General features: G+C 43.7%; 2 protein-coding genes across 3 annotated transcripts in view; one reads left to right on the top strand and one right to left on the bottom strand.

Moving 5' to 3' along the window:
* The first annotated feature begins 10240 nt into the window (after positions 1–10240).
* Positions 10241–90926, top strand: TBPL1 (TATA-box binding protein like 1). The gene is made up of 7 exons (XM_033938271.1): positions 10241–10381; positions 39997–40182; positions 57329–57411; positions 64412–64475; positions 79913–80016; positions 80125–80219; positions 90406–90926. The coding sequence occupies exons 2-7, from the start codon at positions 40048–40050 to the stop codon at positions 90483–90485; spliced, it is 561 nt and encodes a 186-aa protein (XP_033794162.1). The 5' UTR covers positions 10241–10381; positions 39997–40047; the 3' UTR covers positions 90486–90926.
* Positions 90927–105299: 14373 nt separating this feature from the next.
* SLC2A12 (solute carrier family 2 member 12) overlaps positions 105300–144179 on the bottom strand; it is a 60385-nt gene continuing 21505 nt past the window's right edge. Inside the window, exons 3-5 of one of the 2 annotated variants that reach the window (XM_033939905.1) lie at positions 122920–123042; positions 119374–119506; positions 105300–105608 (exon numbers count right to left, since the gene is read on the bottom strand). In XM_033939905.1, the coding sequence (XP_033795796.1) occupies positions 105563–105608; positions 119374–119506; positions 122920–123042 (302 nt within the window). In that variant the 3' untranslated portion in view covers positions 105300–105562. Of the gene's footprint in view, positions 105609–109148; positions 110462–119373; positions 119507–122919; positions 123043–144179 lie in introns of those variants that run through there. The other variant, XM_033939906.1, reaches the window with a different exon arrangement.

The raw sequence follows: 144179 nt of genomic DNA on the forward strand, positions 1-144179 counted from the left end.
CACAACAAAGAAAAATGGGGAGACCCAATGATCCACAGTGAAAACAATCCACCGATGAAAATAAAAACAAAAACTGTGGATACAGATGTTCTGGAAATAATTTATTGAACACTGGCATATAAAACCATGAAAATTCAATTTAAAAAGTACAATGATAAAAAATACTGTGATAAAAATCCAACCAGATTTTTTTGCTACTTCAGCTTGTCTGCGGTGTTCTTTGCTCACATGTTTAAAGACAATAGACTGTTTTCAGTCCAATTCTTTATATGTGAGTTTGCAAACCATTGGACCCCTGATTTTTATCACAGTATTTCTTATCATTGTACTTTTTAAATTGAATTTTCATGGTTTTATATGCCAGTGTTCAATAAATTATCTCCAGAACATTTGTATCCACAGTTTTTGTTTTTATATTCGAGAATGGCCAAAAAAGATAAGACGTACTAAGGGCCCAAGCATCTAGATAATTTATTTTCAAACAAAGACGACAGACGTCTTGCAGTTTTGAAAATAAACATATTTCTTTACTAGATTTCTGAATGCCTTTCCCAAAACGTCCAAACTCAGACTAGACGTCCTATTTAAAATGCCCTTCTAAGGGCCTGTTTTACAAAGCCGCGCTAGCAGCTGCTGTGTGGTAACGGACCTGAAGCCCATAGAGATTTAAAAGGCTTCGGGGCTGTTGCCGCACCACTTTGTAAAACAGGCTGTAAGTGTATAGCCCTCGATGGAGGCTATGTTGAGAAATATAACTTTTAAAAAATATATATTTAACTTTTTTTTTTTTTCCAATTCTTTATTCATTTTAAAATCAAACAAGTGCACATAAATATATCATACATTGATTCCAATATAGCATTTAAAATCTAACACATAAAATCTAATAGACCATTAATGATACCCACCCACATCAGTTATTCTATATAAAATATATTATACTATTATTATAATTATAAAATTATAAAATTTCCTCCTTAAATCCTCCCTCCCCCCTGAGTGTGCATATAATAAATCTAAAAAAGGAAGAAAAATGATGCCGATTCATTACAATACTTTTCCAATGGCCCCCAAATCTTTACGAAGTTATTATAATTTCCTTTTTGCAACGCTATTGCTCTTTCCATCTTAAAAATATAACATAACGAATTCCACCAGAATGTGTAATTAAGATTATTGTAATTTTTCCAGTTATTGGTAATATGTTGAATTAATAAAGGTGACGGTTGAGGTTTGGAAAAATTATACATGCAGGATGAGATTTGGCTATAAGAGGGAGTTTGAAACATCTGATAAAAAATCAAGTTAAATATATAACAATAAACTTTTATTAATATATATTTAACTTGATTTTTTATCAGACGTTTCAAACTGCCCTCTTATAACCAAATCTCATCCAGCATGTATAATTTTTCCAAACCTCAACCGTCACCTTTATTAATAGCAATAGGGCCTTGGGAATATCCAAGTGTATATCCTGCTTAAGATTTGTTTTTTGTAAACCTAATTGATTTATTTCTTGTAAACCTAATTGGTCCTGGAACATAGCAAAAAAAGAAAAAGCACTATTTTTTGTTCAATTTATTGTTGACTTGCTTACTTCTTTTCAATTTTCTATTCTTTTCTTCCTATCATGGGCTTGATGGGTGCTATTGAGGAATTTCTTTATTGTGTATAACTTCATTTAAAATAGTTTATAGCATTTGCATGAATATAAAATAAAACATTGTCCAGCACTGACTGTGCTGGCATCTATTGCAGGTATCCGTACCTGTTCATTACTTCTACAATGTTGATCATTTCACTAAGTTTCCTAGCATATCTGCTGTTCTTACTCATCAATCAAGTTCACCTCCTTGACCTTGAAGGCCCAAACTTTCCAAGGGATTCAGCCATCTAAGAAAAAAAAAAACCCCAATGTGTTTTTTTAAAATAAAATTCAGGTATATCTGTCCAAATCCATCACTTCAAGCATTCTGTGGGGCATTCTAGAAAAGAATAGAAAATGAAATTTTCTGTTATATTGCTGTTTGAATTTAATATGTCCTAGTATAAACAATGCTGCATTTTGAGTTAATTATACAAAATTTATTAGGATTTACTTAAGACTATTAAATGCCAAACTCAGCTTCCTTCTAAATGTTTGGCTTATAAATTTAAACGGGCTATTATTGCTTGTCTATACAAAAGGTTGAAAAACATTTCTGCTACATTTTGAGAAGTGTTGAAGACATATTGTATAAAAATGACTCCTCACTGAAATGAAGTGCTTCCATGGCTCTTTCCAATTTCTATTAGTTTATATTCTGTTGTGGGATAAAATTTGCAAATGACAAAACTATTCCATGTGGACTGTGAAAAAACAGATTAAGTTCTTACCTTGATAATTTGGGTTATGTTAGGATACACAGGAGTCTGTACTGTAGCTCTTGATTCCCATTTCCTATGAACTACAGAAGGGTATCACTTTAAGAAATCAAAACTCCTCTGAAACTCTGCTCTGAAACTTAGAAAACAGAACAATAATTAATAACCAATTAACGAGTAACAGTGAACAATAAATCACACACATGGGTAATAGAGCCAATCTGCTAAGGGTAACAAGCAGGGGCTATAGGACCCTCCCAAGAGGAAAGAAAAAGGGAAACTCCTAGTACCTGAAAAATATCTTTTCTTAAGCTTAGATACAGAAGAAGAGGTCCCGCGACAAACACCAGCAATGTCTAAGGCAGAAATCAGGTGAATCACAAAAAATCCGCATAGGGAGGGTAGTACAGACTCATGTGTATCCTAACTGAACCCAGATTATCGAGTTAAGAACCTGTCGTTCTGTTGTGGATACACAAGAGTCTGTACTATAGCTGAGGTACCAAAGTAGTACCATACATCTAGGGAGGGACAGATGAGCCTGCCCACAGAACAAAGGACCCAAAAGCAGCATCCTCTTGAGTCGTCACATCCACTCTGTAGAATTTTGTAAAAGAGTGAAGAGTAGCTCAAGTAGCTGTTCTACAGATTTCATTAGGCGAGCCAGCCTGAGACTCTGCCCAGGAGGTCACTACACTTCTTGTGGAATGTGCTCCAAGAGAATAGGCAGGCGTTTCCCGCCGGAAATGTAGGAAGATGAAATTGCCATGTGGATCCATCTGGCAATGGATGCTTTGGAAGCTGGCCTTCTCTGTCTCGAATGACTGGTAAGCACAAAAAGATGATCAGAAAGCCTGGAGTCATTAGTCCTCTCCAGGTAGATAAGCAGGGCCCTGCGCACATCTAGTTTGCACAAGTATGTCCTGTCTGGCAGAGCCCAAAGGCTGAAAGGCGGGCAAACGGAGTTCCTGGTTGACATGGAAAGTAGAAACCACCTTCGGCAGAAAGGAAGGAACTGTGTGCAGAGAGAAACCGACTCCATGAAACAGAGACAAGGCTCCCTGCAGGAGAGGGACTGCAATTACGAGATCCTTCTTGCAGACACTATGGCAACCAAAAACACTGTCTTGACCGTAAGGTCTAGCAGGGAAGCCTCCAAAAAAGGCTTGTATGGAGCATGGGCCAAGCCTTTCAAGATCACATTGAGGTCCCAAGATGGGAATGGTCTGTGCAACAGGGGTATCAGTCTGAGCCACCCTCAAAAACCAAGTGATGTCTGGGTGAAAAGCCAGAGACCGAAGGCCACTCTGAGCCCGAAAGCCAGTGTTATCTGCACTTTGAGAGATGAAACAACAAGGCCCTTTTCAAGACTGACTTGCAGGAAGGCAAGGATCATCAGAACAGGAGCTCTCTCTGGCTCTACCTGCTCCTTAGCACACCATAACTGAAAGGTCTTCCAGGTCTTAGCACAAGCTGCAACAGTTACAGGCTTCTTAGCTAAAAGGAGAGTTGTAGCCACAACCTCCAAATAGCCCTTCCGAATCAAGACTATGTGCTCAAGAGCCATGCCACAAGACCAAAGTGTTCCGGTTTATCAGAACTGGGCCTTGGCTGAGAAGCCCCAGATAAACAGGCAGCGGCAATTCTTATGTTCTGGGAACTCTCCCTCTGCATATGCACCAGATCCATGTACCAAGATCTTCAAGGCCAGTCCAGAGCCACCAGACCCCAATGGAATGCTATCTTGTGGATGATCATGGCTCACAGAGGAAATACATAGAGAAGCAGATCTGTGGGCCAGGGCTGAATCATGGTGTCCAGCCCTGTGTTTCCCCACCGAATACTATGACTGTAGAAGTGGGCTGTGTTCGCATTCTTAGCTGTGGCCATGAGATCCATGCCTGGTTTGCTGAACTATGAGGGAAAACGCCTTCTGAGACAGAATCTGCTGGCTGAAAAAATTGGCTTGGACATTCTCTACTCCTGCTATGTGGGTAGCAGAGAAAGCTTGCCAGTGAAGTTCCGCCCACAGGAATAACATCCGGGTTTCTAAGCAAAGGGAAGCACTTTTGGTGCCACCTTGTCTTTGTAAGACACCATGGTAGCATTGTTGAAAACACCCTGACAAGAATATGGAACTTTCTGGGACAAGTTTAATCATGTAGAAATGAAAACAAAATTTAATACTTTTTAATGACCAAGATGTACATTTCATAAAGCAGGCACATTTTTTTCTATTTTTGTGTTTTACAGAGTACCTTTATTTGCACTGCTTAAAAAGTCTGGCTTTCTTGGAGGTCTCCATTTCAGTTTTTAACCTGCATGTTTTTGTAGTTCCCTATTCTATATCATGTGAGGATTTGGCCATATTCTACATGTGCAACCGAGGTGAAGGATTCTGATAGCATATAGTGTCTGTGTAGGAATGTGAAAACAATCCAGCTTTTTCCAGTTTCTCAGTAACAGGTATACTAGTGCTCTAGGGCTTCATGTAGTATTTGTACTACTCTCTTTTCATACATGGGTTAGAGCTGTTAGAGTGTGATAAGTTTTCTGTATAGACTGAGGACTCCTTTTACAAAGGCGCGCTAGCGGTTTAACGTGCGTAATACCGTGCGCTAAACCGCCGGCCGTGTTAGCCGCTACCACCTCCTCTTGAGCAGGCAGAGGTTTTTAGGCCAGCGCGGGGGTTAGCGTGTGATGAAAAGTCGCGCGCGGCTTAATAAAAGGAGCCCCGAGTGTCTTTTTGCATGACTGTGTTATTTTGTAAAGGGTCTAGCACCATATGAAAGCAGGCTCTGGGGCAAGGGTGGCATTTGTCTCACAAAATAAAAATACTCAAGACTGGTGATCTTAACATCCCATAGAGTCATCAAGCAAACAGAAACTCATCTGCTTTAAACAAAGCATCAGGCAATAGAAGGAGTGTGTGCTGCTCCTGAAGTGATGATCGCAATTTGAATATTTCTGTATGGACAGTGGTAAAAGGGAATAAAGTTTCATTACTGGGAAATAAACTTGTGATACAGAACTGATTCCAGTGTTTTATACCGAGAGTCTGACCAGACCTGTAGAGGAGTGGTTCTCATACCTGTCCTGGGGATTAACAGCCAATTGAGTTTTCAGGATATCTATAAATGAGAGAGATTTTCATGCCTCTATGTTACCTCCATTATATGCTAATCTCTCTGATGCATATTCACAGAAAAACCAGGGCAAAGGGAATGTGGAGGTCATCAGAATTGTAATAAATGTGTGTATTGCCAGTATGCTTGGGAAGTGGATCAGATTAACATTCCTAATAGTGATAAAATGTTCTTATTGAGAAATAAAACAGATTGTGAAAGCAGTCAAGTAGTATATGGGATTGCATGCCCATGTGAGAAATGGTACATTGGGCAAACTAAAAGGAAAATAAAGTACTGGATTGCTCAGCACATTAGTAACTTGCAACTGGAGAAAATTTACTTGCCTTTGGTATCGCACTGGGTTCAATTGAACATAGGCTCCTTTTACTAAGCTGCAATAGCGTTTTAGCGCACGCAGGATTTTAGCATGCGCTAAACCTGCACTACGTGGCTAGAACTCTCTGGCGTTAAGGTCTAGCGTGTGCGGCAATTCAGCGCGTGCTAAAACCGCTATCTCAGTTTAATAAAAGGAGCCCATAGGGTTACTGATATGAGTTCAGATGAATGGGGGAGGTAATGTGACAGAAGCGTTGTTGAGGAAAGAACAGCAGATAATCTATACCTGGGGGACAGTTGAACCCAGGGGATTGAATAAGGATGTTGAGTGACATCTGTTATAATTAGTGAATAGTGTAGTGAATATATTTGAAAGAGGAAATGAGACTGGTAAACCTCATTTCTTGTTAGGGTGTAGCAGGGAGAGAGATTGTGGTTTGGACTCTCCGACTGCTTGAGCTGCGTGATGAGAACAAGTATGATTAAACGACAAGGTACTGTGATTGTTTAAACCTTGATTGTAAGATTTATATTTGTTTGGGTATATGGATAGTTTTTAGGTGCAATATTGTATGTTTTGGTGATAAATGGGAGCAGAGCTGTGACCAGTACTAGCTCCTGAAGACACCGATTGGCAAAACATGGACTCGTGTCGAGCTGGATGAGATTTCTTTGTGTGTGGAGACATTAATTGTTATCAAGAAATCAACTGCTCGTATGCTATATAGAATAACTTTGAACTTGTGAGAATGAGAGTTACAAGCATATTGAATGCTGGATTTTCTATTAAGAATCTGAATGAAAAAAAAATTTTTAAATGACTTTTTTAGTATTTCTATGAACTGGAATGGCTCTGAGTGGGTATAGGATATCAGTATGTGTGACATGAATTTATTGTGTATGTAATATTTAATAAACTATGAATATTTAAATGTTATGATAAAATTATATTTATGGTCAAATTATTTAATATATATCTAGCTTTGAGGCTTATACGTGTTATGCATATTCATTAGAGATATCTCAAAAAGCCATGAGGTCTCTTAAAAGTATGCATACTCTTGTTGGCATATGAACTTACAAATATATTCCTGAATTTTATAAAAGCCATTTCCACATGTGGAACATGCCACATACATAGCAAAATGCATTTGCTATGCCTCAGTAAAAGTTATTCCAAGTTGAATAAAATCTGGAATGTTTTGCAAAAATAGTAAAATTTCAAAATATCAATGTCCTGGTCACAAAAGCAAAGCTTTAGGAGAATGATAGCCATCTTCTATGCTTTTGTGGCATAGGTAATTAAGAAAGAACACTTATTACCAAGAAACAAAAAATAAAATTTCATTAGCACAATTTCATTTTGTTCTTCTGCAGAATAGTATGGGGAAAAGAGAGCCATGAAGTTTGCTGCCCCAAGAATTTAGCAGGAACCCATTGACCACTTAAGTAATTGCTACTTCTGCATGATCCTTCCAAACATCAAACTGGCAAGCATGCATCTGCAATCACATATCCGGAAATTTCTTCATCCAATGCCCCAGAAAGAGAGCAGCTGTCTCCAGAAGAGAGCAGCAAGTCAGAGAGTGAGGGAGATGTTGTAGATCCAGTATACAATATCAGTGGTGCAGCTGATGAAAGAAAACCATACTATCCAAACCACAAGACAACAATCTGATCAGAGATTTTAGTCTCACCAAGTCCAATGACGAGCTTTGACATCTAGGCTCAAGCAAAGGAACTTGCTGGATGAAAGTGTCCACCTTCTTCCCCCATCAAGATGGGCTCTGCGCTTCTGCCACAATGTGACCAGTCTGCTTCATTGAAGCCATCATTTTTACACACGCCAAACTCTTGTCCGAAGCAACAAGTTCCCGAGGAAGAAAAAGAACTCAAAACAAGGCTCTATCGAACCCGAGCATTTGGACTGTGCGGATCATGTTATACTCGGCACTTGTGCTGTGTTAACTATATATCAGATAAGTGCTAATGACATTGCACAAGATTATTTATTTTCATATTTCAATGGATAGTGTGTTTGGCGACAGATGACTGATACTATTGAACATTAACAATTTGGGAGACTTTCGTTAAAGAAATTCACATTTAATATTTAGCCTATTCACAGAGGATTTTGAACATTGCTTTATTTATGGCACACAGTAACAACACATTACATGAGGTCCGGGGATGGTCTTAATGTCCATACCCGTTTGGCTGAGGTCTAATTCCCTCATTGGAGGAGAATGGGTGGTTTTACTGGCTTGTGAACCGAGGACCCTCATACACAATTCAAATTATTAGCACTTCACTTTAATCTGTATTAATATTGTTTTGTTTAGTTCTCTGGTTCAGGGTAGAAAATGACACGGGACAAATTTCTTCCCGTCTCCGCAGGAACTCAATTTCCCCGTCCCATAAGTTTTGTCGCTATCCTTATCCCTGCCCCATTTCTGTAAGCTCTGCCTTAACCACACAAGCCTCAAACACTTATGATTTTAAAGTGTTTGAGGCTTGTGCAGATAAGCACAGAGCTTGCAGGAATGGGGCAGGGATAGGAAAATGAGTTCCCGTGAGGATGGAGGAAAATGAGTTCCCGTGTCATTCTCTAGCCTGAACCAGAGAACTAAACAAAACAATATTAATACAGATTCAGGCTTCAAATTTCATAACAGCCTCCACATATACCAAAATAATTTTTGTTTTGACCAGTCTGCTTGAGACAATTGGAGTTGCCTGTGACCTGAAAAAGTGGCGTCTCTTCATTGACAGCTCATCCAGGAGCATCAAAGCCATGCTGCTCCATAACGGTAACAAATACTCATCTTTTTCCACTGGCTCACTCGGTGCACCTCAGAGGACTACAACAGCATTAAAACTTTACTAGGTGCCTTGAAGTATGATGAATATGGCTGAGAGGTAATTGGAGAGTTCAAAATGGTGGCATTCCTAATGTGTCTCCAAGGCGGTTTTACTAAGTTTCCCTGCTATATCTGCCTTTGGGACAGCAGGCTTACAAAGGCACAATGCCAAAGGCAGGACTGGCCACAGTGGACCAAGTTCTCTGTGACGAGACATATCAAATGAGAACCACTGGTGGACCCTCCGGAAGGTGCTGATGCCACTATGGCCCATCAAGTTGGGCCTAATAAAACAATTTGTCAGAGCTTTAGATAAGGAGTTAACAGCTTCAAGACATCTTCCATAATCTGTCTAAGGCAAAGGTCAAGGCTGGTGTCTTCATCAGATCACAAAGATGACCCTAGAATGAAAGGAATTTCCCAAGAAGCTAACTAGGAAGGAGAAAGCAGTGTGGAGGTTCAGGGCTTCCTAGGCAATCACAAAGCTGAAAACTACATGGAGTTGGCTGAGAATCTGGTGAAGAATTACAATAAAATGGGCTGTAGGAGGTCCCTCAAAATCCATGTCCTTAAAGCTCATCTAGAGACATTTAAGGAGAATTATGGGAGCATACTAAGAGGAGCAAGATGAGCGCTTCAAACGCCACTACCAAGAACAATATAATGAGAACACGATGGGAGAATATTTCTAAGGGATGATTCATGAAAGTAACTTACATTATAATTGAAAATCTCAAAAAACTACTCCCTTCTAAATATTCTATGGTCATCTTTGTATAGCTTCAATATAAATACATGTCAATTGTGACTCGTATCTTGCTTGAATGAATAGATTAAAATTCTGCGTTTTCACATTTTAAATAAGTAAATTGCAAGATTTGACTATCCTGGTACAAAAGCGAAGTTTTATGGAAATAACAGCCATTTTCTTATACTTTTTAGGCATGAGCAAAAGGAAATTACACTTTCTGGCCAGGAACAAAAATCGTGCTATACAGCGTATTCCAGTGGTTAAAGTGAAAAATTCTTTCAAAATGACAAAAAGCAAAATAAAGGTATAGGGCATCGAAAGTTTCGCATTTACAGATTCAAAGGCAGTAAAAAAAAAAAGCTCTGCAGGCTCCCGATACCTTTTACTGGACACAGGCAACGGCTATGGCAAACTGCAGCTCTGACAGGAGCTCTCTTTTTCAGGGATGACCAAGGAAGGATCCTGCGCCCTTCTTCCGGGTTAGTTCCCCAACAACCCCCAATTCGGGGACGAAGCTGGCCCCAACGTCTCAAACCGAGAGGAGAGGCAAATCCGAAGAAACCCCGATGCTGAACGACCCAGTCTGCCGTCTCTCCAAAGCACAACCTACCCTCACCCCTCACCCCAAATAAGCCTCACATCTTTCTCTACCACTATCCCCTTTCCCCCCCGCGTCCTACCTTCAAACTCGTCTTTTGAAACCATCGGCAACAACCGTTCCAAAACAAAAACCTACAACCCGCAGCGCAAATCGCCTCCGCCGGCGTCCCACCGCCCTCTGACGTAACGACTTGCCCTCTCTCTGCCGGAAACAGGAAGTAACGTCAGAGGGGGCGGGACGCCGGAGAAGGAAAGCTCCGGGGTTGGGCCCCGGGCCGGTGCCAGGCAACCTGTGTGAATTGCCGCTGCTGCCGGTGACCTCAAAGTCAAGTTTGAAGGTAGGGAAGCGGGAGGCGGGGAATGAGGGAGAGATGCCGGACCACGGGGGGCGGGGTGGGGAAGCGGAGGGAGAGATGCCGGGCCACGGACGGGGGGAGGAGAGGGGAGACATGCTGGACGGGAGAGAGTGGGAATGATGCTAGACCGCGGAAGAGGAGTCCCTGGGTCGCTGGTCGCGCGCGTGGAGAGAGTGTTCGGCGTGTGAGAGCGGCCAGATGCAAGTGCCTCTGCACCCTGTGTGTCTGTTTTAGGCTGGCGCAGGGCCCTTCGCAGGACGCATCCAGAGTAGCAATGGCTCTTTGTTGTAGAAAGTGTGTCTTATCTATCTGTAGATCTAAAGAGAGAGACAGATACACGCGTTTTGTGTTACGCATAGATAATCAGTGAATTAGAGAAGATCAGTGAGTAACATTTCACTTGATCGGCTACGCCGTCCTCCCAACAATTATGTGTCATCCCCCTCCCCTCTCTTTTGTTGTTACTGGAGTCTTTGTTTTGGGGGATGTTTGCTCACTTGCTCTCCTTTGCTGCCCCCCTCCAAACCGGGGCAAAGATCCTCTCTTCCCACACTCATAGAAAACATATGATTGGATGCTCCACGTTTGTGCATGTGTGTAACTTACTCCTAATTTTTAACTGATGAAAGCAGAATGTTCGAGATACCTTCACAACATGCAGTAGTCCCATAAAACCTAACTTTAGCAAGTTCCATTTTGGGAAAGGATATTTAAAGCTAGAAGCTTAGGTCTTAGAGAGCATAGCAATAATGGCAATTACAGTAATGATGCTGGAAAAGTTAGATGTGCTTTATGGAAAATTCCAGTATTAAATAACAATGATGATAATCCTAAAACGAGGGAAAGACTTCAGATGCCCCAGTGTCCAAACAAGTTTTTAAATTAAATGGGGTCGAGTACTATCATAGGTCAGAAAAACCTTGTTTAAAATAAAGTGCTTAGTTATTTTTTTAAATCATTTTTCTAACATTCATGCCCCAAACCACCTTAGCTTGCTTTATTTGGAAAAGATAGTTATAAAAAAATTGCAGCCTTTGCTTTAAAAAGATAATTATCAAAAAGATGCACTTGCTGCATCTTTTTGATATGTAGGCATGAGATGGATGCCCTAGGTCGTCCATCCATGCCTACATAACTAAGCACTTTATCTTAAACAAGGTTTTTCTGACCTCATTTTAGGATTATCATCACTGATACTGGGTTATGTATTTTACATTCACTTTTGTGTGATGGTGGAACTGCAGTTTGTTTCCATTTTGTTTTTATGAATTATGGAAAATTCCTACATTTAATTTGTGTGGGAGATCCTACATAATCAAGATGTGAAATTTTTTTTTTTATTGTAGTTGTTGCTTGACCTACAAACCTATCTGGGGATCCCACACATAGTTGGGGTTTTCAGGGTACCTATAATAAGTAAGCATAGAAGCCTAGTGTATGCAAACTGACCTCAAGCAAAATCCTTTTTAGGTATCCTGAAAACCTGACTACCTATGGGGTTCCCAGGACAGTTTTTAGCATTCCAGCCTTAGGACTAGGCAGATAGCTTGCCTGAGGTTTTCAAACATACAATAATCTGATAGCATAGTTTTACCAGAGGCAGGCCTTGTTGGGTGATCTTATCAGTTTTAAGTACCATTAGAACTGGAGTACTTGGATTTTAGTAGGTTTTATATAGATGACAGAAAATGAGCATCTTTGTATATGACATAAAAATGATAAGTGGGAAGCAACAAAAAGCAGTGCTGGATGGAATTCGTAAGGATTGGTACTTGATTTGGCGCTCTCTCTCTCTCTCTCTCTATATATATATATATATATATATAATGTGAGTGTGAGTGTGTGTGTGTGTCAAATACTATTTATGTATGTATTGGGTGACATTGAAGGGGTGCTGTTGGGAATTCATTTTTTGTAGATAAGTAAAATCTGCAACAGGATAGAGACCCTGGAAGTTGTGGATAAAATAAGAGATATCTAGAAAAGCTGGAAGAAAAGTCCAGAGTTAAAATTTAATGCTAAAAAAATACAGTTGTGGTGTAAAAACCCAAAGGAGCAGTACAGTTCAAGTATGCATGGCCTGTGCACAAAAGAAAGACCAAACCTGAAGATTAAGGTATCAAAATTGGTAAGGCAATGGGACAAGCTAGAAGGGAGGGAATAGGAGGGAAAAGGCCAGCAGAAAAAAAAGTAGGGATAGTGCCTCTGTATAAGTCTCTGGTGTGACTGACCTCAGAATATTATTTGCAATTCTGAAAACTGCACCTTTAAAAAATATATAAATCGGATGAAGTTTATCAAGAGGGAAGTTACCAAAATAGTCACTGATCTTTAAAATATGCTTTATGACAAACATGTACGTATACCCTGGAAGAGGGAAAGGGGACATATGAAAGAGATATTTACATGCCTATGAGGTAAATGTAAAGGGAAGACTATAATTAATACTAACCCCCTCATTTACTAATGCGTAGCGCGGGTTTTAGCACCATGGCGGTAACTACTCCGACACTCATAGGAATTTTATGAGCGTCAAAGCAGTTACCACTGCTGCCACTGCTAAAACCCACGCTACGCATTAGTAAAAGAGGGTAAATGATGGCAAGGAGGAGTAAAAAAACTTTTAGAGTGATTTGACATTACCATGTTTCGGCAATGATGCCTGTATCAGGAGTCGATCTGTCTACATCAGAGAGAGACACATTTAAGCCGTGTGTGATACTTACAATAAAAACAATACACATCTTAGACCTCATAACAATTTAGATAAAAGCTGTTGTACTATTACAATTACTAAAGTTATAATTGAAAATAAAAGTACAAATTATAGTTAAGAACGTGTATATATTACAAGTATGGACAATGAATAAAATAATTCCATAGTTTATAAGTATCTGTAATATATGTTGGTGCCTAGATATTTAAAAATGGATGTTTATAAGTCAATATAAAAAAATAAAACAATCTCATGATATATAAGATTATACAGACATATTTATGACATACAGAGTTGGTAACTGTTAACTGTATTTTATGTTTGTTTAACCTGTAACCCTTTCTGAACTCTTTGGGGAAAACGGGATAAATAAATGCCTACCTACCTATCCCCCTGTTTTACAAACGCATAAGGTGGGTTTTAGCGCTGGCAGCGGCGGTAACTGCTCCAACACTCATACGGCCTCCGCGCGGCAACAACCTTTATATCTCTATGGGGTTCGGGGCCATTAGCGCAGCGCAGCCGCTAGCACAGCTTTATAAAAGAGGGGGTATGTATATGAATCTGTTGTGTCCCTTAAGGCAACATAGAAGATAAAACAAGACAGATAGCATTGATTGATGAGCAAACATGATCCAGCTGGGTAACATACCCAGAGCAGAAGTTATGGCCTTACCTTCTAACTAGACAGATTAAATGAGCCAAATCAGTTTGTACCTTCATTTATTATACAGTATGTTATGTATTATGATACCTTTTAATTAAATTTTATCTGTCAGTCAGTATTTAAACATTGTGGCTTGCATTTTGTGTTAAACACATATAGGTGCTGTCCAGTGCTGTCCAGATAGCAAGTGGTGCTGAATAGTTGGGCCAGCGCTGAGTTGCTGTTGTCCAGACAACTGCAGTTCTCAAACCCCTATCTGGATGGCTAATGGGATAAGTTAACACAGCAAGTTTTCTGTTGTAACTTTATCTGGGCAATCTGAATATTACTACTCTGTGGATAATTGTTACCACTGCCCTCATTTTACCTACAAAGTTCGTTTGCACTATCTAGGAACTAGGTGGTGCAGTCTTCAAAGGGAATTCAGCAACATATCTACTGCTTATTGCTCTATTTAGTGGGAGCATGGTTTCTTGCTCCAAAATATTGTATATCCTTGGTCAAAAGTTTTGATATGAGGCTTTTTTTTTGTATTGATGGATTTCAGGTATAAATGAGTAAAACAGGTTTCTTGTGACAGTGTCTGATTGGAATTCTGGATATTTAGACCCCGATTCTATAAAGGGCTCCTAAATCCCACCTAACACTGAGCAGGACTTAGGCTTTCAAACTAAGTGGTTAATGAGCCATTTAAGGGTCTTAACGAGCAATAATTGGCACATGGACATCCAAAGGATGTGGACGTCCATTTGCCAATTATTATTCATTAAGACCCTTAAATGGCTCATTAACCACTTAGTTTGGACGCCTAAATCCCACTCAGCGTTAGGTGGGATTTAGGCGCCCTTTATAGAATCAGGGCCACAATTTCATGGACGTCCATTGGGAAAACTCACGCCTAACGGAATAGGAGTGGGCGTGGTATGGGCGAGGCTTCAATATGGGCATCCTTCGATTCATTTACATAACGCTGAGCGACCTAGGGCGTCCATCTCATGCCTACATTGTAGACGAATGAAAACTAGGTCTACGTTGGAGCATAGTTTGGGCTTCAAAGAGACCTGTTCTATGGACAGAACTTAGCCACAGTTTGGACGTCCTTAAATGCGATCTGCTAACTAGCTCTCTGGGTTTTTATTTTTGCTTTATTAAGCTCAAAATGCATTTAATAAGGCACCATATAAACAGGGCACATCAAAACAGATATATTGCATGCAAAACCTTCTATTTTTGTGGACAAACAGCAATGTTATTTGCTAATTAAAGGAAAACATCCATTAACTGAAGCAGAGCATATAAAAAAAACATAGTTTTAGGTTTCTTGCTAAAAAGCTACCCTTTTTTCTGACTTAACAGTGCTCCAATCAGCTCATTCTTGAAAGCGAAGAAAGCACATGAAAAATATATATATATATTAATTGCATACATAACTTCATTTACAAAAGCTTAAAAACAGAGAAAACAGATACAGACCTTAGCATGGCTTCTACTTCATTGCAAATGGAGGTGTGAAGCTGCACAGTGCTGACCTCATTGTGAGATCATCAAGATGAACCTGCAAGGCAGATTGCCACAATTAAAATATATGATGGGATTTGAACCTATGACCTCTGGAAGATGGGAGCAGGGCTTTTATCCATTGAGCCACAGCAGCTTCAACTAATGTCTTTCTTCCTCACATCTGATATGATAGCTTAGGGATCTGCTAAGCTATGATCTTCTCAGGTATTTTCACCTTCACATGGCTAGGATCACTAACCTCTCATGGTAGGAACCCTCACAACTGAAAGGAAGTGGCTGTGCCAGTGTACAGTTTTTCTGCTATGCAACCTTCAAACATCTCTGAACAAATCCCTCATTCCTTTCTAGAGGAAGAGATCTTCAGCTGGCAGGGACTTGGGAATCCCACCAATTTATATTTTGCATTTGGGTAGGAGGCTTGAGGCATGGCAGGAAGAAAATTTAGTGCCTGCCATTTTATAGGACTAATACATTTCTCAATTTTCAGAGGTTAAAACCTCTTTCTTCAGGTCAGTAAACTATACGGATGTTACAGTATCCCTGTTCTGAACTGAGGAAAGGAGTTATGGTCTCTGAATTAGTAAAAAATGTATTAAAATTAGTCCATTAAACAGGATCACTTTATTTCCATTTTCTATTAATAAATGATTATCAACAAAGCTACAATAATACTTTATCCTAAAGAAAAAATAAATAAAATAAATAGAATCTTTTTTCTATCTTTGTTGTCTGGTTTCTACTTTCTTCATCTTCTCATCATTCTCTTCCTTCCATCCACTGTCTGCTCTCTCTGCCTCTTCCATATGGCATTTGCCCTCTTTCTATACCTCTTCCGGAAACTGTCTGCCTCCCCCTCCCCCCTCATTGGTGTGGCATCCATCTACTTCTCTCTCTGCTCCCCCCATGGTGTGGCATCTGTCTTCTTCTTTTCCATCTTTCCCTCCCTCCCAGCAGATTTTAGCATCTCTCTCTCGCTCTCTCTCTCCTCCTTTCCTCACCTCAGATCTGGTATCTGTCTCCTTCCTCCTTCCTGGTCTGGTATCTGTCTCCTCCCCTTCTCCCCTCCCTGCTCTGGCATCTCTCCACTCTCTCCTGTTCTTCTTTCTCAATTTATTTTCTGCCTCTGTCTAAATTCTTTCTTACTATTCAGTCCTCAATTTCCCTGTTTCATTTTGTCTACCTAAAGCTTGCCATCTCTTTCCCTCACCCCTTCTAGTATCTAACTCTATCCTCTTCCCCCAATCCAGCATGTGCCCTTTTTTCTTTCTCTTCCCCACTTCCTTCCAGCTTCTGCTCCCCTATCTCACCCCTTCCATTAAATGTCTTTTCCCCCCACACTTCCATTCAGCATCTGTCCCCCCCCCCCACACACACACTTCTATTCACGTCTGGCCCATTTCTCCCTTACACTTCCATTCAGCGTCTGTCCCCCTCTCTCTACTCCTTCCATCTACTGTTCACCCTCTCTCTCGCCCCTTCCATCTATTGCCCTCTTTGCCCTTTCCATCCAGTGTCCGCCCTCTCTCTCTCTTCCATATGGTATCTTCCCTCTTTCTATGTCCCTTAAATAAACTGTCTATCCTGTGCTCCTTCTCTTATTTATACATGATTCATTTCAGCTTCACCCCTCTCCTTTTTTCTGTCTCCATCCCATCCCCTATGTTCTGGCATCTCTCTTCTCCTTTCCTTCCTTCCTTCCCTCTCAACCCCATTGCCTGGCATTTCTCTCCTTTCCTTCTCATCTATCTATCCCTCCCCTCCATGCTCTAGTATCTCCTCTCCTTCCTTTCCCTCTGATCTGGCATCTGTCTCCTTAGTTTCCCTTCCCTCCCCCCATGCCCTGGCATCTTTCTGCTCTCCTCTTCAATCTCTCCCTCCTCCTCCATTATCTGTCATTTTCTCTCCTTCCTTGCCCCTGGTCTGGCATCTGTCTCCTTCCCTCCCCCTCCATGGTCTGGTATCTCCTTTCCTTCCCCTCCCTCCCATGGTCTTGGCATCTCTCTTTCGTCTCCTCTCCTTTCCCTGGTCTTCCTTCTCCCTCCTTCCCTGCATTTCTCCCCCGACTGCCTTGTGAGGTGAGGTCAGCTTCCCTCCCTTCCACTCCCTCGCTGCCCTCTTGCCCACCGCCCATAAGCAAACTGAACCCAGGCCACGGGGCTCTAATTCTGCACACGCCAGCTTCCCTGCTCCTCTGAAACAGGAAATTATATCATTCCTATTTTTGGAGGAGCAGGGAAGCCGGTGCGCACAGTGTTAGAGCTCAGTTCACTCTAACACTGTGTACCGGCTTTCCTCCGAAGAAACAGGAATGACGTAACTTCCTATTTCGGAGGAGCAGGGAAGCCGACGTGTGCAGTGTTAGAGCTGCGCACGCCGGCTTCCCTGCTCCTCTGAAACAGGAAGTTAAATCATTCATGTTTCGGAGGAAGGAGAAGGAAAGCTGACACGCACATTGTTAGAGATAACTGAGCTCTAACACTGTGTGCGCCAGCTTCCCTACTCCTCCGAAACAGGATTGATGTAACTTACTGTTTCAGAGGAGCAGGGAAGCCAATGGGTGCAGTATTAGAGCCCCGTGGCCTGGGTTCAGTTTGCTTGCGGGCAAGAGGGCAGCAAGGAAATAGAAGGGTAGGAAGCTGACCTCACCAGGCAATCGAGGGTCCACTTTCCTGTTTGCTCCCCCCTAATGCTGGCCCTGGGGCACCCCTGATATTTTCGGGCCCGAGGCACAAGCCTGCTGGGTCTACCCTTTAATCTGGCCCTGGCTGTTCCTGGTCACTTAAATAGTGCTGAATATCAGGGGGGTTAGTAAATGAGTTTTCTTGTCATCATCAGCAGATGAATCCAGACTAGTGGGATTACATCCATCAACCAGCAGATGGAGATAGAGAGCGCTTGATTTATCCTCCGGTATATCTTGGATGCACAGCCTCCTGGCCAACAAGTATACTCTATCTCCAGCAGGCTGATGGATGGGTTTCTCACAGCTCCTGGATTCTGCAGTGTATTTCAGCCAAGCTTGGCTGTAGCTACCAGCACCAGTTTCCTGGATCTGAAAAATGGCTGCTGTCGTTCTGGTTCCTGGTTTCGGCTCCTTTGGACAGAAGGCTATTTTCTCCTTTTGCTGTGGCTTCAGTAGAGCTTAGGGGTGTTGGCCATACTGAGCCAACTTTAGGGACAACACCTGGGCCCATCCAGGTCCCTTCCCCACCTTCCCAGCCAGTAGAGAGAAGAAGCTGATGTGGTCAGAGGGTTCTTTCTCATAAGAAAAAAAGCCCGACCATGGATCCCAGCACAGTTCCCTGTGCGCCGCAGCACTAGCACTTCTCCCTTTGCCTTCCGGTAGTGCAGGAGCATGTGAGTACTTGGCTTAGGCCTCAGTAAAAAAAAAAAATGTTCCTGTGGCTTAGGCCTCAGGAGAGATAAATGTTCCTGTGGATTAGGCCTCGGTTGAGAAATACTCCTGTGCAGGGTCCTGGGGCTTTAGACCTCGGTTGAGAAATGCACCTGTGCAGGGTCCTGGGGCTTTAGGCCTTGGTTGAGACATGCTTCTGTGCAGGTTCCTGGGACTTTTGGCCTTGGTGGAGAAATGCTCCTGTGCAGGTTCTTGGGGATTTAGGCCTCGGTGGAGAAATGCTAATGTGCAGGTTCATGGGGCTTTTGGCCTCAGTGGAGAAAGGCTCCTGCAGCTTGAGGCCTCGGTGGAGAAAGGCTCCTGTGGCTTGAGGCCTCGGTGGAGAAAGGCTCCTGCAGCTTGAGGCCTCGGTGGAGAAAGGCTCCTGCGGCTTGAGGCCTCAGTGAAAAAAGGCTCTTGCGGCTTGAGTCCTCGGTGGAGAAAGACTCCTGCGGCTTGAGGCCTTGGTGGAGAAAGGCTCCTGCAGCTTGAGGCCTCGGTGGAGAAATGGGCATGGGCATGGTCCAGGGGCTTAGGCCTCGGTTGAGCTGCAGGATGGGGGCTGTACAGTGCCATTTTGAGGGGGGCAACACCTGGGCTCCCAGGTCCCTTCCCCCCTCCCCCCTTGAGGAATCTGGATACCTAGGTCCCATAAGCTCACTTGTTCAGTGGGCGCAGGGCTACAGAGGTTGCCATTCTCTTCGGAAAAGCGCCAATGGGAGGAGTTTGTTACTCCTTTGCCACAAAGGGCATCCAAAGCTGCTTCAATTGTAATCACACACGGCCACTGGCTTGCAGCAAGGGCGGGCAGCAGCGGAGGGTAGGAGGCCCTGAGAGTGGTTGGCTAAGGCCTTTCCCTCCCACTGCGAAAAGGACGGGGGGGGGGGGGAAATATTGCTATAGTTGCCAGCACCGCTGCTGTCAGTCTTTCTCCTCTCAGAGGAGGGACGCTGCCATCGGCAGTGATGCCTTTGCCCTCACTATTCGGCAGGCCGCAGGAGGTTGGCCTTCGCCGGGGTTCCATTTTGCTTGCGGCCTAGTGTACCTTATTTAATCCCGGCCAACTGACAGTTAGCTGGGGCTAGGCTAATTGTGGGCTAGTTGCAGCTCTTTCTCTCTGGCTCAGAGTTTTTATTTCCACTCCTTATTGGTCATTCATGTGGAGGAATGGGCTAAAAGTTGGATTAGTTGTCTCAGTGTCTGAGATTGTCGCTGTATCTCATTGGGGCTCTGTGAAAGGCATTTGTCACTTTGGGGCCCAGGTACAGTTTTGGTGTCTTGCCTCTTCTCTGGCATTCTTCTTGACTTTGTTCAGCAGTTTGCCTCCTGTGGGAGCCATATGGATTTGTGCTTCAGAGGGCTTCAGTTAGAGGGGGAGTCTTCCCTTGTCCCGTTTCCAGGCTTGATGCCCTAGACCTTGCGAGGGAAAGAAGGTCTGGTCTGCGGTGGTGCTCATGGGTTTTGACATCAGCTAAGAACCATTGCCAGGCATATTGGTTCCATTCCACAGGAGGTTATTTGTAGCCTGGCAGTCATGATATGAGGCTGCTTTGCACTCATTCTATTCGTGGAGGGCGAGGATGGATCCTGCTCACATGTGCTAGAGAGGTTAGCCTCCGTATGATCGTGGGTTACACACTCTCTGGAATGTAGTGTCTCCTTGGACGTGCGCTGCAGGGCAGGATTTGGGGGCAAGGGATTTCCCATTCGCTGGTTTATTTCCCTGCATACGTTTGGACACTTTGGTACATCCTACTAGTCTCTGGATTTATCTGCTGTTGATGACAAGGAAGGTAAAATTATGTCCTTACCTGATAATTTTCTTTCCTTTAATCACAGCAGATGAATCCAGAGCCCCACCCTGTTGCAGGGGTTTGTCACTCTCAGGCGCGGTTTCAGCATGCTTTCGGCTGAAATTGCATTCTCGAATTTGTAGCATCAATGGTGCGGGTAGCACGTGTGAGGGTATGAAGTTGCATATGTGTCTTTTGATTCATATGTCTCATACCTTTTATGTGCTTTACTTTGTGTTTTAATTCAACTGCTTTGAGAAGGCCTATACTGGTTGCCTAGGAGGCTGTGCATCCAAGATATACCCGAGGATAAATCAAGTGCTCTCTATCTCCACCTGCTGGTTGATGGATGCAATCCCACTAGTCTCTGGATTCATCTGCTGTGACTAAAGGAAAGAAAATTATCAGGTAAGGACATAATTTTATCTTATTCTTGATATCTTTGTTTTTAAGAAGCTCAGGTAAACAGCCCAAAAATCTTTTTTTGTTTAGTTTCCTGTATCATTTTTGTTTCAGGGGCAATGTCATAAATAGCATACTCGTATACTCCTACCAGTGCAGGAACATAAAAATTGCCATACGGGACAGACCAAAGGTGCATGAAGCCCAGCATCCTGTTTCCAACAGTAGCCAACCCAGGTCACAAGTATCTGGCAAAATCTCAATGAGTAAAACAGGTTTTATGCGGTTAAGAATAAACACTGCTAAACTAACTTCACCACCTTCTCTGACAACAAATTTCAGAGTTTAATTACACGTGTGAAGAAATATTTTCTCCAATCTATTTAAATCTACTACTTAGTAGCTTCATCGCATGCCCCCAAGTCCTAGTATTTTTGGAAAGAGTAAAAAAGCAATTCACTTCTACCTTTTCCTCTCCACTCAGTATTTTATAGACCCCTGTCATATCACCACTGAGCCATCTCGTCTCCAAGCTGAAGAGCCCTCACTGCTTTAGCCTTTCCTCATAGGGCAGTCATCCCATCTATAATTTTCATCTCCCTTCTCTGTACCTTTTTTAATTCCACTATTTATTTTTTGAGATATGGCAACCAGAATTGCACACAGTATTTGAGGACCAGCCATACCATAGAACAGGGGTGCCCACACTTTTTTGGCTTGCGAGCTACTTTTAAAATGACCAAGTCAAAATGATCTACCAACAATAAAATAAAAAAAAACACAAAGCACACTGTACGCAGAAAAAATTGTTTTTTTTTCAGAGGTCAAGGCAGATGACTTTAAAATATGAAATGTCACATCAGTAACAACTAGACAAATATATCCCCTCCCCTTTTACTAAACCACGATAGCGTTTTTTAGCACAGGGAACTGCGCTGAATGCCCCGCGCTGCTCCCGATGCTCATAGGCTCTCTGCTGTAAAAACTGCTATTGCGGTTTAGTAAAAGGGGGCCATAGTGCAAAATATAGACAGCAGCAGATATAAATTCGGACACATTTTAAATTTAAAATAAAATCATTTTTCCTACCTTTGCTGTCTGGTGATTTCATGAGTCTCTGGTTGCACTTCCTTCATCTGACTGTAAATCCAATATTTCTTTCTTTCTGCTTCCTTCATGCTTCCTCTCCTCCAGACCTCATTCCATTCCCCAACCAACATCTCTCTCTGTACCTCCATGAGTCCAATTTTTTTCTTCCTCGCTCCCTGCCCCCTTCCTTTTCTTTCTCTCTCTCTGCCCCCCCTTCTTTCTGTCTTTCTCTCTCTGCCCCTTTCTTTCTTTCTCTCTCCCTGCCCCCCTTTCTTTTCTTGTCTGTCTTTCTCTCTCCCTGCCCCCCAAGTCAGCGCCACCGATTCTCCCTGCTTCCCCAGTGCCAGGTCAGGCGCATACAAGTGATAGGCCCACAAGCCTTCCTTCCTGATGTCAATTGGCTGGCCTAGAACTTCCTCTCTGATGTCAGAATTGACGTCAGGGGGGGGGAAGGCTGTGGGCCCGGGGCTTGTTTGTGCCTGGCCTGGCATCGTGGAAGCAGGGAGAACAGAATGCAAAGGCAACACAAGTATTGAGGAGCCCGGGATGAGCTTCGCGATCGACTCGCATTGCCTTTACTATCTACTGGTTGATCGCGATCGACCTTTTGGGCACCCCTACCATAGAGTGATACAAGGGCATTACAACATTTTCATCTTTGTTTTCCATTCCTTTCCTGATAATTCCTAACATTCTATTTGGTTTCTTAGCTGCCGCCGCACATTAAGCAAAGGGTTTCAACGTATCCTCACCAGTGTTCTCCCCAGAAATTTTTTCCAGCCGGGTGGCATGAAAAAGTAGCCAGGTGGGGCGGGACGGGGAAATTTAGTGGTGGGGAAAATGAAAAGGTCCTTTTAATAAGGCTTGCTAGCCGTTTTAACACACGCTAAACGCTAACATGTCTATTATAGTTTATGGATGCGTTAGCGTTTAGTGTGCGCTAAAATAGCTAGCACGCTTTAGTAAAAAGATCACTAAATATGCTCTATTTTTATTAGTTAATTGTTATTAATTATTTTCCAATGCTCAATATGACTTTCTTTTTTTAAGGTTTGACACTTAGGCAGTGTTCCAGTAGCATTTAAGCCACCCTTGAAAAAAAGTAATGCAGATCCTCTTATTCCGAATAACTACTGGCCAGTATCAAACCTTCCATTATTTATTTTCCTATTCAGACACGTACTAATACTTAAAAATAAAAGCAACAGGGTTGGATTGGATTTATTGCATTTGATATACAGCTTGAATATAGGTATTAAGCAGTTTAACAATACTAAATATAGGCACTGAGCTACTCTCTACCCGGAACAGGCTCACAATCTAAGTAAACATACAAGAGAAGACATTACTAACATTACAGCGATATATAATAAAAGAAAGTACCACATGGAAAGTAAAGAACATTAAAGGCAAAGGAAAAAAAAAAATTTAGATCCAAGAAAATGAGTATTATAGTTATATTATAAGGAAAGATAGAATAGTTTGACAATCTAAATTTATAAATAAAAATAACAGGAAAACAAAAAAGATTAAAAAGTAAACTCTAGACCAGTGGTGACCAATAAGTCGAACGGTAGATTGGGAAGGCAACATGAGCCAATCACAGAGCTCATCCCGGGCTCCATGATAGACTCGTGTTGCCGTCCCAATCTTCCGGGCTGATCAGCCTTCCTCTCCCCGACGTCCCCCACTGCCGCCCCAAGCTCTCCCTGCAGAAGCGTTGGACCGACCAGCATTCCTCTCCCCGACGTCAATTCTGACATCAGAGAGGAAGTTCTGAGCCAGCTAATCGCTGCCTGGCTGGCCGGGAACTTCCTCTCCGACGTCAGAATTGACGTCGGGGAGGCGGAATGCTGGTCAGCGCGATGGTAGACTCAAATGAGGGAACGAGGAAGAGATGTGAGACTCAGTAATGGGGTAATGGAAGGAGAGTCAGACTTGGGGATGGCAGAGAGGGTAGAAGGAAAACAGGAAGAGGTGGCAGAGGGGGTGGAAGGGGGACAATGAGAGATGGATTTGGAGGAGCAAAGAGGAAGCAAGAGAGGGAGAAATGGACATAGAGAAAGGCAGATGGTACAAGGGGTGAAAGAGAGGGAGAAATGGATGTGGAGGGGGTAAAATGGGGAGAGGGAGAGATGGATTTGGTGTAGAGGGCAAAACGGGTTAAGGGAAAAAGATTCAGGGGAGGGGAAAAAGATTCAGGGGAGGGAGAGATGGATGACTCAGGGAGAGCAGAGGAGGGAGAGGAAAGATAGACAAGGAAAGGCAGAAAAGATATGGATTGGGGCCAGAAGAGGGAGGGAGGAGATATGTCAGACTTGGGAGGAGGAAAGATGTTGGACTTGTGGGAGGAAGAGAGAAAGACAGAGAGGAAGGAAATGAAGGCGGAGTAAGTGATAAGGAGGCGAGATGCTAGAAATGGTGGATCAATGTGAGAGAATTGTCGAGATGAGTGATTAGAATAATGAGTATATGAGGGTAGAAATGTGGTAATGGGAAGCAGATAAAAGGGGATGAGAAATGTGAAAGCTAGGGGATTAGAGAAGGAGATAGAAAGTTGATTAGATAAAAAGTGAAAAGGAATAAAGCAATGTTCCCTCTAAGCTGTGTGGCCGCACACCTTTTGATAGCTGCAAAGCCAGTACACCAGTACTCTGCTGCTGCTGCTTGTGGCTTTGTGAAGAAAGAAGTGCAGCTGGAAAGGAGGAGAAGGCCTACTTGCACATCTTAAGAGCTGACCAGAACACAGGAACACATCCTTGGGAGATGGGCACGAACTTGGGACACAGAAGGGAGGGAGAGAGACACGTTGGGACATGGGAGGGAGGTGGAGGGGTGCATTGAGACACAGAAGGAAGGGAGCATGAACTTGGGACACAGAATGGAGAGAGGGACATGTTGGAAGGAAGGAAGGGTGGAAGCATGAATTTGGGACACAGAATGGAGAGAGGGACATGTTGGGACACAGAAGGAAGAGGGGGAACACAAGCTTAAGACAAAGTCTGTAAGGAAGGAGGGAGGGGGCACAAACTTGGAATACAGAAGGAAGGGAGGGAAGGGGCATGAACTTGGGACATAGGATGGAAGGATAGAAGGAAAGAGATACTGAGGTGGAGGAGGGAATAGAAAGGGAAAATTGTTGAGCATGGGTGTGAGGGAAAGAGATGGTGTACATGGGGAAAGGAAGAAAGAGGAGAATGTTAGGCATAGGAAGAGAATTGTTGGACATGGTGGGAGAGGAGTAAGGTAGAGAGAGATGAGAGGGAGAAATGTTGGATGTGGTGGTGGAGAGGAAACAGTGGGACAGATGCAAGAGGGAAGAATTTTGGACCTGGTGGTGAAGGGAATGGAGGAAGAGAGGTTCTGGAGAGGGGTAATAGAAGGAGAAATGTTGGGCATGGGGCTAGTGGTTAGAGGCAAAAGATGCTGTGCACAGTCCGGGGAGGATGAGAGAGGGAGAAATGTTGGATGTGGCAGTAGAAGGAGTTTGAGCAATATACCCTGGATCCCTCTATCTTTCTTTCCTCACTCCCTTTGCAGCAAGGGAAGGAATGAGAGAGAGATGGTGGACGTTGCACATGGGGCTGGAGGAGAGAGGAAGAAATGCTGTGCAAGGTGGGGAGGGGTAAAAGAGTGTGCTTTGTGTAGTTTAATTTTGTGGTTACCATTATGTATTATTAATAAGATTATATTGTGTGTATGTGAAAAATGAATGGAAGAAATGGCATTTACAATTAGTACTATTATTAGTATGGTGGCTGGGTTTGGGGTGGAGCCTGGGCAATTTTTTTGGGGCCCCCCAAACAAAAAAGCATTCCACTGACTATGGATGTTGGACCTAGTGTGGGAAGAGAGATGGTAGACCTGCTGGGAGGAAGGGGGACGAATGACTACATCCCAGAAATTTTGGCATAATTTTGCATTTTCAATTTTAAAAATCCTTATCTCCAAGATGCAAACCAAGCTATTTTCTACACGTAGCTATTTAAGTTTTTGCATAAAGGCCTCTTATATTAGCTTTTTCACTCCTTTATATTCATATGACACGTTCACCATTTTCTAAGTTTTCTCTCTCTCTTTTTTTTTTTTTGCACTCAGCATCTTGAACGTCCCTGTTTACTAAGTAGACATACAAATTTTGGTTAGAAATGATTCACAATTACTATCCTACCAAGAACTAAACAAGCTTTAAATAACTTTACAGTAACTTCAAATCCTGGGGGGAAAAATACCACTGTACCTGCACAGTTTTTTTTTCCAGTGACAAATTGCTAAATATAAAATAATATCAAAACATATCCACAAATGAATTTTGGCCCTTTGTCAACTAGTAGGCAGTCATATCAATCATGAGTTATATGTCACTCACACCCCTATAATGTAAAAGTCCAGACCAGTCCACCTGACTTCTACTACTGGCAACCCCCTCGCACGATGAAATCACGTACACGAGCTCCCGGAAAGATTCCTTGTTCACTACGATGTAGGTGTGGCATGGCAGGATGTCGTCCATGGTGCTCACGGGGTGGCCCTCGCGCGGCGTAAAGATCTGCAGCACCGACCCCTGCGGCACGGGCATGTGCCTAGTCAACTCTGACAGGAGGGCGTCAAAAGTGGGCACATGCTTGCCATTGATCACCAATTTCCTGCCAACGAAGAAAGGGTCCCTGTTACGGTAGAAGACCACCGATCTGGCCTGGATTAACAGCATCAGGTAGCCATTGTATACTTCATCCTGCGATAACCTGGACATGATGATGATTCGGAGAACGGGAGAGGGGGAATCGGTGATGAACTGGTATCAAAAAGGTGGTGACCACACTTTAAGCAGCGAGGTTGCGAAGGACAGCGTGGAAGAGAGTGCGAGGTCCGATTTGTTCAGTGTCCTGTCCTGCACCATAGGCATCCTGCACTGCGGTGAAGTTTCCAAGCGAGCAAAGGGGATGCTTCCCTTGTGCCGTGACTTTTTTGCCTCATTAGGCATAGGTCAGCGACAGAGGGAAGCTTACAACTTGCTTCGGGCCTTCCTCGTTGCCAGATCCTGCCTTCATGGAAACAGAAAGTAGGCAGGACCCGGCAGCGAAGAAGGCCTGAAGCAAGTTGTAAGCTTCTATCCGTCATTGACCAGTCTCCTGCCTTAGCCTGTAGCGAACTCATGCTTCGGGGCTCTAAGGTGTGTGTGCCGGCTTCCTTTCTCTTCAAGTTTCAAGTTTATTAGGATTTTATATACCGCCTATCAAGGTTATCTAAGCGGTTTTTACAATCAGGTACTCAAGCATTTTCCCTCTCTGTCCCGGTGGGCTCACAATCTATCTAACGTACCTAGGGCTATGGAGGATTAAGTGACTTGCCCAGGGTCACAAGGAGCAGTGCAGGGTTTGAACTCACAACCCCAGGGTGCTGAGGCTGTAGATCCAACAACTGCCCCACACTCTCTTCTCCCCCCCCCCCCCCAATATAACTTCTGGTTTCGGAGGGAAGAGAAGGGAAGCCGGCACGCACACCTTAGAGCCCCGAAGCATGAGTTTGCATCTCCAAGCCGGTGAGAGATGTTTTTTTGAGGGGACTTTTCTATGTTGAGCGGCAGCAGCAGCAGGATTCCCGATAGATGACAGCCGGGTGGTCATCTAAATTAGCCGGGCGGAGCGCCCGGCTAAAAGGCCCTGGGGAGAACACTGCTCACCGATGACACCTAGTTCCTTTTCCTGGGCATTGACTCCTAACATAAAACCCAGGATCAGGTTCCTCTTTCCCACATGCATCATTTTGCACTTGTTCATATTAAATATCATTTGTCATTTTGATGGCCGGTCTTCCAGTCTTGCGAGGTCCTCTTGCAATTTTTCAGAATCCTCTTGCAATTTAAGAACTTTGAACTAGAGCATGACAGGGATAAATTTTTCCCTATCCACGTGGGAAAATCATTTTCCCATACCGGAGAGTTCTTTTCCTGTCCCTGCCCCATTCCTGCAGACTCTGTCCTCATCTGCACAAGCCTCAAACACTTTAAAATCATAAGTATTCGAGGCTTGTATGGTTAAGGCAGAGCTTACAGGAAAGGGACAGCAACAAAATTTGCAGGGATGGGATGAAGAAATTGAGTTCCTAAGGGGACGGGGAAAATTTTGTCCTTGTGTCATTCTCTACTTTGAACACCTTTGTGTCCTCAGCAAATTTAGGCCCGCTTTTATGAAGCCACGGTAGGCTTTTATATCACCGGCCACAGCGGTATTAGCTCCAATGCTCATAGGAATTTACATTTTATTTTAACTGTTTTAAATGAAATATGGATAATACTTAGCAAAATATTGTTTAAATTTTGACAAATAAACTTGCAATTTTTTCTAATTTTGTGTGCAGAATTTTGAATTTTTTTGCACAGAATTTTGCCAGGCTTAAACAGAGAGATAGAAAGGGGTGAGAGGAAGAAATCTTGCATATGGTAGAGGGGAGGGAGATGTGCATAGATAAGAGAGAGAGAAATGTTGGACATAGGGTGGAGGGCAGGGAGAGATGGTGCATGGGGAAAGAGAAAGAAATGTTGCACATGATAATGGAGGGGAGGAAGGGAGAGATGCTGTGTGAAGGAGAATAGAGAGGTTTGACCCAGAGCACAAGGCAGAGAGAAAGATGGTAGACAGTGGGAAAGAAATGTTGGCTATAGCAATGGAAGGGAAGGTACAGAGACGAAAGATGAATGGTGAGCACGGAGAAAGAAGAAAATGTCAAATGGGCAGAAGACCTTAGCAAGAGAGTTAACAGATGACAAACATACCAGAGCCTGGGACCAACATGATTTGAATAATATGACCAGACAACAAAAGGTTGAAAAAATAATTTAATTTTCAATTTTGTGATTACAATATGCCAGATTTGAAATATGTATCCTGCCAGAGCATGAGCTAGGACCTAACAGAGAGAGGAAAAGTCTCTTTTTTTGTTTTGTTTACACCATAGCACCGGTGTGGGTTTGGAGAGGACAAAGGGGGGTGGGGTGGGTGAAGAGGCTACAAAAATAAACCCGGCAGGCTGTTTAAAAAAAAAAAAAAAAAATCTCAACTGGGTAAGAAAAGTGAATCAAATCGAAAAATCAATTCAATAGGTCAAATTGAATCAAAAATTTTTGCCCTGAATCGGGCAACACTAGTGTGGAGTCATTTACCTATAGAGATGACATTACTGTTTTTTTCTCCACTCCAAAGGCTGATTCAGATATTTAAATAAGGCATAAATGTTGTGGAAAGGTGGGAAGTAGCCATCAGTTATCCTATATAATAAAATGCTAAGCGCATGCGCACTTAGAGTTTTGTGTTCCCTGCCGCTGTGGTGTGTGATCCGTGGCCATGTTCCATTTTAGAACCCGGCAGCAGGGAACATTCTGGCCTGCCCTCACTCACCATTTGGAAGCCAGGCAAGCTCTCTCCCTGCCCACGTCCTCGACAGGGAACACACCTCCCGCCCTCATTCACCGCTGCCGTTGATCCTCCTCTTCAGAGCAGCCTGTCCCGCCCTCACTCACCACTGCTGCCGCCGCCAATCCTCTTTAGAGCAGCCTGCGATGGTGGCCGGCTTTAAAGAACCTCGCAGGCCGCTCTCCAACCACAGTAGCACGTTCCCTCTGACGCACGGGATTGCGTCAGAGGGAACGTGCTACCGAGTTGGAGAGCGGCCTGCGAGGTTCGCTAAAGCCGGCCACCACGATCGCAGGCTGCTTTGAAGAGGAGCAGGCCAGAAGACGCCGGGATGGAGGGAGAGTAAGAAGCGGATCAATACCGGGGGCCAGGGGGAGAGGGAAAGGGAAAGGGGGCTGCTTTGGGGGGAGGGGTGTGCTGGGGGGGGAGACAGAAGGGGCCATGGAGAGATAGGGAGAGGGAAAGGGGGCTGCTCTGAGGGGGAGGTGTGCTGGGGACAGACAGCTTTGCTCGGGGGGGGGGGGGGGGGAAGACAGAAGGACGCAGACAGTGGCCAAGGAGAGAGAGATAAAGAAACACAGACAGACAGACACATCTATTCTAGCACCCGTTAATGTAACGGGCTTAAAGACTAGTGTTTAAATAAAAGTAAAACAAAATTTCTTCAGATTAGCTCTACTCAAGTGCAAAGTATTGATCTCTATTAGAGTTTGATCCTGATTATACATGGGATACATGGAACAATTCCTCCGAACTCGTCTTTGAAACCATAACAAACGCCTTCCTCAAATTTCAAAGATTATTGATCATCGGAGACATCAGTCTCCATCTTGACGATGTCACCAGCAAGGATGCAATTGAATTTAATAGCTTCCTCTCCTCTTTAGGCTTTCACCCCACCACACTCTCCCCAACCCACGAAAAAGGCCACACACTAGACCTCATCAATTTTCTAGATCTCACTACCCACAAAACCTCAACCGACGACATTCGCTGGGAAATCATCCCCTGGTCCAACCACTTCCTAGGGGCTTTCTGTCTCCCAATCTTCATGTCACATTTTGGGCCCCCATCTCGCACCTCAAATTCTATTACCTTCCGGAAAAAAAATCTCGAACAATCTGTTCTGGACCAATTTTCTTGACAAATTTTCCCCCATCCCTAAACCAGCAGAACCAGAAACTAACTGGCAAAACTGGGTCGCCCTCTCCGAGTCCACCTTCCATTCCCTCGCCCCTCTCTCCACTAAAACCATCTCCTATTCCCGTAAGGCCCCTTGGTACCTCCCATACCACAGAGAACTGAAACAGAAATGCCAAGCTCTGGAACGAAAATGGAAAAAATCTAAATTCCCTACAGACAGACATTCCTGGAGGGTCAATACTAAATTCTTCAATACTGTTCTAAAAAAAGCAAGGAAAAACTTCTACGGTGACAAAATCTCCAAATCCAACAATCAGAGTAGCACATTATTTAACATCTGGCGTTCCTTAACCTCCAAAAATGACTCCATCCTCCCCTCCTCCCCCTCAGCCGAAAGCCGATTCTCTAGCAAAGTTCTTCAGCGATAAGGTCTCCACCTTGAGGCGCTCCTTCCCACCTGCAATCTCCTACAAATCTTTGATTCCAATCGACCCCAACCCTATCCCAATAGACTCTTACCCCATCCCAGCCAACAGATCCTGGTCTTCCTTCGAACTAGTTTCTGAATCCTTGTTCCATAATCTCTGCCTCAAATTGAAATCCTGCAACTGTACCTTGGATCCATTCCCCACCTACCTTTACGAGAACACTCCCCCTCAGGCCATCTCATCTCTTACCATTCTCATAAATTCCGCCCTCCGTTCGAGTCTATTCTCCCCAGAAATGGGCAATATCTCCTTAACCCCACTACTGAAAAAAACCTGATCTAGACCTCTCCACACCATCCAGCTACTGTCCAATAGCAAACATTCCTCTCCTTACCAAGATGCTAGAATCCATCATATCCACTCAACTATCTTCCTACCTTGAAAAATTCACCATTCTTCTACCCTACCAATACGGCTTCTGTCCCAACTTCAGCACCAAATCCCTTCTGACCTCCTTAATCTCAAAAGTTCAACATCTCCATTCTCGCAACAAGTTCGCCGTCCTTCTTCAATTCGACCTCTCTGCAGCTTTTGATGTCGTCCATCATGATATCCTAATTTACTAACTCACCGAGATAGGCATTAACTTCACAATCCTTGACTGGTTCTCGAAGTTCTTACGCTCCCGCTCCTTCACAGTCAACATGAAGGGCACTTCTTCCTCCCCCTGAAACCCGATATGTGGAGTCCCACAAGGCTCACCTCTCTCTCCTATCCTCTTCAACATTTACATGTCCTCCCTTAAACTCCTCCATCTCTCCCCACTTGAAACACTTTACACTTACGCAGATGACATCTTTGTTCTCCTTGAGACCGACCGGAACCTCACCAACCTCTCTGCGAACATATCCTCATGTATATCGAACCTTCAATCCTGGGCCTACACTGTGCAGATGAAACTGAACGAATCCAAAATAAAACTTCTCTGGCTCGGCCCAAAACTGGACCAACTGCCCACCTCCATCCTACTGTCCTCTGGCCCCAACCTGCATCTTGAATACTTAAGTAAAATTCTGGGAGTCATCATTGACTCTACGCTTTCCTTCAACGATCACCTCAACTCCCTAATAAAAAAATGTTTCTTCAGCCTTCACATGCTGAGGAAAGTGAGAACCTGTTTCCATCAAAAACACTTTGCCGTCCTTGTCCAATCCACCATCCTTTCCAGACTGGACTATTGCAACTCTATCTACCTAAGCCTAACAAAGAAAAACCTTCAAAGACTCCAGCGGATTCAAAATGCCGCTGCTAAGCTTATCTTCGCAAAAAGCAAATTCAACCACGTCTCACCACTTTTGTCCAAGCTTCACTGGCTCCCGATAATCTCCAGAGTCCACTTCAAATGTGCCTGCCTTACTTTCAAGATCCTACATGGCATTCTCCCCCCTTTTATTCCTCTTTCTTGGAATTCCTCTAACCCCAATTCCACCAGATCTACCCAAAAACTGAAACTTTCCTTTCCCTCTCGAAAAGGCGTTTCCCTTGCAGGAAAACTAGGTTCTTCCCACCCTTTCAGAATCACTGAGCTCTGGAACAATCTTACCTCCCCTCTTAGGAATCTGAGCTTCCTCCAAATCTTCCGTAAACATCTGAAAACCGGGTTATTTTCAAAAATGTAACTCTTCCTCTCTCTGGTTACTCTGTCCTAAATTTTCTCTTCATTTTGTCTTTTCCTTTCACTGGAGTTCCTTTCTACCCTAACCCTTGTTAACCGTTTCGAGCTTTGCGAATGTAGAGATGATGCGGTATACATACCCAAAGTTTAGTTTAGTTTAGTCATCTTGTATTTTGTGAGTAGAAATAGATTGCTATTTTAGGGGTCCTTTTACTAAGGCGCACTAAATGCTAACACGCCCATAGAATATAATGGGTGCGTTAGCATTTAGCACGCGCTAATCTTTAGCGCACCTTAGTAAAAAGACCCCTTAGTATGAACAATCAGATTAATAAAGTAGTGGGGAATACTTTTTTGACCTCAAAGAAATTAAGAGCTGTTAAAACATTCTTTGAAGTTTAAACCTTCAAACTTTGTGCAGTCGCTAGTTCTTTCTCAAAAAAATTACACTAATATCATTTATATCAGCTGCACAAAGACTTAGAAGATGACATAGACTTCTGTTTGCAGAAAATGCCACCACCAGGCTGATTTCTTTTCAGCTTCTGTGTTCAAAGCTATTATATCTCTTTTTGAGCTCCTTTAACAAAGCCACAGTAGTTATTCCTTGCAACAAATGCACCAAAGCCCATTCAGTTCCTATGGGCTTCAGTGCATTTGCCGCAGGAGAATTGTTACCTTCTTTACTGGTTACCATTTAATTGTCTGATCTATTTTAAGCTTTGCATTTTTGTATTTAATGGGTCCTTTTATTAAGGGGTGCTAACCGATTTAGAGCGCACTAAATGCTAAGGCGCCCATAGAATATAATGGATGCCTTAGCATTTAGCATGTGCTAAATCGGTTAGCACGCCTTAATAAAAGGACCCCTCTGTCTTTAAATATAAGAAGTCGCCATACATTCTCAATTCCAGTGGCTTCAGGGAGACAAAAGGTTTTTATTAAATTTTCTGCCTATTTACACTGTTAAATTCCATAGGGTATGTACCAATAGCTTAGCTTATCATGCAGCATCTAGGTAGAATTCTCTTCCTTTATTTTTAAGACAAGAGTCTAATTATTTTACATTTTGCAAATTGGTATTGTATGCCGTATTGAACTTTAATTGGCAAATGTACAATCATTACATTACATGCAGGGTTCCTTTTACAAAGGTGCGTTAGGGCTTTAACATGCGGAATAGTGTGCGCTGAATTGCCCCGCACGCTAGACCTTAACGCCAGCATTGAGCTGGCGTTAGTTCTAGAAGCATAGCGTGGGTTTAGCGCGCTCTAAAATCCTGCGTGCGCTAAAAACGCTAGCACACTTTAGTAAAAGGAGCCCTAAAAGAAATTTAAAATCTGTAACATCTAGATCCTTTTAGCTAGACTGTGAAACTCCACAGGGCTCTGTTCTCTCTCCTATTCTATGTAATATCTACTTACCGTAAGTTCTAATGACTATTATAGGCCCCCCTTTTATCAAGCCACGTTAAGTTTTTTTATTGCCGGCCACTGCGGTAAAAGCTTCAGTGCTCTTAGGAATTCTAAGAGCATCAGAGCTTTTACCTTAGTGGCTGGCGAAACCCTAACATGGCTTGATAAAAGGGGGCCATAGTGTCTTATGGGGTGAGTGTCTACTGCTATGCAGATGACACACTTTTAGTAACCACAGTCTCCTCTGTATCCCCAGATCTCTCTAAATTTCTGACTGGCTCAGAGATCATCACTTGATCTTAAACATCTCCAAATCTACAGCGTCATAATAGATTACAGATTTGTCCTTCTGTGAACAAGTTTCACTTAGCTTAAAAAAAGGGATTTTCTGTCACCTCAGTTCCTGGTATATCTATTTTATGAACCTGCTCTTCACATGCCTTGCTAATTTCACATATTTATTACAAAAATGTTATATATGCAGGCAGGCACATACAACATACAGCACAACATTCTACAGGCATAAGGAATGGCTAAAGAGCTCCATTAAGGAAGTAGATGTTCATAGTAATCTTTATGGGCTATTATAAAAAACTTCCATTCAAATTGGATACCAATGGACCTGTTTGAACAGGGTAATAATATGATCATATTTGCATACACAGAAACATAGAAAAATGAAAGCAGTTATAGACCATATTGCCTATCTAGTCTTCCTTACCATGCCACTCACTATTCCCTCCTCTCCGTTAACTTGGGACAAGTACATTGGATCTCTGTCTTGAATTCATATGCATTTCCAAAAGCTGAATTGCTGCATTTTGTAATGTCACATTTTAGGAAATGTATGTAAATGTGATATAGCAGGTCCACTGGTTACCTATCCAATTTAGAATTGAATTCAAGTTTTTGATTATAACCCATAATGTTTATTATGAACATGTACCTCTTTATTGGAGCTCTTTAGCCATTCCTTATGTGCCTGCTAAAGTTTCAAGTTTATTTAAATTTTAATATACCGACCATTGATGTGCACCTGGCAGGTTTACAAAGCTAAAAATTTTAAAATAAATTTTGTAAGGGGGATAGGAGGAGAAAATGTGAACATTAAATAGGCAAATTACGATTGCGAACATGAGTTTGAGGGTGAAAAGGGAGGAAAAGTTAATAATTATATCATTAAAGCAAATTAATTAAGGGGAAGGGGGTGGGGGTGGAATAAAACACCAGGAAATGGGATTGCTTTTTAAAAGCAGTTCGTTTAATATACTGCTATGCTGTTGGAAAAGGAAATATTTAGATCAGGGGTGCCCAACACGTCGATCGCGATCAACCAGTAGTTCAGGAAGGCAACGCGAGTCGATCGCGGAGCTCATCCCGGGCTCTGTGATCGACTCGTGTTGCCGTCCTGATCTACCGGGCCGATCAGCCTTCCTCTCCAGTGTTCTCTCTAGGGCCTTTTAGCTGCTGCCGCTGCTGAACATTAAAAAAAAACAAAAAAAACCGGCTTGGAGATTTCAGCCCATAGCAACTTATGCTCCGTGGCTCTAACGTGTGCGTGCCGGCTTCCCTTCTCTTCCCTCCGAAACCGGAAGTTATGTCCGGGGGGTAAGAAGGGAAGCCGGCACGCACATGTTGAGAGCCCTGAAGCAAGCGTTCGCTATGGGCTAAGGCGGGAGACAGGTTAGTGAAGCATTTGCTCTTCTTGCTGCCGGGTCCTGCCTACTTTCTGTTTCCGCGAAGGCAGGACCCGACAGCACTTCCCCCAATAGGTCGATCGCGATCTTGGGCCAATCAGCCTGCCTCTCCCCGACGTCAGAATTGACATCGGGGAGAGGAATGCTGGTCGGCCGAAGCAGGGAAAGCTTGGGGCGGTGTCGGCTTTCGGGCCTGTTATTGGTGGCGGTTTGGGTCCTGGTCCCCGATGGCAGTGGCTTGGGGGAGGGCAGGGAGAAAGAAAGAAAAAGGGCAGGCAGGGAGACAGAAGGAAAGAAGAGACACAGAAAAAAAAGAAAGGGAGGCAGAGAGAAAGAAAGAGCAGGGAGAGAGGAAGGAAAAGTTGGGGGAGGGAACGAAGTCTGGAGGAGAGGAAGCATACAGGCTAAAAGAAGGGAAGAAAGATTGGATGCACAGTCAGAAGAAGAAAGTGCAACCAGAGACTCATGAAATCACCAGACAAGGTAGGAAAAATGATTTTATTTTAAATTTAGTGATCAAAATGTGTCTGAATTTATATCTGCTGTCTATATTTTACACTAAGGTCCCCTTTTACTTAACCGCAATAGAGTTTTTTTTAGCGCAGGGAGCCTATGAGCGTCGAGAGCAGCGCTGGACATTCAGCGCAGCTCCCTGCGCTCTAAAAACTGCTTTTGTGGTTTAGTAAAAAGGGAGGGGGGGATATTTGTCTATTTTTGTATGGTTGTTACTGAGGTGATAGTGCATAGAGTCATCTGCTTTGACCTCTTTGAAAAACCCTGGAATAGGAATGATAATTAACATTTTCTATGCGTACAGTGTGCGTTGTGGTTTTTTAAAATTTTATTGTTGGTAGATCATTTTGACTTGGTCATTTTAAAAGTAGCTCGCAAGCCCAAAAAGTGTGGGCACCCCTGATTTAGATGCTATGGGATGCGTCTTGGAATAAGAATGTTTATAGTTTAGTCTTGAATTTATCGAGTGAGTTTTCGTGGTGGAGTTGAGGTGGAATGGCGTTCCATAAAGTTGGAGCTACAATGGAAAAATTAGTATTTCTAGTGTAGTAGAATTCCTTGATAGAAGGTATGATCAATAAATTCTGATCAGCCGAATGATGGTCCCTCCAGTATCTAAGGCTTATTGGGAGAGCACAATTTTCTGGTTAGCTCCTACTTTGTGGTTATAGGCTTCTGGCATCAATATGAGCAGAGGGAAATCTAGAATGATTCAAGATTCTGCTGAAAACCCATTTTTTTCTCTGGGGTTTTGGTGATCAACCTGATGGGGAAGAAAGATCATACCTTTCCTATCCTTTTTTATTATTGGAGCTCTTTTCTTATAACCATTGTTTTTTTTAAATATACATTGTAAACCACCTTAATCTAGTAAAGCCAAGTGTTATATTAAATTTTAACAAAAGATATATATGCATATGTGTGTGCTACCAATGTATAGCTTATATATATATATATATATATATATAGGCAGGCCTGGGGATAGAGGATGATAGAAATGGGGCAGAGTTATGAGAGATTTGCATATCCATTTACTTTTACTTTCTGGGTTGGGGCTATTTTTATAAAAGCATACAGCCTAAGTGCCCTGTTTTATAAAAATTTTCCTCCATGGCTCTTTTATCCTACTTTAAAACAACTCTCAAGAATCCTATGAAATAGTTACAGCACTGTTCAGCCTCCATCCTTTACACCTCACTTCCTCTGTGTACCAAGCCTCTTTTTTTAATATGTTCTGTTTTGCGGTCTCTCCCCCCCCCCCCCCCCCCCCCCCACACACACACACACTTTCTTTCAGCCTCTAAGTCTCTTCCTTTCTTGTGGCCTATCCCCTCCTCCACCTCCCCACACTGGTTTCCTCGGTGACACTTTTCAGTAGGTGGTATAGGAATGACCCAGTAACAGTTTTTGTTTCTTTAGTGGCTCAATTTTGTTCTTTTGGCAATTCTGTTGGGGCTACTTGCATTTAGTAAGATTACAAGCACGATTCTTTGGAATCCTTTCAGAATACACATTCTCTGAAGCTGTATTTATTTATTTAAAAAAAAAAAAAAACTTATAACCTGCTTAAACCTAAGTGGTTTCCAAAATGCATACAAATTCATAATTTAACAAATAAAATATTAAAATAAACATTAAAAAACTAGGGCAAGATTCACTAAGCAAACTGATTGTTGTACCGATCGGTTTGCGACCTGATTTTCCTCCCACCCGATCCACTAACCTCTGTGCCGATCCGATTCCGATCCCGATCCGTGCATGCAAATGAGGGGAAACGGCATGCAAAATAGGCAGGGACAGGATTCACTAAACAAATCTGGGACACCGACTGGTCTGGCCGATCAACAGAAGAAGCAACTGCTGAGGACCAGTCGCACATGTCCCTGCCGACTCTCCTGCTCCATTGATGCCTTGCTCTCTGTCCCGATCTTCCAGCCCTGCTCTCTGCCCCGACTCTCCTGGCCCGATCTCTGCTCTGAATCACTTGCCCCAACTCTCCTGCTTTGAATTCATGTTGCTTCTGGAGACTGCAAATGCTAGCTTATGAAAAAGAATTCCTAATTTAAAGCACTTATAATAAGCAGAGTACATTACATGAGTCAAGGTAGCTTATCTGTATTCCTAGCTTAAGATGATATTTTTGTTTGATCAATAAGAAATTCTGAAGGTTACTCCTTCAGTTTAATGATTTCTCAATGTATAACACTGCTTTTCTTAATAGCATTATGTACATTTTCTGCATATTCTCCCAGAGCACAAGTAGAGGAACAAATTGTACAGTCCTCTATCATAGCCTACACCCAGAGTGCATGCTAAACTAAACTAAACCTTAGGTTTGTATACCGCATCATCTCCACATTCGTAGAGCTCTGCACGGTTTACAGGAGATGGGATAGAAAGGAACTAACAATGAATGGTTAGAGGTCCAAGTATGAAGGGTTTTTAGAGGGCTTAGAGTGCCAGAGATGGAATAGGTATCAGATTTTTGAGAATAGCCAGGTCTTCAGATGATTGCGGAAAAGTTGGAGAGAGCTCAGGTTCCGAAGAGGGGAGGAAAGGTTGTTCCAGAGTTCGGTGATTCTGAAGGGGAGAGAGGTCCCTAGTTTTCCTGTATGGGAAATGTCTCTTAATGAGGGGAAGGATAGTTTAAATTTGTGGGTGGATCTGGTGGTATTAGGGTTAGAAGAGTTCCAAGAAAGAGGGATACAGAGAGGGAGGATGCTGTGTAGGATTTTGAAAGCTAGGCAGGCGCATTTAAAGTGAACCCTGGCGATTATCGGAAGCCAGTGAAGCTTGGACAGAAGCAGAGAGACGTGGTCAAATTTATTTTTTACAAAGATGAGCTTGGCCGCAGCATTCTGAATCCGCTGGAGTCTATGGCATGCTATACTCCTGCCCCGATCTCTGCCCCAACTCTCCTGCCCCGATCTCTGCTCTGATTCTCCTGCCCCGACTCGAACCCGTGATTTTAACCCGCGGGTTAAAACCACAGGCTCCTGAGTAAAAAGTAAAAAAACAAAACACGGACATCAAACGCATGCGCAGACCATCTACAGGCAAAGGAGATGGTTTGTGCATGCGTCTGGATCGCTGGAGAGTGATCCGTGAGGTTGGTGGGGGGCGTTTCTATGATCGCCCCCCATTTGAATATAGGCCCGTTGGGAATCACTCGGCCTGTGTCAGATCGGAGCGGACTGACTTGGCCAGGTTAGTGAATCTAGGTCATAGGCCCGGATTCTGTAACTGGTGCCATTGTCAGTGGCCGCTGATCATGTGTCAATCACAGTATGAAGGGAATCTGGGCTAATCTAATCTTGTTATGTTTCTTCACTAATGACCCAGTCTCCTTTCATATTGTGATACTGTATACCATACTCAGTCTTGAGAAAGTGCTGTCCATTTGATAAATATTAGGACTTCAAAGTCAGTCCTTTTCTTTGTTAGGTGGAGTGGGAGCATTTTACTAATTTGAATTGGAGCAGGTGGCTTTCTATGTAATTTTATTTCTTTCTTAGCATTTACGCTTGCTGTTTTGTATCTTTTTGTACTGCAGGCATTTTATTGTCTGTTTTTCACTGTTCTTGGCTCTTTGTACACAGCCAGAGTTCCAATGAATGCTAGTTCATTTGGTTGAGGACAGACTGTCCCTGACTCTGATTTCTTTGCAGGTCATTAATTTGCATAATAAAGACTAATGTGTGTATAATACGTATTTATCATTATCTTTGATAGGATATAATCTTCATGGTGTTTTGTGAAAGAAGCTGAGCATCAACCACCTCGATGGATGCAGACAGTGATGTGGCATTGGACATTTTAATCACAAATGTGGTCTGCGTTTTTCGAACAAGATGCCATTTGAATTTGCGGAAGATTGCGTTGGAGGGAGCAAATGTAATTTACAAGCATAATGTTGGTGTGAGTATTTCCTGAGTTAGGTAAAAACAGGCTGCCTGATCTGCAGGGGGTTCCAGTTAGAACCATTTGTGATGTAGTCATAGTTATCTGCTACACTACAGGAGTGAATCGCCATTCCTTGATGTCTGGCTGCTCCATTCTGAACAAGTGGGTGTTATCCCCTCTTACCAATAGTTGGAGGTAGAGAAATTTTTTTCCCCGTTGAACTCACCAGTATAATCTGCTAATGCTCAGGAAAATCTCTAGTATTTTTCTCTACCTCTAACAAATGGTAGTCCTCAGGAGAATCTGGTTTTCCCCTGCCCAGTACTTCTGCTTGGGCACATCCCACTTGTTCAGAACGGTGCAACCAGTCAACATGGAAGGTGAAATTATTTTACTTGATAATTTCCTTTCCTTTAGTCGGCTGCACTATTCTGCTCTTGGAAGACTAAGGCCCAGGGCTGTTAGGGTGCTCTGCTCTTTTCATTATAGTAAAAAAAAAGAGAGAGAGAGAGAGAGAAATTAATGATGATAGGAAATAATGAGGCAATCTTAGTAAATGCAGGGTAGTGAGTGGTTATGCTTGCTTGCTGATCATTGTAGCTGCAGTGGTTGATGGGGCAGATGAACTCAAAGAAATCTTGGTGAATCTGGAAGATGTACTGAGCTAAATCGCCAAGTTAAAAAGTGATAAATCGCCAGGACCGGATGATATACATCCAGGGTACTGAAAGAACTCAAACATGAAATTGCTGACCTGCTGTTAGTGATATATAACCTGTCGCTAAAATCGTCTGTAGTACCTGAAGATTGGAGGGTGGCCAATGTTTTTTAAAAAGGGCTCCAGGGGAGATCTGGGAAATTACAAACCGGTAAGCTTCACTTCGGTCCCGGGCAAAATGGTAGAAACGATTATAAAAAATAAAATTGTGGAATACGTAGACAAACATGATTTAATTAGACGGAGTCATCCGAGGCAGATCTTGCCTTACCAATTTGCTTGACTTCTTTGATAAAGGTGAGCCGGTTGATATAGTGAATCTAGATTTTCAGAAAGCTTTTGATAAAGTTCCTCACGAGAGGCTCCAGAGAAAATTGAAGTGTCATAGGATAGGTGACAAAGTTCAGTTGTGGATTAGGAATTGGTTATCGGATAGAAAACAGAGGGTAGGGTTTAATGGTCATTTTTCTCAATGGAGGAGAGTAAACAGTGGAGTGCCGCAGGGGTCTATACTGGGACCGGTGCTATTTAACTTATTTATAAATGATCTGGAAATTTGAATGACAAGTGAGGTGATTAAAATTTGCAGATGACACTAAACTGTTCAAAGTCATTAAAATGCATTGTGAAAAATTGCAGGCGGACCTTAGGAAATTGGAAGACTGGGCGTCCAAGTGGCAGATGAAATTTAATGTGGAACAATAATCTTTAATGTGGGAAGAATAACATCAATCACAGTTACCGGATGCTAGGGTCCACCTTGGGGGTAAGCACCCAAGAAAAGGATCCCACAAACCCAGGAGTTGGGGAGGTCTTCTGGTGCAGGAGATAAAAAGTTCACAGTGAGGGCCAGAAAACCTGTTTAAGGAGCTGCAGCAGGTTGGCAAATGTCTCATTTGGTTTACAGACCAGTGAGTCCTCAAGATTGTGCAGTGTGGGTATGCCTTGGGATTGGAGTGGTATTCCAGAGGTGATCCAGGAAATCACAGACCAGCGAGTCTGATGTTAGTGCTGGGTAAAATGGTATAGACTGTAAGCTTTCATTTTTGAGTAATAGTGGAGTTTTTTTTGCCCGTGATACATAATAAGAACGGCTAAAAAACTCATTGGGTTGCTGTCTGCATATGAAATAGATTTGAGGTTTTTCTCAAGTTTCAAGTTTATTTTTAACTTATTAAATCGCTTAATTTAATTTGCTAAGCGATTTACAAATAAAAAGAGAAAAAGGTGTACACTTTAGGTTAATTTAATTTGCTAAGCGATTTACAAATAAAAAGAGAAAAAGGTGTACACTTTAGGTTAATTATAATAGATTAAATAAGTTTGACATACTAACATACAAACTAACAGATACATAAGGGAAGAAATGGCAGAACTACAATTGTATATATAAAAGGAAACATAAATGGTAAAAAAAGTAGGTAAGGTGATTAAGATTAAAAAAATATATATATATGATTGTAATAAGTTAAAAGCGTCTTTAAAAAGGAAGCTCTTCAGAATGCCTTTAAAAAGTTTTAGGTCATTTTCCTCTCTTATATACTGAGGTAAAGTTCCATAATTGTGGGGCCATTACAGAAAAAATATCAAGATGACGAGTTCCGATAACTTTTAGCGATGGAAATGTTAAAAGTTTTTGATTAGTGGACCTTAAAGAACGTGATGTACTATGTGGAATAAGTAACTTATTAATGAATTGAGGTTCGTTTGAGGACAATGTTTTAAAAACTAAAAGTAAAATTTTAAAAGTAATGCGATGAGCGATGGGAAGCCAATGTGATTCGATCAGGAGTGGTGTAACATGGTCAAATTTTTTACGGCTGTGTATTAATTTGATGGCGGTATTTTGAACTATCTGTAGTCTCCTCTTTTCTTTTTGGGTAACATTTATTAGTAAAGAGTTACAATAATCAAGTTTCAAAATAATTAACAAGTGGTTTTTCAGTGGGCATTCCCACCACTTGGCTAATAACATTTTTCGATTTACAGTATTTGATTTGCACAGTCAAACCTCGGTTTGCGAGTAACCCGGTTTGCAAGTGTTTTGCAAGACGAGCAAAACATTCTCGCAAAACGTGTCTCGCAAACCGAGTGTTGACTCGATTTGCGAGCACCCCCCGATAACCGGCATCACTCCCCCCTGCTCACAAAGGGCCCCCTCCCGCTCGAATCGGCACCCCCCCCCCACGAGAACAGGAACCCCCCGCCCGACCAACTTTAACTCACCCCCCCCCCCTTTGTCACCGGCACGCAGCCCACAAGTGCCGGTGCCGCTTGAAGATCTTCTTCCCAGTCTCTGCCGGCTTTGAGCATGCATCTGCGGCGAGAGGGAGAATTAGAAGGGCTTGAGCATGCGCAGATGCATGCTCAAAGCCGGCAGAGACTGGGAAGAAGATCTTCAAGCGGCACCAGCTCTTGTGGGCTGCGTGCCGGTGCCAAAGGGGGGGTGAGTTAAACTTGGTCGGGCGGGGGGGTTCCTGTTCTCGCGGGGGGGTGCCGATTCGAGCAGGGGGGGCCTTTGTGAGCGGGGGGGGAAGCAGCGCCCTGGCCTCGGGGGGGTGGGGGGGGGAACGTATCAAAGCGAGTTTCCATTATTTCCTATGGGGAAACTCGCTTTGATAAATGAGCATTTTGGATTACGAGCATGCTCCTGGAACGGATTATGCTCGTAATCCAAGGTACCACTATTATTATTAGTATTCTAGAGAGACATTTAAATACCTATGTGGCGTAAATGTGCATGAGTTGAGTCTCTTTCAGTTGAAAGGAAGCTCTGGAATAAGAGGGCATAGTATGAAGTTAAGAGGTGATAGGCTTCGGAGTATTCAAAGGAAATACTTTTTTACAGAAAGGGTGGTAGATGCGTGGAACAGTCTCCAGGAAAAAGTGGTGGAGACAGTGTCTGAATTCAAGAAGGCATGGGGATAGGCACGTGGGATCTCTCAGAGGCAGAAAGAGATAATGGTTACTGCAGATGGGCAGAGTAGATGATCCATTTGGCCTTTATCTGCCATCATGTTTCTATGCTTCTATGAATGAACATGTGGATAAAGGTGAGCCAGTCGATATTGTGTATTTGGATTTTCAGAAGGCATTTGACAAAGTACCTCATGAAAGACTTCTGAGGAAATTAGAAAGTCATGGGACAAGAGATAATGTCCTAATATGGGTTAAGAACTAGTTGAAAGATAGAAAACAGAGTAGGTTTAAATGACAAGGAAGAGAAGGGAGAATGGAGAAGGGAAAGGGAAAAGTAAAGGGATTGGGACTTGTATACCACCTTATATAACCATACTCAAAGCGGTTTACGTATATACAAGTACTTATTTTGTATCTAGGGCAAAGGAGGATTACTGTATTTTCACGCATATAACGCGTGCGTTATACACAATTTTTACAAACCGTGCATAACCTTGCGCGTTATACGTGTGAGCGCATTGTACAATTTTTTTTTTTCATTCCGATCCGGCATCCTCCCCCCAGCTCGCGTCACCCCCTTCCCCCACGATCCTACATCCCCCCAGCACCGCAAAACATCTCTTACGCGATTGGGCACCGGCACCAGCACCAATGCACAGGACGTGCCAGTACCCGAAGATCCTCCCTCGTTGTTGCTGGGCTGGACTGGACTGTGCTGGGCGGTGCGAGGGAGATCCTCCTTCTTCCTCGTGCCGGGCTGGACTGGGCTTTGAGCATTTGCGCATGCTCAAAGCCTTCTGGTCTCGCTCTCTCCGAGATTCTGAGAATCTCAGAGAGAGCGAGACCAGAAGGCTGCGAAGAGAGCGAGACCAGAAGGCTTTGAGCATGCGCAAATGCTCAAAGCCCAGTCCAGCCCGGCACGAGGAAGAAGGAGGATCTCCCTCGCACCGCCCAGCCCAGCCCAGCAACAACGAGGGAGGATCTTCGGGCACTGGCACTGGCACGTCCTGTGCATTGGTGCTGGTGCCGGTGCCCAATCGGGTAAGAGATGTTTTGCGGTGCTGGGGGGGATGTAGGATCGTGGGAGGGGGGGGGGGGGACGCGAGCAGGGGGGAGGATGCCGGTTCGCAGGCCAGAAGAGTAAGTGGGAGGAGGTTATAGCAGCATGCGCGGTATACGCGTGTGCGTGCTATATAAAAAAAATTTTTACTGAAATGCTTTGGACCCGCACGCTATACGCGTATGCGTGTTATACATGTATGCGCGTTATATGGGTGAAAATACGGTAGGTGACTAGGATAGTGTCACAAGGAGCAGCTCTGGGATTTGATCCCACAATCCTCATCTAGGGTAAAGAGTTCCCCAGGGGTCTATGCTGGGACCGCTGCTTTTTAACATATTTATCAGTGATCTAGAGATGGGAATAACTAGTGAGATAATTAAATTTGCTAATGACAAAGTTGTTCAAAGTTGTTTAAGTCACAAGAAGATTGTAAAAAAATTGCAACAGGACCTTGTGTGACTGGGAGACTGGACATCAAAATGGCAGATGATGTTTAATGCACATGGGAAATAGGAACCCAAACTATAGCTACTTGATGCAGGGTTCCTCGTTAGAAGTCACCACCTAAGAAAAGAATCTAGTTGTCATCATTCAAACCCTCAGCTCATTTTGCGGCAGCAGCTAAGAAAGCAAATGCAGTAGAACGTTAGGAATTATCAGGAAAGGAATGGAAAAGAAAGATGAAAATGTTATAATGCCCTTGTATCGCTCTATGGTATGTCCGCATCTCAAATACTTTGAGCAATTCTAGTCTCCACATCTCAAAAAAGATAAGCTCAATTAGAAAAGGTACAGAGAAGCACGCTGAAAATGGTAAAATGGGTAGAATGATTTCACTATGAGGAAAGGCTAAAGCGGCTAGGGCACTTCAGCCTGGAGAAGAGTCAGCTCAAGGGGATGATATGGAACAATTATGTATCATACCTGGTAATTGTCTTTCCTTTAGTCATAGGAGGCAAATTCTTACAAGTGGGAATATATCCATCCACCAGCAGGCGGAGATAGAGAGCACTGAATTTCTCTCTACTATATAGGATGGCAAACTCCCCAATAGTTCAGTATTATTCATATCCAAGCAGCAGGCAATACCTAGGCATGGAATATCTGGAAATGCCCTATTTTTAGAAGTCTGTTCGGGTTCCTGGATGGACTTTCCAAAATCCAACAGTTTGTCTAGGTTTAGGAAAGCCCCAGCCACATCTGGAGGACCTTTAGTAAGCATGTGCGGATGATGTTGCACACATGTTATCCCTCCCATATTTGTAATAAATAGTATTCAAAGGTAAATCACTCTGGGGATTCTCAGAATGCCACCCTGACTATCAGAAATCAACATGGCAGCACTCGTCACTGATTTCACCCAGTCTTGTGACTTATTTATAAAACTTGCTTTTTATATTTCATATTTTATTTTATATTTTCCCATTTTACTCAATTCATATTCAATTCCTCATCTCATATATCTTCACTTATTAATTAGAATCACTTTTGTTTTAATTTATCATTTCCTATATCCCCAAGTACTTATACTTAAGAACTTAGCTTAACATGTTGTTGCACTGCTCCCCACCAACGTGTTTTGATTCGTCATCAGGATGGAGCTAGGGCTGCACAGCAACATGAGCTCTTCAGCTCTGCTTATCCAGCGACCTCTTAGAATCTGAAAAGGTCGCTGGATAAACAGAGCCGAAGAGCTCATGTTGTTGCAGCACTAGCCTCGTCCTGATGAAGAATCGTCTGCTAGAATCTTCTACGATTTCCTGTCTTGAATCTGGAACAACCTTCTTGGTAGATGTCCTTTAAGTTATCCCAGGACAAGCAGGCATGATATTCTCACATGTGGGTGACGTCATCTACGGAGCCCCGATGCGGAAGCATTTTCAAGCAAACTTGATTGAAGATTTAAGTTTGCTCTGCTGCTCCACGCATGCGTGCCTTCCTGCTCCACTAGGGGGTGCATCCCCTCGTGGTCTCCAGTTCAAATTTTTCCGCGAGCCTAGAAGCCGTGTTTTTCAGGCTCTGCCCCAACTGCCTTCTAGCACCGCAATTTTTTCTTGTTTTTCACGATTAAGTCGCTGTGCGCGAATTCTTTACCCTTCTACTTGATTCCTGCTTCGTTTTCAACGACCCGGAGGCTTCCGGGTCCCCGTGGCCGCGTGGCTAACCGAGCCGCGGCTACTTTCGATTTAATGTCCCGGCCTCTGACCGGCTTTAAAAAGTGCACCCGGTGCGAGCGGCTTCTCTCTCTCACAGATCCGCATCGCCGGTGCATCCTCTGTCTGGGGGTGGCTCATCCAACCGACTCCTGCCCCCAGTGCGCTATTTTCCAAAACAGGGCCCTCCGCCGAAGAAAAGCCCGCATGGCGGACCTCTTCACCCCGGACCAACCCTCCACCTCGGCCTCGAGGTCGGCCCCGGCCTCGGCCCCGGCCTTGACCTCGGCCCCGGATACCTCGGCATCGCCTCGAGACTCGACCCCGAAGCCCTCGGGACAACAGAAAGCCTCGGCCCCGGGTAAGTCCCCTCTTCCCTCTTCAGGTTCTGTAACAGCGAAGAAGCCAACCTCGGGGACAATGGCGACGCATGGCGGAAGCCCCATGCTTACAGCCCCGTCTAAGCCCTCCAAGCCTTCGGGCCGTGCCTCCACCACACGGGAATACTCTGATACGAGGTCGCCCCCGGTGGAGCGCACCGAGGCAGTGGACATGCCTTCGATGCTGTCCGTGCCCGTCTTCCAGGACCTACTCCGAGCGATGATCACGTTGGAGCTGTCCGCTGCAATGGCCCAGTTTCAATCGGCCTCGACCTCGAATGTGCCAGACCAGCCTGAGCCTCGCACCGAACAACCTCGAGGAAGGGTGCGCAATCCTCGCCGCATCCCATCCTCCTCGGACTCCTCGCCGAGGCACCCGAGACGTTCCCCCTCCGCAGACCGCCGAGGGGCAAAACGTCGGGCTAGAACGACAGAAACCTCGAACCACCGTACCTCCAAGAAGGCCCGAGGTTCACCAGCTCTACGAGGCCGTTCTCCCACACCTCGTACGGGACCACTAAGGGTGGCTGAGTTATCACTCTCCAACCCGCGCTTCCTCCGAACTCCCCCTCGGATGTATTCTCCGAGGGAGTCCGGATCGAGGTCACCGATCCGACACCGATCGGTACCCCTAACTCCGGCATCGTCTCCGAGGGGCTCCTCGAGACGCCGAAGATCGACAACCCCGGAACACTCTCACAGTGCTTCCCCAGCCTCGGAGCATGGATCAGAGCATGAACCTCGATACTCGAGGGAAGCCTCCCTATCCTTCTCCACCCGACAAAGGTCTCGTTCCCCGACCCCGCACGGGGCCCCGGGGACATCTCGCCCATCCTTCACTCGCTTTGTCCAAGACATGGGCCACGCATTGGACTTAGACCTCCAGTCCGACTCCAGATACTCGAAGGAGTACCTGGCGGAGCTGGATATGCCATCACTGCCCAGAGAGTCCCTTCGCTTACCACCCAACCCGGTACTCCAACAGGCCTTCTTCAGGAACCTGGAGACCCCCTACATGGTCACGGCCGTACCCTCCAAAATGGAGGCCAAGTACCGCACTGTACCTTACCCGGGATTCGAGCAACCACAGCTCTCCCACCAATCGCTGCTAGTAGAATCCTCCTTGAAAAAGGCCCACCCATCCCGGGTCTCAGCAGCGGTCCCCCCAGGCCGAGAAGGCCGAACCCTGGATAAGTTCGGCAGGAGACTATACCAAAACGCAATGATGGCCTCTAGGGTGCAAAGCTACACTTTCACCTTCACATCATACCTCAAACACCTCATTGGACTATTGAGAGCCTTTGAGACTGACCTACCGGCCTCCCGGCAAGGAACGTTCGGCCTGCTTTTAGAGTCCCTCTCCAACCTGCGCCTTCATCTATTCCACGCGGCCTACGATGGCTTCGAACTCTCCTCCAGAGAAGCAGCCTTCGCTGTCGCCATACGCCGACTAGCCTGGCTGCGCCTGGTCGACATGGACCCCAACTTACAGGACTGGTTGGCTAACCTCCCCTGCGTGGGAAAGGAATTGTTCGATGACACTATCGAGGCGGCGACAAAACGCCTCTCCGAACATGAACGCTCATTTGCCTCCCTTGTCCGGCAAAAGCCCAAACCGCCAGCGTCCAGGCCATACAGGGCCCCTCCGCGCCGCTACCCACAAAAGTCCACCCCTGCTTTTTCGCGGCCCCCACCCAGACGTCCGCAAGCCCACCACAGGGCCATGCCCAAGTCCCAACCGCCCGCGACCACCAAACCATCCCCGTCCTTTTGATGGGACACGCGGAAGGGGGCGGGCCCCCTCCGCTATAGTCCCAGGCCGCCTTCCCATCGGGGGCCGACTCAAAGCTTTTTACCCTCACTGGGAACAAATCACGTCGGACGCATGGGTCCTTGGCGTGATCTCATCAGGGTACTCTCTCAACTTTCGGGCCATTCCTCCGGACAACCCCCCAAGGAATTGCCCTCCCAACCGGACTCAGCTACCCCTACTCCTCTCCGAAGCTCGAGACCTGCTTCGCCTGAGAGCAGTGGAGAAGGTTCCCCCCGACCAACGGGGGAAGGGCTTCTACTCCCGCTACTTCCTGGTACCGAAAAAAACGGGAGACCTACGCCCAATACTAGACTTGAGACGCCTCAACAAATTCCTGGTAAGGGAAAAGTTTCGGATGCTCTCACTACCAACACTTTACCCCCTGATCGACGAGGGTGACTGGCTCTGCTCCCTCGATCTCAAGGAGGCGTACACACATGTCCCAGTGCACCCCGCTCACCGCAAGTTCTTGCGCTTCCAAGTAGGGGACTGGCACCTACAATACCGAGTCCTCCCCTTCGGACTAGCATCATCACCTCGGGTCTTCACCAAGTGCCTCGTGGTGGTAGCAGCAACCTTACGTTCCCAGGGCCTCCAGGTATTCCCCTACCTGGACGACTGGCTAATCAAAGCCCCGTCCAGGGAAGGGGTTATCTCAGCGACCCAACAGACTATTACCTACCTACAAAGTCTGGGGTTCGAAATAAACTTCCCAAAATCTCAACTACGCCCCTCGCAGTCCCTACAGTTCATCGGGGCCACGCTGGACACGGTTCGCCTCCGTTCCTTCCTCCCCCCTCCGCGCCTGGAGGCGTTAGTAAGTCTGAGCCGAAGGATCTCCCGGCTGACCTCAGTATCAGCTCGACAGATGATGACTCTTCTGGGCCACATGGCATCCACCGTCCATGTCACACCCTTCGCCCGCCTCCATCTGAGAATCCCTCAATGGACCCTGGCGTCTCAATGACGGCAAGACCGGGACCCGATCGACCACTCAGTGACAGTGACTCCTTCATTGCAACGATCGCTCCGCTGGTGGACCGACTCTTCAAATCTTTCCAAAGGTTTGCTCTTCCTCACCCCACCCCACAGCAAGGTACTCACCACGGACTCGTCGGAGTACGCTTGGGGAGCCCATCTGGATGGCCTACGCACCCAAGGAATGTGGTCAGCACAAGACCGTCGCTGCCACATCAACGTGCTAGAACTTCGGGCCATCTATCTCGCAGCTGTAGCCTTCCAACATCTGCTCCACGACCGAGTGGTTCTCATCCGAACCGACAACCAGGTAGCGATGTACTACGTAAACAAACAGGGGGGGACAGGGTCTTGGCCCCTTTGTCGGGAAGCCCTGCGCCTCTGGAAATGGGCAATCTCCAACAACACCTTCCTCCGAGCGGTGTACATACAAGGAGAACAAAACTGCCTGGCGGACAGACTCAGCCGTCTCCTCCAGCCACACGAGTGGTCACTACACTCTCAGATCCTGCGAGGAGTGTTCGAACGGTGGGGGACACCTCAAATAGACCTGTTCGCGTCCCCTCACAATCACAAGCTGCCTCTCTTCTGCTCCCGGATATACTCCCCGGACCGACTCGAGGCCGACGCCTTCCTCCTCGACTGGGAGGGAAGGTCCCTATACGCGTTCCCGCCGTTTCCTCTGATACTGCGGACGCTTGTCCACCTGAAAACAGTACAAGCCACCCTGATCCTGATTGCCCCTCGCTGGCCACGCCAGCCGTGGTTTTCCCTGCTACTTCAACTCAGTGTCAGAGATCCACTGCCTCTGCCTCTGTTTCCCTCTCTACTGTCACAGGGTCAGGGTTCACTGTTACATCCCAATCTTCAGTCTCTTCATCTGAATGCTTGGTTTCTCTCCCCCTGACTGCTCTCCCCGTGTCTCAATCAGTCAAGGAGATATTGGAGGCCTCCAGAAAAACCTCGATGAGAACCTGCTACTCCCAAAAGTGGACCAGATTCTCAACCTGGTGCTCCTCCCACAGCCAGGACCCGGTGTCGGTCCCCGTCCCCCTGGTCCTTGACTATCTACTTCAACTATCTCATTCCGGCCTAAAGACCAACTCCATTCGAGTACACCTCAGTGCGATTGCGGCCTTTCATCAGCCCCTGGAAGGGAAAGCCCTCTCGCTCCATCCCTTAGTCACTCGCTTCATGAAGGGCCTGCTGAACGTCCACCCCCCTCTCAAACCTCCCCCGGTGGTTTGGGACCTTAACGTGGTTCTGGCTCAATTAATGAAACCCCCATTTGAGCCACTAGACAAATGCCATCCAAAATTCCTCACTTGGAAGGTAATTTTCTTACTCGCGCTCACCTCCGCACGGCGGGTTAGTGAGCTACAAGCGCTGGTAGCGGACCCACCCTTCACGGTATTCCATCACGACAAGGTGGTACTCCGCACCCATCCAAAGTTCCTACCTAAAGTAGTGTCTGATTTCCATCTCAATCAGTCCATCGTCTTACCCGTGTTTTTCCCCAAGCCCCACTCTCACCCCGGAGAAGTGGCGCTCCACACTCTTGACTGCAAAAGAGCGTTGGCCTTTTACCTCCAACGCACCCAGCCACACCGGAAAGTCCCACAACTGTTTCTGTCCTTCGACCCAAACCGGTTAGGCCACCCAGTTTCCAAACGCACCTTGTCCAACTGGTTGGCCGATTGCATCTCCTTTTGCTACGCTCAGACTGGTCTCGCACTGCATGGTCGAGTAACGGGACACAAAGTCCGAGCGATGGCAGCCTCCGTAGCGTTCCTCAGGTCCACACCTATTGAGGAAATCTGCAAGGCTGCCACATGGTCTTCGGTTCACACCTTCACCTCCCACTACTGTCTGGACTCCCTATCCAGAAGCGATGGCCGGTTCGGCCAATCGGTATTGCGAAATCTATTTGCTTAAATTGCCAACTTCCCTCCATCCCTCTTCAGTAAGCTTGGAGGTCACCCACATGTGAGAATATCATGCCTGCTTGTCCTGGGATAAAGCACAGTTACTTACCATAACAGGTGTTATCCAGGGACAGCAGGCATATATTCTCACAACCCGCCCACCTCCCCGAGGTTGGCTTCTTGGCTAGTTAAGTGAACTGGAGACCACGAGGGGATGCACCCCCTAGTGGAGCAGGAAGGCACGCATGCGTGGAGCAGCAGAGCAAACTTAAATCTTCAATCAAGTTTGCTTGAAAATGCTTCCGCATCGGGGCTCCGTAGATGACGTCACCCACATGTGAGAATATATGCCTGCTGTCCCTGGATAACACCTGTTACGGTAAGTAACTGTGCTATCTGGTCTGCCTGGTTTCTTGTCAGTGTGCTTGGCTGTGGTGGGCTACCACTGACTGTGGTTCCATTAGGTTTCTGATACTGCCTCCGAGAACCTTCTCGGTCAGCTGCCTTTACGAATGTGTTTGCTGTTTGGAGAGAACCTGGAGAAGGTGGTGAAGGATATGAGGAGGATTGGCCCCTTTGTCTCCCTGAACTGAGGCTTGAGGGTTGTCAGCTTTCTCTTGCTTCGGGGGGTCAGGAGTTGTTTTAGACCAGCTGCAGGAGTTGGGTTCCTTTCTCCGGGATCTAACATCTGCCAGCTAAGAAAATGTGCTTGCACATTGTCCACTCCTGCTACATGAGCGTACCAGCAGATGGATCTCTGCCCATTGAAACAACATTTGAGCCTTCATTCGTAGTTGAGCACTCTTGGTACCTCCTTGCCGATTGACGGGCTACCGCCGTTGCATTGTCTAAGAAAACTCATACTGCTTTGTCCTGCAGTGAGCTCTCAGTGCTTTAAACCTTTTTACCCACTCATAAACGTTTTGTTGATTCATGGTGCTATGCCCATATTGAGTCAATATCAGACGGTGAATTTCCACAGGTTTCACTCCCTCTGCCCAAAGAAATCGCACTAGTGCGTATTGTTCTTTGATGTTGCAATCTTGCAATGGAGCGCCCATGTTTCTGACCTTGTAGTTGCCACATGACTAAAGGCCAAGCACTACACTATGCATGGACGAACTATCCAACAAGCAATGTACGAATGCATATGCTGCATTTCCCTAGCTCTGTTCCTGTTATTACGTAATTTAACAATTGCTTTTAATTTATGATTCACCTTTGTATTAAGGCCTCATTTTGCTAAGCTGTGCTAAGGTTGTGTAGTTAATGCATGCTAATTGCCAAAAGTAACCACAAAACCTCTGTTAATTATTGGGAACAGTCCCAATATGTTACCATGCAGTTGCTGCAGAGCACATATTTACCACTTACTCATTTTAAGTTTGTTTGGTGTTTTTTGTAATTCAATCTTTATTAAATTTTAACATCTTACAGTTGATTGTTCTATTTAAGAAACAATAAAAATGATTGAATACATTTATTATATATTGTATACATTTAGGGTCCTTTTGCTAAACTGCATTAGGCGCTAACAAGTGCTTAATAAAGGAAAAAATGGTCTAATGCAGGAATCATTAAAGCATTCTGCATTACTTTTGCCATTTTTTTTGAAGGGAATGTGTCAGGCATAAATGCATTAATCATCTAGCATGCTGACATTACTGCTGAACTAACTGGTTAGTGTGTCCAAAATGCCAGGGAAAACATCTAAGTAAATATATTTGTTTGAAAAAACAGTTTTTATAAATTCAAAATTGCTGTTTCCCACATAAGTGCTGGCAAATAATGGCGTCATGGCCAGAAATGCAACAAAGAGAAAAAAACCCCCCGTTTTTGACAGGTGCACTAGAAATGGGCTTAGTGCGTGGGAAGGTGTCTAGTCTAATCTTCGGTTTATATACCGGGTCATCTCGTGGTAGAGCTCAACTCGGTTCACAAATAATTAAAATCAAGTAACATATAATGTGAACATGAGAAGAAGGTGTTGCAACACTATTAGTTCGTCGATTCAGAAGATAAGTTAAGATATTGTGAAAACAATAATGTTTTTAGAACATTACGGAATTGTTGTAGATGACCTATCAATCTAATAGAGTCGGGGAGTTTATTCCAAGTTTCTACCAATTTAAACACGAGATTGGCTAAGCTTCCCAACAGATTTAATTCCCTTAATAAAAGGGAACTATAGTTTATATTTCTGTATAATTCTTGAATGACAAGATCTAGAACTATTCCAATGTAAAGGGACAAAAATTCCATAAAGAAACTTGAAGACAATACATGCACACTTAAACTGAATCCTGAAACGAACTGGAAGCCAGTGAAGCTTTCTCAACAAGGGAGAGACATGGTCGTACTTTCTCTTCCCAAAAATGAGTTTCGCCTCTGGATTCTGTATTAACTGCAGTTGTTTTAGACAGCCCTGCTTGATACCCGCATAAACAGAATTACAGTAATCCAACTGGGCAAGCATAATAGACTGGACCAGCACTGAGTAGTGGTCTTGGTGGAATAGTGATCTAACTTTCCTCAGCATACGTAGACTAAAAAAACACTTTTTTGCTAGCGAGTTTATCTGATCATGGAATGTGAGAGATGAGTCCAGAATGATAGCCAGAATTCTGGAAGAGAAATCCATGTGTAATGAAATGCCTGTTTTCAACATGATAACAGCAGGAAGTTTCTCCAATCTAGGTCCAATCCAAAGTAATTTAGTTTTGGCAGCATTCAATTTCATTTGAATGGACAGTGCCCACGTCATAAGTTTGGAAATATAACAATCTATCCCGGAGACTAAGCTACTGAGGGCAGGATTAACTTCCAATAGAATAAAAATATCATCTGCATAAGTAAATATAGTTTATGCAGATGTGAGACAAAATTTTTTAAAGAAGTCATATAGATGTTGAATAAGATTGGTGACAAAGGGGAACCCTGCTTCACCCCACAACTAGGTTTCCATGAAGATGAAATCTCGCCCTGTAAATTAACCTCGTAAGATCGCAGCGATAGAAATTTTCCGAACCAATCCAAAACTACTTGGTTTAAACCTATATCTGATAACATTCGAATCAGAATACCATGATGAACAACATCAAACGCAGCTGACAAATCAAATTGCAGCAACACAGCACATTTATTTAGTGTCTGTAAATTTTGAATCTTTGATGTTAATGACAGTGAAAGGGTTTCTGTACTAAAATTTGGTCTAAACCCATGTTGGAATGGTAATAAGATGGAAAATTTATCCAGGTAAATGGAGAGTTGACTAGAAATAATTGATTCCATCATTTTTGTCAACAAAGGTATATTCGCAATTGTACGATAATGGGAAGGCACCAAAGGATCCAAATCAGCATTTTTCAAAAAAGGTGTCGAAATTAAACTGCCCATACTCAACAAGAAATGACCATTGCCAAGAAAATGGTTTAGTAATGTGTCAACCATGTAATAGCCATTGGGGGAATATACCTGAAAAGATAAGAAGGAAAAGGATCCAATTTGCAACTGCACCTACTCAATTTTTCACATAATTTTAAGACTTGAAATTCTGAAACTGGGTCATGTAAGGACAAGCTCAGCTTAGTAAAAGGTCCCCTTAGAGTTCTAATTTTGAACACAATTTATGAATCCAAGTGAATGAACTGTTATAACATCACACGCTGTCATTCTTTTGAGTATAGTAAGTGATATTGTGTTTAAGCTTTTTTCTGTACGCTAAGATTCCCCAGATGGAACAGATAAAGCTTAGATCTTATGATCCCTGTGATATAAATAGGGTGGCCAGTGATATCTCCTGAATACAGGAGATCATCTTGGTAAAACCTACCGTTTTGCCTTGTTTAAGTCTGACCCTCCTCCTCCTTTTCATTGCTTTCCAGACAGATCAGCAGCAATGATGGCTGGCTAGCAGTATAAGGACATAGTATGCATGTTCTCCCATTCACAGTGGCTGCATCTCTTCTTCGTCCCATGCTTTCTGTCTTTAAATAATCAAAAAATTGCATCATAAGAGAAGAACAGTCAAGGGGATAGGGGGCACATGATCACTGCATTTCTGCCTATAGTGAGCTACCAAAATTAAAAATATTCTCGGAGCAAAATGGGATATGGAAAGGGGTGGGATGGGGAGATACAAAGGGGAAAAGTAATGGAAAGGTCTCCGGGGTAAGAGAGTAGTGAAGAAGAAATGGGAAGGAGTAAGCCAACTTTAAATTGACTTGCTTCTATAACCTAAATGTTAAAGAACAACTCAAGCTAATATTCTGGAGACCGCACCTTCAAAAAGATATAAAATGGATGAAGTCAGTCCAGAGGAAGGCTACTAAAATGGTGCTTGGTCTTCATTATAAGGCATATGGGGACAGACTTAAAAATCTCAATATACTTTAGACTCTAGAGCAGTGTTTTTCAACCTTTTTACACCTATGGACCGGCAGAAATAAAATAATTATTCTATGGACTGGCATTGGTCCGTGGACCACAGTTGAAGATCACTGGGCTAAGTCGTGGGCCAGACCCCGCCCATCTCAACCCAATCTCCACCCCAGACCCCGCCCCCATAATAGTACTAATTGCACCTTGCACGTCCCGTGCCTCATCTGGAAGCCTTCCCTCTGACGTTGCAACGTCAGAGAGAAGGCTTCCGGTTCAGGCGTAGGACGCCCGTAGGAGCCACAGCCCTTGGCTTTGTGCACTGAATCAGTTAGGAAGAGGGAGCTGGCTCGAAGATAACGCCGCATCAATCGTACCGTGGACCTGCAGGAAATTTCTGTGGACCGGCACTGGTCCATGGACCGGTGGTTGAAGAACACTGCTCTAGAGGAAAGGCGGGAGAGGTTTAAATACCTTTGTGGTGTAAATGTGAATGAGTCGAGTCTCTTTCATTTGAAAGGAAACTGGAATGAGAGGGCATAGGATGAAGTTAAGAGGCTCAGAAGTAATGTAAGAAAATACTTTTTTACAGAAAGGGTGGTAGATGTGTGGAACAGTCTCATGGAAGAACTGGTGGAGACAAAGACCGTGTCTGAATTCAAGAAGACGTGGGATAGGCACATTGGATCTCTTAGAGAGAGTAAGAGATAATGGTTACTGCGGATGGGCCGACTAGATGGGCCATTTGGCCTTTATCTGCCATCATGTTTCTATGTTAATATTTCTTGTCCCCAAATACCTTAATAGTAAAATGTGTTTTATGCTTATTTTTCAGAAAGTGTTAATGAAACTTAGGAAACCTAGAATTACAGCTACAATTTGGTCCTCAGGAAAAATCATTTGTACAGGTGCCACAAGGTAAGCATTATACTTTCAAGCCTTTGAAATAGATTTATAAAATTACTGTGCTATTACTATGATAACAATGTATGTGGAATATTCAGATTTGTATTTATCAGTAAAGATTAAAGGTGTCTAGCACTGAAGTGTATCTTTTAAGACACTTAAAAAAACACCCTTCATTTCAATATTGTCATGATTTTTTTGTATTTGTGTTCCTAATTTGGAGACACAGAGAGGAAGTGCATATGAATCTTTTGGTCAACTTTGTGCAAACCATAGATTGAATGGTAGGTGGCAGTTTTGGTTGGAAATGCCTTGGCTGCTAATATTATAGCAGTTTGCTTCTCATGCTATGTGCATGGAGAAATTTGGCAATGCCATTACAGAGGCAGTATTTCACATAATACCTTTCTCTAGCCATCTCCAGACTTCAGTGAGGTTATGAAATCCTTCAGTATCAATGCACATCTAAGTAAAAAATTGGCAAATTGTGACAATAAAGCAATTCTGTTATGTCCTTTCTGGATTCCATTCTCTAGGTGTTCAATCCCTTCCCACAATCCAGGAGTTGCAGAAATCCAAACACTTTTCTGAGCATGTGCTTCTCCTACCTTAGAGAGAGAGAGTTAGAGCCCCCTGCAGTTTCAATTTCCGTGCAGACGTCTTCTGATCTGCTCTTCTTTTTCTTATTTTGATCGTTTATAGTTAGGTTTTTTTTTTTGGGGTAGCTTCAGTGCCATAAGACGATGTCCTCTGTTGGAGGAAAGGAAGCAATTCTGAGGAGCTGAACTGCTTCACAGAGAACTTCGGTAGACCTGTGGAGCCAGCTTGCTGTGTGCCTCCCTTTTCAGACTCGGAGTACATTCCCCTAGGAGCTTGCTTGCCAGCTGACCTAGTCAGGGGTTTAAGCACAGGCTGTAAGCGTCCTGTGTAAAAGTCCCTCTGGGTTTCAGGGCACAGGCTGCATTTCCTGCCCCCAGTCATATGGAGAGGTTCCGTGGGGGTGGAGGTTACAGTCGGAGTCCGTCCAAAGATATTCTCGTCTGGTCATTGTGGAGCAATTCTAAGGCAGAAAATTGTTTTCCTCCATTCAGCTGCAGTGTACAGAGCTGGCAGGCAGGCATTTCAAAGACTGTGAGTACACCTCCATTATTTCCTATGGGAGCTTTGGAGGTGGTATGTGGAACTCTGTAAAACACATTTTTGACAGTTTCTGAGGGCAGGGATCAAGTCTCCCACCTCCCCAAACCCCAAATCGCTATACAAAAGTAGAAAGTGTTTGTTGATTGCAGATCATGGTAAATAGTCTAAATTAACATCTGGACTACTTTTGTAAAAAATTTGTATAACTGACATCTCCAGGGACAACTGACCGGCTCCCCCCAAAGAAGCGCAGAGTAATAGTCATCGGGGATTCCATGCTGAGGGGCACCGAGGGACCAATTTGCAGACCGGATATGCAATCTAGGGAGGTCTGCTGTCTGCCTGGAGCCAGGATACGAGATGTCACCGCCAGTCTGGATAGACTACTCACGCCCCGAAACCACTTTCCTATGCTTCTTGTCCACATAGGAACCAACGACACTGCCAGGAACACACCGGAGACCATCACCAGAGACTTTGGAGCACTGGGTGAGAGGCTGAAGCAGACAGGAGCGCAGGTGGTTTTCTCATCGATCCTCCCAGTTAGAGGCAAGGGAAGAGCCAGAGATGAACGTATCCTGAGGACGAATGAGTGGCTACAGTGATGGTGCCGGGATATGAACTTTGGATTCCTAAACCATGGGGAAGCGCTACGAGGACTTCAGGGACCAGACGGACTCCATCTGACCAGTAGGGGTAAGAACGTCTTCGGACACCGACTAGCCCGCCTGCTTCACAGGGCTTTAAACTAGGTAAGTCGGGGGAGGGTACCCATTCACATATTAGTGCAGAAAGGAATTATCCTGATGAGGTGAGTCGAAACTCCGCTTCCATGTCCAAGGTAAGTACCCACATTGCAAACAGTTCTTTGGGAGTCACACCGACTCGGGTAAGATACGCCTCACAGGGACTTAGCAAACACAAGATATGGAGGGCCATGTATGTCAATGCACACAGTTTAGGTAACAAAATTCTAGAATTGGAGGCTGAAATAAGGAATGCCGACCTAGATGTGGTGGCAATATCTGAAACTTGGTTCACGGACTCACATGGGTGGGATATGGCTATACCGGGCTACAATCTACTTCGTCAGGACAGAGAGGGCAGGTTAGGAGGGGGGTAGCTCTATACATTAAAGAGGACATCAAAACCACCAGGATCACAGATGTCAAGTACACCGGGGAATCCCTCTGGGTAAACCTGGCAAGAGGCAGAGAAAAATGCCTGTATCTAGGTGTGGTATACAGACCCCCAAGACAACTGGAAGACATGGACGCAGAATTAATTGAAGACATAGAGAATATCACTCTACGAGGAGAAGCTGTACTGCTAGGGGACTTCAATATGCCTGATGCAGACTGGAACTCATTTTCAGCGACAACCAGCGGTAGCAGGAGGCTCTTAACCTCCATAAAGGGAGCACGTCTCAAACAAATGGTAACGGAGCCCACTAGGGCCCAGGCGATCCTCGACCTGGTACTCACCAACGGGGAAAGCGTCTCAGAGATCTCAGTAGGAGATACGCTAGCCTCCAGCGACCACAACATAGTATGGTTCAACCTTAGGAAAGGCTTCCCTAGATCAAACATGAAAACAAAGGTACTCAATTTCCGGGGCACAGACTTCGCACGCATGGGAGATTTCATCCATCAGACGCTGCAGGACCAAGCGGAGACCGATGATGTAGAAGCTAAGTGGTTAACACTGAAATCAACCATACATGAAGCAACTAGCCGCTTCATAAAATCAGTAAATAAACGACAAAGAAACAATAAACCCCAATGGTTCACCGCGGAGATCTCGCACCTCATTAAGGAGAAGAAAAAAGCGTTTTTCTCCTACAAGCGCACGGAGAAAAGAGAGGCAAAAGTAGAATATAGGACCAGGTCTACAGCGGTCAAAATGGCAGTTAGGGAGGCAAAACTTCGAGTGGAAGAAATTCTGGCAAAAAACATTAAAAAGGGGGACAAATCCTTCTTCAGGTATATTAGTGACAGAAAAAGGAACACAGGTGGGATAGTACGCCTTAGAAGACCGGACGGAAGTTACGTGGAAGCAGATTCCGATAAAGCCGAACTACTGAATGAATACTTCTGCTCAGTCTTCACCTGTGAGGCACCGGGACACGGTCCACAGTTGAAGGCAACACAAAGCACAGAAGACCCGTTTCAGAATTTTGAGTTCACGCCAGGTGAAGTTTACAGTGAACTGGCAAGACTCAAGGTGAACAAAGCCATGGGACCAGACAATTTGCACCCAAGAGTGCTCAGAGAATTGAGCGATGTCCTGGCGAAACCGTTGGCTGAGCTATTCAATCTCTCCCTAAGTAAGGGGAAAGTTCTCCTGGACTGGAAATTAGCTAATGTCGTTCCTCTGCATAAAAAGGGTTGCAGGGCAGAGGCTGCGAATTATAGACCGGTGAGTCTCACATCAATAGTGTGCAAACTCATGGAAACACTAATTAAAAGCAAATTGGACACGATCTTGAATGAAGGGAATCTTCGGGATCCCAGTCAGCATGGATTCACCAAGGGTAGGTCCTGCCAATCCAATCTCATCAGCTTCTTTGACTGGGTAACAAGAAAGTTGGACTTGGGAGAGTCTTTGGACGTCGTGTACCTGGACTTCAGTAAAGCTTTTGACAGTGTCCCACACCGCAGGCTGCTAAGCAAGATGGAATCGATGGGGTTAGGAGAGACACTAACTGCATGGGTCAATGATTGGCTGAGTGGCAGACTTCAGAGGGTGGTGGTTAATGGTACCCTCTCTAAAACATCGGAGGTGACCAGTGGAGTGCCGCAGGGCTCGGTCCTGGGTCCACTCCTTTTCAACATATTCATAGGGGATCTGACTCAAGGGCTTCAAGGTAAAATAACACTATTCGCCGATGATGCCAAACTATGTAATATAGTAAGTGAATGCAGTTTACAGAATTATATGGCGCAGGACCTACTTACATTGGAAAGTTGGTCTCCAACCTGGCAGCTAGGCTTCAATGCTAAGAAATGTAAGGTCATGCACCTCGGAAGCAAAAATCCATGCAGGACATACTTCTTGAATGGAGAAACTTTAACTAGGACTTCAGCAGAACGAGATTTAGGAGTAATCATCAGTGCAGACATGAAAACTGCCAATCAAGTGGAGAAGGCTTCATCTAAGGCAAGGCAGATATTGGGTTGTATCAATAGAAGTTTCGTCAGCCGAAAGCCTGAAGTCATAATGCCGTTGTACAGGGCCATGGTGAGACCTCATCTGGAGTACTGTGTGCAATTCTGGAGGCCACATTACAGTAAAGATGTGCGCAGAATTGAATCGGTTCAACGGACGGCCACCAGGATGATCTCGGGGCTCAAGGGTCTCTCGTACGAAGAGAGACTGAACAAATTGCAGCTCTACACTCTTGAGGAACGTAGGGAGAGGGGAGACATGATCGAAACATTTAAGTACCTCACGGGACGTGTCGAAGTGGAAGATGATATTTTCTTTCTCAAGGGACCCTCGTCCACAAGAGGGCACCCGCTCAAACTCAGGGGCGGAAAATTTCATGGCGACACCAGAAAGTATTTCTTCACAGAAAGTGGTTGATCATTGGAACAAGCTTCCAGTGCAGGTGATCGAGGCAGACAGCGTGCCAGACTTTAAGAATAAATGGGATACCCATGTGGGATCCCTACGAGGGTCAAGATAAGGAAATTGGGTCATTAGGGCATAGACAGGGGGTGGGTAAGCAGAGTGGGCAGACTTGATGGGCTGTAGCCCTTTTCTGCCGTCATCTTCTATGTTTCTATGACATCTTAAGAGACCCCTGATGCAGGCCAAGAGCTGAAACACTGGCAGTGTCGGGTCTTTCTAGTAAATAAAGAATCAACTCCCAGTTCTATTGGCATATACACTGTTTTGTGGGTGTCGTTGAATTTTCTGTGTATTTTGATCCCTTTCTGTGTGCTGTACTTATCATTTGATGCACCCCCATCTCCCATTCCCAGATGTCAACATTACTTTCTCCCGCAGTTGTCCCTTGTCCCTGCCCCTGGTGCTCTAGTGGTATCCTTGACTCCTAGGAGTAGTATCCTGAGATTACTAGATTAATGCTAGGTGTCAAATATTTCTCTTCTCACATGGGGAGCAGATTCCCTGTAAATTCAGATTTTTAGATGGCTTGCTGCTGCATACTGCTCATCAATGTGCTGATTGTATAACTTTTGCATAAGCCTCTAAGGTGCACCTATTGTATCTGTTTGGGGAAAGCTGGATGTTTAAAATGTATTCTCTGGATGTTTCCCTGTTGCTTGTCTGTATTTCAGAAAGCTAATTTTAATCTTTCTGGCTGTGAGTAGCTGAATTTATGCTTGGAGTGGAAGTGGAATATAAGTGGAATAGGATGAGGCTACCAGCTCTTGCCCAAGCTGAGTGGTTTTTGTCTGCTGCTCCTTTATGATTTTTTGACCCAAGCCCTAGAATGAGCGCATTGCAAATGCACTGCTGTTATGACCAGCACCTTCTTGAAATTGTGCCATTTGGTTGGCTAAAGAGGATATTTGTATAACTTTCTAGCATTTCTCCATCAACAAGCAAGATGAATTAGCCGCCCAAGCAAGTGGATCATCCAGTGGTACCATGATAGAACAACTTTCTCTAAGATTAGAAAAACCTAGATGGACCAGACTAGACCACCAACTCTCCAATCTACTAATTGCGACCCCAGACTACAAAACTTTCAGAAAAGAAATAAAAACCCTGCTATTCAGAAAATCCATGAAGATTAACTAACACCGTATGAAACATTTCAATCCTCTGAAGCAACTCGTTCTACTCTGTAACACCTCTGGACATGTCCAGAAATGCACTTCTGTAATTCTGAAATCCTCTTCTGTAATCCGCCTTGAACCGCAAGGTAATGGCAGAATAAAAATCACTAATGTAATGTAATGTAATGGTGGTGGGCTGGGACTGGGCAGAAAATAGAGTCTTTTAATCTAGCAGACCTATATTTTCAGTATCTGGCAAGCAGATGATCAGGGCTCAAAGATGTGGATGGAAAATGTCCATTCCTTTTTTTTTTCATGCTAGACCAGACAAGTGAGTTATGTCCTCCAGACAATAGATGGAGGCAGAAAATAAAAAGAGAACACTGAGATTTCAATAGTGGGATATGCACGTGGGATCTCTTAGGGAGAGGAAGAGATAATGATTACCTCAGATGGGCAGACTGGATGGGCCATTTGGCCTTTATCTACCATCATGTTTCTTTGTTTAGTATAAGGAATGGTGCAACCCTGGAAGTTGCCAGTATTTCTTTGCCTCCAAATTTCGGTAGTTTCCATTGTAGCAAAGAAACTAGCTTTTTATGGACATCTTATAATTATAGGCTAAACCCTATAATTATAAGATGTCCATAAAAAGCTAGTTGATATATCCCATGCATGGGAAGCTTTGTTTGGAGAGAAGGTAATAAAAACTGTTAGACTAACAAAGGACGACTGCTCCATTCTCCAAATGCTCTCTGCAGCTTTGGTCAAACAACCAGTGGCTGCAAAAATCAGCATTGTTGTACTTCAGAAGATAATAGTATCTGTGAAGACCATTTTTTCAGTATCGGTAAGAAAGACAATAGCAATATTAGCCTCAAAAGTCTCCCTAGAGAGTCAGAAGGCAGAAGAAGCCACAAATATTAGTGAAATCGACAGTCTTCATATTTCTGTTCCATGTTTGCATCATCAGATGACATCACCCCATTATGTGTCTTATATATCTTGCTGTTTACAGGGAGCTACTGTAATTCCCTTTATTGGTCCTGAGACTTACGATTTTGCCATAGTAGTTCAATAGCAATGTTATAAATACTGTAATTTCTTCTTTTTTTTTATTTCAGTGAAGATGAAGCTAAATTTGGTGCCAGGCGATTAGCACGATGTCTGCAGAAATTAGGATTTCAGGTAAATGGGGTTCTTTGGCAGGGCTAGAACATTACTGTTTTTCTCTTGCTCTATACAGAAAGTTAGATGAATCTGAACATGCTTCAGATTTATGAATAGTAGCACTTCAGTTCCTGCCGCTTGACTGTGCTTTTGCAATCTTTCTCATTTGTGAGCTGAATATGGGACTCCTTGTACAATCCCGCTGTATTCCTGGACAAGTGGATTGTACATCTATGGTTGCCAGACAGCTTATAGGAAACCTCATTTACGTAGTGTTTTCTGCCCCTCATATTTTACCTCGGAAATGCCCCCAGGAATCCAGTTGCAGTCCTACAAGTCAGACAGTAGGAGCCAGTCTTCTGCTAGTGTTAATTATTTTTCTTTAAACTCAGTCTTTTGATGGTGATTCACGCCCGTGTGCTGCAGAGGTTCCCTGTGGGAACAGCTCTGACTGCGGGAGATTACAGACTTTGCGGAAAGTCTGTTTCCGGGAGGTTGGCTGCTTAGCAGTGCAACCTCTGGACAACCTGCACTTTCGGGTTGGTGCTCAGGGACTGTTCCCTTGGGAGCTTGTTCACCCAAGGTTCATCCGCTATTGGGTCATGTCCACATGGGTGTCCCATGGTGGTGGAGATCTCTGGCCATTGGTATCGGGCCGGTAGGGCAGTCAGAAGACCAGTAGTCCAGTCTGCATGCTTGTTAATGCAGAGGATCTCCCTGTAAGCTGTTTCAGCTTCCTTCCCTGCAGTTTCCAACACCTCATGGCACAGTGAGAACAGAGCTTAACAACCTGTTTTTATCAATTCTGGGGGGCTCCAAAAGTGGATTTTGGGCAGTTTGGAAGTGAGTTCTATCCTCCACCCCTAAAATCCCAAAATCACAGTGTTTTGGGAGTTCCTGTGCTTTTCTCGGGCTGTTTTTTATTGACAATTATACCTGTGGTGGCCATCTTGGATTTTCCCGATTTTAACTAAAAGTTATTTTTAGCCTCTACAAGCTTTGTTTTTGCAAGAAAACCACTCAGATGGACTCCCTAAGGCAGGATTCTTTGGATTCATGCCCTATTTGTGGTGGATGGCTGTCTGGCGACCGGCTGTGTTCCATGTGTGCTATGGCACGGGAAAGGGGTGAAATCTTATCGGCCCAAAGATTGCTGGACATTGCAGCCATAGAGCCCATTCTGAAGCACCTCTTGGACTCCGGCAGATATACTTTATCATGCCAAAGAGAGGCTCCGAAGACTGGAGGCCAATCCTGGACCTGAAAGTGGATTCAAGACAAAGTTGGACAAGTTCCTGCTAAACTGGAACGCCCACTTCTCTTCCAGTGGGCGGAAATCACTTTGTGGCGTTTTCAGCAGCGCACATGGCCGGGGTGGACAATGTCCATGCAGATTATCTCAGTCATTAGACTCTGGACCCCGGGGAGTGTCTCTATCATGGAGGGTGTTCGACTGCATAGTGGAAAGTTGGAAATTGTCCCACGTTCAACCTCATGGTGTCGGCGGTCAACAAGAAGGCAGATCAATTTTTCAGTCGCCAACAGCATAGGCTTGGATGCACTGGTGCACCCTTGGCAACTGGAGGGTTTCTTTGCGTCTTTCCTTCATGGCCCATGATTGGTCATCTATTGTGACAGATTGCGACACACAGAGGTCAGGTGATTCTTGTAGTACCCAACTGGTCAAGGCGTCCGTGGTACGCCAACCTGGTTCATCTGCAGAAGGATCAGGATCTCAGAATTCCTTGTCATACTCGTCTTCTCACGCAGGGCCCAATTGCACTTCAGGAGTTGGACCACTTAGACCGTACGCTTAATAGCTAGGCCATAAGACCATAGTCCGCAGCGGCTATTCTTTAGCCGTGCTTGCCATGCTTTTTCACAGCAAAAAGAAGTCAACTGTGGTAACTTATGTGAAAGCTTGGAGATGTTATCAAGTGTGGTGCGTCCAGAATAACATTGATCCATGTGTACCTTCAGTACTTCTGATACTGGAGTTCCTTCAGGATGGACTGGCTGTGACTTCTCTTCAGGTCCAGCTTGCTGGTCTCTCCTTCCTGGGCCCCAAGCCTCTGAGAGGTTCCTTGGCCACTTATGCAGATGTCATTCGGTTATTGAGGAGCGCGCTGAAGCTCCAGTCCCCACTATGGTTACCCTGTCCAATTTGGACTCTCAACCTGGTTCTTTGGTCTCTGGCTTGTCCACCTTACGAGCCCTTGGAGCAGACATCCTTAATAGAGCTCACTGTCAAGACTATCTTCCTGGTAGCTATTTCTTCAGCCTGCAGGGTTTCTGAGCTTCAGGCTCTATCTTGCTGAGACCCCTTTTGTCGGATCACAGATTGCGCACTGTTCCTTCCTTTCTTCCAAAAAGTGGTCTTTAGCTTTCACATTAGCCAAGAGGTTCAACTTCTACCTTTATTTCCTCCGGTTCGAGGGCATGTAACTGGGTGTTGCGGTTGTCGGATGTGTGCAGGGTCTTGTTGAAATATCTTGAGGTCACAAACAAGTTTCTGATCTCCGACCATCTGTTTGTACTTGTGGATCCTGCCCAAAAGGGCAGGCCAGCTTTGAAATCTACCATTTCTAGATGGATCTGTATGGCTCTTTTTTTCCTCCTACATTGTGGCTGGAAAGAATCCCCCCCCCCCCCCCCCCCCCCCACACACACACACACTTTTTACTGTGGTCTCATTCTACCAGACATATCTCTTCTTCTTGGGCAGAGACTTCAGTAATCTCTTTGGAGGAGATTTGCAGGGTTGCTACTTAGTCCTTTTTGCATACTTTTACCAGGTTTTACAGGATTGATGTGGCAGCCAAGCAGGATACTGTTTTTGGTTCCTTCGTTTTGGCAGCAGGCTCGTCGGTCCCACCCTTATTCTAAGGGATTGCTCTGTTATGTCCCACTTCTCCAGGAATATTTCATGTGATGAGCTGATTAGATTTATATGTCAAAGTGTTTCCCCGTATCCCTCTCTTTGTCTGTGTCCTCTTCAGGTGGCTGTTTGTTTATAGACAAACTGGATTCCTGGGGGCACTCCTGAGGTAAGATGAGAAAGGCTGAAAACACTATGTAAATGAGGCTTCCTACAAGCTGTCTGGTGACCATAAATTCACAACTCACTTGTCCAGGAATAGAGTGCAGATGTACAAGAAAGAAGATTAGCAAAGGTAAGAACCTAATTTTTCATTAGTATTTGAGAGGTGATTTAAATGAGGTTCTTAACCTTTTTTTGGCTCTTACACCCCTTTAACTGATCAATGAAATTCTCGTACCCCCTTCAAACCACTTTCTTTTAGCTGCTAAGAGTGCTGACTGCTAACATTGCTGAACTTACAGAAGTGAATAGTTATATCACCAAAGAAGTTACACTTAAAACTGCAGTGCTGAATAATGTACCTGTGTAATCATTAGGTGACTTTGACAGCCCAAAATAATTTACCTAGCTAACAAGTTACCCAGGTAAATTCCTTTGAAAACTGTCCTTACTGACTTCATTCTGTCTAGAAAGTTTCAATAAATTTCCTCAAATTTCAGGATTATTCTCCACACCCAGTTTGACCTCTTCTTGCACCCCTTGGAAATGCGGGCACCACTAGTTAAGAACCCTGGCATGCAAGTTACAACTTGTGCTAATTCTGCTATTTTTATATGTTACTATGGAGAAGGAGGAGGCTGGAGCCGAGATGGAGATGCTATTTGTCCGTGTGAGTACTGGAAAACTGCCTGCTGGCCCGGCTCCCTGCATCCTCTGCCATCACAGCTGCTCCTTCACCTTCCCTGTGTATTTTTTTTAATTGCTAGTGTTATAAGCTAGTGAAAGCTGTGCAAGCTTGGTGGTTGTGGCTGGGATTTAGAAGAGCCCCCTTTCCTCCACCTTTTTTTTCCCTTTCATTTTCTTTGAAGGCACCCCAACCTCCCCTCCCCCCCCCCCCCCCCGCCACACACACACACACTCTTGATCCGGCCCCTCTGTCAAATTTAAGAACCCATTGTGGCCCACGAGTCAAAAAGTTTGCCCACCCCTGGTCTAACCTATGCTTAATGGCTCTGTCATTCTTCAGCTCTTTGGAGCTTTATGTGTTCTTTCTCCACCAGGTGGAAGCAAAGTACAAACTGTTTTAGGTCTGCTGATACTTGTAACAATGTTAGTTTATTGTTTTTTTCATCTTGAAGCAGGCAAATTATGTATTAAAAGGTATAAAACACAACAGTTTGTCTGGCATATGTATATAGAACAGATAGTTTGCTAATGTTGAAGGAACAGGAGCTATTTTTACTTTTGTACTTACTACAATGTCTTGAATATTTTCAATTTTGATAACTTGCTTTTTCCAAATCCAAGTTCAGGATGAGTTAGGCACAGTTTATTTCTCTGCCTATAATCCTGAACTATATCTGAAATGGTGGAGGGTAAATGACTTGTTCATGAGACAAGTTGTTGAAGTAGAATTTGAACCCCTGCTTTGCTGGTTCTAAGTCTATTGCTTTAACCATAGGCAACTCATTTCCACGTCAGGCCACCTTAAAGAAAATGTCACAAGCAGGATGCCAGGTGGAAATCCCTCCAGTCCCCTTTTCTTTTCATTTCTCATTCTCCCAGTCCTTCACTGTCATTATGCAACACCACCAGTTCCCTCACTCTTGTAGATTATTATCTAGACTCTACTGCTCACCAACCTAAGTCAGAAGAGAGTGGTGCTTATTCACCTGCCCCTATGCCAGCTTCCCTTGTCGTCAGAACCGGTGAAATTTGCCAGTCTTACATAGTTCAGACCACAGAGGAAAGATGGCAGCAGCAGGTAAGAAGCACGGCTTGCTTACTGTTCCTCTTAACTGAAGGACTTTTGTTCAAGGGGGAAGTAAAAAAGAAAAAAAAAAAAAAGCGCAAACGTTTGCCAACAAATCTGTCTTTATGGTTCCTGCTCAATAACACTCACCTCCAGTAGTATGCTACTGGGAAAAATGGGGATGGTTCCAGAAAAATTACCAACAGTGCTGCACATACAGCCTAGAGACAAACAAAGAGATGCAGCACTTGTTTTGTAGTTTGCTTATGTCGCAATCTGTGAGATTAACCATAGAGCAGTGATCTCAAACATGCGGCCCGGGGGCCACATGCGGCCCACCAGGTCCTATTTTGAGGCCATCGCTATGTTTATCCTAATCACAAAAGTGAAATAAAACAGTTTCTTGATCATACATCTCTTTAGCTATAAACCACAATATTATTATTAAGACTTAGCCAAAAGCAAAGATTTATAAACTATAAAGAGTTTTACCTCATGCAAAATTGTAATTTCTTTAATAAGACAGTAACTATTTTTTCTGAGGCCCTCCAAGTACCTACAAATCCAAAATGTGGCCCTGCAAAGGGTTTGAGTTTGAGACCACTGCCATAAAGCATCAGTGGGGATACTATCGGGGTCTGTTGGAATATGTAGTCTGCTGTTCCTTTGGCTGATGTTTATCGCTGGGGATGGGTTAGGGGGGAAGCAGCTTAGCAAGCTGGTCAGTTATCTTTGAAATAATCTTCTGAATGACATCACTGCCAGCTTCCAGTGGTGCTCAGGAGGTTGTTCTTTTGATGCTCTTGGCTTATTGTCTCAAAACTAAAAAAATCTTTTTGTTTACAAACGCTCTAGAACAGTGTTTTCCAACCTTTTTATACCTATGGACCGGCAGAAATAAAATAATTATTCTGTGGACCGACATTGGTCCGTGGACCACGGTTGAAGAACACTGGGCTAAGTCGTGGGCCAGACCCTGCCCATCTCTACACAATCTCCACCCCAGACCCCGCCCCCATAATAGTACTAATTGCACCTTGCATGTCCCGTGCCTCATCTGGAAGCCTTCCCTCTGACTTTGCAACGTCAGAGAGAAGGCTTCCGTTTCAGTCGCAGGATGCCCGTAGGAGCCACTGCCCGTGGCTTTGTGCACAGAATCAGTTAGGAAGAGGGAGCTGGCTCGAAGATAATGTTGCATCGATCGCTCTGTGGACCGGCAGTTGAAGAACACTGTTTTGGGCCTGATGCACATGCTAACCCTGTGGACCGGCAGGAAATTTCTGTGGACCGGCACTGGTCAAGGGCCGGTGGTTGAAGAACACTGCTCTAGAATGAGATTTTATGTGGATTTTAAGCTGACTTTCTCATATCTGGAGTCTTAACACTTTAACATGGGGAATCCTGGGGTCATCTATCTTGTCCCTCAGAACCACTTGAGCTTGGGCAAACCCAGACTGAGAGAAGATGACTCAAGATGGCAGATAAAGGCCAACTGACCCATCTAGTCTGCCCAACCATAGGACCCACTATCTCCTCCTCTCCCTAAGAAATCCCACCTGCCTGTCCCACGCTTTCTTGAATTCAGACACAGTCTTTGTTTCCACCACCTCTACCGGGCGTTTATTCCACACTTCTACCACCCTTTCTGTAAAAAAGTATTTCCTTAGATTACTCCTGAGCCTTTCACCTCTTAACTTCATCCTGTGCCCTCTCATTCCAGATCTTCCTTTTAAATGAAAGAGACTCAACTTATACGCATTTATACCACATAGGTATTGAAATGTCTCTATCATGTCTCTCCTGTCACACCTTTCCTCCAGAGTATACATATTGAAATGTTTAAGTCTGTTCCCATACACCTTATGATGGAAACCACCGACCAACTGCAAGTGCCAGGTTAACTCCTTCCAACCAATGAACAGCTTTGACAGTGAACCAGAGCAGGAAAAACTGTCATGTGATTATTTAATTTTGTGTGTGTTGAAAATTTTAGGAAAAGCAGATTTGATTATATAAAACTACTTTGGTGACATGCTGGATTTGCAAGTGTTTTGTTAAAAATCTCAGTCCTGACTCCTTGAGATTGTGAAGGTTGAAGCAAGCACTGCTCATTGAATAATGACTTGTGTCATCCAGCTTTAGGGCACCATTTCCTGTGTCTAGAAGGGATCTGTGGTCTATTTCCCTCTGTCAGAGAACTTGTTATTGTGATATTTGGGTAGATATGGGAGGATTAAAGGAAAGAAAAACAAGTAACTGTGAAATAGCCATTCAGCTTCAGATCCCTTCCTGCAAAGAACATAATACTTAGTAAGTTAAATATGTTTTTAAAAATTGGGGGATTTATATCCAAGCAACACCTTGGAGAACTTTACATTCCTAGCATCATTGCTTTTCCTATCTGATGACATTTGGATAAATGCCACAGGTACATGAAAGGACTTGTTTAAGGTTGCATGAATTATGTGACAGGCTTTGTGCTCAGGCTTGCTGATTTGTGTTTGAGTTTTAGACACCATACCAAAACCTCACACCTCATATATTCATTTTGTGTACAGGAATATTTAACTATTTATTTATTTAAAAATTATTTTAGCCTTCTTACACCTAAGTGGTTCGAATGAATACATACATAATGTAGTCATGTTAGGAGGGTCCCTTTTTAAACAGATGTATAGTAGAGAATGACACTGGGACCGGTCCCTGCAGGAAATCTTCAGGAATGGGAGAACTTTACCCCAGGAATGTGGCAAGGCCTTTTACTGCCCCATAGGAGCAGTAAGAAGCCTTGCTCCAATGGTAAAAAAAAATTGTTGTGCCTGTGTTGGCAATGGAATCTCTGTGCCTTCCTCCCTAACTCCCCTCTTGCCTCTTGCCATAATCCATCAGATTTACCTTCTAATTTGCATATCATATATTCTAGATCAGGGAGGACTGAAAAGTCTGTTAATTTGATTTGGAAGAAGCTTTTGTAGATTAGTGCGAGACCATCCCTACATTTGTTCAGTCTGGGTATGTGGTGGGCATAGATGGAGAGGTTGTGTCTTTGAACTAGGTTTCTGAGAAGTCATTTACAGATATCAGTTTGTTTAGTAATAATAGGGCTAGATTCACTAAGAAAACCTACCGTGTACTGATCGGTTTGTGACCTCTTTGCAACCCGATTTCCCTCTGACCCAATTCACTAACCTCTGTCCCGATCATCCTCTGATCCGCGCATGCAAATGAGGGGGAACGGCATTCAAATGTAGGCAGGCATCGATTCACTAACCAAAAACTGCAACACCGACTGGGCTGGCTGATCAGCAAACAAGCGACTGCTGGGGACCAGTCGTTTACTTCTTTCCAACTGCATCTCCTGCTCTCTGCCCCGACTTTCCTGCTGTCTGCCCTGACTTTCCAGCTCTCTTCTCCTGCTCTCTCTGCCCCAAGCGCTGCCCTGCTTCTGCCACTACTCTCCTGTGCTCTCTGCCCCCGACTCTCCTGCTCTCTCTGCCCCCAGCGCTGCCCTGCTTCTGCCCCTGAGTGTGTTCTATACATGAGTAGTCCACAGCTCTACTTCTCCAAACTGTTGGAATAGAGGATAATGTAGGTTCCATAACAGGGACACAGAAACACATCAGAGACAGTAAAATACAACATTAACCTTTAAGCATGGTCCGCGATGTCCACCAGACCCATACCTATCCTCTCCCCTCTTTATATATATGCTTACTCCAAAATGGAAGCCCAAGCCAAAGAATGTGGACTGGAGGGGATTGATTTATTTGATAAAAAATAAGTGGATAACACATGACAGCATCAGAAAAGTCTACATAAGAGGTTGGCGAACTCATAAAAGACAATCGGAGGATCACTTAAATCAGTGGTCTCAAACTCAAACCTTTTGCAGGGCCATATTTTGGATTTGAAGGTACTTAGAGGGCCGCAGAAAAAAAATAGTTAATGTCTTATTAAAAAATGATAATTTTGCATGAAGTAAAACTCTTTATAGTTTATTTTTTTTTATATATAATTCTTTATTCGTTTTCAAATTAAACAACAAGTGCACAAAAGAGTATATTACAACAAATTATTCCAGAATAGCACTTTGATATCTGCCATATAAACATCTGGTAAAATCAATAACCCTCCCTACCACCCACCCTTCATCATATTTTCAATAAAAAATATACATATATTATATATCATAGTATAACATAATATGTAACATTATTTCCCTCTCCCCTTTAGTGTGCTAAAAAAAAAAAGAAAACGAAAAAGGAGAAGAGAAAAAGTGCTGACTATTCACTACAATATTTTGCCAATGGCCCCCATATTTTTATAAATTTAATATATGTCCCTCTTTGTACTGTTATTGCACGTTCCATTTTAAATATATGGCATAATGTATTTCACCAAAATGTATAACTAAGGTTTCTGTAATTTTTCCAATTGTTGGTTATGTGTTGGATGGCAACCCCTGTCATAACTAATAAAAGCTTGTTGTTCTCTGATGATATTTGACTCTTTTTCCTCATCATCATGCCAAATAGCACTGTATCATAAGAGAGTGCCACATGATTTTCCAATAATGTATTTACTTGAGACCATATTGAATTCCAAAATATCTTAATATAGGGACAAAAATAAAGTAGATGATCTAATGTCCCAGGTTCCAGATTACAATGCCAGCATCTATTGGACTTAGAACTACCGTATTTTCGCGGATATAACGCGCACCCGTGTAAAACGCGCACACGGGTATAGCGCGCAGAAATCACGATGATATGTACAAAAACTTTTGTATACCGCGCTCACGGGTATACCGCGCATGATGCCCGACGCTCCTTTCGCCCGCCCTGACTTTCCGGGCGCTGTCCCGACCATGTGCCTCAGGCCGCGCCCCCAGGTGGGACCTAAGGCTCCAGGGCCTATTCTGATTGGCCCACGCGCCTTAGGCCCCACCAGTAGGCGGAGCTTTAGGACGGATGGGCCAATCCGGCCTCATTCCTTCGTTGGCTGCCTGCCGGACAGGCGGGTTTGGCTCCCGTCTGTCCGGCCAACTACCAAAGGTACGGGGAAGGGGGGTGGGGGGGTCGTGGGGGTCGGCCAGGGGGGTCGCGGGTCGGCTGGGGGGGCGGTCGGAGGTTCTTGGGGGGGGCGGTCGTTGGGGGGGAGGGGGGGTTTGCGTCGAGGGCAGGAGGGCCTGGGATCCCTCCTGCCCGTAATGTAGTGCGGGGTGGGGTTAGGGGGTCGCCGTGGCCAGGAGGATTTGGGCTCCCTTCTGGCCCGATATTGTCGGGAAGTCGGCGGTCCTTCGGGGTGGGGGTGCGAGTGGTCCTGCCGGGGGGGGATGTATCGGACGTCGGGGAGTCGGCCGGGCAAGAGGGCTTGGGCTCCCTCTTGCTCCGATCGTGGATGCGGGTGCGGGTGGGAGCGCGTGCGAGCGGTCGTTCGGGGTGGGGGTGCGAGCGGTCCTGCTGGGGGGGGTGAATCGGGCGTCGGGCGGGGTGGGAACTATGTTTAAAAACTTTTGTATACCGCGCTCAGGCATATAACGCGCGAGGGGTATGCGCGGTAGGTAAAAACGCGTATAACGCGCGCGTTATATCCGCGAAAATACGGTATCTAATTTTTGTAACCGAACAGGGGTCCAAAACACTCTATGTAACAAAAATAACCAAGTCTGTCTCATAGATGCTGACACTGTACATCTCATTCTCCAAAACCAAATTCGTGGCCATTGAGATGCAGAAATTTGGTGCTTGATCTCAATGCTCCAAATGTCTCTCAGACCATTCTTTGGTTTTTTATTCAAGTACACAGATAATAATTTATACCACAGTACGGCTTGATGTCCTAGGAAGTCTGCTTGGAAGCATAGGAACTCCAAACTATACTGATTGTTCAAAGTCTTCTATTCAGGGAACCCTACCTGAATGGCCTGCTTCAGCTGCAACCATTTAAAACTTTGTGTTTTACTAAGACCAAATCTGTGTTGCAGTTGTGAAAATTCAAGCAGTTTACCATCTGAAATAACATCCTTTAGAGTTCGAATGCCTGCAATAATCGAGTTCTTCCAAAGGACTTGGGCTCCGCCAATTTTAATCTTGGAGTTTATCCATAAAGATTGATTAGTTGACTTATTAATTGGGATAGGTGTTAATTTGCTGATATATCTCAATGTTTTCCAGGTATCCATTAACATTTTATTTTCCCTATATCTTCTAGGCATGTTAATGCTTGGAACATGAACTAAATTCAAAGGGAACATAAGGCGCCATTCCAAGTATAACCAATCTGATGCATTATCTATGAGTTCTGGGAGGATCCAATACATACCCTGACGTAAAATATAGGCTTGATGGTACCTATAAAAATTTGGAAAATTTACCCTTCCCTCCTCAATTGATTTTTGCAAGGATACTAAATATAGTTTATAGTTTATAAATCTTCCCTTACTTACTTACTACCGTATTTTTTGCTCTATAAAACATACTTTTTTCCCTCAAAAAAGTGGGTGGAAATAATGGTGCATCTTATCGAGCGAATACTAACTAACCCCCCCACTCCCCTACCTTCATTTCTCTGGCAGTACGGGTGGTCCAGTGCTGTAGGGCAGGAGCTTTCAGCCTCCTGCCCTTCCATCCATCTTTCTCCCCAGGCAATGACAGAGTCAGAGCGGCAAGAAGGCAGGCGTGAGTTTCGTCTTAATGCTTCGTGAATGGCGGTCCAGCGCTTTCAGCCTCCTGCCCTTCTCTCCTGCTTTTTCTCACTGAGCGGCAGTGCAGAGCAGCAAGCAGGCAGGTGTGAGTTTCTTGCTTCCTGCCTTGTCCCGCGCCACTCTGTGAATGGCTCTCCCAGTTCTTGCGAGCAGCAGCATTTCCCTCCCCCTCCACTTCCCTGTGCAGCAGCAGCATTTCCCTCCCCCTCCACTTCCCTGTGCAGCAGGGCAGCAGCATTTCTCTTCCTCGTTTTTGACCGGCTCCCTTGCCGAAGTCATCTTTCACTTCAAAGCCACGTACGGCGTTGGCAGCTCCTCGCACGATCTGCGCCTGCGTCGGAAGCCTTCTCTCTGACATCGTGACATCAGAGAGGTTTCTGACGCAGGTGCGGCTCATGAGAGGAGCTGTGGCGGTGGCTTTGAACTGAAAAATAACTTCGGCAAGGGAGCTAGCCTTCAGAGAGGCTTCCGACACAGGCCTGGATGCATGAGGAGCTGCCACCGCCACCCGCAGTTTTGAACTGAAGAATAATTTCAGTAAGGGAGGCGGCCAGACAGCGGGCCACAGAATAGTACCTGGGGGGGGGGGCTGCGAGTTTGAGACCGCTGACTTAAAGCATTACAGTGCAACCCTAAAAACTTTGAAAGAGCAATTGGAACCACAAGAAGGAAATTGTATTGCTAGGACTCACGCGGCATGAAACATCACATAGGCAGTTGCAAAGATGAGTCTCACTGACTTACCTCATTTTCCATACAGCCCAGAGTTAGCATGCTGTGATTTCCATCTTCTTTCAAAATTGAAGGAATAACTTATGGGGCCATCTGTTCAACTCAAATGAAGGGGTGGAAAAGACTATGAGCAACTTGATTGGAGAGATAAGATAAGCAGTTCTTCCACAGTGGTTTTCAAAAAACTGGTTCATAGTTAGCAGAAATGTGTAGCAAATGGTGGTGACTATGTGTAGTGGAAGAGTAGCCTAGTGGTTAGTACAGCGGCCTGAGAACCAGGGCTTGATTTCTACCTGAGCTCCTTGTGACTCTGGGTAAGTTCAAAGTTGTTAAAACGCATGCGGATTGTGAAAAATTGCAGGCGGACCTTAGGAAATTGGAAGACTGGGCATCCAAGTGGCAGATGAAATTTAATGTGGACAAATGCAAAGTGATGCACATTGGGAAGAATAACCTGAATTACAGTTACCAGATGCTAGGGTCCACCTTAGGGGTTAGCGCTCAAGAAAAGGATCTGGGTATCATTGTAGACAATACGATGAAACCTTCTGCCCAAAGTGTGTGGCAGTGGCCAAAAAAGCAAACAGGATGCTGGGAATTATTAAAAAAAGGGATGGTGGTGCAACCTCATCTGGAGTATTGCGTTCAGTTCTGGTCTCCTTATCTCAAGGAAGATATAGTGGTGCTAGAAAAGGTTGAAAGAAAAGCGACCAAGATGGTAAAGGTGATGGAACTCCTCTCGTATGAGGAAAGACTAAAACAGTTAGGGTTCTTCAGTTTGGAAAAGAGATAGCTGAGGGGAGATATGATTGAAGTCTACAAAATCCTGAGTGGAGTAGAATGGGTACAAATTACAAAGACTAGGGGACACTCAAAGTTACAGGGAAATACTTTTAAAACCAATAGGAGGAAATTTTTTTTCACTTAGAAAATAGTTAAGCTCTGGAACGCGTTGCCAGAGGATGTGGTAAGAGCGGATAGCGTAGCTGGTTTTAAGAAAGGTTTGGACAAGTTCCTGGAGGAAAAGTCCATAGTCTGTTATTGAGAAAGATATGGGGGAAGCCACTGCTTGCCCTGGAGCGGTAGCATAGAATATTGCTACTCCTTGGGTTTTGGCCAGGTACTAGTGACCTAGATTGACCACCGTGAGAATGGGCTACTGGGCTTGATAGACCATTGGTTTGACCCAGTATGGCTATTCTTATGATCTTACTTAACCCTCCATTGCCCCAGGTACAAAAATAAGTACCCTCGTATAAACCACTTTGATTGTAACCACAGAAAAGTGATATTTCAAGTCCCATACCCTTCATCCTTTATGTAGAAAGTAAACACATGAAAATAATGCGTGAAACTTGTTCTTTTATTACATTTTTTTATTCATTACAACAGTGGTCTTCACTCATTTTAAAGCGAGGTCCATTTTGGGTCTAAAAGGGGTAAAGGAAAGCCAACAAATATGTTCCTTCTTTGAGCCATGACACCAATAACATTTCTTGATATTCATTCCTACCAGAACACCTGGCTTTGATCACACATGCAGAACACAGATAAACCCTATGCAAATACAGGACCACAAACTAAAAGTCCTAATATAAACAAACAAAACCCTAAGATGCAGTACAACACCAGAGAAATTGAAAAAAATTCATTTCTTCCTCAACAGTGCAAAATATAGACAGCAGATATAAATTCTCAAAACCAATATATTTCAATCACTAAATTGAAAATAAAATAATTTTTCTTACCTTTTTTGGCTGTTGATTTTATTTTTCAAATCATCTTTTCCCATTTTCTGGTTGCATTTTCTTCCGTCTGTCCACTTAACTCTGTTTCCAGAGACTTCTTATCAGTTTGCTGTTTTTCTCTCCTTCAGTTTCTGTCCTATATATATCTTCGGCATTAACTTTTAATATTCAACTTTATTCAATTTTTCTGCTTCCTTTCCAAATCTATCTACAGTTCCATGTCTTCCCTTCCTATCTATCCACATGCACCATATCCTTCCTCTCTCTGCCCTTTTCTCCATCCATGTGTACCATCTCCTCTTTCTTCTCCCCTATTCCCATCTTTTCTAAACAGCATTTTCTCTTCCCTTCCCCACTCCTCCCATCCCTGTGCACTATCTCCTCCCTTTCTCTCCCCTTCCTCTCCATCCCCGTGCAACATATCCTTCCTCTCCCCCCCCCCCCCCAGTGGTCTGACATCTTTCTTCTCTCCTTACAGTAGTCTGGCATCACTCTCACCTCCTTCTTTTCCCTCCTCCCCCTTTGTGGTCCTGTCCTTCTCTTCTCCCTCTCCCCCTACTTCTCTCCTTCCCTTCCCCTGGTCTTGCATTTCTCTCTCCTTCCCTCCCCTTCCGGTAGTCTGATATCTCTCCCCTTTCCGCCTTTTTGTGAACTGATATCTCTTGCCTCCCCTTCTCTTTTCCGCCCTACCCTGGTCTGGAATCTCTCTCCTTCCCTTCCCTGGTCTGGCATCTCTCTCTTTTTCCCTCCAATGGTCTGACATCTCTCTCCTTTCCTTTCCCTCATCTTGTGGACTGGTATCTATCTTCTCTCCTTCCCTTCCTTTTTCCTCCTTACCTTAGTCTGGAATCTCTCTCTCCTTCCCTCCCTCCCTCCTCCAATAGTCTAACATTTCTCTCCTTTCCTTTCTCCCTTTTTGTGGTCTTGGTATCTCCTCTTTTCTGCTCCTCCTCCTTTTCTTCCCTACCATGGTCTGCCATTTCTGTCTTCCCCTTCACTTCTTCCTTCCCCTGAAGGTCTGGCCTCTCTTTTTTTTCCTCACCATCCCTGCGACTCCCCCTTCCCCCCTCCCCCACCACCCCCCCCCCCCGTGTTCCTCCCCTCTACGGGATCCGGTAAGACAGCTGTTCTTGTACTCTTCATTATACATGAGATTTATTTAAAACACCAGCAATTTTTTTTTCTATGAAAGGATATATGTCATGTCTTTCAAAAGCATTCCAGTCTGCTTCCAGTTTTTACATGCTTGGTATCCTTCTGTAATATGGATTAATTTGCAATGCATTTTTCAATGTTATGTATTGCATAGATTGTTTTGTGATTATTCAAAACACAAATGTGTATTAACAAAAAAGTTTGTTTCATCAACTGCTGAAACCTGAAGCAGATTAAGTGGTTGGAATCAACTTTTTAAATATGAAAAACCTTTTTAAAACATGCTCTTGATGCTTTCTTTCCTCATTTTCTTTCACAAAGGTAAAATTCACAGATTTTAAAGTTGTCAATGTTTTGGCCGTATGTACCATGCCATTTGAGATAAGATTGCCAGAATTCACAAAGAACAACAGACCTCATGCCAGGTAGGTTTACTGATACGGATTTAAAACCAAAATGATTTTTACAGTTTAAATCAGTAGCTGAATTTTCGATTGTAGCAGTTCCTCTTAAGTTTTTTTTCTTCGTTGTAGTTATGAACCAGAACTTCATCCTGCAGCATGCTACAGAATCAAATCTCTAAGGGCAACCCTGCAGATTTTCTCAACAGGAAGCATCACAGTCACAGGTAGCTTTACAGAGGTTTGCACAGATGTCCCTGGAAGGTTTGCTTATACATGAGAGGAAAAAAACTGATCTGTGTCTCGCAACCTTTATGAGCTGTGGCACACTAAACTGGCTGCTGCGGCTCGAGGACACACAGAAGTGTGCGGACGCCACCGCGATGATGTCATGCACATGTGTGACATAATCACGTCGACATCTGCTCATGTGCAGAGGGCCCTGAGCCGCCAGTGGGGGGGTGCTGAAAAAAAGAGATGCGGCGAGGAGGAGAGACGTAAGGGAGGAGGAGAGGCACTGGCGATGGATGACTGCCTACAGGATGTGCCTCTTGCTGTGAGAGGCACGTCCTTTAGGCAGTCTCCTCCTTCTCCTGCATCTCACAGCACATCTGAAATATCTTGCGGCACACTAGCTTGCCACGGCACACAATTTGCGATGCACTGTGTTAGAGCTATCTCCTGTGCTGTCTCCCCCTCTTCATTTTTAAAATACTTTTTAGAAGCACTGTATGTTTTGGTGTTCTTTTTGTGTTTTGTTTTGTTGGGGTTTTTTATTTATTTATAAAATTTACACATTATTATCAAGCATATCATCTTGTACAGAGAGTGAGATCAAGAAAACATAATATTAATATTTACTTTCAATCCTGAAAATAAATCAAAATATAAGAGCAGAAATAAACATCTTAACTTAATCACACACTGGTCCTCAAATTGGGATCCAAGATTAACGATAAGAGTAATTAAATTAAAAGATATTTTAACAAAGAAAATCACTTAATCTGCTGCTGAAAAGAGAGATAATCATTACATGGGTACAGATGGTTCTTCACACTCAAGACGTTTCGAAGAGAGGAAAGCAGTCAAATGAGCTGGTTCTACAAATACATATTTCAAGGAACGGTGTCTAATGACACATTTACAAGGATACCTAAGAAAGAAAAGACCCCCTATCCTTTTTGTGTTTTTTTAAGAAAATAGTTAATTAAAAAAGTGCTTACTACAGAGACTCCCAGAAGATCCTAGGTTATGTGTTTTAGATACTGCACTTGTTCTGCTAGTGAGGCTTTTGACAATACTAATACAGAAATTGGATGACTGGATGATATACTCTGTTGGCCAGTTGGAAGCTATTCCTTCAAGTAGAGAATTGATGAAGCAAGCATGAAATAAACAAGGATGGACATAGGGCTCCTTTTACTAAGCTGCGATAGTGTTTTTAGCGTGCGCTTAACCCGCGCTACGCGGCTAGAACTAACGCCAGCTCAATGCTGGCGTTAGCGTCTAGCATGCGTGGCAATTCTGCATGCGCTAAAACTGCTGTCGCAGCTTATTAAAAGGAGCCCTTAATGTCAGAGAGTTTGTATAAAGATCAAAGATCAAAGCCATGTATAAGTGATGGTTACCTTTCATGATAATTCATAATATTCTGCAGAGCTGTTTGTCACTGAGATTATGGAAGTGGCACATAAAATAGAACAGCATTGTCCTTTAGCTAGATTGTGAGCCTTCGGGACAGATAGGGCAGTTTTTCTCAAGTACCTAATTTCATTTTAGTTTGATACATTGTAAACCGCTTAGGAGCGGTATATCAAATCTTAAATAAATATAAACATACTTGACCAGCTGAGCAAGGCTGTACTTGATTGACTGTTTTTTTAGTCTCTGAGAGTGGCAAAAACTGGTGACCATATGGTAGTCTTTGAGCGGTAATTGGCCAGATGTAGTAGAGCATTGCTCCATTTTGTGTTTTTAGGAAGCATGTTTTATACATGGGCCTTTGTGATTGCATCCCTTGTTTATAGATTCAGTTTTACGAAATGCTTATCCCAGTTGTTGCGCATTTTAGGGGTCTGAGAATGCAGTACTCTGAAGGAGGCATGCAAAATCCCATAACATAGCCTTCACTAGGTCTTAGACTGAACTGTTATGAGCTACTAAGCTAAGGTGTTGGTGTGCAAAGCAAAATGCACAAAAAGGAAGGAGTTACCTGACTGATTGACAACATTGCACAGCATTTGCTTCTCTCCTGTCATCATTTCTTCTCCTCTAATAATAATAATAAAGCTTTATTTATATCCCGTCATACCTGTTCAATTTAAGACGGTATACAATAGTGGAAAAGTACAAAGTAGAAGATGAACCTTTTCAGTTCTAGACAGTATATAATAGTGGATGATTACAGTGTGGGAATGTGGGGTAATTAACAATATAAGTAAAGTAAGGGGGGCAAGGGGACAGAGAGAGTTGGAAGTAGGGGGGAAAGGGGAAGGAGGAAGAGGGGGGTTTCAGAAAGAGGCAGGGATTTGGAGAAAGACAAATTTGTCGAATAGGTGGGTTTTGAGGGATCCCCTGAGAGCTTGGTACATTGGGGAGTTCAAGAGGAGGTTGTTCCATATGCCTGCTTGGAAGGAAAGTGTTCTATCTAGGAATCTTTTGTAGTGGCATCCCTTGGGGGATGGAAATGAGAATATCAATGTTTTGCGGATGGGCCGGGGATTGTCTACAGTTTGCTTTCTTTGTTTTATCCTCTGCTTTCTCTCTGCATCATACTTCCTTCCTTCAGTTCACTCTTTACTTATTAAAATCTGCATCTTAACTTTTTGGTTTACTTTTCTTATCTCACTCTTCCCCTTGCTGTTCCCACCTACCTCCCATGTCTTATTTCCACATTTCCCAGAGTTACTTGTTACCACTCTTCTGATGAAGGCGAAAGGAATAATCTAAAAAAAATATATATTTCTTTTTGGAAAGGATGGTAGATGTATGTTAGTTTAAAATGTAGTTGATAAAAAAATGTGCTAGATGACAATTTCCAAACATCACAAGAGCAGTGATAAACTCTAATTCTATTGCACTCATCTTATGCAGGAACTGTAAGTGAAAACTAAGAGGTATTAGATGGAAGAAAAGAGAACGAGTAAAGGGCGGTAAAATAATTCTTTTTGAACAGGATAATGCATATCAGTAACCTCATCTGATGTTGCCAAGTTTATTAAAATAATTTTTGATAAACGCCAATCATAACTTTAAGCATTTTACAATAAAAATAAGGGAAACAAACAAGAATCAGAGACCACATTTCATGAGAGTTATTAAAATGTCTGAAACTGTTTCTGAGTATGGGCAATCTTTTTCACATAGTTGTCACTGTAAAGGTGGGGCTCTCTCGGTCCTATTTTATTGTTTGAGGGTGCTTCTTTCCATAGGGCTAGATTCATTAAGCAAACTGATCGTGTACCACTTTCCTACAATGGCTCGATTCACTGACCTTCCTCCAGACCCCATCCACACCCTATCCGATCTGCGCATGCAAATGAGTAAAAAGGCATGTAAATTTCTTAAGGCATCGATTCATGAAACCATTTTGTCCAAACCGACTGGCCTTTCCATTCCAAAAAATTTCGACTGCTGAGGACCAGTCGCTTTACATCCTCGCTGACTATTCCTGCCTAGCAACTGCCGCGTGCATGTTAAGAACCCCATTAAAATATATATATCTACCCTGCAAAAAATCCAAAATATATCTAAACTTTAAATATATGTAAACTTCATGTGCATAAGCGTTAGAAATATTTTTTTGGAATGCGCATAGCGAGTACGGGAGAAAATTTTGGATTAACCCTGTGCTCTCCTTGTGCATTGTACATTTATTATATCAATGCCAAATAAAAAAAAATCAAAAATAACTTTTAAATGCCAGCTATCCCTCCCCCTTCCTTCGCCTTTGGTTGCTTAGTGCTTCATGGCAGAAAGAGCCGCACAGCCTCCTGAGATTCGTAGGCTGTATATAACAGTGCGTGATTCCAGCGCATTCAACTGCTGTTAACTGTTGTGCCTTCTAGCAACTTAACAGTTCTTTTCCTGAGAGAAATGTTAAGCTGTTTGGAAGCGCACAATAAACTTCGAGATCGATCCGTAAAAAAAGGACGAACTCAAAGAATTCCACAGCTCGCTCACAAACCTGCGATGCTATTTCTCCTTAAACCTCTCAAACAAATTTTTCAAAAAGCTACGGTCACAGCTTATACAGCTTGCAACAGCACTTAAGAAAAAAGAGAGGTTAGTAAAAACTACAGTTCTTACATTGCATTTTTTATGACAACAATGCTTTGTGGTAGGCGCATTTGGAGCCCGCCAATGACATCCACAATTAAACCCCGCCCCATTTCTACGCAGTGAAGTCCTAAAGAGCTAGCTCATGCGTTATGTACTTCAAAACCAACAAGGAGACAGTGCGCATGCGCGTTGATCGATATTACAGCAAGACGTGGGGACGTTTTACGATTTGATTATTTGCATGGACAAGCTTTACTGAATCGATCAGCCACAGAATGACTCAGAAACAGATAGGACACGAATAGGATAGATTTGTGGATTTTAGTGAATCTAGCCCATAGTATTTTAGTGTAATTTGACCCCATTTTAGTAATTGCTTGACACTCTTCTTACTAGTGCTGCCCAATTCAGGAAAAAAAATTTTGATTCGATTCAGCCTACTGAATTGGTTTTTTGATTCGATTTTCCTGCCCAATTGGGTGTTTTTTTCAAACATCCTGGTGGGTTTATTTTATAGCCTCTTCACCCCCTTTGCCTTCTCCTAAGCACACTGGCGCTGTGGTGTAAACAAAATAAACAAACAAAAAAGACTTTTCCTCTCTCTCTTAAATCCTAGCCCACGTTTGCGGTCTATACCAGCTCTGGCAGGATACACATTTCAAATCTGACATATTGTAATCACAAAATGGAAAATAAAATTAGTTTTTCTACCTTTTATTGTCTGGTCATTATTCAAATCTTGTTGGTCCCAGGCTCTGGTTGTCTTCTGATAATTTGCTTGCCAGGGTCTCCTTCTTTCTTCTTTCTCCATTCTAACCATCCATCTGCCATCTTTGTCCTCCCCTTCCGTTTCCCTTCCCTCTCCCGGAGGTCTGGCATCTTTCTTTTTTCGTCTCCATCCACAGATCCACCTTTTCTTAACTACCCTTTCATCCAGTATCTCTCCCTCCTTCCCCACCACCCCAGGGTCCACCGTCTCTCCCTTTCTTTTCCCAACTACCCTCCTATCCAGTATTTCTATCCCCCCCTCCACACCTTGTGTCCAACTTCTCTCCCTTTCTGTTCCTTCCCTCCATAAATCCCATTGTCCATCATCTCTCTCCCTCTCCTCTATTTTTAGACCCATTATTTCTTCCCTCCCCCCAAAGTCCGACATATGCACGTCTCTTTGAAGCCCCCTTCCCTCCCTCTGTGTACTTCTACACCAGGGCCCCCCTCCCCTGAAGGTCTGTCCCCCCTGAATGCCTGCATCAACCCCCTGAAGGCCTGTACCCCCATCCCTGAAGGCCTGTCCCCCCCCGAAGGCCTATGCCACCATCCCTGGCTTGTTCCCTGGCCTGTTTCCTGGTCTCTCCCCCCCTTAAAGGCCTGTTCCCCCCTTAAAGGCCTGCACCCCTACAAGGCCTGTCCCACCCCCTGAAGGACTGCCCCCCCCGAAGGCCTGCCTGTCCTCCCTTTGAAGGCCTGTCTCCCCCCCCTTAAAGATCTGTTCCCCCCTAGAAGGCCGAACACCCCGAAGGCCTGACCCACCCCCTGGACTGCCCCCCCCATCCCCTCCGGGAAGGCCTCCGTGTTCCCCCTGGCCTCCCCGCACCGTTTACCTTATAGCGTGAGCCTTCAGCCGAAGATCGCGGTTACAGCGTCTTTGCAGTGCTTTGAGTTGTTTCCTCTGCTGCGGTCCCGCCCCTCCTCTGACGTCAGAGGCAGGATTGCAGTGGAGGAAACAGATTAAAGCACTGCAAAGACGCTGTAACAGCGATCTTCGGCTGTAGGCTTAAGCTATAAGGTAAATGGTGCGGGGAGGCCACGGGAAACACGGAGGCCTTCCCGGGGAGGGGGCGCAGTCTTTCGGGGGGGGCAGTCCTTCGGGGAGGCCAGGAGGGAAGCCGGACAGCAGCACTTCACGACTGACCCTCCCTCGTCGCCCTCTAAAACAGGTGGCAGCTGCTCATGCTTTAGGGGGTGAGGGGAGAGGGTCCAAATCGGGAAGTCGATTGTTTTTAAATTTAAATCGATTCGAATCGATTCACCCGAAGTGAATCGGTGAACCGATTTGAATCGTGAATCGGGCAGCAATACTTCTTACTATTTTCTATAATTTTTTTAGTGTTGATGGGCCTTACATGTAACATAGAGAACAAAAAGTAACTATTGGCCTTGGTCATATCCTTCCTCCCCCCCCCTTTTTTTATTTATTACATCTGAATTTCAAGGTTTAGTTTTACTTTCTTTGATGCCACAGCTAAGGAAATCTACTGAAAGATATCACCCAGGAGACTCTGGCTCCAAAGATTGCATCTTCTTGACTCTTTGGAAAGACTGTGTCTGAATTTGCATTAGCACCAAGGATACAGAGTAACCAAAGCATGGATATCTCTTGCCATTTTCTCCAAACAGAAAAATAGTGGCAACTCCTATCTGGCCTCTCAAATGACTTCATTACGAGCAGTACAGTATAGGAGGTGAAGTACTAATGTACACAAAAGAAGATTGAGGGGTGACATATATGATGATCTTAAGGGGGCCAAACAAAATAGACGATGACAAAAGCCAGAAGAATGCATGGATGAATAGAGAGGAGATGGCCAGCAGTAAAATGGAAGTGATAGTGCTTCTGTTTAAAGCCTCTGATGAAACCTCATATGGAGTACTGTGTATAGTTATGGAGACTACACCTTCAAAACGGTATTAATAGGATTAAATTGGTCCAGAGGGTGATTAGTAAAATGGTTGGTAGTCTGTCGCAAAGCATATGAGGACAGATTTCAATATATAGTATGAGGGAGTGTATAGAACATAACTACTCCCCCTGTTGGATACTCCCTCACATTTCCAGAGCCACCTTAATTTATGTAGCTCCTCCCTACGGGGAAGTGACATGGGATAAGTGGAGTCAGGAAGTTGTGACACGATTGTGAAACGTATGATATGAAAGGATTATTAATATTGAGTGATACTGCCTAGGATCCATGATAGCTATTACAGGGAAACACAAGTACTATGAGAACGAGCAAGGACTTTTCAGCACCTATTGAGCAAGTCATTGTCAGCTCAGGCAGGCTAAGGGATGGGAAATTAGCTCACGAGGCAGGCTAGGAGTTTTGTTAACTCAATCCACAAGCATTCAGTTAACTTAATCCATAAGAGGGGGGATGTGTAGTCAGATTGGTATTAACACATACTAATTGGTAAACATCCTCCCGACATTGGGATGGGAAATTAGTTCACGAGGCAGGCTAGGAGTATATTGATTGGTAAACATCACCCCGGCATTCAGCTAGCTCAATCCACAAGGATAGGGGGATAAATACTGCTTCCCCTAGAAAGAAAGTTACCTGTAAAGAGAGAGGAACATTTCCACTACTGACAGAGAGGGACATTTAAGCTGTGTGATGACATTTTGTGAGTAAGCCTCCTGAACGTGGTCCTTCGACAGAATAATGATATAATAACCGGTAACGTATTAATTCAAACTCTGTACTTAATCAATGATTATGGCTAGAAATATTGTATATATGTAATATTATGGCTAGAAATATTGTATATATGTAATAAAACTTAATATGTATACTATTTTGATTTCCTGGCATTCTGTCCAGTGCGGATAGTGACTGAAGGTATTTGGTAAGCCTTTTTAAATAGTAATACATTAATTGGCGTAGTCGGCAGGATTTCTCTAAAGAAAACCTGAGCGCTCTTGTGATACAGGAATGTTCAGGAAGAGAGAGAAATCCTCAGGGGAACCTATAGAGGTGCCCAGCTGGACCGAGGCACCGTATAATTTAATGGCTAGAAATATTGTATATATGTAATATTATGGCTAGAAATATTGTATATATGTAATAAAATGGCTAGAAATATTGTATATAGGTAATAAAACTTAATATGTATACTATTTTGATTTCCTGGCATTCTGTCCAGTGCGGATAGTGACTGAAGGTATTTGGTAAGCCTTTTTAAATAGTAATACAGAAGTATAAAAGGCAGGGCCAGAGCTGGGTTAAGGAGGTCCAGTGTGTGGATAGAAGCTGTGTTTCCCTAGTACAATACTTGACTACAGCAGCTGGATATTTTGCTTGTTTGAGATAAGTCGACTACTTTTTGCTGAATACCTGTGTCTTGTTCTGAGGTCTGGCTGGGGCCTGATCTGGTTACCGGACTGAGAAAGACTTTTGCAAGACTGTGTTTGGGGCGTGGCAGTCACAGGCCCTGGGCTGTGTCTTGTCAGCCATTGGCCCATCTCAGGACTTTGTTTATGGTATAAAGAGACTGTTTTCTTGCATTCCCCCTGTGACGTAACAGACCTTGGGCTTTTGAGTTCATAAAGAGTTTTTGGTTTTCCTTCTATGAATATGGCTGGCTGTATTTGTACCAGCACTTACCCAAAGCTTGCTTGCGCTACTACATGTGGTGTCAGGAGTGAGATTCTACTCGACCCACCATAAGAAGCAGACCCCACAAACTCCAGAGTTCTGGACTTGGGATTAATATCCAGACATACTTTGAGGCTAAGGAGATTAACTCACCCTCCCGAGAGGATTTTTTTATCACAGGCTGCAGCAGTAAAAGCTTCAACGCTCATAGGAATTCTATGAACATTGGAGCTTTTACCGCCACAGTTGACGATAAGAAAACCCTAACGCGGCTTCATAAAACGGGGGGGGGGGGGTTGTTAATTTTGGCTTTTTCATATATTAAAACTGTACTGGGCTCTTTTCAGATTACAATAAGCCCTTTTGTCATGAGGTTAAGAGATTTGTTTTGCAATAAATATTACAGTTGCAGACAGAACCAAACCCTATTGGCATATGGGTAATTCACTAAAATATAGCGCACAACAGAATGTTTAAGAGCTTGGAAAGAGAAGGTGGGGGTTAAGTGAAAAGTATTATATCCATTAACCAACTGGTATAATGCCAGTTAACTAGTACTGCCCAATTCGCGATTCAAATCGATTCACCGATTCACTTCGGGTGAATTGAATTGATTTGGTTTGACAAAAAAATCGAACTCACTGATTCAAGTCGGCCTCGAGACCCGTTCACGGTATTCATGCTTTCCCTCTGCCACTGCCGCCTGCCGGAGTCGTTCCCATCTAATGTAACTTCCGGTTTTGTGAAACCGGAAGTTACATTAAGAGGACTTGGGAATGCCGAGTGGACCTCATGCTGGCTCTGTCCTTTGTGCTGCAAAAGCATTTCTCTTCTCCTCCCCGCTATTCCATAGTGTAAGTTTGAGAATCGGGCAGGGGGGGCTGGGCAAGCTGAGAATAGGGCAGGAAGGCTGGGCAAGCTGAGAATTGGGCTGGGGAAGCTGAGAATCGGGCAGTGGGGCTGGGCAAGTTTTGGGGATGATTTGCTTTGGGGAAGCTGTGAATCTATGTTTCTAACTAATTTTACAGCTGTTATAGTTTGGCTGTTCCTATTTTTGACATATTACCTTGGTTAAATAAAATGTTTAAACTTAAAAAGCTGTGTCATTGAAAGTGAATTGAATTGAAAAATCGATCCAACAGGGTGAATCGAACCAAATCAATTTTTTTTTTCTGAATCGGGCAGCACTACAGCTAACTGCTCTTAAGAACGTAAGAATTGCCGCTGCTGTGTCAGACCAGTGGTCCATCATGCCCAGCAGCCTGCTCTTGCCTTTAGAATCAGTCTTTAGAGTGTTTGTTAGAAAAACATTCCTGTACATGCCATGCTATGAAACAAATAATACTCTTTAATAAAAAGAAAAAAAAACCACAGCTTGAAAGAAATATATTTGCCTCCAGTGGTAGTGGTGTAATTATTACTGTAAGAGGATGTAATGTCATTTTCTACCATGCAGCTAAATCCAGCAACATTTATTTAGTAATTTATGGAGCATGTATGGTTGGGCAGACTGGATGGACCATTTGGGTCTTTATCTGCCATCATTTACTATGTTACATCCAGATATAACACAGTTTACTGCAAGCCAGCTATTTAAATCTCCAGCTTTAATGGTGTTGGAGATTACCATAACGGTACTCAAATACCTATGTGGACTGAGGATTTTTTTCCATTTAATATTAATATACTAATTCAGTTGTGGACTGAGGACTTGTTTAATTCCCCTAATTATCTTTTTTTTTTTCCTGGTACATCATAGGTCCGAACGTAAAGTCAGTTGCCAGCGCTGTGGAGCAGATTTATCCGTTTGTGTTTGAATGCAGGAAAGAAATCTTATAACATCCTACTTAGGTTCTATAGCCTAACACCTTTGTAAAAGCTACTGCAGATTGGATTAAAGAAAGAAAAAAAACTGGACCAATTTTAATTGAGAAATACAGACTCCATTTTACTTCTTCACAGCTGCAGTCTGAATGCCAGCCTCTTCGGATTTTGTTTTGTACATTACTCTTGCAAAAAAAAAAAAAAAAAATGTTTACAAGAGGTGAAACTGCTGCTTTTTAAAGGACATACTATTTATTTGTTCAGTAATTCCTGTGTACTCATAAGCAGAGCTGTGACTATGTGCACTAATGTTAAACATTTTATTGGAGCTTATGTGTTTTTATTTGTGAATAGTCTTTTACATTTTTTATGCTGAATATGGGCACCAAAGAAGCTGTACGAGTTCTCTTTTTTCACTCAGATGTGTAATAATAAAAGATTGGAAAATCTCTGGCACTTCTGTACTATCTTAACATTTTTGTTTAAGTAGATCTTACTCTGACAAAACATACAAGGCTAGCTTTAATAAAAGTTGCTAAAGAGTAAAAGGTCATGGATTTGATATACCGCCTCTCTGTGGTACAGTCAAGTGGTTTGCATTTATTATATGCAGGTACTTTCTCTGTCCCAAATGGGCTCACAATCCAAGTTATTGTGCCTCCAGGGTATAAATCTAGAAAGAATTAAGTATAATATTGCTTTGCAAATGAAAAAAGCAGCACAAAAACATTGCTTTTATTTGAAGGATGCAGAACGAAAGCAATATGAGTGAATTCTCTGGGCTAAAAATTGTTCTCAGTAACTAAAAATACTGTATATTCTCGAATATAAGATGAGATTTTTGGGCTGGCCTGCTGTATGACCTGGTGGGCCAGGACAGGAGAGAATTATTCCAGTCTTCTGTCCTGGCCAACTCTGACAATTTTTTTACCACCCTCCTTCCTCCCCCCCCCCCCCCCCTATACCTTTTTAAATCCCTAGTGGTCCAGCGGTGTATTGGGCAAGGAGTGAGCTTTCCGCACTCCTTCTCCATGCTGAACCCTTCTAAATGGCTGCTGCAAGTTCTTGAGGTTCAGCGGTGTACCGGGCAAGAATGAGCTTTATGCGCTTCTGCCCGGCATTGAGCCGCCTGCTGAATGGCTGTCACCAGTTCTCACAGGACTCGTGAGCAGCTCAGGGCCAGGCAGGAGCACAAAAAGCTCGCTTATGTCCGGTACACTGCTGGGCCTTGAAAACACAGAAAGCTCACTCCTGCCCTGTATACCGCTGGACCACCAGAGATTCAAAAAGGCACACGGAGGGAGGCAGGAGAGAGGTTAAAAAATTGTTAAGAGTCGGCTGGAACAGGAGACAGGAGGGATCACTCCTGTCCCAGCCTACCCCTGGACCACCAGGTCATATGGCAGGCTCGGTGGAAGCTTGCAGGACATCAGGAGAGAGGGGGAACATGGTGCAAAGCTCGGCAGGTAGGGAGGGGGCACAGGGTGGAGAGCTAGGCAGGGCAGGGAGTAAGGGGAGCTGGGTGAAGAGCCTGGAAGGATAGGGCACATGAATATTAACACACACACACACACACCCTGGCTTATATTTGAGTCAACCTGTTTTCCTTCTCTTTGGGGAAAAAGGGTACCTTGACATATTCAGATCATCTTATATTTGAGTATATACGGTATGTGCATAATTTTCACAGCAAATGTACTTGTAGAGGCAGGGAAAAGGAATGGGTAAGGGGGAGGCAATATTCCGAAAGATGTGCTTAGATTTCTTCCTACGAGTTGGACCACTTAGCTTTTACTTCATTACTGCATGCTAACATGTATTAATATGTTTTTTTTCTTCAAGACCCATTTTTGTGCTGTAGAACTATTTGATAATATGTGTTAATGATTACCGGAGTTCACGTATACCATGTGTCCTTATTTGTCCTGAAAGTAGATCAGGAACCTGGGTATAGCTATGAGCTATGTATTTAGCTTTTATTTCTGGCTTGGCAGTTGGGTGGTTTTTGTGTGCATTTTTTAAACATTATCTATGAAGAGTGTATACAATGAAGAGAAGATGTTTTATCATTCACCAAAGACCATGATCCGTTTTGCTTTTATGAGCTATCACCATGGAGAGGGAGAACCTAGATGTGTCTTAAGTTCATAGTGAAAGATGGAATATTTCCCAAATTTGTGTTGCAGGAGGCTTATTTTTCATAATTGTAGACAATCAAAATTTCATATTCATCATCAGAATATGCAAGAGCCTAAATAGTTGACAATAAGGGCCTATCCACTAAAGCCTGGCATGCACTTTAAAGCCTATTAGCATGCACTATATCCACAACTCACTAATTAGTATAATACATGCAAATTAGACCAAGTTCTTTCAAGCTGTTCTCTTAACACCATTCCTAGATTAGTGTTATATGTTAGTATGATGTCTCTAGGGGTACAGTAACAACATTAGGGGAAATAGCATACCCTGGGAGCTTTCCTCTAACATGCAGATCCCCCATCCTAGGATGCCTTGTACCTACTCCCACCTCTTTAGAATGGGTTCTTACCATTTAATTTTATATTGTGTTCCACTTAAAGCTTATTATAGCAGGAGGTATATTAGTATATGAAGAATGATAATTTGTCAGTATTGTAGCACACTGAAAATAATGCGGCCTACCATGCTTCACAGTGTAAGGAGTAAGCTGATCTGGCTCAGGAGAACTCAAGCATTCTTGGGAAAAGTGGAGGGACTGAAATCCTCTATGCCACAGGTGTCGAAGTCAGTCCTCGAGGGCCGCAATCCAGTCGGGTTTTCAGGATTTCCCCAATGAATATGCATTGAAAGCAGTGCATGCACATAGATCTCATGCATATTCATTGGGGAAATCTTGAAAACCCGACTGGATTGCGGCCCTCGAGGATCGACTGACACCCCTGCTCTATGCTAACCCACCGTTCTTCATCTTTCCTCCAGACCAGTCCTGACAGCAGATGGAGACTCAGAGCTACTGGTTCAGTGCTTTCACTCTATAAAGGGTAAATGACGAGCTTCCATGGAGTCCAAACTAAAGAGCTGCATGGGAACTGGGTTAACGGGAATCCTGCGGAATCTCCAGGGTTCTCACCTGGGGTCATGGGGATCCTGCAGGGATGGAGGCACCTCTTGCAGAGCTCCTGCAAGTGTGTTACCTCACTCTAAGACATCCAAGTAGTGCCTCCTTCCTGCCTTCCAGCCACACTTGCTTCTTTACAAAGCCACAGGTGGTTTCCACATGCTGCCCATGGCTGACAGAGGGAAGGCTTCCAGATCAGCCACAGGCACCATGAAGGAACCGCTGCCCGTACCTTTGTGAAGAAGCAAGCGTGGCTGGAAAGTAGGAAGAAGGAGACCTACTTAGATAGCTCTGGTACACACCCATGAGAAGGGGACATGAACTTGGGACACAGAATGAAGGAAGGGGGCGTGAACTTGGGACAAAGAATAAAAGAAAGGAGGGTGGCATGAACTTGGGACAAAGAAGGGAGGGAGGAAAGGGGCACTGCTCAGAAGTCTGATTTGAGTGGTATAATTTTTTTTTTTAATAAACTTGAAACTTGATATAAGATGGAAGCATGGAGGGAGGAAAGGAAGAGATCCTGCGGTGGGGGAGGGAATATAAGTGGAGAATTGTTGGACATGGTGGGAGAAGAGTGAGGTAGTGAAACATGGGGAAGAAAGAGATAAGAGGGAGAAATGTTGGATCTGGTGCTAGAGAAGGAACAGTGGAAAGATGGAAAGGAATGCAAGAAGGAGGCATGTTGTTCATGGTAGGGGAGGGAATGGAGGGAGAGATGTGACATGGTGCTAGAGAGGGGTGAAAGATGGAGAAATATTGGGGCTGGTGAGCAGGAGTGAAAGATGCTGCACACTGTCCAGGACACGAGAGAGGGAGAAATATTGGATGTGGTAGTAGGGGGGTGGGGAAAGATGCACCCTGGATCCTTCTCTCTTTCCCCACTCCCTTTGCAGCAAGGGAGGGAATGAGAAAAAAAGAGGGAGTCATGTTGCACATAGGGGTAGAGGAGAGAGAGGAAAAAATTCTGTGCAGGCAGGTGTGAGGAGGGGAAAATAGGGAGATTGAACCAGGACAAAAGGGAGTCGGTGAGAATGCTGTACAGTGGAAGGGAGGGAAGAGAGAAACGCTGGACCATTGTAGGAGGAACCAGTGAATAGCAACTGCTTGAAGAATAATTTGCAGAAGACAGGAAAGCAGAAAAAAAGAGAACTGAAACCGACTTGATGGAAAAATAAATCTCCTAAGGTAAAAAAATGTAATTTATTGACTGAAATACGTTAGCTTTGGGAAATGTATATATCAGATGTCTTTGTATTGTGTTCAACAGAAAAGGAACTGCATTTCTGGATTTATTTCTCCAGTGTTGAAGTACTCGCTGATGTTTGCTGTAGCTGGTAGGGATCTCCAAGTACTACCAGCTGAGGACCTCTTCCAAAGATGGTCAGAACTCCCTTCTACCAAATGTAGCAATCACTGTAGCTGCAAAGAGTGTTATCTTATTTCGTTAGGTGCCAATATGCAGAAACAAAATTCTATATTTTGACATTGTTTCAGATCACTGATTGAACCATATCCACATCATTCTCTTCTTGGTTGGGCTGAGAACTTTTCAGCAGCCCCTCGTACCTGAGATCAGAAACAGCCGATTACATGTAAAATTATTTTTTAAACAATGCTGTTAAACAAACACATAAGAACATAAAGAGTTGCCATACTGGGATAGACTGAAGGTCCATCAAGAGTTATTAAACAAAATGTCTTGAAATCTATGCAATAAACTCTTCAGTTCTTTTTTAAAGGAACTGATGATCTTAGTATTTCTTGATATGCTAGACCTGTGTTTCTCAGCTTCTTCAAGCCAAATACCCCCAAGCCTACCAAATACCAACCGAGTACCACGCATAAGCTCTGAACCAGACTCCCCCAAGCTCCACCCTAGACCCACCCCAGCTCTGCCCCTGACCCCACCCCATAATAATAGTACTAATTGTAATGCAATTTTTTCTATCCATTTTTCATATACACACAATATAATCTTATTAATACATAATGGTAACCACAAAATTTACAAAACACCCTATACGCACAGATGCAGTCCATCTTCAGCACAAAGCTAGAATGTATGTCCAAAGCAGTTGTGGACCACGCAGACACCTTTTCAAATAAGTTTCCCCACAGCTTTTTTCATTGAAGAGGCATTATCAGTGACAACAGCGAAAATCTTGCTTTCTAACTTCCATGTTTTCATAGCACTTTCAACTGTAACTGCAAAATTATCAGTTGTATCGCTCTGGCATGTGATGTGTTTCCAGCACAACATTGACTGGTTGAAAGTCTTTAGCTATGCCATGTGCTCTGATTGTACTATAAGCCTCCAATGGTTCTGCTTGTCCAGAGGTCTATTGTGATGCTTACATAGCTAAGATGATGAAGCTTATCAATAACATAATAATAATTTTTATTCTTATATACTGCCAGACCATAAATGGTTCTAGGCGGCTCACAGCAGATAAAGCTGAACATCCAGCGAATATACAGTTCAAAAAGATACATCAATTTCTAGAATGTACACAATACATGTTGTATTTAAAAAGCATTAGGAAGCTTGGGTTACAAATTTGTCAAATAGTTGTGTCTTTAATAGTTTTCTAAAAAAAAATAATAGGATGAGACTCCTGGCATGATTTTTGCCAAACCAGGCGTGCATTTTGGCTGCCTGGAAAGAGAGAGTTCTCTCGAGAAATCTCTTCAAACGACATGATTTGACAGTAGGATATGTGAATAACTGGACTCTACGTGTGGGCTTATTGGAGTGATTTAAAGAGAAATGGGAAACAAGGTAACCTGGGGACATACCAAAGATTGTTTTGAAGCAAATACATGCAAATTTGAATAAAACTCTAGCATGCAGTGGCATAGCGAGGGTGAGAGGTGCCCGAAGCGGTGGCACCCCTCCTCCCAATATCTTCCTCTGCCAACACCCCATCCACTCCTTCCCCACCCCCTCCTGCCACCCATGCGCCCCCCTCTCCTTTCCCCCATACCTCTTTAACGTTCCTGGCTCGAGCAGCAACCCCAACTTGCTGCTCACACCAGCGTTGGCTCTTCCTCTGACATCACTTCCTAGGCGCAGGTCCAGGAAGTGAAGTCAGAGGAAGAGCCAGTGCTGGCGCAAGTAGCAGGTTGGGGTTGCTGCCCGTGCCAGGAATGTTAAAGAGGTACATGGGGAGGGGTGCGCGGTAGTGGGAAGGTGGGAAAGGTGCAGAGGTTTGAGAAGAGGCTGGTTGAGGGTGCCCACACCAAGATGGCGCCTGGGGCGTACTGTCCCCTGACCCCTTACTACACCACTGATAATACCACTATTTAAAAATGCTCATTGGTTACTGATCTCTCACAGAACCACCTATAAAATAGCCATCATAACCTTTAAAATTCAACAATCAAAATTACAAGCTTTTTTAGATAAGCTCCTAATTCCATGCGCAATCCCGAGGACACTCAGATCCACAAATCAACATCTCTTAGCCATCCCCTCATTAAATGTTATAAACACAAGACGTACTGAAATCTTCGTGATTACTGCTCCCCAAATTTGGAATCATCCATCGTGTTTCCCCCAAAATAAGACAGTGTCGTATTAATTTTGGATCCAAAAATGCACTAGATCTTATTTTCGGGGTATGTATATGATCATCTCTCCCTTCCTCTCCTTCACAATTCTTCCTCTTTCCTTTTACTCCCCCACATGTGCAGCATCTTTCCTCCCCTCCCATCCCCCTATGCAGCAGAAGTTTGCCCAGCTTCTATCCTTCCCTCCCTCCCATCCCTCATGTAGCATAACCCTTGCCCAGCTTCTATCCTTCCCATCCTCCATCCCTCTTGCAGTTGAACCCTTGCCCAGCTTCTATCCATCCTTTCCTCCCTCCCTCCCATCCCTTGTGCAGCAGAACCCTTGAGCATCCCATCCCCCCACCACATAGCCGAACCCCTGCTGATCCTCCATCCATCCTTCCCTCCTAGCCGACCACGAGTGAGCCCTACCTTGATCCAAAACAGCGTCGGGCGATCAAGGTAGGGATTGCTCGCGGTTGGCAGGGAGGGAAGAATGGAGGATGAGCAGGGATTCGGCTGCGCTGTGGGGGCAGCGGTGGCGGGGGGGCAGGTTGAAGTTGCTGCTGGCGAATCCCGGGATTAGGGCTTATTTTGGGGGTAGGGCTTATATTAAGACCTACCCCTAAAATGATCCTAGGGCTTATTTTCAAGGAAACACAGTACCACTTTACCTTAGAGAAAAATCTACCCTGGAAAAATTTAAAGGCTCCCTCAAATGCTTCCTTTATATAGACGTTTTCAAAAGATAATAAGAATACTTAGGTAGACTAACTCTCTTCATTATAATTATAGTCAGGGCCTACACGAATACAGCAATTAGTTTTAGTTAATTCCTGACCCCTTCCTAGTGTTTTTCCCTTTTATGTGCTTTCCTATCTAAATTGTAGTTCCTGCCTTCTATCCTCCCCTTAAAGTCTGGCATATGCAATGTCTGTTGTTTATTTGTCTTAAAGAATATTTTATTACTACTGTAAATCGTTTAGAAAATTTTTATAAGCGTTTATCAAATTTTAATAAAACTTGGGAAACTTTGTCGTATCTAGCATCAATTATTCAACTTAAAGTTTGCCTTGATGGTGCTGTATTGCCTCCATTCAAAGTCCTGGAATAAGCCTTCATCTTTTAAAATGCTAAATGGTTGCATATCTTTTTTTAACGAAGTAACAACGTGCATTATTAATCCTTTTTTATCTACTGGCTGCAGTGGCTTTTGGAAGAATGATAAAACCACAACTTTGGATGGTACAGATGAAAATGTAGATACTGACGCTTTATATGCTTTTCTAGCAATGTCACTTGTAGCCAGGGTGTAGCCAGGGTGGGAGGCCCCCAGGGTGGTAGCATCCCCTTGCCCTCTTCTCCATCCCCCCCCATTCCTTCCGCAGTCCCCCACCATGCATGCACACCATTCCCTTAATGTACCTCTTTAATTTCACTGGCGCAAGCGGCATCGCCAGCCTGCTGTCTGTGCTGGTCTTGGCTCTCCTTCTGACATCACTTCCTGGTCCCGTGATCAAAAAGTGACTTCAGAGGGAGAGCCAAGGCCAGTGAGAGCAGCAGGTTGGAGATACTGCTCACACCGGCGAGGAGTTAAGAGATACGGGGGGAAGGCGCACGAACAGCGGGAGAAGGGTGGGGAAGGAGCAGGGGGCAGAGAGGAGAGGTGCTGGCACACCCATTGATATGGTGTCTGGGGCAGTCTGCCCCCACCCCCGCACTATGCCACTGCTTGTAGCTCAAGATATTTTGCTTTATGAAGTCTTTCAATATGTTGCCACCGCTGTGTTTAACTTAAACTTTGCAAAGAATGCATTAAGCAATGTACTTGCTGCTGCTTGCCTCGTTGCTGCCATTTTCATTATCCAAATGATCAAATACAGACCATACTACACTTCCCCCTCCTTATTCGCAAATTTCATATCTACGGATTCGCTTATTCGCAGTTTTAAAACAAAAAATTTATTTTTATTTTTCAGGCTATTTTAAGCCCTGTAAGCCCCTCCTTAAGCCTTACCTGGTGGTCTAGCGGGTTTTTGGGGCAGAAGCGATCTTCCCACGCTCCTGCCCCGTGCAGATCGCTCACAGGAAATGGCTCAAGAGACTACGGGAGCTCAAGGCAGCCATTTCCTGTGAGCGATCTGCACGGGGCAGGAGCGTGGGAAGATCGCTCCTGCCTGAAAACCCACTAGACCACCAGGTAAGGCTTAAGTGGGGCTGTCAGCCGGGGGAAGCAGGGGTTAGGGGCATAACAAGCCCAAATATTATTCATGGTTTTTAATATTCGTGGGCTGGCTCTGCCCCTAACCCCCACGAATACGGAGGGGGAAGTGTAGTGAGCGTTGGCCTACTGAGCTTGCAGCACAAGTAGAGTCCAGCAGCTGTCTTCAGACTGTCCATCATTTAGACAAGAAGTGCACTACAATAGAAACAAAAACTTTCATGTATTGGTTCTTGTAGAAAATTATGGAAATACACAACACATGAACCCCAAGCATTGCCTGCTTTTTGTCGTAAGGAAAGATTTCTGCCTGTCCCCTTTTCCGATGTCCTCCTCTGTCCCAGCTACTCCTGGCAGTTTGTGAGGTGGCGGCAAAGCTAGTGAGAGTTGAGGAAGGGTATAGAAGTCCTGTGTAGAAGAGGCCAGGTGAAGACCCCTGAAATCTCCCCCATTTAAGCAGAAATAGGCCAATATGAAAGGAGCCTAAAACGGATGTTCAGAGTGTAAGTTTGAAAGTAACTCCTCCCATTGGGACTTCTTTCTTGAGGGGGGCCCATTTTCAAAACTTTCTTTTTTTTTACTGGCTTTTCCACACATATCAAGTTTTTTAAATGTTATTTTACCCTGGACATGTAGCCCCTTTTGTATAAATATTTTCAATTTCTGCTTAGTTGGAAACAATAGAAGGATGGAAAAACTTTTGCACCAATTTATTCTTAAAAACATCAACTACGTTCCCCCCTCCCGTCCTTTTTACAAAACCGTGATAGTGGTATTTACGGCAGGACGGTGTGCTAAATGCTCTGTACTGCTCCCGACACTCATAGGAGCTCTGTGTTAGGAGCAGCACAGAGCATTTATTGTACCGGCCCACGCTAATAACTGCTATCGTGGTTTTGTAAAACTTAACTAGACGAAAAGCATGAGTGAAACTTAAGAACTACTGCTGCATTCAGAGAACAAAAATGTTCAGAGCTATTTACTAGGACCCACGGCAACAAGAGGGCATCCGTTGAAAATCAGGGGTGGGAAATTTCATGGCGACACCAGAAAATATTTCTTCACCGAAAGGGTGGTTAATCGCTGGAATAATCTTCCACAACAGATAATTGAGGCCAGATTTTAAGAAAAGATGGGATTGGCATGTGGGATCTCTTCATGGAGGTAGTTAGGGGGTGGGCCATTAGTGTGGGCAGACTAGATGGTCCGTGGCCCTTTTCTGCTGTCATGTTCTATGTTTCTATGAAGTTGTGATTTATAAATACAAATTATTTTTAATGGGCAATTTAATAAAACCATCTCTCTGCAGCTAAGATGTACTTTAACTCACATTTAGATGAAATGTTCTTCGTTCCTCGCTAAATATAAAAAAAAATACCTCTGGGGAGAAAAGAAATGTATTGTCTATACAACTTTTCAATTCCACTTAAAATTTTCTATGGAAGACAGGGGAAGGTACATACACAAAAATTTTGTAGGTACCATTAATGGTGAACCAGCTCCTGGCCCCAGTCGTTTCTCTCTCACTTCCCTCCAAACCCCCACCCTCACCCAATATGGCCAGTACCCTCTTCCTCTTCCCTTCTTACCAGCTCCAGTCTCAACTAGTCAAACCGTCCCCACCTCCATGGGTCCATCATTCTCTCTCCCTTCTGGGCTTTCCCTCCAGTTCCCTCTGGGTCCATCGGTGGCAGCAACCCACCCCCAAATAGATCTGAGTCCAGTTGTAGTGACAGTGCCCCCGCACCCCACACTCACACGGGCCTGAAAGCAGCAGCAGTGGCATGGGTCCAATGGCAGAAGCTGCACTTACTTTCCCAGTTCTCAGCCCTCGCCACTGATCTGCCCTCGCTCTTGGACTTTCCCTCTGCCGGAGGCCTTCTTTCTGATGTAACTTCTTGTTTTGTGAAATAGGAAGTTATATTAGAAGGAAATACTGCGGCAGAGGGAAAGCCCAAGAGCACGCCTGAATTGGTGAGTCTGGGGTTTTTTTCTCCCAAACAAATCAATTCAGCCGAACTGAATCAGTAAATTGATTTGAATCATGAATCGGGCAGCTCTAGTTGGAGGACTCCCGCTCAACACAGAGGGAACAATGCTGTTCAGATATCATACTGCTAAAAAAAAAAAAGAGAAAATACTTGAGTAGGTGAGCAAAGCAGTATCTTGTTTATATTCTATTCCTTTAATAATCCTGACCCAAAAATATTGTCTCTGATTTGTTAGATGGTTTATCCCAACTTAATGTTATTATACTATAGATACAATGCTGAACTTTCAGGTTACAACTACTTTTGTTGTAGACATAACTGCAAACAGGATATAGATTACAACCAGAAAATAGGAGAGTAAAGACAACTAAGTATAAAAAAAACTCCCCAAATAAACCTTGAGAGAAAAATCTCTGTCTCAAAAAACAAAAACTCTTTTATGTATAACTTGACCCCCAGTCATAGACATGAATGAAACAGAGTCTCAATTTAAAAAAAATAATACATAATCCCGGCCAAAGTACTTTACTTTCGAACAAGGACATCACAATCTCCTTTCTGTAAAGTCAGTCCATTATTTTCACTGGAAATTCTCAGCAAAACTTCAAGGCTAAACTCCCAACAAAGGGCCACTTGTTTTGCCAATGGTTGCTTCAGGGAAACTAAGATGATTCTCAGCTCTTTCAAACAAGCACATGACGGCAACCAATTATATAAAGAAAATGTCAACTGTACAAAATAACCAATCAGCAGCAGCAGCTCCAGTATGTTGTCATATATCCACAAATATAAAAACAAAAAGATTGTGGATATAGATGTTCTGAAAGATAATTTATTATACGCTTTTCACAATCTATATATATAAAATCGGAGGTATGTATGTGTATGTGTATGTGCCGCGATCACGCAAAAACGGCTTGACCGATTTGAACGAAACTTGGTATGCAGATCCCTCACTACCTGGGGTGATATGTTCTGGGGGTCTCGCGGCCCACCTGCACATGTGGGCGGAGCTACAAACAGAAAATCAGATTTCACCCATTCATGTCAATGGAAAAAATGCACACGTGGGCGGAGCTACAAACATAAAATCAGATTTCACCCATTCATGTCAATGGAAAAAATGTAAAAAGCTGCCATTCTCACTGTAATTCAAAAACGGCTTGACCGATTTGAACGAAGCTTGGTATGCAGATCCCTCACTACCTGGGGTGATATGTTCTGGGGGTCTCGCGGCCCACCTGCACACATGGGCGGAGCTACAAACAGAAAATCTGATTTCACCCATTCATGTCAATGGAAAAAATGTTAAAAGCTGCCATTCTCACAGTAATTCAAAAACGGCTTGACCGATTTGAACGAAACTTGGTATGCAGCTCCCTCACTACCTGGGGTGATATGTTCTGGGGGTCTCGCGGCCCACAACTCTATGTTGCTTGCTCAAGGGTGGGTTCACCCAAGAATTTATATGTTCTTGCTCCAGGAGGTGAAACTAAAATTGTTGTTTATAATCACATTTTGCGTTAGTTGTATTGTATTCATTTTGTCAAATATTTCACATTATAATTTGAATATTGTACTTTTTATTAAGCTGTAAAAAAATAATTTCATTCACCACTATAAAGTATCTTTATTTGAATCCATTTACAGTGTTATTGCTATAATTAAATACTCGTGCAATGCCGGGGCATCAGCTAGTAAAACCATTAAAATACAAACATAATAGTCCAACTGGACCCTACACGGTCCATGTTTTGACAAACACGCCTTCCTCAGGGGTCCAGTTGATGTAAGGTACACAAATAAATAATGGACTAAAAACAGTGTACTTGTCTTTGAGTGTTCTTGGGAAGACCCTGTATGACACTGACAGCAGCTTGGAACTGTCTTTGATGATTTGTCTCTTCTTTATCCATGCTCACTCCAGTCAGCAGGAGCTGAGGTCGCCCATCAACAGTCCTGCGGCTTTGGAAATCATTGGATTGATTTCACTGTGGATTATTGGGTCTTCTTTTGGTTTTTTGTCATATACAGTATAATCTCGTTATAACGGACTTGCTTATAACGGAACCTCACCTATAGCGGACGAGGTCCACTGTTCCCAGCAATGCGCCATTATAAACATACAGAAAATCATCGCATATAGTGGACTCACATATAACAGACTTTCGGATATAATGGACAACCAATTTGGTCCCCAGAGCAGCTTTTAGCTGTAATTTTCTTCGGCTATAACGGACATGCAGGCTCTGCCTACAAGACGCATGGCATGCCGGTGATATAATATCAAAATGCAGCCCAGAAGAAAATGACAGAGTATTTTTCATTCCAGTACAGTACGACATAATGCTTTAGAACATCTTTTAGTGTTCTGGTTTTGCAATCATTTCGTGCCATACCAATGTTTTGCTGAGTTTTGTTCTTGATGTTGCTGATATGGTTGTGCAGTGACTGTTGTTCATTGATTGAATGTTGTTTCAAGTTGACCTAAATAAAGTTTTTAAAAAATGCAATTCTGGATATAACAGACTCTGGATATAACGGACCGTTTTTCCAGGTCCCTTGAAGTCTGTTATAACGAGATTATACCATATCCACAAACCTTATTAGACAAGAGCATGTGACTCAACTGCAGCACCAGGACAGATAGGGAAAATGCTTGAGTACCTGATTGTAAACTGCATAAATAACCTTGATAAGCAGTATATAAACTCCTAATAAAATAAAAAATAAAAATCACCCCCTCCCTTTTACAGAACTGTAGCGTGGTTTTTAGCGCCAGCCACAGCGGTATTAGCTCCGATGCTCATAGAATTCCTATGAGTGTCGAAGCTGTTACCGCCACAGCCGGCGCTATAAACCGCGCTAAGGTTTTGTAAAAGGGGGGAGGGGGATAAAATGTATCCCTTGAGGTTCCATTGTATTTAGCCTAAAAATTCATCATTGTTCATGCTGTCTCAGTTTCCAGATATCCCAACCACTATCGATTGTTCTATTACCATACACTGCAAAGATGTGAAATCATGGGCTAATTGAAGCAAATGACGTATAAGAGGTGCTTCCAACTTCACAGTAGTCATGTGGCATCTAAGTTCAATGCGAGTTTTGAATGAGCAATTAACTTCAATAATTGGGTGTCAGCAATCAGTTATTGATGGCAAATAGCTTGTTGGCCAATTAATTTGTGTGTGCTAGGTGCCATCTATAGGATCCAGGGGACAGTATCTATGTTCAATAATGTGAGTTTTGAATGAGTGGGAAGTTTATCCCATGTATATCAAATTACAAGGGCATCAGATCATATGTATAGCATTTTTTTTATGTACAGATAGAGCAAAACTTTAAATCAAATTTCTGATCTGACTTAGACTCTTTAATATTGATCCTTCTATTATAACTAGACAGACAGAACACTGGCCATACTTAACATGGCCTGTTTGAAACCTCTCATCCAGTAAGGCCCATACATCATTATATTATATTACATTTAGTTATTATAGTCCACAATGATCTACTCAGATCTATGCAGATAATAATAAGACAATCCAGGAATTAACATAAAAACCTAACTATAGCCAATCCAATTTTTAAGCTTAAGCCATTTAAAAATAAGGATCAAAACATTACCTATAATTATTTGATAAGTAACAAATATCTTTGTAATAGGAAGATTTTCACATCCCTTCTAAATAACCCATGATTTGTTTCCAATTTAATTGAGAAAGGGAATTCCATATCATTGCTGTCTGATAGAGAAAAGAGGATGTCAATTGAAATCTTTTTATTTATTTATATACCACTTATATCCTAAGTGGTTTACATTCAGGTAACATAGTAAATGATGGCAGATAAAGACCTGAATGGTCCATCCAGTCTGCCCAAACATACACTCTCTATAATTTAATGATTTAATTTAAATTGTTCTTTTTCTTTAGATATTCCTGGGCCAGAAACCCAGAGCTCTGCCTGGTATTGTGCATCTACTGGAGTCTCCATTGAAGCTCATTCCAGCTCATCTAAACCATCCCAGCCCATCCTCAACTGAATGGCCATATACAGGACACAGACCATGCAAGACTGTCCAGTAGTGGCTTTAATTCTTCAATAAATACCATTATTTTTTGATTAGAGATCCTCTGTGTTCATCCCACGCTTTTTTTTTTTTTTTTAACTCTGTCACTGTTTTCCTCAGTTTTCCTCAGTTTTCCTCAGTTTTCCTCAGTTTTCCTCAGTTTTCCTCAGTTTTCCTCAGTATCATCTGTCCATAATAATAGCTGAAAAAGACAATGGCATCTAGTTTTGTAAAGAATATCTATTACTGCCATCCAGAAGATGAACACAATATATCAGTTACAATGGAACAACTCCAGATTTGGAATATTATCCTAGATAATTTAAAATTAATTTAAAATGTGGAGTTATATTATCAAACTTATGGACAGAATGCCTTATAGCTATGTTTTGGATTGTTTTGTAAATTTTTATCTAAAACTTTAGAGCATGAGGTTTACACAATCAGTTGTTCAAGTTAATATTTCTAGAATATGCAATCATGTATTTGGTATCAGCCATCCTATCATCACCTTTTAAAACTTCCCAATGTCTCTTAATTCATGACATTTTAAAAGAGAAACCACTATACTTCATCACACATATTAAATCATCTGGATTCTTTTGATGAATTAGCAACAACTCTCTGTTATTATATAGAGCAGTTTTTCTCAACACATGGTATGCGTACCCTTAGGGGTACATGAGTTGCTTGTTGGGGGTATGCGGCACAGGCCACTGCTGAGGATATTGCCTACCTGCCCACCGAAGCGGTGACCAGGGATCCCTCCTTCCTGCCTGCCCCCCCTCCACCGAAGTCGACCCAGAGGGCTTCCCTCCGATGTCAGAGCTGAAGTCAGAGGAAAGCCTTCCAGGTTAGCGGTGGGGGGGGGGCAGTTACCTCCTTCTGCCTTCAGTGGCTCTCACTGCAGTGATGCACAGGCAGTGGTTCACACGCTGCATGTAGCTGATCTAGAAACCTTCTCTCCGATGACAGAGGGAAGACTTGTGGATCAGCCAAGTGCAGCATGTGAATCACTGCCTGCGTGTCCCTGCAATGAGTGCTGCTGAAGGCAGGAGCGAGTGCAGCTCAAGCAAGTAAGGGAGAGAGGGGACATGATCTGGGACAAAGGGAGTAAAGGGGGGGTGGGTGGGGAGGAAGTAGCGCATTGGGACATGGGAAGAGCATGATTTTGGGGACAAAGGCTGGAAGGCAGGGGGGCATGAACACGGGACACAGAAGGAAGGGAGGGGGCATGAACATGGGACACAGAAGGGAGGGAGGAAGGGGGCACTAACTTGGGACATAGGAGGGAGGGATTAGAAAGGGAGAATTGTTGGGCATGAGTGTGTGAGTGAGAGGGAATGAGATGGTGCACATGGGGAAAGGAAGAAAGAGGAAAATTGGGCAGAGAGAGAGGAGTGAGGTAGAGATGCATGTGGAATAGGATGAGAGGGAGAAATGTTGGATATGGTGGTGGAGAGGGAACAGAGGGACAGATTGAAGGTGATGCAAGAGGGAGGGATATTGGACATAGTGATGGAGAAAGAGATGTGGAATTGTGCTGGAGAGGGGTGATAGAAGGAAAAATGGGCATGGGGCTGGTAGGCAGTGGTGAAAAATACTGCACATGATCCAGGTGATGAGAGAGGGAGAAATGTTGGATGTGGCAGTAGAGGGGGTTGTAGAGATGCCTGGATCTCTCAAGACAGATGGACAGTGAGAGAGAGAGAGAGGGTTGCCAAAAAGGGTGGAGGAGAGAGCAAGAAAGTTGGGCTCATGAAGGGACAGAGAGAAAAGTTGGTTGGGGAAGAGAATGAGGTCCAGAGGAGAGGAAGCGTGCAGGAGGCAGAAATAAAGAAATATTGGATGCATAGTCAGAAGGAAGTGCAACCAGAGACTCATGAAATCACCAGACAACAAAGGTAGGAAAAATGATTTTAGTGATCGAAATGTGTCAGGTTTGGGAATTTATATCTGCTGGCTATATTTTGAACTATATTTGTCTATTTTTCTATAGTTGTTAATTAGGTGACATTGTATATTTTAAAGTCATCTGCCTTGACGTCTTTGAAAAAAAAAAAAAACCCCACGAATATAAATGATAGGTAACATTTTCTTTGTGTACAGTGTGCTTTGTGGGTTGTTGTTTTTTTATTTTGTGGTTACCATTATGTATTAATAAGATTATATTGTGTGTATATGAATAATGGATGGAATGAGGTGCATGGATGGGTAAAGGCATTCCTAAAACTTGTGCAGTTTTATAGAATACTGGGGATGTGTGCCCAAATTGGGCACCAAGAGGAGATTATGACCAAGCGGTTAGAGCTACAGCCTCAGCAGCCTGATGCCGTGAATTCAAATCCCCACACTCCTCCTCGTGACCTTGGGCAAGTCACTTACTCCTCCACTGCCCCAGGAACATCAGACTGTGAGCCTGCCTGGACAGATAGAGAAAAATGTTTGAGCCTGATTGTAAACTGCTTAATATACCTTGTCCAAGTGGCATATAAAAACTCCATTCCCTTTCAACAGACATAAGTCCTGGTGCCAAGATTGGCACTCAATGCTACTCTATAATGAGCACTCATTACGGAATTAGCATTCAGGGCAAATTTTTTTCAGCGCCGATTTTCAAGTTCCTTTGACTAAATCTAGCACATAGCATATTTTTACATATAGAAATGTAACAAAGAAGAGTGATATGCATTTTTTAACTTAACCCCCCCTTTTACTAAACCACGATAGTGGTTATTAGCGCAGGGAGCCGCGCTAAATGTGACAAACTCTATGAGCGTTGGGAGCAGCACAAAGCATTCAGCACAGCTCCCTGGGCTAATAACCACTATCGTGGTTTAGTATAAGGGGTGGTGGTTAATTCTAGGATGACAACTTTACTCCAAAAGTATGTGTGTTATCAGCCTGTAGCTTTATTTTGAATCCACGTATTGCTGTGTGTTTGGTTTGCCACCTTCTGTTACTAATTTTCTTTTAAAAAAAATAAAACCTTAAGGACCATAAGTGCCGGAAACATAGGCCAGAGTCTTACAGGCCTACATTTACGATGCCTAGGGTCCCTGAAGAATCGTAGCTAGCATTGCCTAGTGATGCCGAAGTCCCATCGCCGCTCCTAAACATGCTCTCTTCTGGCTTTGAAGTCACTAGGCGATGCTAGGCACCGTGGACCTAGCCACTGGTTCCGGAGGCCACCTAGTGTTGCCTAATTTTTTTCTTTTGAAGAGGTTTTAATTTGTTTTTAATGGCATACATTAATGGTGCCATCTGCTGAGACTTTATATAATAAGTTGTGCTTGAAACTGTCTTCAATATCTTTCTCACATATGCTCAGAATCGTGTAGCTCCCCCAGGTAATGACCCTATAGGGGAACCCATCACCCAATTACTGCACATGTGTTAGTAATTGTTGAAAATAATAAATTTAAAATGTTAAATTCTATAAATTTCACTTTCAACTAAAAAAGTGCAACTTGTACACTTATCTTGTGAAGATTACAGGGTCCTGGGTCATATAACATATATGACCAATTATCACACCACTTAGAACTAATTAAAACCCCATTGCTTCCATGTACTGGAGGTAAAGTCAGGACTGGACCAGCCTGTCTTGGAAAAATTGTGCAAGCAGCAACTGCTCAGTGAAGAATGCTGCCCCTTGTGTGACAACACTGGCCGATCAAAGGAGCTATGTATAGGGTACATTGTGGAGAGGACTTCCCTCCAGTCACCCTGGCAGTTTAGGGCAAACCTTACCTAAGTATGTGCAAGAAAATGAAGAGAAAATATGAGAATAAAGAAATAAAAATAATACGGGTAACCATCATTATCAAAAAATAGTATATTTCATTCTAATTTTAAAGTGGTTAAAAACAGTGAATTATACAGAAAGAACAAATCCAAAGCTAATTGTAATAAAGAAAATAAATTATAGCTGTTTTGTAAAGAATACAATATGTACCTAGCACCACAGAAAGGAGCCAAGTCCTATAGTCCTGTTTTCTTTAGAGCACTGGGTATGGTTGTCATATCCAACATCCTAACACCACAGAATCACCATCAGTCTATACTTAAGTATAAATTATTACAAACGTAAAACCAGCAATATAGTTTGGCAATGGCTACTAGATCTAAAAAAAAACCAAAAAAACAACACACCAATTTTCTCATATCATTAAATAATTCAACAGATTTTTTTTAAATGGTGATCATTTTCAAGACAGAAAAAAAATCTCAAAAGTGGCACAGAGTAGATGGGTTTTTTCTCACCAAAATATATAAATAGCAATTTTTAAAAAGGCAGAATTGAGACATTTTCACTGATTTTGTCCAAATAGCAAGTGTGTTGGAGGCATGTTTTGGGCAGGATTTTGGTGGGCTTATAATGGAATGGAAAATAGGTCCATGGAAAAAAAAACATGTTTTATCTAGACCTGAGCATGAAAATGGCTCAAAGCCATAATTGAACTGGAAATTTAGATGTTTTCTGATTCAGTTATGGCTGCATGTTAGGTGCTTGTTTGAGATGTTTTTGGTAAACGTCTTAATTCGGACTTCATGTTGAAAATGCCACTCCACATATCCAAGACTTTCAATTTATAAGGAAATCAAGCTCAAAACCTTGACACAGCAAGTGCTCCTTTTCCTTAGATTTCCTAGTTAGAATGTCCTCAAAACTTAAATTCCTTCTCCAGTCTAGGGCTGGAAGAGAGTTTTCTCCAGGAACCTCTATGCCACTCTTCTGTTTACACTGTGGTGGTTGCCTTTCCTTCTCTCCTAGGTCTCCAGTGCATCATCTCAGACTCTGAACCAGGATCTCTTTTACTAAGAAGTTAGAATGAAATCATTGGATATAGAGAAAAGACAAACCTATACCAATCAAAACATGTGCTAAATATTAACCCTACAATAATACAAAGTCCAAATCCAATATAACAAGAAAATGTGCTATCAAGAAATATCAGTCCTTTAGAATCTGGATTTGGCTTCTTTGGGGGAATTCTTTCCGGGGACAGGAGAATGTGTCATCAACAACAAATATTTTTCTTAATATACTGCCTGTAAGACAAAAATTACATTCTTTGTAAATATTTATTTGCAGGCAAACTGTTAGGCATAATGTACACAGAAAGTCTTAGCTCCTAATAATAAAATGGATAGACTACAAGACAGTTTATAGATTGACCTTCTTCTAAAGAAAATTCAAAGTAATTCCTAGCTTAGTAATAAAAATACAATAATAATAATGTATCATAATATCAACAAATACAAAAAGTCCTACCAACATATTCTCCAGTTCTAATCTCCTGTCACTAAGGGCAGAGACAGATCAATTTCCGCCGAAACGGTGGGGTGGAGGGGGGGGGGGAGAAACAATGTTCACTGCGGCTACAGGGACAAGGCCATTCACCGCCCCATGGAGCGGTGAATGGCCTTGTCTCTGCAGTTAAGGGAGGAACACGCATGGTCACCAATCGGCTCCCTCCTTCCTTACTGATAGCTGCCGCTGCTGCTGCCACTCGATTGCCGCCGCCGCCCAAGCATCTCCCTCCCTCTCTCCTGAACACTGTTGCCCGATTGCCGCAACCGCCGCACGATTGCCACCGCCACCTGAGCATCTCCCTCCCTGCCCCTTACCTTCGCGGCAGCCAATTTCTCTAATTTTTTTTCCTACGAACAGCCGGAGTGTTGAAATCGCGTGTGGCTGTCGTAAAGGTCATCTCTGACACAACTGGAAGTTGTATCAAAGATGACCTTTCCTGCAGCCACACGCAACTTCAACGCCCCGGCTGCTCGTAGGAAGCAAATTTAGAAATTGCCTGCCGCAAAGGTAAGGGGCAGGGAGGGAGATGCTCAGGTGGCGGTGATTTCCAGAATCCATTTCAAATGCTCCTGCCTGGCTTTTAAGATCATTCACGGCATCCTTCCTCCTTTAATCACACTATCTTATAACTCCTCGAGTCCTGACTCTACCAGATCCACCCAAAGGTATAAATTATCCTTCCCCTCTCTACACGGTATTCACTATGCAGGCAAACTGGGAAAATCCTTTCTCTTCAGAATCACAGGTCTTTTTGGAACGACCTTACTACCCCGCTGTGGAACCTGGGCTCCCTCCAAATATTCCACAAGCAACTGAAAATCTGGCTTTTCACTAAAATGTAATTCTATCCCCCTTACTCTTCTCTTCTATCTATAAGTTCATGTAAACCTTTTTTTTTTCCTTCTCTTCCTATATTTTAAGTTCTTGTAAACCGTGCCGAGCTCCACAACATCTGTGGAGATGATGCGGTATATAAACTTAAGGTTTAGTTTAGTTTAGGAGGGGAGGAAAGGTGGGATGGAAGGAACAGATGCTGAATGGAACTGGGGAAGGTGGGGTAGCAAGGAACAGATGCTGAAGGGAACTGGAGAAGGTGGGGTGGAGAGGAACAGACGCTGAAGAGAACTGGGGAAGGTGGGGTGGAGAGAAATGGGGAAGAGAGAGATTCCAGACTATGGGGGCAGTGGAGGGAAGAAGATAGGTGCCAGACCAATTGGGGAGGGGGTGAGGAGGTGGAGGGAGAGATGGAAGGGAGAGGCACAGTAACAGAGCATATAGAAGAGACAGTGGATGGAAGGAAATGAATGAGGAGAACATGAGGAAAGCAGAAACCAGACAACAAAGGTAGAAAAAAATTAATATTTATTTTATTTTTTTGCTTTAGGATAAAGTAGTATATTAGTTGTGTTGATAAAAATTTATAAACAAAGCCCTGTGGAGATGGTGCGGTATATAAACCCAAGTTTTAGTTTAGTTTAGTTTAGTTTCTCTAGTTCAGCAGCCAGAATTTTGATTTATAAGGAAGGAATAAGCTAAATATTGCAGTACTGAGGCTTATATGCGGGGACAGTGGTCGTGGGGACGGGGATGGGGCAGGGACAGTGGTCATGGGATTGGGGCGGGGACAGTGGGGGCGAGGACGGAGATGGGGCAGGGACAAAGTCTGTGATCGTGGGGATGGGGACACATTTTTTCCCTGTGTCATTCTCTAACTTGGCACTCCCTAACTTGTCCAAGCAAGAGTGCAGTTAATATGCTGTAATATTTTACCAGCATAAGATTATAGGAATAAAACTCACTCTTTATTTGGTAGCTTGACCTTCACTAGTAGTAGTACCATAAGATAGCCACTAGAGGTCATCAGCACAATGCATGCATAGGGGATTAGCACACAATGAGAGACTCAAATTAAATGTAAAGTCCATTCTTAAAGGATTTTGCAGAGTTCTGTGATTTTTCCACCTTTTTGAGTTTAGCAAAGATGAAGAACAGTAGAAAAGAAAGGAAGGTAGACACATGTGTTGTTTGTGTTCAATGAAGACCATTGTCCTTAAAGTGACATACTAATAAAAGAAAAATAAATCTTGTTCAATTGGTAACTTTAATCCTAAAGTGCCAAATAATTTGAATTCATAAGCGGTGATCTCCTGGGCCAATATCGTCCACTCGATCTCAGAAAATGTGTCTATTTCCTTAACTAAATTATACAACTTTTTAAAGCCATAGTTCTTCACAAAGAAAACAAAGAAAGTAACGGTAGAAAAATCCCATGCAGTCTTTTCAGTTTGCCCATCCATGTCACTGGCTCTGAAATCCCTTCTCCATCCGAGATCTTCTATGCTAGTCCCAGGCTTTCTTGTGCTTTATTTTACTCATATTGTAAACTACTTAGATATTAAGATGTTAGGCAGATAAGCAAAATGTAAATAAATAAATAGATATTGTCCTTATCTCCATCACCTCCACTGGAAGGCTGTAATCTTCTTTCATTGAAAAGATCTGCTTTCTGTGCATTGAAGATAATTAAATATTTTTCTCTTTATTCATTTAACTTATCTTTTTGTAAATACATCAAAGGGAGATTTGCCAACATTAAAAACTACATTAAAATGTTATCTGTCACATTTTCCTGTTACCTCCTTTTCTCCAGGGCATATATGTTTAGATCTTTTAAGTCTGTCCCTAGACAGAATGCATATGTTTCTTTTGCAAAGATGCCTTTTAAACAGCTTCAAACCAGGAAACTGATGAGTTGAAATAGTCACCTGATGCCCTGTAGCACTATGTGGGTTATTATTGCCTACAGTTTAACTTTCATGTAACTGGATATTTTTTACATAGAAAAGAATTAATCCTTGACTTTATAAGTCTAACATTGAAAATTAAACCCTGATTTTTTGAGACCTAACTGAATGTTGATGTGACGTAGGGCTCCTTTTACTAAGGTGCGCTAGCATTTTTTAGCGTGCCCTGAAGATTAGTGTGCGCAAACCACGCACTATATGCAAAATACTAACGCAAGCTCTATGGAGGCGTTAGCGTTTAGCGTGTGTGACACTGTAGCGCGCGCTAAGGGCAAGCTAAAACCGCTAGCGCACCTTAGTACAAGGAACCCTTAGTGTGGGCGTCTGATAGCACTATGGAATTGATAAGTAATAATAGTAGTAGTACAATGGTAGGATTATGTAACTTTAATCATAGCTTCAAAAACAAATCACGTGTAACCCACATAATCCTTGCTTAAGGCCTGCAAAAAATAAGGAAACTGGTTTCATTCCAAATGCATCAGCTGTACATAGGATGGCATTTTTTTTCAATCTGCAGAACGTGTACTGTATGAAAAGTTTAAGCCAGCCTTCTTTGATGCATTAGAAGTAGATTCTTCAATAACTTTTCTTTCTTTCTTTTTTTTTTTTTTTTTAATTTCTTTATTGAAAATTTTTCAAAACCAACAAGAGAGACATGTACAGCAAAAAAAAACAGTTGTAACAACTCTTTGAAACAAGGCTGTCAAACCCAACAATACAGAGTACATGATTATCCCCCCCCTTCCCCTCCCCCCAGGGCTCTATATAGTCCAAAGGCCATGAGTTAAATCATGTGCTGTGTCGTCGGGTTTCACACCAAACAATATATAGTTTTCATTGTGCCAGTAGCGAACCCAAACTATGTTTCATAGCTGTCAGCTTAGACATACGGAAGACATAATTAATTTTCTACACCACCTGCGCCAAGAAGGAGTCGAGGCCTGACGCCATGCAGCTGCCAACATTATGCGAACAGCTGTAACCACAGTCACTATCATTTTATAAAACTTAGAGGGCACCCCAGCAGGTTTCATGTTCAATAACGCGCAGCCCATATGTTTCACAATGATCACCCCACAGATATCTGACAAGAGGGAAAAGACCATATCCCAATAAGAACCCACCCTAGGACAGGACCACCATATATGTTCAAAGGACACTTGGGCTTCACAATGTCACCAACACTTATTAGAAATGCTGGAGTTAATCCTATGTAACCTGGAGGTCTGGCAGGGCCACTCTCTTGATAAAATCAGTTACTTGATTGTATTAAAAAATTTCTGTGACCGTAAGGCCATATTCTTCCTGCAGACAGGATGCTGGAATCAATTTACCCTCCACCAAAAATTGCCCCAAAATAGCTAAACCCCCTGCCTCCCAGGTTTGGGTAATTTCCTGGAGGAAAAGTCCATAGTCTGTTATTGAGAAAGACATGGGGGAAGCCATTGCTAGCCTTGGATTGGTAGCATGGAATGTTGCTTCTCTTTGGGTTTTATCCAGGTACTAGGGATCTGGATTGGCCACCGTGAGAATGGGCTAAAGGGCTTGATGGACCATTCTTATGTTCTTATGTGGCTGCCCAAAAGCAAATTTATCAGCCTTAGGTGGGCTTGCGCGCTTCCCTAGGCTCCCAGAGGTGCCTACAATGGAGGCAGCCTGCCTTGGGAGGTTTTGTTTTTAAAACGTGCGGCCCGATTGCCTTGTTAAGACAGCGGTAGGACGCCTACTGCTGCCTACAATTGGGACGCCGTTTATAGAATCAGGGTCCTTAGTATTATGTGCAATTTTGGTCACTACATCTCATAAAAGATTTAGCAGGATTAGAAAAAGTACAAGGAAGGGCAATGAAAATGATAAAGGGGATGGGATGGTTTTCCAATGAGGAAAAGTTAAAAAGGCAAGGGTTCTTCAGCTTGGAGAAGAGAAAGGTGAGGGGAGATATGACAGAGGTCTATAAAATACTGAGTGGATTGGAATGGGTACATATGATTTGCTTGTTTACTCTTTCCAAAAATACAAAGGTTTAGGAAGTAGAGAATGACATGGGGACTGTTTACCGCGGTAAACCACGGGTCACCGCAGTAAATCCGCAGGAATGGAGACATTTGCAACTGGTTTACCACAGGAATGGGGACAAGACCTTTCACCGCCCCGCGGGAATTGAGGCAAGACCTTTTATCGCCCCGTGGGAGCAGTGAAAAGTCTTACTCCTGTGGTAAAAAAAATTGTGCCCTTGTCAGACTCTGCATCTTCTCCCCAGCTCCTCTTGTGCCTATTTTACCTTCAGGAGCCAGCTATGCCACGATGAAGACAGAAGGAACCTAAAACCAAAGCCTGAGCCCAATGTGATTTAAAGAATAAAATTACCAGACACCAAAAAGAAAAAAAATAAATTTATTTTATATTTTGTGATTATAATATTTCAGATTTGAAATATGTATCCTGCTAGAGCTGGCATTAGACATAACTGGGGACCACAAAGTCCAGGCTGTGATTCTTTAGCGTCCAGCTGGCTTAGGGCTCTCTCTCTGACCAGGGGGTAGTTGCCCTAGTTGCACTCCCCTAACATTATTCTTGCCATATGTGACTAAAGTATTCTGTTAGCTTGATTTTTCTATGTAGCATTCTGTAGTAATTTGGTTTGTTCAGTTTTCACAATAGTGAAGGGGATGTTTGTAAAAGGGAGGGAGATGGGTTTTGTTGAACCTTGCTCTGTTTTATTTGTGTTTATAAAATGACAACTGTCAGAGGAGAAGCTTCCGCCCACACACACGCGACTGCAGGGTGGCACAGGCAGGCTTCGCCGGCATCAGTTTCTTTTCTAAAGTGCTGCAAAGGTAAGGAGGAGGGAGGGAGATAGATTTGGCTGGAGGGAGGGAGGGAGGGAAGGGGCTGCGCGCGCGATCAGTGATCGTGCGCCTTCCCTCCCTTTACGCCGCAAAGGTAAGTGGGAGGGAGGGAGATTCTCGGACCGCTGAAGGGTGGTGAGGTGGTGAGGGATGGGTGGATGCTGCGGGGACGGGGCGGTGAAGGGGACTACAGGGACGTGAACGGGGTGGTGAAGAGGATGGCGGATTCGGGGATGGTGCGTTGAAGGGGACGGTGGTCTGGTGACAGGGCAGTGACGGGGATAGATTTTTTCCCCGTGTCATTCTCTACTAGGAAGCATACAATGAAACTACCAAGTGGTATATTTAACACAAATTGGAGAAAATATTTCTTTACTCAACATGTAATTAAATTCTGGAATTCATTGCCAGAGAATGTGGTCAATGCAGTTAGCTTAGTGGGATTTTAAATAGGTTTAAACAAGTTCTTAAAGAGTCCATAAGCCATTATTAATATGGACTTAGGAAAATCCACTGCTTATTCCTAGGTAAAGCAGCATAAACTCTGTTTTACTCTTTTGAGGTCTTGCCAAGTACTTGTGACCTGAATTGGTCATTGTTGGGAGCATGATATTGGGCTTGATGGACCATTACTCTGTCCCGGTGCAATGCTTATATTCTTATGTAGTTTTGTTATATTTGTAGTGTTCAATAACAAACATCTTTACTGGACTATACCCCCCTCCCCTTTTATGAAGCCGTATTAAGGTTCTTTAAGCACAGGCCGTGGCAGTAAAAGCTCCAACGCTCCTAGGAATTCTATGAGTGTTGAAGCTTTTACCGCCGTGGCCGGTGATAAAAAAAACCCTAACACAGGGGGGGGGGATACTTATTAAATGAACTGTACACTGTAGCATAGAAAGACATCATCAAAAACCATGGATATGGAGGAGGTAGAGCCATCAGTGCCTCCTGAGCACCTGATTTTTAAGGCTTGCCAGCACTTATCTTTTCTTCATGCTTAGTTCCCACAGGCAGCTACAAAAAAAAAAAGAAGTTGGAATGCGGCAGCAGGAAGATCCAGAGAATTTAGCACAAAATGGGATCAGAGTAGAGAGGCTGCAATAGGAGGATCCAGTGCAAAGGGCAACCTTCTGATGCCAAATATTGGCATACTCCTTTAGAGGCGGCAGCTGGAAGATCCAATATGCTGCAAATGACAACACATCCCTGATAAAAGCTGGATCAGCATACTACTGTATTTACTCGTTATTCCCCTTCTGAGATTATTCCTTCCTGATAATTTAATAATTCTTAGGGTGGTATGGATAGGCCGACTAGAATGGCCATTTGGTCTTCACCTGCCTTCATTTTTCTATGTTTTTCTGTTTCTATGAGGTATGATCATTACTTTTATGTGTAACCTGTTATTGTTACAGTAAATAAGTCATTTAAAAAACAAAAAAAAAGTTCTGGTAGTGGATAAAAGCCAAAAAGTATGTCGATCTCCTTCTACTTTTCAGCTGGGGAGAAGAGAGGGAAAAATGGCTGGTCATTAGGGTGAAGAGTGAAAGGAATAGGGAGCAATATTGGGGACAGGGGTACAAATAGCCTTGTTTCTCCTGGACACTAAAATACACAGTTACCACTCTGAGCACAACCTGGTATGTATCATTTGAATTTGTGCTATCTGTTGGGGATGGGCAACAAACAATTTTCATGGGGTTTTTTTTCCACATCGCAGGGAGGGGGGGACGTTTGTTCCAGAGTGAATATCACCAAGAGTGCTCACTCTTTGTAGAAGACTGTACACTCTGGGCTCCTTTTACAAAGGTGCGTTAGGGCCTTAACACGCGGAATAGTGCGCTAAAATGCTGCGCGCGCTAGCCGTTACCGCCTCCTCTTGAGCAGGCGATACTTTTTCAGCTATAGCGTGCGCTAATCCGGTGCGTGTGCTAAAAACGCTAGCGCACCTTTGTGAAAGGAGCCCTATAGGATGGATTCAATAATTCTTTGCGCTGTTTGCATGACTTGCTAGTGGTTTTAGGAAATGTTTGAACAATTTCCTGGAGGAAAAAGTCCATAGTGTGTTATTGCGAAAGCAATAGGGGAAGCCACTGCTTATACTAGATCGGTAGCATGGAATATTGCTACTCCTTGGGTTTTGGCCAGGTACTAGGGATCTGGATTGGCCACCATGAGAATGGACTACTGGGCTTGATGGACCGTTGGTCTGACACAGTAAGCCTATTCTTATGTTCTTATGTAGCTGCCCAAAAGCAAATTTATCAGATGACATATCCTAAAAACATAATTTACTCTTAATAAATGGAGTTACTTAAAACTGTCCTAGAAGCAAACTCAATTTAGGACCACAGCCGCTCAGCCAATGCAATTCTTTCCTAAATACCATTCAGCACCGATTTTATTTGGCGCCAAAGTTTGAGCATGATATAAATCAGTGGTTCCCAAACCTGTCCTGGGGGACCCCCAGCCAGTCAGGTTTTCAAGATATCCCTAATGAATATGCATGAGAGAGATTTGCATACCTGTCACTTCCATTATATGCAAATCTCTCTCATGCATATTCATTAGGAATATCTTGAAAACCTGACTGTCTGGGGGTCCCCCAGGACAGGTTTGGGAACCACTGATATAAATCTATGAATCTGGTTTGCTTTCAGATTTTAGTTAGTTCATTAATGGCTTTCAAAGACTGGAGTTGCCTAATCGTGTTCTAGGCTATCCTGGAGGACCACCAGGCCACTCAGGTTTTCAGGCTAGCCCTAATGAATATGCATGAGAGAGATTTGCATGTAATGGAAGTGACAGACATGCAAATCTCCTCCATGCATATTCATTAGGGCTATCCTGAAAACCCGACTGGCCTGGTGGTCCTCCAGGAGAGGGTTGGGAATCACTGTTCTAGGCAATTCTATTCTTTATGAACACTCATAAACTTCAGCAAATTAAAAAAAAAAAAAAAATGCAGTGCATGCTCTCATTACTCACTTTTTAGACAGTTCCACTGATATCTGCTCCAAAGAACGTCCTTTTGTTTCTGGTACAAACATTATGACAAAAGCCAGGGATGCAAAACTCATTATTGAGTAACTAAAAAATATCCATGGAAGACCAATTGATTCTAGGAAAAGAAAATTATAAATCTGTAATTTAAGTTGTACAGTTGTCCCTTTTGAGTATTATAAATTAAGCAATGACAAGCAAATGACATAAAAATTTACAATAAACTCATTGAATCAAAATTTAATACGATCGCTGTTCAAAACAATCTCGGCCAGACACTGAAGCAATGAGAGCACATTCAGTATTTTCACTAATAATGAATAACCCCTCCCCCCCTTTTTTACTAAGCTGCGGTACAGGTTTCTATCACAGCCTGGAGCGTTAAATGTTCCAAAGCTGCTCCGATACTCATAGAAATCTTATGAGCGTTGGAGCAATATCGGAGCACAATAGAAATTTCTACTGCTTCTTAGTAAAAGAGGGTCAAGTGCAGTAGTCCCCAGATTCTATTAAGGATGCCCAAATTTGGGCTGTGACTGACTGAGGAGCTCAAGGCCCATCCTATGGGGGGGTCTGAGCTGTCAAACTTTATTTTCCTGTCAGTGCCTTAGTCAATCAGCACTCAGGCACTGATTGGAAAATAATGCTATGACAGCTTAGACCCTGCCGGAAAATTCTGCCCACAAATGTGGTACAACGAGGTTAGGGAATTACCCGGCAATGATAGAGAATTGCCTGGAGTGCTCACTTTAATATTAATGACTTCATTGTACTACATTTGCATGGCAGAGTTGGAGACAGCTCGGAATCTTGGAAAAGACTAGTGAGCCAGCTTCTATTCCCTCCTATTCTTAAACTGTCTTTTTTCTTCTGTCCCAACACCTCACAGGTCCTGTTACTCTCTACTGGCTCCTAGCTGTCTATCCCTTACAGAGCTGCTAATTTCCAAGCCAACAGTCTTGGAAATCCGGAGTTTTTCACCACCCAACCTCTGAAAAGTTGCTTTAATTACTTCCGACTTCTTTGCTATAAAGCACCCCCTCTTTCTCTTTCTCCTGCTTCTGGAACTGTGTCTGAATTCAAGAAGTCATGGGATAGGCACGTGGGATCTCTTAGAGAGAGGAAATTACTGCGGATGGGCAGACTGGATGGACCATTTGGCCTTTATCTGCCATCATATTTCTATAACCATTAAGATCTATGACATTACAATGCAAGTGTTAAGAGCCTTAGCCAATAGGGAGAGGAAGAGATAGTGGATACTGTGGGTGGGCAGACTGGACGGGCCATTTGACCTTTATCTGCCATTATATTTCTATAACCATTAAGATCTATGACATTACAATGCAAGTGTTAAGAGCCTTTGCCAATAGGGAGAGGAAGAGATAGTGGATACTATGGGTGGACAGACTGGACGGGACATTTGGCCTTTATCTGTCATCATGTTTCTATGTTTTTCTGTTTACAGTAATCACTTCCAATCCCTCTCTTCCTTCTACAAGGAATTATCTCTGTATGAAGATGTCTCCTATACTAGGTTTGTGAAACAGATGTCAAAGGGGTGACACTAGAGCTATCATCTTTGGACTTCTAAACTCACAATAGCAGTTCTAGTCCATGGTCTACTGCATGAACAATAAATCTGTATGTAACAAATGCATGTAACTGTAGAACTGGCCTCTAAGAAGATGGACCCTAATATATAAAGTACAACTAATTCCTTAATTCAGCAAGATATACTTTCACATATCTCTGTAGAATCTCTGTAGAAACAGAATCAGCTATAAGAAGGCAAAGAGGTACAAAATCCCAGACAGACCATCTAGAGAAGGAAGTTCTGCAAGACAAGTAGTCATGCTATCTGCAAGGATTGCTTCTCATTGGTTGTCTCTGGTGCAGTATATGCATATCCTTCTTTAGAAATCACAAATCATTTCTAGCTTTTCTACTCAGATGCACTCTGAGGTAATGAATAATTTGTCTGAGGTCGGTGACTGTAGAACCTAACTTCATCTGCTACATCAGCATGAGAAAGAATAAGTAATATATGGAAGTTTATTTTTGGAATTTGTCTGTTAAGCAGTATAGGTGTAACATTATCACTTGTATTGCCCCAGAATAAAATCTTCCCCAAGACAGTAGTAGAAAGAGGTGTCCTGCTGTGCCATGTTTTTGGATTTCTGCTATTGTTCCATAACTTTCAAGTCACAACATTATGATGCATGCCAAAACTGACCAATAGTAAACTGATTTCCAGTTTTATTATTAGGTAGTCTGTTCATGTCTTTTGGAAAGAGCTGTATAGAAAGAAGAGAATCCATCCTTTCTGATAATGTTGACTAGGAAATACTAGTGAACTATATTATCATCATTGGGTAGAAACTAGAGAGTTGCGTGGGGACAGAAATCCCACCCATCCCCGCCTGTCCCCGTCAGGATCCTCTCCGTCCCCACCCATCCCCGCAAGGAATTACCTCCATCCCCGCCTGTCCCCATAAAAAGCAGCAATTACTTCTGACAGGATCATCAATTCCACAGTTTCTTTTGTGTTTACGCAGCTGTTTTCCTTGTGGAATCTCTTTGGTGGAACCCTTTTTTTGTTTTCTGTTCAGGTAATTAACTGACGTGTCCATTATATTAGATGGACGAACCCTGCTTCCAAAGCCTTCCATCCCCGTGGGATTCCCGTGGGCCAGAGGGGGGCCCCGTAGGTTAGGGGGGGGATTCCCGCGGGACCCGTGCAGACCTCTAGTAGAAACCCTAGTGTCTACTATAATGGGATCCCACAGTGACTTCTAGTGGCTCATTAAAAGCACTGAAGATTAACTTTGCTTTCACCTACACAAGAATTGAGTCTCTTTCATTTGAAAGGAAGCTCTGGAATGAGATGGTATAGGATAAAGTTAAGAGGTGATAGACTCAGGAGTAATCTAAGGAAATACTTTTTTACAGAAAGGTGGTAGATGCTTGGAAAAGTCTCCCAGGAGATGGTGGTGGAGACAGACTGTGTCTAAATTCAAGAAAGAGTGGGATCTCTTAGAGAGAGGAAGAGATAATGGTTACTGCGGATGGGCAGACTGGATGGGCCATTTGGCCTTTATCTGCCATCATGTTTCTCTGATGTATCCTTAGTAGGAAAAATAAGGAGAAAAGAAAGATTTAAAGAGCGATAAATAGACTTGTAAATAATGTTCAAATAGTGCATCTGCCAATGTGACTATCTTTGATATAGTTTTGTCCCAGTTATTTGTCTAAAAAGACTTGTAAGTAAATTTGGTTGTTCAGAACACCAACCTTGGAGCAGTCTGCCTTACTGACTAAACAGAATATACAGAGCAAGTGGTGAAACTGCCTATGGCTTACTGGTTTCTGCCAGTCCCAAACCAATGAATTCTTTATGTGAAGTCCCTCTTACAATATCCGGGTGTACCCTGAGACCAACCCTTACAAAAGAACGATACTGCAGATATGCTGTCAGTTTATATTTTGGAAATAGTATTAAGTATTACAAAATAATCAAAATTCTCTTACCAGTTAGCGTTAGAAATGTCAAGGAGATGAGGAGATTCATACCCCAGTTCATGTTGCAGGTGAAAGCAAAGGCTCGTCCTTTAATCCCAACTGGGAATATTTCACTCAACACCAGCCAAGCCACTGAAAACATAATAATCTTAAATTACATAACAGAAGAAACCAATGCCATCATTAAAATTTGACTAACATCTGGAACTGGAAGGGCCCCATCACCCATCCCCCCAACCCCTTCCCCACCCTTTTGGCCCCTCCCTCCTTCACAAAATACTGGACACAAGCTTATTGGAAAATATAGGCCGCAGGAATAAACAACTGCAATTAAACAAAAAATTATAATGTTCGAGCTACCATACAAACAGTCTTTATACACTAAAACCCTGATTCTGCAAAGTGCGTCCCGATTTTAGGCAGCTGTAGGCCTCCTACAGTTGTCTAATCAGCCAATCGGGATGCACGTTTAAAAAAAATGCTCCCCAGGCAGGCTGCCTATATTGAAGGCGTCTCCGGGAGCCTAGGGAGGCCCGCAAGACGCCTAAGGGCCTTAGGCAAACCTAGGCAGCCCTACGCGTCTCCCTAGTAGAGGAAGAGACGCTTAAAATGTAGGCCAGAAAAATGCTAGCCTACATTGTAAGTAGACGAGGTCGCTATACTTATCACGGCAAGGGATCTCCCTGCCGCAATAAGTATAGCGGCCGTGGCCGTCTGTCCGATCACTGGCAGGAGGGTGTCCAACCCCTCCTGCCAGAATGCCCCCCCCCAAAACTCCCGATCGCCGGCAGGAGGGTGCCCAACCCTTCCTGCCAGAATGCCCCCCCCCCCCCCGAAACTCTTGATCACCAGCAGGAGAGTGCCCAACCCTTCCTGCCGGAAAGCCGGACCCCCTCCGGACCCTCCATGCTAACGACCCCCTCGATGAACCCCCCTAACCTCCCCCCAACTAACCCCCCCAACTAACCTCCCCCCCAACTAACCTCTAAATTGTTGGCCGGCTGGCCGGGTCTTGCTGCCGTCCAGCCAGCAGGCCCGTCTCGTCGAAATGAGGCGGGCCCGTCCTTTCCCGGCCCATCCCCGCTAAGTCTAAGGCCTGACTGGCCCAGGCTCAAGAAGCCTGGACCAATCAGACCTTAGGCATAGCGGGTCCGCCCATCCCCACTAACCCTACACTGCCCTCCAGCCCAGTATTAAATTTTGCCCATCGAGACAAGCTCTCGGGTTTACACTTTAAATTAGGATTGTGAGCAAGGAATGTCTGAAAGCCATGGTTCGATTACATAAGTTACCATTTCACCAGTTTTATAAAGAATAGCTAGCTATAAAATCAGGAGATCTGTCACATTGTTCCTCTTGTGGTTTTTACAATTTTGTGAATGTGATTGATTTTACATAGCAACTAGGTAGCTATGGTATTTAATTTACTAATGGTGAATGTAGTCCTCTGTGTATCTAGCACAATTAAAAGACTTGGCTTTGTAATTGGGTACTAAAGCCCCTAAGAAGATGATGATTCTATTTAAATAATATTATTGAAGGCAGAGAACATAACCTTGGGTCTTGAAGACTACAAATTGCCCTGGATTATGAGACAGTCCCAATGAATATTCATCAGTTATATTTACGTACATTTGGCATGAAAATCAGGTGAATTTGCAGAGTTTGGTTACCTGAAAATAAAAACGACCTGTTTTGCAGCCCTCGAGGACAAGCAAAATGGATGAAGCAAAATGTCAAGATAAAACCTACCAACAAAGTGGGCTTCAATTCAAAGCTGTGTCTGTTGCTGACCTGAATAGACAAAGCGACCCAAAAAAATGTGTGTAACTGCATTACAGAGGCCATAACCCAGTATTAAGGAAGATCAGATAAAAGAGGAGCTGTTAAGAAGAGAGAGAGACATGGGATGAAAGGAAGAGCTAGTCAGGAGTTTAGATCAAATAAACTCAGATTTATTTCCAGTTCTATCTCCCTTTCTCCATCTCTGTTCCATAGTGTAATACCTGGGTCATACCTCCAGTCCTTTTTCCAAACCACCATATTTCCCCTCATATAATGGAACTCATTTTATTTATTTAATTCATTTTATTTATCCCGTTCTCCCCAACGAGCTCAGAATAGGTTACAGGTTAACGTACAGTCAAAACAGGTTACAATTTGGCATACTTACAATGCAATGTGTTTATCCTAACTCAAAATATACAGAGGATCTAGTTCCAATATACATTTCTTTCATTTCTATTACTCATATGGCAATAGGCAAGAGTTTAGGTGAATAGGTACGTTTTTATTGCTTTCCTAAAATTTAGGAGTCCTTTGATGGATCTGATCTGTGGGGGCAGTTGATTCCAGTAGCTTGGTAAGAAGTGGGAGTAGGATCGTCATCTGGAGTTCTGTCATTGGAGGGCCCGACCAAGGGGTGTGTAGGGCAGTTTCCTCCTGGAAGCAGAGTGGAAGGCTCGGCACGTATGGAGAAAACTTAGTTGTCATGTAGTCTGGTGCCACATTGTGGAGTGATTTGTACACTAGTGTCAAGTCATTAAAGACTGTGTTGTTTTGGGGCCCAGGAGAAGCACCAGGGAAATCGAGAAATGGGAGAGAAGATCTCGGAGCTTAGTCTCAAGGGAATGCAATATTTCAGATCAGGTATGCTGTAGACCAGGGTTCTTCAACCTTTTGACACCTATGGACCGGCGGAAATAAAAGAATTATTTTGTGGACCGGCACCGGTCCATGGACTGGCGGTTGAAGAGCACTGGGCTAAATTGTGGGCCAGAACTTGCCCATCTCCGCCCCAGACCCCGCCCCCATAACAGTACTAATTGTAACACCATTTTATCCATTCATTTTTCATATACACACACACACAATATAATCTTATTAATAACACATTATGGTTAACCACAAAATTAAACTACACAAAGCACACTGTACATATGCTTCTCAACATTCATTCCTACCAAAACACAGATAATCCCTATGTAAATACAGGACCAAAAACTAAAAGTACTAATATTTACAAACAAACCCTAAGATGCAAGACTCTGCATGCAGTATAACCACCAGAGAACAAGGAACAAATGCATTTCTTCCTGAACACTGCAAAATACAGACAGCAGATGTAAATTCTCAAAATTGACACAATTCAATCACTAAATTTAAAACTAAAATCATTCCGCCTACTTTTGTTGTCTCCCTCCCTCCATGCTGTGCCTTATCTTCTGGCCTGCTCCCGCCTGGCCGTTTTATGCCGTCCCCGGTATTATCTTCGGGCCGGCTCCCTCTTCCTCACTGACGCAGTGTATAAAGCCGCGGGCAGCGGCTCCTCGCACGCGTCCCGTGCCTCATCTGGAAGCCTTCCGTCAGAGAGAAGGCTTCCGGTTCAGGCGCAGGACGCACGTAGGAGCCTCGCTGCCCATGGCTTTGTACACTGCAGCACTGAGGAAAAGGGAGCCAGCCTGAAGATAACGCTGCATCGATCGCACCACAGACCAGCGGCTGAAGAACACTGTCTCGGGCCCGATGCACGTGCCAACCCTGTGGACCGGCACCGGTCCGCGGACCGGCGGTTGAAGAACACTGCTATAGACTATATGAAATATTCATCTTATTGATACAATGAAAGAGTGAAAACATAAAACTAAAAATTAGGAAGGCAAAAAGATCAGTTTAGGAATAAGTCCAAGGGAGGAAGCAAGAAAGTCTAGAAGGAGGTAAAGTTGATATGTGGAGAACTTGCTGCTTTAATCAACGTTCATTTCAGCATTTGACACTTTACTGGCAAGTTTTGACACTTTCCTATTTCTACAAGATCTATTTATTGGATTATAACCTTTATGAGTGGATCAAAATAGTCTTCAATGTGGGATTTTGTTCCCACTTCTCACTGAGCGTTATGCTGCCTGGCACAAAGCTTTCTGTATGTAGGAACAAGAACGTAATCCAGGAAGTTTTGTAGACACCACCTCCGGATTTCATAAAACTCCTCTCCGGTTTCTCATCCAAGCCATTGCACAGTATATTCACTCTTCACACATAAATATATTTCAAGGTCAGTGCTGTCTTGGTTTCTGATATAAAACAGACTAACAGCAAACAAGTTGCCTCTATAGTTCAGCTGGTAAATAAAACAAATCCATTCAGATCCTGCTTTCTGGGTTTGGTTTGGTTTTATGCATTTAATTCCAGAGAAGATATTAACTACTGTTGTTGTTCTTAATAGGATATGTACAGCTCCAAGAGAAAGAAGTAAAAAAAAAAAAAGTGTGGTCTTGAAATAGTGCATCTTTTGCCTCTTACTAATTAGGAAGGGAAGACATTTCACCTTCAAAAGCTAATCATAAACTATATTTAGTCCAATAAAAAAGGTATTATTTTATCCTTTATGTTTTTGTTTTATTTCTACATATTACCTTGAAGTGTGGACTAACAGGGCTACCAGATTTCCAGAACTAAAATCTGGATCCATGGCCCCACCCCTTGGCCCACCCAGTTCCTCCCGAGTCATGTCCTATTCGGCCCCCCAGCCCCGCCCCCTCAACCTGTTCACTTGTCGGGAGGGCATCTGTGCAGTGCATGCGCTGGCGTGACGTGAGGTCACCACGTTGAATCCACGCTTGTGCACCTGCTGTCCCGACGTCGCTCCCAGCTGGAAGCTTTTCCAAAACCCAGACAAAGTGCCGGGATTTGAAAAGATGTCTGGATGCCCGGACATGTTCTCTAAAAGGAGGACGTGTTCGGGCCTATCCAATGTCTGGTAACCTTAGACAAACACAGCCACACCTTTTCTTTCACTGAAAGAAGCTGTATGAGAAGCAAAAACATGCTGTGGAGCCAATGTCTGGGAGTGTAATATGTAAAATGTGGACAAAGATTCACTGCATTTTTTTTTTTTCTAAAGAGAAAATCTAGTGTGTTTGAATTTACTGTGGATGGATATTGTCCCTTTGCAGAAGATTCAAGGAGAAGGGAAGAGAAGTGTTATTTTAAAATTCTACATGGAAAGTGACTTACATGCACTTTGTACTAGCAATTTTCCAAGCTATGCTGGAAGGTGCAAAGTCCACAAGAACTTTATCCCTTGAACTTTGCACCTTCTTTCAAAGAATAAGTGCGCACATACACTCTCTTCAAAAACTGCCTAGGGGAAAAGTACCCACAAAGCTTTGCATCTTCTTTGTCTGCAGATACTTTTTCCTTGAAAAACAATGCATCTAGTTTTGAAAATGAAGACCTGCGTGTGTCATCGCCTTCCCTGACATATGCCTCTGAACCTCCCTGCTTCTTGCCCAAGTCCACCTGGAAAGCAGGCCATGTTCAAACACTTCGGATCTCCACCTTGTGCGTAAAATAGGCTTTCACACGTACCAAATGCAAATTGTTTGGGAAGGTGTATGGTGTTAATCAATATACAGTGGTGCCTCGCATAACGAACGCCTCGCACAGCGAACGCTGCGCACAACGAACTTTATGTCTTGCTCCCTACAACGAACTTCGTTTCACACAACGAAGTCGCCCGAGCTGCATCCTTCCGCGCAGGCACTGCGCTTAACTGCCCTCTCTCCGCCTGGCTCCCTCTTGCCCCCCCGACTCCCCGACACGATCGGGGCAAAAAGGAGCCCAAGCCCTCTTGCCCCGCCGATTCCCCAACTCCCCGACAATATCGGGCCAGGAGGGAGCCCAAGTCCTCCTGGCCACGGCGACCCCCTAACCCCACCCTGCACTACATTACGGGCAGGAGGGATCCCAGGCCCTCCTGCCCTCGACGCAAACCCCCCCTCCCCCCAACGCCCGCCCCCCCCCAAGAACCTCCGACCGCCCCCCCAGACGACCCGCGACCCCCCTGGCCGACCCCCACGACACCCCCAACCCCCTTCCCCGTACCTTTCTGTAGTTGGCCGGACAGACGGGAGCCAAACCCGCCTGTCCGGCAGGCAGCCAACGACGGAATGAGGCCGGATTGGCCCATCCGTCCCAAAGCTCCGCCTACTGGTGGGGCCTAAGGCGCCTGGGCCAATCAGAATAGGCCCGGGAGCCTTAGGTCCCTCCTGGGGGCAGGGCCTGAGGCACATGGTCGGGTTGGGCCCATGTGCCTCAGGCCCTGCCCCCAGGAGGGACCTAAGGCTCCCGGGCCTATTCTGATTGGCCCAGGCGCCTTAGGCCCCACCAGTAGGCGGAGCTTTGGGACGGATGGGCCAATCCGGCCTCATTCCGTCGTTGGCTGCCTGCCGGACAGGCGGGTTTGGCTCCCGTCTGTCCGGCCAACTACAGAAAGGTACGGGGAAGGGGGTTGGGGGTGTCGTGGGGGTCGGCCAGGGGGGTCGCGGGTCGGCTGGGGGGGCGGTCAGAGGTTCTTGGGGGGGGGCGGTCGTTGGGGGAGGGGGGGTTTGCGTCGAGGGCAGGAGGGCCTGGGATCCCTCCTGCCCGTAATGTAGTGCAGGGTGGGGTTAGGGGGTCGCCGTGGCCAGGAGGACTTGGGCTCCCTCCTGGCCCGATATTGTCGGGGAGTTGGGGAATCGGCGGGGCAAGAGGGCTTGGGCTCCCTTTTGCCCCGATCGTGTCGGGGAGTCGGGGGGGCAAGAGGGCTTGAGCTCCCTTTTGCCCCGATCGTGTCGGGGAGTCGTGGGGGCAAGAGGGCTTGAGCTCCCTCTTGCCCCGATCGTGTCGGGGGTGCCAGGGACCACACGGAGTCACCCACCGTACCACCCGATTCGGGTAAGCGCAGGTATCGGTGGGTGGCTTATTTGCGGGGGGGGGGTGCCTTATTTTACATTTTTTTCTAAAAAGGGGGGGCTGTCTTATTTGATGGCCCTGCCTTATCATCGGGGAAACACGGTAGAAAAAAAAAAAAATGAACAGTTAAGTCCCAGTTTTTGCCGCTGAGACTCTGCCCTCTCTCACTGTAAAATTAGACTCTACTTAGTCTGTCTTTAAATTTAAAAAATGTGTGTTGTTTTAAAAAACAATTATGTTTTTAGATGTATCTAAATAAAAATAGTAACCAAAAATTTATCTTTTTTTATGTCACCTTAGCATATTTTATGCTACAGAACGAATTATTTTTTTTAACATGTATTGTTATGGGAAAACGCGTTTCACATAACGAACTTTTCGCATAACAAACTTGCTCCTGGAACGAATTAAGTTCGTTGTGTGAGGCACCACTGTAAATGGTTCTTCCTCCTCACGCTGCCTCCCTGCAGTCAGGAAATTAACCTTGGCTCATCTTATAGCGTTCATACTTCACGTGTAATATTTGCTTCAGGTTGTTAAGAACACAATATTTATTGTTTATTGAGAGCTTCTATACTGCTACTAATGACTGGAGGAGTCAATTCAGAGGGGTTTATATGAGCTTTATGCCTGTATAGCAGTACATCCTATATAATAAAAGGTTAGTGGCGCATGCGCTTTTAAAAAAGCGTGATTACTGCGGCCTTGGTGTGTGATCTGTGGCCGTGTTCCATTTTAGAACCCGGCCAATGATCACTCTGGCCACTCCATTCCTCCCGCCCTCACCAACCCGAAGGAAGCTGGACCATACCTCCCGCCCTCACTCACCGCTGCTGCCGCTGATCCTCCTCTTCGGGGCAGCCTGCGATCGTGGCCGGCTTTGGCGGGCCTCACGGGCCGATTTCCGGCCTCGGTGGCACGTTCCCTCTGACGCATGGGATCGCGTCGAGGGGAGCGTGCTTCCGGGTTGGGGAGCGGCCTGCGAAGTTCGCTGGGGCCGGCCACCACGATTTCGGCCTGCTTTGAAGAGGAGCAGGCCAGAAGACGCCGGGATGGAGGGAGGGTAAGCAGGGGGATTAATTCAGGGGGCCAGAGGGAGAGGGAGAGGGAAAGGGGGCTGCTTTGGGGGTGAGGTGTGCTGGGGACAGACAGTTTTACTCTGGGGGAAGACATAAGGGGCCATGGAGAGACAGGGAGAAGGAAAGGGGGCTGCTTTGGGGGAGGGGTGTGCTGGGGGGAGACAGAAGGGGCCATGGAGAGATAGGGAGAGGGAAAAGGGGCTGCTTTGGGTGGGAGGTGTGTGCTGGGGGCAGACAGCTTTGCTCGGGGGGGGGGGGGGCGGGGGGGAGACAGAAGGACACAGACAGCGGCCAAGGAGAGAGAGAGATAAAGAAATAGACAGACAGACACTCTATTCTAGCACCCGTTAATGTAACGGGCTTAAAGACTAGTATTAGAATAAAAGCAGTTCTGATCTTTTTTGGATCCTGTGCCTTTCATCCTGACTGACAGGGTAGGAGGATCCATTCCTTGAAGAGAAAACAAGTCTAGTATACTGTACATACCCAGCACAGGGGGAGGGTCACTTTCTTTGGTTTCAGATTCCCCTTAGCTCAGAGCCCCTGGCCGTTCCTTTACCTTCTATGAAAGGGAACTAAAATAATTGATATTCCCAAACTGCAGTTTCATCTGATCCACTAGGGCACATGTGTCAAACACAAGGCCCGCGAGCCGAATCAGGCCCGCCTGGTTATTTTATGCGGCCTGCGGTGACTGTGCGCCTGACACTATCACCTCCCCACCGTTGAAATTTAAAATCTTCGGACAGCCGACATGACGCCAGCCTCCTGCCGTCGTTCTGCCCCGGAAGTGTTCTTTCTGCAGCGTCCTGCCTACGTGGGAAGAGGAAGTGCTTCAGAAAGAACACTTCCGGGACAGGCTGACGGCGGGAGACTGGCTTCGCGTCAGCTGCCTGAAGATTTTAAATTTAAGCGGCAGGGAGGTGGTAGATGGGGGAGTTGGGTGACTGGGGACAGGTTGTACCGTAGGATCCAGCTGAGAAGGGAGGGCTGGAGTTGGGAATGAGGGAAGGGCTGCAAGGGCTGCATGGGGAGGGGGATTGGGAAAGCAAGGACAGAGGCTGCGCAGGCTGGGTTGGGGAGGACAGAGGCTGCACAGGCTCGGGGTTAGAAAGGGAGGGAGAGATGCTGCCGGTGGGTGAGGGAAGAGAAAAAGAAAATTCTTGGTGTGTGGAGTGGGAGGGAAAGAGAGATGGTATACATGGGAAAAGCAGAAAGAGTTGTTGGACATGCTATCTCTTTTCAGAATATGGTAAATTTTAGGATTAGGTGGTCTGACCAAGGTACTTTGCATAGGGAGTCAATTCTAGGAAGCTTTTGCTTTTTGTTGAAGTAGAGGAAGTGAATAGATCTAATTGTTGGCCCTTTTCATGTGCGGGTTATTGAAACAGGGGTTTGAGGTATAGCTCATTTAACAGGTCATGGAATTTCAGGGTTTGAGAGTTTGAGGTTGAGACCAGGTGGAGATTGAGGTCTCCTATGATGAAAGTGGAGTCATATGGTACCATGATTCTTGAGGTGTTGTCTGAGAACTGTAGTTTGGCTTCTTTCCAGGAGGGATGTAGAATAGTATGCAGCAAATAGGGTGTTGAAAAGAGTCACTGTTTATTTCTACCATTAGTAGTTCTAGTTAGGTGAGTGTTATAGATTCCATGATTTTGATATGAAAAGATGATTTGTGCAGTATCACTAGACTACCGACCAGTGATGAAAGCATGGATCAGTTTAATAAGATTTTCCATCGTAAAAAAAAAATTAGCTGAGGCTGTCACTGGCCAGCGGAAAGTGCCCGAGAAGTGGAGCTAATCTGCATAGAAGAGCTAATCTGCATAGAGCTGAAAGTGCTGTCCACTCACTGAGTGGATTGTGATGATGAAAAGAGCAGCTCCTAGCACAGAGCGCTCAGAAAGCAAGGAGTTCCTTGGGAGTTGGGTGGTTCTTGAGTGAAGGAATACTGGCTTAACTTCTGGTAAGCCCTGAAGGCTACAGCTGACAGGGGGCTTAGTGTAGTAGAGTGGCCAGGCTGATCAGTCCTGACAGAAGGGACTAGTACAGCAGTAGAAAGTCCAGTGATGGTAGTGTGTGTGAAAATCTATACACTGGTGGAGAGATCTGCCCTGGTGTGAAGCCTGGTGGTAGTAGAGTCCATGGAGATCTATACACTGGCAGGAAGGAGCTGAGTAGCTGGGGACCTAGTAAAGCCTGGAGTTGAGGGGCTTAGGCTTGATGACCAGAGGTGGGACCGCTAAAGAAGAATCCAGGTGAGTCCTCAGTGCATGCATCTGCGAAAAGACAACTGAGAGACTGGGAGAGCCCTCAGTGTGTGGGTGCAGGATAAGACAACTGAGCAATGGAGCAGCTAGGAGGCCTCATCTGTGATAAGATGGCTGAGGGGCTGGGAGAGCCCTCAGTGCAGGATAAGATGACCGAGCGATGGAGAAGCTGGGAGAGTCCAAGGACCCTGGGAGCATTGGCCAAAGGACTGAGGAGCGGTCTGGCAGAGGGTCCGGCTGGGATGGTGGCAACCAGTAGAGGGTAAATGGCCCCTAATGCTGCCAAAGATCTGGAGAACTAATGGAGGGTCAGGAAGGATTCTTGAGGAGATGGAATCCAGGGAATGACCAGGAGGTTTGGGAAAACCCCTGGTCATGGATTTTAAGGGAATGAATGAATGTTGTGTGTTTTTACAGAGAACTATGGTGCCTGGAAAGGGGGGAGGGAGAGAATATGATTTTGAGTAATACCACTTGACCTGGTCACATGGTCACACTGACACAACAATTTCAGATGAAAAAAAAACTACATTTTGACAACATGACTTATAGGGAGGGTCCTGTGAAATGTTTAAAAAATTCCTTTCAGTATTCTCACCATAAAATCATTGATGCAATGTTCTGGTTTGTTGAAGTCAGCAACCAAAGTACAGATGATCATCTCTGCACAAATAACAGCAAGTCCAATAGAACAGAAATAACCTTCAACAATCTCTAATCCTTCAGCTCCCTGATTCTCTTAACACAGAAATTCAGCTCTCTTTCAGTTCTCTGATAGAATTTAACACACCATCTACAGAAGACATCTATCGAACAATTCAGACATTGAACATATCAAACAATGCCTTTGAATCAATATCTCCACTCACTCTTAAAAAACACATCCCCATCTTCGGCCCATTCATCCAAGAAATGATAAGCAAAAGTTTGCATACAGGAACTATTCCAAAACCTTGGAAATTGGTCACTGTATTCCCCAAGCTAAAATTAGCCAATTGTTTGGAAGATCAGTGCTCCAGCTATCGACCTAAAGGAAATCTTCTCTTTGTATCTAAGATCACAGAAAAATTAGTATTAGTTAACTCTCTTCTTTCCTTAAAAAAACCCCAGCGCTTTCCACCTCAATCAAACTGGTTTCCAACCCCACTACTCAACAGAACTCTCACTAATTGGACTAATGATGGCTATACACTACTTCATAGATCATAGAAAATCTGTTTTATTAATATTGAACCTCACAGCAGCCTTCGACACAATTGATCACAGCCTCAGCCTCAGCACCCTGAGGTTGTGGGTTCATATCCCACACTGCTCCTTCTGACCCTGGGCAAGTCACTTAATCCTCCATTGCCCCAGGTACATTAGATAAATTGTGAGCACAGGGAAAATGTTTGAGTACTTGATTCTAAACCACTTAGATAACCTGATAGGTGGTATATAAACACCTAAATAAATAAAATCACACCATGCTTCTCAAAAGATTACAATCCACTGGAATCTCCAGTACGGTACTAAACTGGTTCTCTTCATATTTCCAGAACTGAAACTCTCTATCTTCTACCGTCCCTCAAAATTATGGAGTCCCTCAAGGCTCCATACAATCAACACTGCTTTTCAATATATTCTTAGCCCCATTATTAACACTCACCCAATTTATAGGATTTTCTGTATTCACCTACGCCGACAACATCCAAGTGCTTCACCCTCTCAGCCCCCAAGCCACAGATGACATTAAAGAAATAAATGCCAAACTGACTAAAATCAGCACTTGGCTTCATGAAAACATGCTTGTACTGAACATCTCAAAAACCAAAGGCGTTTTATTCCCTATCTCAGATAAGGAAGACCTGATCTTACCAATCAGCATAGACACTTTACCTATTGAAATGGAAACAAAAATTAAGCTACTAGGGCTAATCCTACACAAAAACTTAACCTTTCATGAGTAGATCAGTTCTGTTGTCACAGTGCCACAAATCTGGGGAGATATTGGCTTTGAAGAATCTACATCTGACTACAATCCACTCCATATAGTAACCTCTTACAACATATTTAGTAATTGTGTGGAGGGGCATAATCGAAAGGGACGTCTAAGTCCGTTTACGTTCTGTTCGGTATTGGGACATTTGACCATGTGTTTGAATTTTATGTGAATCTTTACTGGTTGAAGACTGTTGATAACTTATCTTTGCCTTCATGTAATGGCTCTGAGATATTTGATCAACTGTATATCTGAGCATGTACCATCACGTAGTTTACGTTCCGCTGAAGCTGGAGAGTTATATGTTGCCCTTCCCTCTTCTCCCCTATGCCTCATATCCTTTGTAATTAAGTCTTTGTATCGATCTTACTCCCCCATTTTTTGCTTTTAATATATATAACTTCCTTTTTTTATATATATACTGTATATATATAATTTGTATTTCTTATTATTGTGAACTAACCAGATACTTGTGATGGTCGGTATATCAAAATATGAATAAACTTGAAACATGAACTATACAGCAGGCAAGGTTGAAAGTCACAAGAATGGGAGCTCTTTCCAGCTGGTCCAGAAGCATGGACTACAATATTCTATTGTATATCAGAAAGCAAAAAGATGTGACTGTTTTTAAGAGGTTTTTGAGGAGACATCTTTTTTGCGACATGAAGCATGGGTGCTGAGCATTTTCACTGGGCAAATTTTATGATATGTTGATGAAATTTAGACATGTGTGTCTTATGGCTGGTTGTAATGCTTATTGTAAATGTGGTATTGTGACCCTCCTTGTTAAAGGGAGGATATAATTAAATAAAACATAAACCATAAACCACGTGGCTGAACTATAGAAAAAATTTTTTAACAAAGATTTTTTTTATCTACCGACATTGAACAAATAAAAATATCACTTTCAGTAAAAGAACAAAGGGTAAAAGTTAGGTTATGAATGCAGCCTAATTTGTGTACAGATTGTTGTTTTTTTTTTTACAAAGTTTTTTTTAATGAGAGAAGGACAAATTAAAGAAAATTGTGGTAAATCAGAGCTATATTTCTGTAACAGGCTCTGTTGGATGGTAGCCTGGAGAAAAAGACATGTGCAAACAATGACTGGTTATTTCAGTATTTTGCAATAAGTAACGATTGCCAATAGATGTGGAATAGAGCAAAAGAAAAAATAGATAGCACATTGTTACGTGCACAATGAACAGAGGATAGTCTTACAGGAAGATATGAGAAATGTTTACCTTATTCAACCTGTTATAACGCCATTTTCAAGGCTGTAATCTACTTGATCTGGTTTTTAACTACTAAAATGTTGATTAAATAAGTGGAATTAAATTAAATAGAAATTCCTTGACAGCACATGTTAAATGCAACCCTTTTCTGCAGTGGTGTAGCCTGGGAGGTTGGTGTTGGTGCGCTGGCGCCCATCATCGCTGCGCCGTGTGCCTCCCCGTGCTTTTCTCCGTCCCCGCGTACCTCTTGAAATGTTCGCCGACATGAGCTGCATCTTCCGCCTGCTGCTCGTGCCGGCCTCGGCTCCCTGCTGATGTCACATCCTGATTCGGGGAAATTTTTACTTACGCCTATCTCAAAAGAAGCAGATTTAAATCAGTCCCAAGCAGCAAATTAGAGGTCTGCACGGGAACGTGGATCGCGGGAATCCCGCGGGTTCCGCGGGGGTCCCGCGGGAATCCCCCCTAACCCACGGGACTCCCTCGGGGACCCCCTCTGGCCCACGGGACTCCCACAGGGACCCCCCCTCTAGCCAACGGGACTCCCACGGGGATGGAAGGCTTTGGAAGCAGGGTTCGTCCATATAATATAATGGACACGTCAACCTTAGTAAAAGAGGAGTTTATAAGTTAATTACCTGAACAGAAAACAAAAAAAGGATTCCACCAAAGAGATTCCACAAGGAAAACAGCAGCGCAAACACAAAAGAAACTGTGGAATTGATGATCCTATCAGAAGTAATTGCTGCTTTTTATGGGGATGGACGGGGATGGGTGGGGACGGAGAGGATCCTGACGGGGACAGGTGGGGACGGAGAGGATCCTGGTGGGGACGGGTGAGGATGGGTGGGATTTCTGTCTCTATGCAACTCTTTACAGCAAATCTACAGACCATTTGGAAGTATACCTTTTATGACGAAATTGATAGAGTTTATGGTTGCCTCCCAGCTAAATTGTAAACTGGAATCTACTATCACCCTCCCAACATGGGTTTAGAAACCTAAAGATCTGGTATCTAGGATACAATTAGTGTTAACTACAAGTGAACAAATGCAGCTCGATGTCTTGACAGCATTTGATACAGTAAATCACACTTTGTTGCTAAAGAGACTATCCAAAGTACGAATTTCCGGACTGGTATTACAATGGTTTCAAGGCTTTTTGACAAAAAGACACTACAGAGTATTAAAAGATAGATCCTTCTCTGATTACTGGTCTCCACCTTGCGGTGTACCTATCTCACCACTATTAAACAACATCTTTATGACCATACGATATTTAACTGTTCTTGGACTTGAGAATTGGCTCCTAAAATGCAGATGATTTTCTATTAATTCCTGCGGATCTGAACCAAGTAAACATGGCTACCATACTGTCCAGAGCATTAACTTGAGTGCAAGAACAGTCGGTAAGATACCATCTCAAACTAAAACGCTGAAAAAAAACCCCAAACTATTACATTTTAGGCGACACACTAATTCCATTTACCATTAATCTGACAAATGGCACTAGCTTCAACATACAGAAATCCTCAAACGTTCTGGGATTCCCTTTAGACAGTTTGCTGAGTTTTGAAAACCATATTAAGAATTTAGGAGTTATATACTTAACAAGTGTGGTCTGGGATTTTAATTTCATGTATAATTTAAAGCATTTCTTTTTGTTCTCAAACTAGGGTGGGAGGGAGGGAATAATTATTTTGTATTTAATTTCTGATTGATTGAAAGTTCTATCTCTGATGATAATTGTATGTATAATTTGAAAATACTGTTCCAGATTTGAAAATCAATAAAGTTTAAAAAAAAAAAAAAAAAGAATTTAGTTTGGAAATCCTCTTTTCCTCCACAGAAGTTAAGGAGGATCAGGTTCTAGTTCTTCCAGCAACACTACAGGGTACTAGTACAGTCGAGTATACTGTCTATATGGAGCTACTGCAATGCACTATTTTCACAAATCTCCATGAAACGAATAAACTCCAGTTGATACATAACACAGCAGCAAAACTCATATATTACAGATCGAGATTTGACCATATCACACCGCTGCTTATAGAACTACACTGGCTACCAACAGAAAAGCAAATAGAATTTAAATTATACTGCTTAGCACTGGAGCAGTAAAGGGGGCATGGTCTTTGTAAAGGACGCAATCCTTCTCTCCGACCCCCTCCCCCGCCGCATGCTTGCGCATCTTCCCTTCCCTCGTACCTCTTTAATTTTTCCTGCATGAGCAGCATTACAAACTCGCTGCTCACCTCAGTGTCGCCTCTCTCTGACGTCACTTCCAGGTCCCACGCCTAGGAAGTGACGTCAGAGGGATAGCCGACACAATGCGAGCAGCATGTTCGTGCTGCTCCTGCCTGAAAAATTAAAAAGGTACGGGGAAGGGGGGCGCGTGTGCAGCAGGGGTGATCGGGCAGCAGTCCCAGGTGCCACTTACCCTTGCTATGCCACTGTTGCTTAGCTTTCAAAATACTATATGGTGATGCCCCTAATAGCTTCCCCAGATTTACTGAACTATTAGATAGATCTGCTAATCATTGTAACTCTGACCACTTGATTCTGTCATTCCTAACTCTGAAAGACATAAAATACCGGTACGCCCCCCACCTGGAATACTGCGTCCAACACTGGTCGCCGTACATGAAAAAGGATATAGGACTACTCGAAAGGGTCCAGAGAAGAGCGAGAAAAATGGTTGCCGTACAGTGAGAGATTAGAGAAACTGGGCCTCTTCGCCCTTGAAAAGAGGAGACTGAGAGGGGACATGATCGAAACGTTCAAGATAATGAAGGGAATAGACTTAGTATAGAAAGAGAGATTGTTCACCCTCTCCAAGGTGGAGAGAACAAGAGGGCACTTGCTAAAGTTAGAAGGGAAAAGATTCCGTACAAACGTAAGGAAGTTCTTCTTCACCCAGAGAGTGGTGAAAAACTGGAACGCTCTTCCGGAGGCTGTTATAGAGGAAAGCACCCTTCAGGGATTCAAGACAAGGTTGGATAAGTTCCTACTGGAACAGATCATATGCAAGTAAGTCTAGACTCAAATAGGGCACTGGTCTTTGACCTAAGGGCCGCCGCGTGAGCAGACTGCTGGGCCACGATAGACCACCGGTCTGACCCAGAAGCGGCAAATCTTATGTTCTTATGCCTCATAGCAAATCATGCTTTCCCTGTCTGCCTAAGTTAGATTGTAAGCTCTTCTGAGCAGAGGCAGTCTATTAAATGTCAAAATGTACAGCGCTGTGTATGCTTTTCAGCATTATACAAGTGATAAATAGTAGTAGTAAATCATTTAACTACCAAATTGCAAAACTTCTCATTGAAATTCATATGCACTGTTCCACAAAAGTCTGAGAACATGGCTTTCAAGAAGTCCCTGTTTGGGGCCTAGGGAGACTCAGACTTTGTATGCTCGACAGAACGACAATGTTAGTGGTTACTTACTGCTTTATATGCCTTATCTTACATTAAAGATATGTAACGTTTAACTCTGTGTAGCACGTATACCATAATTCTATGTGGCAATATGATGTATGTAACCCACCTAGAATGCCAATTTACAAGGATTTGGTGGCATATAAGATTGCACATAACTCCAAATACACATAAAATTCTACAGATGAATTATCCATACAACTTTATATGTTTGCCGGACTGCTCCATATTGCCCTCACTGTAGATTAACATGCCTGTCTTTTCTTTTGTTTCATGAATGAATAAAATGATTGTTATGTGTATTATCTCTGGAACTTTTCTTTTGATATTAGAGTTTCTTTCCTTTCTGTGGTTTGTTTTTAGGACTTATGGTAAAGGCAGCATATCAAATCAATAAATAATCATAATTAATTCTTTTTATTGCTCTTTTATATCATAAGAACATAAGAATTGCCGCTGCTGGGTCAGACCAGTGGTCCATCGTGCCCAGCAGTCGGATCATAAAGCGGCCCTTAGGTCAAAGACCAGTGCCTTAACTGAGACTAGCCTTACCTGCGTATGTTCTGGTTCAGCAGGAACTTGTCTAACTTTGTCTTGAATCCCTGGAGGGTGTTTTCCCCTATGACAGACTCTGGAAGAGCGTTCCAGTTTTCTACAATTCTTTGGGTGAAGAAGAACTTCCTTATGTTCGTATGGAATCTATCCCCTTCCAACTTTAGAGGGTGCCTCTCGTTCTCCCTACCTTGGAGAGGGTGAACAACCTGTCCTTATCTACTAAGTCCATCCCCTTCAGTACCTTGAACGTTTCGATCATGTCCCTTCTCAATCTCCTCTGTTTGAGGGAGAAGAGGCTCAGTTTCTCTAATCTTTCGCTGTATGGCAACTTCTCCAGCCCCTTAACTATCTTAGTCGCTCTTTTCTGGACCCTTTCCAGTAGTACTGTGTCCTTCTTCATGTACGGCGACCAGTGCTGCACGCAGTACTCCAGGTGAGGGCACACCATGGCCCGGTACTGCAGCATGATAACCTTCTCCGATCTGTTCGTGATCCCCTTCTTTATCATTCCTAGCATTCTGTTTGATTTTTTTGCCGCCGCCGCACATTATATACCATCTACAACTAGGTTTTCTTTGCCCATTAAACTCTATGGATTTTCCTTGAATGTTAATGAAACTTGCAAACAGGCATCATGAATGGCAACAGCATCCCAGGGCATCATGAGATAGGCAAAATGACCAAACAGTTAAAAGGATGCCTCATAAATAAGAAAAGAAAAGTGGTTAATCAGGGATATAAACAACCCAAAGAAAAATAAGAGGGGCAAAGCAGAACCAACACTGGCATGAAGGTCCCAAGGTACTGGGGGGGGGGGGGGGGGAGTTGAAGCATCGCAGAACAAACAGAAACACAAACAGCCCATGTAAGGTGCAGGAGAGAAGATTTTCTGCCACTTAAGTGCAAATTACAGAATACTGCAAGCTACATGTGACCTACATACATTGAACTATTGTACAACTACATGAATGCATGTAACTACTATCAGGAAAGAGTGCACACTACCTGCAAATAGTACACATGCTTTAAGAAAAGTGCACACATTTGGACTTGTGCACACATCTGCCCACATGCTATTTTATAACACTGCACTCAAAGGGCCAAATTCTGTAAAGTGCGTCTGAAGTTCGGAATTGTTTGGGCGTCCAGCTAAATGCAATTCGACAAAAGTTAGACGTCCTTTATAGAATCGTGATCAGTGGCACTCAGCATCATTAGACGTCCATATTTTTAGATGTCCTTTAGAGAATCGCTTTTTAGGCAGAAGTTAGACGTCCATCCAATGTCCTTAACGTTATAATGTTTTATTATTATGACGTTATTAGAATGGTGATTTTATGCTGGTTTTCATTAAAATTGTAAGCAGTGAAATGCTGGCACCACTATAGTTAATTTTTTAATTGGATTTTTAAAAAATCTTTTATTTCTCTTCTCTCACAGGGAGTGAGTGGGATTTAAACTAGCAACGTCAGGGCAGAAGGCTATAGGTCTTTCGCGGAATCTGGGTGCCCTGTGTCATTAAAGAATAGGCTCTCACTGCGCAGCATAGGGCCACTGAAGAGGAGGTGCTCACTTATGGAATTCTCCCCCCCCCCCCACAAACACACACTAAATTGTGGCTGAATATTGCCACTCTCTATCTAGCTAGTCATTAAGCCTTCTTTCCACCCTGGCATAGAGAAATTTGCATTGTTACTATCCAAATTGTGCCATTAAAAATCTGAGGTCAGTGGACTTACCTATTTACCAGCTGCCCAAAGATCTCTAGCCACAATCTGAATAGCAACAGTGAATATGTGATTGTGGCAGATCGAGGGATTTTCTCTCTCTAGGAATGCTGTTATGTCACTGAGCAGCAGAAGGCACCATATATTTGGAAAGGACTACAGGTCCCAGAGTTCCCTGCACTGCTTGGCCCAGTGCTGAGTCAGAGGTGTGGGTCTCAGGGAGAAGTATTTCTGCCCAGGCTTGACTCAGTTAGAGAGAGGTCCAAGGAGAAAGGAGAGGTCTGAGGTAGACACAAGTTGGCTGAGGTAAGTCAAGCTTTATTATAATGTGTGAGGCAAACAGAATAAAAGTTATTGCATAGAATTGTGTGTGTTTGCATCATGATTCTCCTAAAAATACAGGCCAGCCTGCCGCAACCAACACCTAAAAAGAATACCAACTGCAGTGTTTAAATATCAAGCCAATGGATTTTTATAAATGCAGCTGGTGCTTAAAAAAACTCATTCACTAGGGGAACTGAATATTAACCCAATACTGTCATGTGAATCAGATGTCAGCCTGTAGATTGTATCTAAACCAGCAGTTCGCAAACCTGTCCTGAGGGCTCCCCAGCCAGTCAGGGTTTCAGGATATATCTATAATAAATATTCATGAGAGAGATTTGCATTTACTGCCTCCACAGTTAACTGTTGAAGAGTAAGATAATTTGCCATTGCCAAGGTTAACTCTTGAGTCCTTGGTTTAATCATTATTCACCAGCTGTGAAAGGAGCAACATATCTCAGCAGAACTCTTTTGTGTACTTGCTGTCTTGTTGCTCTCAGAGGGCCCGACGAAACATCATCTGACTGATAAACCCTGAAGGCTAAGTGATGATATAAATAATATAGAAGTTGACCTTAGAGAACCAGGAGGCAACTGTACAAGTTTATCCATGCATATTACTAGCTCAGTTATTAGTATAATGATATACCATCCAGGGTTATAATGAGTTCACTTATCGTTTAAAGGTTTACCAGGCCTTGATACCAGTAGATATATGGTTAAATATTATTCACAGTCTGCTGCTCTAGGAGCAGGGATCACTGAAAATTGGTATGGACTGAGTCTATATATTCATGCTTGTCTATGGTTAACCCTTTATGCTCAGACCTCTTGCAGCGATCCTGGTTTCTGAATCAATGGATTTGCTGATTAGCTCACGAAGCGCTGGGTGATCTGTTAGCAGGGCCAGTACGAAACATGCTAGGGCCCAAGGCAGAAATTTAGAAGGGGGCTCTAAAGCCCTCCAACAGACTGCATCTAATTCAGATTCAAGTAGGTCGGGAGCCCCCTAATGCCAGCCCGGATTACTAGGGTCCTTGTTTCAAGAACAGAACTGCTCAGACCTCTACATCAACAACTTAGATCAAACGCGTACGTGCTAAAATTTGCATATGCACTAAACAGGTAAATAATACAGTTATGATCTTATTAGACATTATCATACTATTTGCTAACTTTGGGATCCCAGAAGGCAAATTTAACATCTCTGACTGCTCCAGATTTCACTCCTGATCTGGTGCTATAGATGTTGCCACACCAACCTCACTTGGCCAGCTCAGCACACAACAGTTAAATAACAATGGGGTCTTGTGGTCCCAATCCAATGCAACATAAAACTGTCCAGCCTTGGCATACACTTTGACTCTCAATGCCGCTTCTCATTTTTGAACATATGTTATGAATTTCAGGCATCAAAGTATGACCTAGCTGTGAGAATTACCATTTCGGCATAAAAGGATACTTCCTCCTTTTCCCTCTCTCTCCTCCCCTGCTTACATTTGCTTTTTTTTTTTTTTTTTTTTTTGTTAACCATTTATAGACACCTGCTCCAGGCCTATTATGGTATATCAAAAGCTGTTCAGAGAAAACAGGAGATACCTCCTTCCTGAATTGTGGAAGGCAAGAAAACAAACCAAGAAGGTGACAGGTTGATGCTCGATCTCCTTTATTAGATAATATGACACTGACTCGACACGATCGTGTTTCGGCCCAAAAGGGCCTGACTCAGGAGTCAGATTATTTGAACTGAGGAGAGAAAATTACTTGATGGTGCATAGTTTTATGAAAATGCTCTGCTAGCCTTTAAACAACATCTTTAGGTAGAATTGCAAAAACCTTAGAAGACAAAATTGAAAGGTTTTTGCAGCTCTGCCTACAAATACCTTGTGCGGGTCATAAAGCTGGCACAAGCACTCTTGAACAA

The sequence above is a fragment of the Geotrypetes seraphini genome, chromosome 3, assembly GCF_902459505.1.
Source record: "Geotrypetes seraphini chromosome 3, aGeoSer1.1, whole genome shotgun sequence".
In the NCBI taxonomy this organism is placed as follows: domain Eukaryota; kingdom Metazoa; phylum Chordata; class Amphibia; order Gymnophiona; family Dermophiidae; genus Geotrypetes; species Geotrypetes seraphini.

What these genes read in the sequence shown, in the direction of transcription:
- TBPL1 (XM_033938271.1), top strand. Translation starts at nt 40,048, where the DNA reads ATGGATGCAGACAGTGATGTGGCATTGGACATTTTAATCACAAATGTG. An exon ending in ATTTGTACAGGTGCCACAAG is followed by an intron (nt 57,412 to 64,411) that starts GTAAGCATTATA and finishes TTTTTATTTCAG; the next exon opens with TGAAGATGAAGCTAAATTTG. An exon ending in AGGAAGCATCACAGTCACAG is followed by an intron (nt 80,220 to 90,405) that starts GTAGCTTTACAG and finishes GGTACATCATAG; the next exon opens with GTCCGAACGTAAAGTCAGTT.